Source organism: Antechinus flavipes, chromosome 6 (assembly GCF_016432865.1).
Source record: "Antechinus flavipes isolate AdamAnt ecotype Samford, QLD, Australia chromosome 6, AdamAnt_v2, whole genome shotgun sequence".
NCBI lineage: Eukaryota > Metazoa > Chordata > Mammalia > Dasyuromorphia > Dasyuridae > Antechinus > Antechinus flavipes.
In genome coordinates, this window is record NC_067403.1 from 208,171,244 (window position 1) to 208,293,139 (window position 121,896).

The following is a 121,896-nucleotide window of genomic DNA, read 5'->3' on the forward strand; positions in this document are numbered from 1 at the left end:
CTTAGTGCTTAACAGTGCTTAATATGATGCCCGGGACATGGTAGGCACTTATTGACTGACTGATTAATAAATCATCTTTCACAGAGCAAAGAAAGAAGAATCTATAATTCCAAACCTGATTCTGACCAACAAGAAACCTGATTCTGACCAAAGAGGAATGACATGAATTTCAGAAAAAGAGATCATGATCAATACAGTAGTGAATGTGGGAACTGGATGAGGGTTTAGTTTCCATAGAGTTCCTAAGCTTAAATTAGAGAAATGAAACTGAAACCTAAGAAATGAAATCTAAAGATTACAAAACATAAATTAAAAAAAGAAACGTGGTATGAGATATAATCAGGGATGAAGATTCATACTCACATGGAGGCATTAGGTATTCACGATGGCTGTGACCTCTATAGTTCCCAGCCAAGGTGAAATCAGAAGAGGAGCTAAATTATGACCATATAAGGTGAACCACAAGGGGAGTTATAATTAGGGATGGAGACCCACACTCCTATGGGGGAATTAGGTACTCAAAATAGGAGAATCAGGAGAGGGACTTGCATTTTAGGAACAGGGTATAAAAAGACAATATATATTGATTTTAAGTGTGTCTACTTGCTTAGATATCTGACTCTTGTAAGACTCATAAAATAAAATTGTTTTCTTATTTCATCAGTTGATCTGTAGAATTCTTTGTAAGATGCTTGTCTCTTATAGGGAACACTGGGAATAGAAGTTTGACTTATATCTACGTGGATTTCAGAGTTCCAAGAAAGGATAGGTAGGATTCTGTGACATAACGCTAAAAAGAAAGTGTGCTTAAAAAGAGAAACTCAAGAATAAAATTCTTATTCTACAAACACAAACAACCTGAAAAGCAGGTATCTGAAGAGATCAATGTGGCTGCAAAGGGAGCCTATCATAGTGGACAACATAGTGTGGTGGAGAGAATACTAACTTAAGAGTCAGGAAGATGTGAATTCAAATCCTGCCTTGAATACTTACTACCTTTGTGACTCTAGGCAAGCCATTCAACTTTTCTATGAATCAGTTTCCTTGTTGGTAAAATGAGGGGGCTAAATTCGTTTCCAACTCAAAATCCTATGAGATGGAGGTGAAATGGTCCAAACCTATTACTAACAAACTACAAAAAATGAAGCGAAAGACAGGCGATTGAGAAGGGATGCAATGAGTGTCTGGCTTGTAAGAATTTTATGTTAGAAGCACTAAAGCTCAGATTCTAACCCGGCTCCCTCAGATTCTAAGCCTAAATGAATGATAAATGTGGAAATATGTTTAGAAGAATTGTACATGTTTAATTTGGATTACTTGCTCTCTAGGGGAGTGGGGAGAGAGGGAAGGAGGGAGAAAAATTTGGAACACAAAATTTTGCAAAGTTAATGTTGAAAACTATTTTTGCATGTATTTTGAAAAAATAAAAAAGCTATTAAAATGGGCTATGAGTGAATAAGGAGTTCTAAGGATATCAAAAGGATTTTTAAAACTAGTATATAATATTCACTATATTATATATTATGTTACATTTATATCATAATAAAAATATAATTTATACAAAAAGATTAAAATGCACAACATATTTAACCTGTATCAGATTGTTTGCTGTCTTGGGGAGGAAGGAGGTAAGGGAGAGAGGGAGAAAAATTTGAAACAAAAAGTTTTACAAAAATGTATGTTGAAATTATTATTATTATTATTATTTTGCTAAGACAATTGGGGTTAAGTGACTTGCCCAGGGTCACATAGCAAGGAAGTGGTATCTGAGATCAGATTTGAACTCAAGTCCTCCTGACTTCATGGCTGGTGCTCTCTCCACTGCGCCACATAGCTGCCCCTAAAAAATATTTTTACATGAATTTGGAAAAATAAAATACTATTTTTAAAAGATTAAAATGAAAATACACTAAAAATTTAACAATTGGCTCTGGACAGTCAGAAAGAGCTGACTCGGGAAACACTCCTGGATAACAGATAGACAAAAGGCAGAGTGATATTTTCAAAAAGCTGCTGGACTTGTACTACGGAGACCTGACATTTACCAGCTGAGTAACATTATGCAAGTCACTTTGCTTCTCAGAGACTATTTCCTAATCTGTAAAACGGGAATAATACTAACACTAGAACTACTTTCTTTCAAAGACTTTGTTGGGAAAATGTTTTATAAGCCTTAAAGCACTATAGGATGTGAGTCATTTGTATTGTTATTGATTCTAGGATGTAGTTGTTAACTGAATTCTACCAATACATACAAGCCCTAAATGTTAGACCTAGAAGAGAAGGTGAAGATAGACAAGTCTTAATGAGAGACTAATGAGTCATCCTTAGACTGCTGCTTTGGACCAAGAAATGGGAAGCTACTTAAGCCCTCAACTGGAGATCTTCACATCCCAAATGACTCACTCTTCAAATATATCTCAACCACTGAGTACCATGGAGGGGTCAATGTCTACTTGGCTTGTCCCTAAGCCTTTTCTTTCCCTCTCCGAATGCAAAGGTATGGCAAAGTTCCAAGGACAAAATGGACATCCTTCCCCCTGACTCGGGCCATTTCAATCTGAGTCCTAAACAGGGCAATAGAGGTCCCCTAGATTAAGTAGCCTAGAGAAGCTCTACTCCATATTTCCCAATTTGACTTCTCAAGGGAGTTTGGTTTGTCCTCCACAGAGGAATGGTTCTGGCAGTTTCTCCAGATGCTACTGGGACTTGAGGCAGCTTCTGGTATCTGGAGATAGCATCCATTGAAAAGTTCCCAGATTTCAGAGCAAATCAAGTTGTCCAGATCTTCTTCAAGGCCATTTAACCCATGTCCTAATCTCTAAGGACCCTAGGATCTAATCCAGGAAGACAAGATTACAACGGAAATTTCATAACTGTAATGGAAATTTATTTGGCTTCCTTGAGGAGATTTAAAAGCTTACTTTAGATGTAAAAGGCCATTCTACACCCCTCCTCTATTCTTATTCATGTTTTAATGACTCACAAGGCATTCTTTTCCATTCTTCCCATAGGGCAGTGTTTATATGGCATTATTAAAAAAAATCCTGTCATGGCAATTTCACAATTACATGTACTAGGGAGGGCCCATCTTGAATGCCAAGAGATGGATTCCCATGAGTTGTCTAACCTGTACTGGCCTTGGTGGAGATAAGGCCAGTACAGGTTAGACAACTCATGGGAATCCATGGAGATAAAGAGAGAGTAATTCCTCTCCTTAAGACAGTCTTGTTTATCTTGGATATGAGTTTTAGAACTCAGTAAAATCTCAGCATTGGAAGGATCATTTAATTCAATTCCTTTCTGAGCAAGAATCTCTTCTGATACCATTAAGAAGTGGTCTTCAAGATTATAGCTGTAAGGACCAAAAGGGTCTAAAGAGACCATTTTAATCAATTAATTCTCTTCTTTTACACTTGAGAATGGTGTTAAGTGTAACGGGACTTGTCTAAGACAAGGTATAAGAGGTAAGATGAGGATTGGATTCTCTTAATTGCAAACCCAGAATCATTTCCACTGACCTACAATAATGTAGCCTCCCCAGTAATGATGCTGTATTGCCACAGAGATGCATCTTACTGGGTGACCACCGTCGTGCTTGTATTTGGAGTTGCTTTATTCCAAGACTACTGATGGATAATGGAATCATGGATTAACTTTGGAGTTAAAAGTCAACCCCCTCAATTTCTATCTAAGGAAAAATAAAGCCTACAGATCTTCTATGATCTGTCACAAGATAGTGTAAGACTCAAACCCACTTTCTACCAAATCATGTTAGGGGCTCTAGTGTGTCAAGGTCTTTTGAGATCTTGACTCTGACATCCAACCCATTGACTATTTTTTCCTAGCTTCCACAGGTTTGATAAGCATGCCCTCTATGGCTTTATCCAAATTATAGATAGAGACTATACCTTCTTTCCTTCTCAACTTCCCCTTCTAATTATACCATCCATGTTCCTTCACTCTTTCTGTTTTTCAGTCCTTGAAACCAGAGAATATATGCAGCATGTCAAAGCTAAAAGTATTCTCAGAAGTCCTTAGATCTAACTCCCTCATTTTATAGGGCGAGAAGCAGGCTTAGCTGGAAAAGAGACTTGTTAAACATCACACAAGAGTTAAAGTCAGAGCTAGCACTTAAACCCAGATCTCTGGACACTGATCAAGCTCCTTTCTCTACATGTCTCTATCTCAATTCATATCTGGATACTCCTCTCTGGATTTTCTTCAAGGGTCCTGGGAACTTCTTAAAACATGAGCATTGTCACAATTAAGGAGAGTGGTATTTGGACGAATTTGGAACTTGAAAAATTCAGGCCTGAAAGTAAATAGGGCTAAAAGGTCTGCATTCCTTGGAGACATTCAGGGTGGACTAGACAGATCCTTCACTGGGACTTCTTTGCTGGGAAAATGGATAAAGTTGAAAGCTAAGCAGATAAGGCTCTTTCTTCTGCCTTCATCTGTTCTCTCATGGGCTGCCATTGATGCAATATCTAAGACTCTTCTTTCCCATCAAGCCCCATCTCTAGGACATTGAGGACTATCTCTCTGTAGACCTGGCTATGGGAGTCATATATATATATGTGTATCTTCCTACACAACAACTCTTATGATCTAAGCCCTCTAACTGAGTTTTTAATGCTAGCTATTTTTGATGAAAATAAGCTAATATGGAAAAGATCTGGAGGCTTTGGAAGATTTCAGGCTTAATGTGAGTCAGTCTCCAAACTTAGTATGATCTTAGGCTGCCTTTAAAAAAAAACATGATGTCCAAGACCGGAGACATTCCGGGGGGATTGTTCCTCTGTGCTGATCAGATCCCATCTGAAGTAGTATGTGTAGTTCTGGCTATCATGGTTTAGAAAAGATGGGCATTTGCCAGAGCAGGGTGACCGGGACAGTGAAGAATCTCAATACCATGTCATGGAAATATTGACTAAAGAAACAAGGGATGTCTAACCTAGAGAAGAAAAGGGTTGGGACATCAGGGAATGTCCTCAGGGATCTGAAGACAAGATGCTTGTCATGAGGAAGAGAGATAAGACTGGCTCTGAAGAACCAGAGGATCTTTGGGTAAAAGAAAGGTGTTTAATATTTTTGAGTCTCAGTGTCCCCATATGTAAAATGGGGGAGTTGGATCGTGTAGCCTCTGAGATCTTTTCCAGCTCTATCTCTATGATCTAATGAACTCTAAAGGCCCTTCCAGCTTTGCCATTTTATCATTCTCCTCAGATGAATCGTCAGCCTAACTAGCTGATGCATGTGCCAACTGTACTCTCAGCAGCAATGGTGTGTGTATGTGTGTGTTTCTATTCTTAGCCATATGATCTTTAAACAAGGAATAGATTTGTGTTTCTGCCTCATTTCTGATGCATACGGTTTCCACCGGCTGCTTTGAGCCTTCCCCAAACATTCATTTATCTTAGAGATGCTAGCTATTAAGGGAAAAAAAAACCTCACCCCTTTCCATCAAGAGTCATCATTCAATCAGTTAATCAACAAACAGTTATTTAACACTCACTATGTGCCAGGCACCGTGCTAAGAGCTCAAGACAGGAAAAAAGGTAAGATGAGTGCCTGCCTTTAAGAACTTCTATTCCAGCTGGGGGAACAACGGGCAAATAAATATGCAAATACATAAAGTGTCCTCTAGGGAAAGGCTAGAGGAAAGGGGAAAATGAGAAAGACTCCTGTAAAAGATGAGGCTTCAACTAATTTTTGAAAGAAGCTTAGAGTTCTAAGACATGGAGATGTGGAGGAGAACATTCTGTTCATGAGGGACAGTCATTGTGAAAGCAGAGATAAGAGTTTTGCCATGAGAACCCACAGGTAGATAATAGTGTTAATGCCTTGTAGAAGTCAAGAAGTCAAGTGTAAAAAGAGCAGGAAGAAGGCAAGGGCCCAATTTATGGAAGAGCTTTAAAAGCCAGACAAAAGATCTTAGATTTGTTGAAGGTAATAGGGAACCACTGGGGTTTAAGAAGACCAGGAAGAGATGAAGGGTTCAGTTTGTAAAGAGTCAAAGGATTTTAGATTTGTTGAAGAAAATAGGGAATCATTGGGGTTTATTGAGCAAGGAGGTAACACAGTCATGCTTGAATTTTGGGAAGGTCACTGGCAGTTGAATGGCACATGAAAGGGAGTGTGGAGAGGTCTGAGGCAGGAAGGTCACTTAGGAAGCTATAGGCAAGAGAAGAAAAAGCCCCAAATTAGAGTTAAGAGGAGACGTACATGAAGAGAAAACGACTGATATGGCAGATGTTGTGAGAATCCAAACAATAAAATTTGGTAACAGATTGAGTATGTGAGATGACTGTGAGGTTTGGGGGACTGGGACAATGAAGCAAAGTCCAGTACTGTGCCTGCAGATTATGCTTTCTCCTTTGCTGGCCCCTATTTGTTCCAGGAATGTTTATCTTTTTCAATCAGTACTTGTTGGCCCTTAACTTGGCCCAGAAACTCTCTGCTGCTCTGTCACTGTTTTTATAAGTTGTAGTCGCTGGAGCCACATGGTTCCTTGGAACACATGCAGGAATGTTCCAGCCTCCCCATAGACAACGGCCTCTGAATCTCCATGTAGTTCTCCTTTCTACTCCAGTCTTTCTCCAGTTCTAACCCTTCTTTAAGGACTTGGAGATTTAAAATTAGAAGAAACCTTATGTATTCAATACCCTAATATATATATATATATATATATATATAGCCTAAGTTCTCCAATATCTTGAAAATGTCCGAAGTAGGCGCTTTTATAGGCAAGTCCAAAGATATAATTCAGTTGTATGAACTGGCCAGATATCAATCATCAACCTTCAATTAATTCTTATCAATGTGATATAAATCAGCCAACAAGTATTTGGGACTAGACAAGAAATTCATACCTTGTCAAGACTATATCTATGCAAGAACAAAAGGTCGTATTAATAAGGCAATAAAGAAGCAAGACACTCCTACAAAAACATTCTCACTTCAGTTTTCCCTGAAGATGGTCTATTGTAGTTCTAGACTTCATTTCCACCAGGTAGCACCAATTTTTTTTATTTTCAAAATATATGTAAGGATAATTTTTCAACATTGACCCTTGCAAAACTTTGTGTTCCAAATTCCTCCATACACACATTTTTCCCCGTCTCCCGTAGATGGGAAGTAATCTGATATATATTAAACATGTTAAAAATATATGTTAAGTCCTATATATGTATACATATTTATACAATTATCATGCTGCACAAGAAAAATAAGATCAAAAAGGGAAAAAATGAGAAAGAAAACATAATATATACCAACAATAACAAAAAGAGTGAAAATGCTATGTTGTGATCCACATTCAGTCCCCACAGCCTCTCTCTGGGTGTAGATGGCTCTCTTCATCAGATCATTGGAACTGGTCTGAATCAGCTCATTGTTGGAAAGAGCCACGTCCATCAGAATTTATCATTATATAGTATTATTGTTGATCTCCTGGTTCTGCTCATTTCACTTAGCATCAGTTCATGTAAGTCTCTCCAGGCCTCTCTGAAATCATCCTGCTGGTCATTTCTTACAGAGCAATAATATTCCATAACATTCATATACCATAATTTACCCAGCCATTCTCCAATTGATGGGCATCCATTCAGTTTCCAGTTTCTGGCCACAAACATTCTTACACATACAAGTCCCTTTCCCTCCTTTAAAATCTCTTTGGGATATAAGCCCAGTAGAAACACTGCTGTTCAGAGGGTATGCTCTGTTTGATAACTTTTTGAGCATATCGCTTTCCAGAATGGTTGGATCCATTCACAACTCCACTAACCAATGCAAGGCAGGTAGGTGGCAGTGGATAGAGCAGCAGCTCTGAAGTCAGGAAGAATGAGTTCAAATGTGACCTCAGACACTTAACACTTCCTGGCTGTGTGACTCTGGGCAAGTCATTTAACCCCAATTGCCTCAGCAAAATAATAATAATAATAATAATAATAACATACTCCAGTTCTTCTTTGGCCACAAATTCCTTCCTTCTCCACAGAACTGAGAGGTAAACTATCCTTTGTTCTTCTAATTTGCTTACAATATCACTCTTTATGTCTAAATCATGAATCCATTTTGACCTTATCTTCATATACAGTGTTAGGTGTAGGTTAGTGTCTAGTTTCTGTCACACTAATTTCCAATTTTCTCATTTTTTGTCAAATAGTGAATTCTTATCCCAAAGCTGGGGTTTTGGGGTTTATCAGACACTAGATTACTATAGAGATTGATTATTTTGTCCTGGGAATCTAACCTATTCTAATGATTGACTACTCTAATTTTTAGCCAGTACCAAATGATTTTGATGACCCTTGCTTTATAATATAGTTTTAGGCCTGGTACACCTAGGCCACCTTCATTTCCAGCACCATTTTGAGTGGGCTTTCAAAATCAGGTTGTCTGGACATGGAGGTAAAGTGTCCTATTAGAATATAACTATTCTATTAGAATATTACTTTTATGATTTTTAGCTCCTTCCAGAGCTAGGATTTCCATGCTCCACTGTGTGTGCTCTCCAAGTAAAGAGTTCAATTTTGGAGCATTTTTCATTAAACATACTAAACCCAGCTGTCATATCTCTTGCACACGTCCACTGATGACTTGGGCCAGAAGACCATGTTCCACACCAAAGCTAGATTTTTCCTCTTGGCTCACATATTCAAAGTGATCATGAAGGGCTTTTCCAGTCATGGATCAGGAAGATACTTTTATAGCTACGTTAATTGCTTTCTGCTACAGAACAAATTATGGTAAGTATTCTCTGGATCATTGGAATAGTTTGGATATCATGGCTCATAAGAATTAACTTCAAGTGTATCTAATTCTAATAAACTGATATACAAAATCCTGCCTGAGTCTAAAATAAAAGGGTATAAATAGACGTGATTCATGGCATGAGGGCTAACATTTTCTTCTAACAATTCTTCTTGCCAAATACCATGAAGATTTCTAGCAGGAGAAATGACCAAATATTTTAGGGCCTGGCAGTCCACACGCATAGTATTGCCCCACAGAAGGCACAGCAGTAGTTAAAAAAAAAAAAAAATAGAACTCAAGTGGAGACAATAAAGCAAAGCTTTAACTAGGGCAGGGAGGTCAGAGCTTCAGCCAAGAGTGTCAGCATTTACAGGGTGCTGAAAAGCTGAGAAGCTGCTTACCTTGAGATGTGTTCTGGATCAGCTAGATAGAAGCTTCAGAGGACATGATTGTAGCAGTCAAAAAATTCTAAAAACTTTGTGAATCTTTAATACTTGAGATAGTTACAGTTTTTTTCCCCCATGTCCTAGACTTATTTATCCTAATGAAAAGAGAGGTAAATTTAGGCTTCTTTCCTAGACTTATTTATCCTAATGAAAAGAGAGGTAAATTTAGGCTTGATATCAGGAAAATCTTAACAATTAGATCTGGAGAAGGATGAGCCAAGATAGCAGAGACTTTAAATGACAGAGTAAAACAATTTTCCTGTCCCAAACAACCCAAAAGATCAGGGGGAAAGATATGTTGCACCAGGGTGAGATTTGAGTGGGTTAGGGCAAAAAATACTCCAACAAGCCAGCAGCAGGCATTAGGGGCAGCTGAATTGGCAATGATGACTTAAAGAGCTCCCAGCCCACAGACAGTAAGGGCATCTGAACAACTGATTAGACGGACATTACAAAGGTCCTTTTGCTAGCACTGGGCACGTGACTCTATTGAATTGCCTACACTCAAATCAGTGAAACAGTCCTAAGGTAAAAAGGAGTATTAACATACCAGATCCTGGTTATAGTTCCACAGGGCAGAAAAAATGCTTGAGGTCTTCAAAGACCCAGAACGTAAGCCATCAATATAGTTAACAACCACTCCTTAGCTTCCAGGAGTCCTCAAACTGCGGCCCTTGGGCCAGATACGGCAGCTGAGGATGTTTATCCCCCTCCCCCAGGGCTATGAAGTGTCTTTATTTAAAGGCCCACAAAACAAAGTTTTTGTTTTTACTATAGTCCAGCCCTCCAACAGTCTGAGAGACAGTGAACTGGCCCCTATTTAAAAAGTTTGAGGACCCCTGGACCATGTTGAAAAAACTGAAAACTTAGAAACTCCCACAACTAGTTCTGAAAACAACTGCACAAAAATCCCAAAGCTTGGGTCAGCGCTCCCTTCATCCCGGGAGCAGAGTCCAATTTTAACATACAAAGTTAAAAATCAAGAAATAGACTGAAAAAAAAGAACAAATGACAAAAACAAATGACCATAGAATGTTACTATGGTGATAGAGGTCAAAACACAAACTCAGAAGACAACAAAGTCCAAACTACTATGTTTGCAGCCAGAAAAAAAAAAAAAGTGAATTGATCTCAGGCCCAAAAAGAATCCTTGAACATGGTCAAAAAGGATTTTTTAAAAAATCAAATAAGAGAAGTAAAGGAAAAATTGGGGAAAGAAATGAGAGTGATTCAAGAAAATCATGGGGGGAGAAGTCAACAGTTTGTTAAGGAAGCACAAAAAATATGGAAGAAAATGACATCTTAAAAAACAAAATAAGTCAAATGGTAAAAAAGGTACAAAAATCCAATGAAGAGAAGAATTTTTTAAAATGTATAATTGGACAAATGGAAAAAGATGTATTAAAAACTCACTGAATAGAAGAACTCCTTAAAAAGCAGAATTAGCAGGAGGTGGAGACAAGATGGTGGAGTAAAGACAGGAACTCACCCAACTTCTACCCCCAAAGGCCCCAAATTCCCTTAAATAATGATTTTAAACAAATTTTAGAGCATCAGAACATCCAGAAAAATGGAGGAACATTTTCCAGCAAAGCAACTTAGCAGAAAAGATCTTTGACAGAAGGTGGGCGTACAGCATGCAATCCTTGTGCAGACCATGCAGCCCCAGACCCAGCCTCAGCCCTGCATTGGAATCCGGCCTCAGTCAGACCTCTGAATCAGCCAGAGTACTGGTGGCTTCCAGACCACTCAGCTTAGAGATACCAAAGAGAACTCGGAAGATCAGCAGAGAAGGTTTGGGGTAATAGGGTGGAAGCCCAGCACACAATCCCAGCACAGGCTGCATCTGGCCCAACTCCAGCCCCAGAGCCAGCCCCAGGTCCATCCCAGTCCCAGCCCTGCTCGGGACTCCAGCATCAGTGAGGTGGGACATCTGAATCAGCAGCAGTGCTAGAGACTTCTGGGCTTCTCAGCCTCAGGAACACCAGGGAAGCTCAGAAGGTCAATAGAGAGGGTCAGGGGCAATGGGATCCAAAGTGAAGTTCCAGTGCAAGCCATTCCAGCACAACCCTGGCCCCAATCCCAGGACCCCAAGCATCCCCAAAGCAGAAGTATTGGTTTAGTAACTAGATCTTATAGCTACAATGGGATGGGGACCCTCCTAACAACTCCAGGGCAGAAAAGAGTGATTGTGCTCAGATTCCTAGATGGACCTATGAAAACAGCTGCACAAAATCCTTGATGCTTGAGACCATGTACCCTCCATCCTGCAAACAGAGCCCTACTTTAATAAAGAGTTAAAAGTCGAGTAATGGGCTAGGGAAATGAGCAGACAACAAAAAAAGTTTCTGACCATAGGAAGTTATATGGTAACAAGGAAGATCAAAACACACACTCAGAAGATGATAACAAAGTCAAAGCTCCGACATCCAAAGGCTCCAAAAAAAATAAGAATTGAGCTCAGGCCATGGAAGATCTCAAAAGAGATTTTAAAAATCAGATTAGAAAAAGAATTGAGGTGCAAAAGGAAATGCAAAAAGTTAATGAGGAGAAGAATACCTTAAAAAGCAAAATTGTCCAATTGGGAAAGGAGGCACAAAAGCCCACTGAGTAAAATAATTCCTTAAAAAATAGAATTGAGTAAATGGAAGCCAATGACTTTATGAGAAATCAAGATACAATAAAGCAAAACCAAAAAATTGAAAAAAATAGAAAAAAATATGAGATATCTCATTGGAAAAACAATTGATCTGGAAAATAAATTCAGAATAGATTATTTAAAATTTATTGGTATGCCTGAAAGTCATGATCAAAAAAAGAATTTGTACATTATCTTCAAGAAATTGTCAAAGAAAACTGTCCTAATATTCTAGAATCAGAAGATAAAATAGAAATTGAAAGAATCCATTGATCATTTCCTGAAAGAAATCCCCAAATGAAATTTCCCAGGAATATTATAGCCAAATTCCAGAACTCCCACATCAAGGAAAAAATAGTGCAAGCCATTAGAAAGAAACAATTCAAGTATCTTGGAACCAAATTTTGAATTATGCAAGTGAGAGAAAGAGGGGGAGGACAGGATGAGAAAGTGAACCTTTTTTTCATCAGAATTGCCTCAAAGAAGAAATAATAAATATACTCAATAAAGGTTTAGAAATCTATCTTAACCTGCAGAAAATAGGAGGGAAATTGGATAGGGGCAAGGTGGATGGTGATAAAGGAGAGGGTTTATTGGGGAGGAAGTGGTCAGTATCAAAACACTTTTGAGGAGGAACAGGGTGAAAGGAGAGAGAATAAATGGGAAAATAAATTGTACTACAATACAATTAGTAACTGTACTAATTACAGTTAGCAATAATAATTATAAAAATAATTTTGAAGCAAGTTTCTCTGATAAGGCCTCATTTCTCAAACATAGAGAGAACTGAATTAAATTTATAAAAAAAATAAGAGCCCATGTCCCAGTTGATAAATGATCAAAAGATATGATCTGTGCTCAAAGAGCTATAAATTCATGCATATTCTTTGACCTAATAACACCATTACTTGGCATGAATACTAAAAGAGATTCAGAAAAAAAAAAAAAAAAGTAAAATGACCTATATGTAAAAAAAATATTCATAGCAATTCTCTTCTGAGGGCAAAAAAATTAGAAATTGAGGGAATGCCCATCAATTGAGGAATGCCTCAATAAACTGTTGTGTTTATGTGTGTTTATTATGAAATATTACTCTTTTAAGGGAAATGATGAGCAGGATATTCTCAGGAAAAAAAAGAAAAAAAAACTTGGAAAGTCCTTCAAGAATTCAAACAAAGTAAAATGTACTATATACAAAGTAATAGCAACATTCTGGGCTGTGAATAAATTTGTTATTCTCAGTAGTACAATTATCCACAACTACTCTAAAGGACTTGTGATGAAAAATCCTATCCATTCTCAGAGAAGGAACTGATTGTGTCTAAATACAGACTGAAGCATTTTCTCTCTGTCTCTGTCTCTGTCTGCCTCTCTCTTTCTCTCTAACTTAATTTTTTTTTGAGGGTTTTTATGGTAGGAGATCTATTTTATTTTTTACAACTTGATTTTTATAGAAACATTTTGCATAACTTCACAAATGGTTTCTTAAGTGTGAGTGGGGATAAGGGAGAGAATCTAGAACTCAAAAAATTTAAAAAGAAATCTTAAAAAAAAATTGTCTCTGAAAAAAGCTCTCTGAAAAAAAAAATCCTTAAAAATTAGAATTCGCTAAGTGAAAACTAATGACTACCTGAGACACCAAGAAACAATAGGACATATTCAAAAGATTTTAAAAAATAGAAGAAAATATGAAATATCTCATTGGAAAAACAATTGATCTGGAAAAATAGATTGAAGAGAGATAATATAAGAATCATTAGATTACCTGAAAACTATGATTAAAAAAAAAGCCTAGATATTATCTTTCAAGAGATTATCAATGAAAACTGTCCTGAAATATTCTGGAACCATGGGGCAAAATAAAAATTTTTTAAAATCCACTGATCACATTCTAAAAGATCCCAAAATGAAAACTCCTGGAAATATATAATAATCAAATTCCAGAGTTCCCATGTCAAAGAGAAAATATTATAAGCAACTGGAATTCAAATATTGTGGAGCTACAGTCAGGCTAAACCAAGATTTAGCATTTTCTATGTTAATGGATCAGATGATTTGGAATATATATTGTGGAGGGCAAAGGAAATAACCAAAAATCACCTACCCAGCAAAACTGAGTATTATTCTTCAGGAGGAAAAAAAAAAAAAAAGGATATTCAATGAAACAGAAGGCTTTCAAGCATTTCTGATGTAAAAACCAGAGCTGAATAAAAAATTCGACATTCAAATACAAGATTCAAGAGAAGCACAAATAAGTAAATAGAAAAGATCATAAGGGATTCAATAAGGTTAAACTGTTTACATTACTACATGGGAAAATACTTGTAACTCTTAAGAACTTGCTCATTATTGGGGAAGGTAGAGGTATATATATTCAGAGCATATGGATATAAATTGAATATAATGAGATGTTATTAAGGAGTGAGAAAGAGAAATTTACTAGGAAAAGGAAGAAGTAGAATGGAATAAATTATTTCACATTAAAAAGGACATGAAAGAGCTTTTATAGTGGGGGAAATGAGGAGGGGGAAAGCACATGAACCTAATTCTCATCAGAAGTGGTTCAGAGAAAGAATAATACACAAATTCAATTGGAATTCAGAGAGAAATCTATTTTACTCTATAGAAAGTAAAATGGGAAGGAGATGAGAGAAGGGTGCTTGCTAATAAAAGGAATAGTAAATTGGGGGAGGCAGAAAACACTTATCATAAAGAACAGGGTAGAAGGATAGAAGGAGAAAGAGTAGGATAAATGGGGGAAATAGGATGAAGAGAAATATACACTACGTAATCATAACTGTGAAAAAAATTTATAACAAGTTTCTTTGATAAAGATCCCATTTCTCAAATATATAGAGAACTAAATCAAATTTATAAAACATATGAGCCATTGCACAGTTGATGTAAGGTCAAAGGATATGAACAGGTAGGTTCCATATGAAGTAATCAAAGCTATTTATAGTCATATGAAAAAATTCTCAAAATCATTCTTGATTAGAAAAAATCAAATCAAAAACAACTCTGAGGGGCTGCTAGGTAGTACAGTGGAAAGAGCACCAATCCTGAAGTCAGGAGGACCTGGGTTCAAATGTGATCTCAGATACTTAACATTTCCTAGCTGTGTGACTCTAATTGCCTCAGCCAAAAAAAACCCCAAAAACCAAAAACACCAAAAATCCCTGCCAAATCCTCTGAGATTGGCTAATATGAAAAACAACAAATGTTGAAGTTGTGAGAAAATTCAGAAGGAATGCCCTGTTGCCAGAGTTGTAAATTGATTCAACCTTTTTGAAGAACAATTTGGAACTATATACAAAAAGCTATTTTTTGATCCAGCAATACCACTAGTTTTGTTTCCCAAAGAGATAAAAAACAAAAAGGAAAAGGATTCATACATCCAAAATATTTATAGCAGCTCTTTTTGTGGTGATAAAGAACTGGAAATAGAAATGAAACCTATCAGTGGGGTTGAACAAGTTGTGGTATATGATTGTAATAGGATACTATTATGCTGTAAGAAATTATAAGCGGGATGATTTTTTTTAAATAATTTTTTATTGATAGAACGCATGCCAGGGTAATTTTTACAGCATTATCCCTTGCATTCATTTCTGTTCCGATTTTACCCCTCCCTCCCTCCACCCCTTCCCCGAGATGGCAAGAGTCCTTTACATGTTGAATGGGTTGCAGTATATCCTAGATACAATATATGTTTGCAGAACCGAACAGTTCTCTTGTTGCACAGGGAGAATTGGATTCAGAAGGTATAAATAACCCGGGAAGAAAAACAAAATGCAAGCAGTTTATATTCATTTCCAGTGTTCTTTCTCTGGGTGTAGCTGCTTCTGTCCATCTTTGATCAATTAAGGCTCTCTTTATCGAAGAGATCCACTTCCATCAGAATACATCCTCAAACAGTATCGTTGTTGAGGTATATAATGATCTCCTGGTTCTGCTCATTTCACTTAGCATCAGTCCATGTAGGTCTCTCCAAGCCTCTCTGTATTCATCCTGCTGGTCGTTCCTTACAGAACAATAATATTCCATAACGTTCATATACCACAATTTACTCAACCATTCTCCAATTGATGGACATCCTTTCATTTTCCAGCTTCTAGCCACTACAAACAGGGCTGCCACAAACATTTTGGCACATACAGGTCCCTTTCCTTTCTTTAGTATCTCTTGGGATATAAGCCCAGTAGAAACACTGCTGGATCAAAGGGTATGCACAGCTTGATAACTTTTTGAGCATAGTTCCAAATTGCTCTCCAGAATGGCTGGATGTGTTCACAATTCCACCAACAATGTATCAGTGTCCCTGTTTTCCCACATCCCCTCCAACATTCCCCATTATCTTTCAGCGGGATGATTTTTTAAAAACCTGGTAAAACTTACATGAAATAATACAAAGTAAGGAAATTGGAACTAGGAGAATATTATACACAGTCACAATAATATTGTTCGATAATCAACTGTGAATGACAGCTATTCTTAGCAATGTAGTAATCCGAGATAATTTCAAAGGACCTATGATATAAAATGCTATCCACTTCCAGTGAAAAAGATAAGAGTCTGAATATAGATTGAAGCATTTTTTCTACTTTATTTTTCCCAGTTTTTTTTTTTTTTTTGCTTTTGTTTTCTTTCACAATATGACTAAAATGGAAATAAGTTTTAGCTGACTGCATATGTATGACCTATATTAAATTGCTCAGGGAGGGGATGAGGGAAAAAGAGAAAATTTGAAACTCAAAATTTTAAAAAAACTGTTAAAATTATTTTTACATAATTGAAAAAAAATCACAAAATAATTAGAATTGCCCCAAAGTAAATGGTCTCTCTTGACAGACAATGCATCTGTCCTCCATCCTTGGAGAACTTCAAACTAAGGCTGGATGATTATTTGTCAGGTAGATTTTATTTGAGTTGAACTAGATATCTAAATCCTTTCCAACTCTCAAATTTTTATGATTCTGTAAAGGGCTGAGCCAAACAATTATAGCTCATGTAAGCTCTGAGAATCTCTATTTTTACTCTCATTTTCACAGACAAATTTCTCCCTAGAGCTTGGCTACATCTCTCCCTTGGAGTCCTAAGAGTCTTCCTGAGAAGTCAGTAGAGATTCTCTCATGGCATTAGCTCAAGCCCCCACCGGTGTGCTTTCCCAAAACTATCAGCTGAGAATCATTTAATCAGCGGGTCTTAAGTCGCCTTTATAAAATGGTATTTACTAAGGTGATTGTAAGCCAGAAAAAACCGGTTTGACTGGTATGGCTTTCAGGATGCATGGAATGCTAACGTTTAACTGAACTGGAGACACAACGTGGCTTCCTTCTGCTCCTCAGCTGCTTGTTTGTTGTGACACAGGTAGAGTTAAATTTCTTGAGTCCCTGCCCCTTATTCTTTATTGCAATTTAAAAAATACCCTGATTATAGTGCTCTAGACCAGTCTCCTTTCTTGCCTCACGAAACTACAGCTCAGTTTCCAATTGAAAGCCATTCATTTCTTTGTCTAATGTTTTCTATGCTGCATAAAGCTTGAGCCCTGAGCCGCTTTGGGCGTTGGATTGAAGGGTCTGTCTTGCTACACACTGGAGCCAGCAGCCTACCCATGGATCTGAGAAGAGTGGGAACTCTCCACTTTTATTGTTCCCTGGATGCATGTTCCCTTCTCATGGCTGCCATTCCTGTGTGGCAATGTTATCCTCCCTCCTCTTTTGCCCCACGGTGATATAGTTGTTATGAAACAGCTGTTTTTTTTTTTTTTTAAAGAATGTTATTATGAAATGCCCCCTCCCCTCCAAAAAGCACATTTTCCCCTGTGTACATCCAGAACACAACGGAGAGTGGACTCAAATTTAGAGAGCATTTGTACCAAAGGGGTAACTTGGATCTTGGTTTTTAGAACTTCTCGGGAAGTTCCCCTAAAACATGGTAGGTCTGGCCCCGGCTCCTGATGCAAAGACTGATGCTAATCTAGGCTTGTCTCTAGCACACTGATAGGAAGTATTGGGAAATGGAACATCACCTTTTGAAATTTGAGAGAAGATCTGGTCAAGGTCAAACTTGAACTCCCTGCTCTTCTTGACTACCTACCTTCTACCCGCCTTTCCCTTTCCCCGGTTTCTCCTTAGGCGCATACTGAAAAACTAAACTTGCTTTAACCTCTCAAATGATTCTGGTTTCAAGGATAATAATTTATAGAAGACCCTGGGGTATGGCTAAATGATCATTCTTGTGTAATATAACTAAAGAATGAAAGACTTATTCTGAAGCCTATGATTGAGTAATTACAATACTGTTAGCTTTTATATTGTGCTTTTAAGATTTGTAAAGAACTATACAAATACTCTCATTTTATCCCCACAACAATACGGGGACGTAGGTGTTCTTTTTATCCCCATTTTGCAGATGAGGAAACTGAATTTCAGGCAGAAAAAATTTCAGTGACTTATCCAGGTTCACACAACTAATGTTTGATGCTAGACTTAAACTCAAGTTTTCTAACTTCAACCCTAGAGCCACTGAGCTATTGCTTGGATTAAATGGGACCCAGGTTGAGTAAATCAATTAGCCATCCTATATAAGTCACCAGTTAAAAGAATAAACGGCAGTTAACAATAACTTCCCCAGCTTCCAAGAAGCTGTTTTGAATCATTCCAGTTATTTTATTTTATTTTTTAATGCCAACTGCTTGAAGGTGATACAGTCTGGAGAATGTCTACATTATCCCATGTTTATGTTCCATTATTGGGCTCATAAGGGTAAAGTGGGATCATTAATTGGAATTCTGTATGGAATTCTCCGCCAATATATCAAGCATTCTATTAACATCCTACTTATACTTTCTACCAGTATTTGGCAATTTTGGAATGCATGACCAAATCCTCAATAAATATCCAAGATGATTCTCCTGGGGTATTTTGCCATCTCTGAGTCTTAAGGCAGATCATTATGCTAGTAACCTGATGCAGTGGATCACCAAAGAGGCAAAATTAGATTAGCTATATGGTTTTTTTGGGGAAAAAATGCTGAATGATGCAAATCATAGTATTTTCACTTTTTGTTATTCTTTGTTTGCTTTTTTTTTTTCTCTCATTTTTCCCCCTTTTGATCTGATTTTTCTTGGTACAGCATGAAAAATTTGGAAATGTGTTTAGAAGAATTATAAATGTTTAACCTATATTGGATTACTTGCTGTCTAGGGGAGGGGAGAAAGAAAAGGAGGGAGGGAGAAAAATTTGGAACACAAGGTTTTGCAAGAGAGAATGTTGAAAACTATATTTGCATGTATTTTGAAAAATAAAAAGCTATAATTCTTTTTTTTTAAAAAAAGTTTTATATGATGGTGTGATTTTTCAGTTCATACATAACCATTGACTACCCTTTCTCCTATATCAGACTCATGACTTGAGGGCCAGGCCTGCCAGGGAGTCTCCTGCATTGGCTTCTGTTTAAAGGTTCTACTAATCTACAGCAATGGTCTTTCAAAGTCCAAAGAATCCTGGGAGCCTCTAAAACTCTTTCAGAGGGTCTATAAATTCAAAATTAATTTTTATTTCTAATAGGGTAAATATCCATAAATATAACCTACATCAACAAAAACTCTTTGGCTATATCCTCAAAGCTTTTTAATAAAGATGCTGAGAATAAAAGTTTGAGAACTACTGATCAATAGCCTCATTATAGAGCTAGTCTTCTGTGGTGGGACTTTTTGGGTTGGTATTAACACCCATCCATCCAGTAAGCTCCTGTTAAAGGATCCTGATCTATCTCTGTCTCCAACCTTCCAATTAGCATTTACCAGAAATAACTGTTCAACAATCGTGAATCAGGGTAGCTATGTACCTCCCCCAGAAGAGTGCTATTTTCTGAGCCAGTCGAGGTATTTAAATATCAGATCATTTCTGTCATCTCAGTGACTGATAATAACTGATGAAGGTTATTTATTCCCACTGAAGGTAGGTAAAAGAAAGTCTTCGTTCCCCTCTTGGACTTCAGCCCAGTTCTGAATATGAGATCTTGAACTGGCTAAGAGGAAGGTACCAGCAGAGAGAAGCTGATGGGAGTACCTTTCCTCCTCCCCACGGGCTTTCTGACCATCCAGATCTAGAAGCCTGCTTGTAATCTGTTTATTGATTTTACCCTTCGGTCTCTCATTACATGTATAATTTATCAGTGTTTGCACTGGCTGGCCTATCCCTGGCCCCATATATTTGAGGCTGGGCAACACCTCAGGTGGCTGGGAGTGGATTTAAAGAGGAAGGGGAGCTGTGGATCTTCATCTCACCTGGCTTCTAAGTCTTTTAGGTGTCAAGGTCAAGGTCCTGCCCAATTAGTGACTGGACCTTGAACCCAGAGACCTGTTACAAGTTAGTTTTTCTTTGCAGCACAAACAGGATCAGAAGAATCTGTTTTCCTCACTGCCCTGGCTCTACTTTGGCTGCCCTCCAAGGACTCTAGTAAAGTTAACTTGGGTGCATTTAGTCCTTCCCATTTAAGCACCATTCTGTTCGTCTCTCTCTCTCTCTCTCTCTCTCTCTCTCTCTCTCTCTCTCTCTCTCTCTCTCTCTTTCCAGTTTGCTTAGTTCAGCAAAGCAGCAGCTGGCCTGACTCCTAAGCTCTGAATTTGTGGATTTTTTTTTACTGTCCTGCTCACCATTTACTCCCAAATCTCTCCATCCAGAGAAACATCTTGATCCACAGGGGAGAGATGGGCAACATGCTGCTCCACTGGAAACCACGGCTAGGCAGTCCTCTGCCTCAGATCTGGGAAGCTAGAAGCCTCTGCCCTGCCCGGCATACCCAGTGATTTTCTATTTCCCAAAGCTCACACAATTTGTTTCAGTATTTTTCATTGCTATTGAGATTTTTAGATTTTTAATGGAATGGGTGACTTCCAAAAGAATTTAATAGAGATTTGGGGGAGGAAAGGTAAAACTAGAGCCTCAAGGGGATTTAGAATCTCACTGTTTGGGGGTTCCCCCAAGAACACCAATTCTAATTTATCCAAGCCTACATGTTGGTTGTTGCCCAAGTGGATCACGGTTCTACCTGTTTTTCTCTTGCTCTTGCTACAGGACCAGCCTATTTTCTCTTCCTAACATACATGAGATATCTTTAAATTCTCTTGGAACTTCTTTATTACTTTCATATTGTGACCAGCTCGCATTCACCTTGTGCTTTGCCATTGTCTCTATGTGATATTCACTTTTAGCTTTGGGGGAGTCCTATATGTTCCCCAGCTTGTAATCATACAGCAACAACTATGGGATATTGGTATGCAGAAGATGGGCCTTTGTTCCTGGGAGAAGATGGAAGTCATTAAAGAAATTTTACTATTTTCTGAAGGCAATCCAGTCTGTTCTGCAACTCCTGATTAACCCTGGGCTGAATTCATTATCTATTTGTATTGTGTGCCCCAAGCACATAGATTGGGCCTCCAAATGCATGGCACAATCTGATCAAGAAACAGTATTCATCCACTTCATCTTTCCTCTGTATTGAACACCTTGGTCAGGTCTATAAATGTTGTCTGCAGACCTCTGTTCTGTTCCTGGCATTTCTCCTGGAGTTTGGATAGAAAACATCATCTATCTGCGAACCAGATGATATGACTCTTTTCCAGGTGGGGGATCAGCCTTTTAAGGAGGACTGACAAGAATCTTGCCCACAATGACTAAGAGAGACCCCCCTGTGATTTTCCCAGGACAATCTCTTCCCTCACCTTGATAGAGATGGACAATGGACACATCCCTGAGCTCCTGGGGCTAAAAATTATGGATTGATTGTATAAGTGGGAGACACTGGCACAGGATGGTGTGCCCTCATCAGAGAAGGGGCTGTGCTGTATGAACAAAGCAGAACTGAACTAGCTTATAAATGCACAAAGTCAGAAGCCACCCCAAATATTCATAGGGACTATTTGTGCCTGACCTGTGGCAGAGAATTCTGAACTCACACTCGTTTCATCAGCTATATGGTGATGTCATTTTGATCTTGTTTGAGAAGGAAAGACAACCGATGTCATTCTGATTTATAAAGCTCATACTTGGAAGATCCTACTAAAGTTGTAAAAACTACAGGTACAGGCTTGATGACGGGTGGTCATTCCCCATTCTCTTCTCCAATCTCTCTTGATCCTTACCTATGAGCCCTGAGCTCCTCAAAAGCAGAGGGAGATGTTTTCTCTGATTTCTTTTTGGGCACCAAGTTGTTCTTTATAATTTCACAACCTTCGGTTTTGATTGTTTTGGAGCTGTTGTCCTGTTTGCATTGTTCTAGTCATCTCACATAACCTTTCCTCTGTGCATTTCCTTGACCACTGTACCTCCCTGACTGTTTTCAGAGGTACGAGACCAGTTGGATTAGCCCAACAGGACGCCCCATCCATCTTCTAAAATATTAGATATACCTTGATTGACTCTAAAACAGCCTGAACTGCCTTTATGCCTGGAGTGCATATACATAAATACAGGAATCTCAATGAGACCTTGATTAACCAAATTAGTTACTTGTAAGACCTTAAAAGAATTCTTCTTTCCTACTATGTCTAGAGTCTCATCATGTCCCAGACTACCTGGGGTGGACATCTTTGGAGATCAGTTCCTGCTTTGAAGGTATCGGCTCCAGTCCTAGCAGGAGTGAAGAAGTGCTATTACCCAGAGGACTAGGTTTCCCTAGTACCTTCCCTTGGTGTCTCTCTCTTCCTATCCTCCAACTACCAAGAGTTTCCTGGATATCTCCACTTCAGCTACAGGACTTTCCCTTAAAAGTGCCCAGTGAAAAAGTCTATTACTTTTAGTATTGTCTGGCTCTTCTCATTCCTCTCTATATTCACTTTAGTCCCAACAGTGGATCCCAACAACTGTCCTAGGCTATAACTCTATTTCTGGAAGCAAAGACCAGTCAGGTCTTACAGCTGGGCTCCATGTTCACCATGAAGTATCATACAAAAGAAGCATAAAGGATGTCATTAGGGAGATAAGTGACTCAAAAAAGAGGTGAGTTGGTCTTGCAGTAAGAGTGAAGAACAACCAGTGTAGAGGATAGGGGTTCCTCTAGTACCCATGCTAAAGTTGTTCAAGAGAATAAAAGAATAATGAGTGAACTCCTATACAAGATTAATAGATGGATATAGGCAAGAATAGCTCGGGATGAGATGGACGGGTTGACATTTAAATCATTGGTGGAAATTTTCAAGATCCATTGAATTATAGAAATATGCTCAATATAATGACCTTTCATAATTGATATCATTCTGACTCTTCTGATACCAGGTAACATGAAGGTTACTTGGGTTTTTTAAAGGTTATGTTAAGAAGGGATACTTGAAAGATCCCACTAAAGCTAGATGGGGGGGAGAGGAGGGGAGAAACTATAAGTATATGACAGGTGACCATTCCCCATTCTCTTCCCCAAATCTTCCTTGACCCTTCCAAAAAGCAGGAGATTTTAAAAAATTTCTTTTTGGGGGGCCAAGTTGTCCTTTATAATTTCACAATATTCAGTTTTGATTGTTTTAGAGTTGTCCTATTTATATTATTCTAGTCATTGTATATAATGTTTTTCTGGCTCTATTTCACTTTGCATCAGTTTACATAGATCTCTTCATGCTTCACTTTATTCATCATAGGAGATGTTTCTTATAGCACAATAACAGCCAAATATGTATATGTTTCATGATTTGTTTAGCCACTATAACTCATGAAAGCTAAATATGGAGAATTTTTTTTGAAGAAAAAGTAGAATCTCTTCTGGGAAATTTTATCTTGATGTCTGGTAAAAATGTAAGATCTATTATTAAAGGGATTAGTAGTAAACATCTAGAAAAGGAAGTGCTGATAAACAAATTGCTAGCATAGATTCATCCAGAACAGATAGTGTGAAACAAAACTAATTTCCTATTTTGATGTGGTTTCTAGATTAGTAAATCAGAGGAATGCTGTAGACATAATGTCCCTAGAATTCAGCAAAACATTTGACAACATCTCTCATGTGAAGATGGAAAGATACAGGCTAAATGATAACCCAGTTCAGTGGACTTGTAACTGATTGAATGGCTGAACCAAAAATGTAATCATTAATGGTTTGATGTCAGCTTGGAGGGAGGAGAGTGCTCCTGTGGGTCTTTACTTGACTCTGTAAAAATTAACATTTTTGTCAATGACTGGGATAAAGGTGTGAATCACAAAGCTAGCAGGCATAAGTACCATGATATATGATAATCCAGATTCAAAAAGATCTCAACAGGATAGAATGTTGGGCCAAAGCTCTTTAAGACAAAATTGAATAGAGATAAGTATAAAGTCTCAAGTCCATTTCAAAAAATCAACTTGACACAGATATGAAAAGGGAAGCATAACTAGATAGAATTTTGTCCAAAAAAAAAAAATTATAGGCAGGATTATTTCAGAAAGGCCTGGAGAGACTTATATGAACTGATGCTGAGTGAAGTGAGTAGAATCAAGAGAACATTTACAGCAACAAGAAAATTATGTGATGATCAATTCTGATGGCCTGGGCTCTTTAAAAGCAAGGTGATTCAATGGACTTGTGATGGAGAGAGCCATCTGCATACAGAGAGAGGACTACAGGAACTGAATGTGGACCACTACATAGTATTTTCACCTTTTAAATTGTTGTTTGCTTGCTCTTTTTTTCTTTCTCATTTTTTTCTTTCATTTTTGATCTGATTTTTCTTGTGCAACAAAATAGATGTGGAAATAAGGATTATACATGTTTAACCTATATCAGATTACTTGCTATCTAGAGGAAAATGGTAAGGGAAAGGGAGGGAGAAAAATTTGGAACATAAGATTTTGCAAGTGTGAATGCTGAAAACTATTTTTGCATATATTTGGAAAATAAAAAGCTATTAAAATTTTTTTTAGAAATCTAGAGTTTTAGCAGACTACAAGCTCAATAGGAATTAAAGTGTAATGTGGTAACCTTAAAAACTAACGCAATTTTTGGTTATATAAGAAATGTAGTACCTAAGATTAGGAAGGTGACAGCTCCTTTGTACTCTGCCCTAGTCGGACCATAATTGGAGTATTGGATTTAATTCTATGTGCTATATTTTAGAAAAACTATTGTTAAGTTAGAGGTTTTATAGAAGAGTGGGTCTAAAATGGTGAAAAGATTTGAGTTGTTGGAGACCTGTTGGGGAAAAAAAAAAGGGAGATTTTTGCCTAAAAAAAAAGTGAAAGGATATGTTAACTGCCTCGATATTTAAAAGCCATCATGTGGAGAAAGGTCAGTTTTGTTCTATTTGGCCCCAGAAGAACTAGAAACAGTTATTGGAAGTTGTAGAAAAGATTTGATGAAAGGAAATCTTCTGGATAATTGGAGCTATTAACAAGGTGAAATAGGTTACCTTGGGAAATGATGGATTCCACTTCCAATGGGTTTGAATATCAGAGTGTAAAAGACTCCATATTATGAAGGGGTTTCTTGGGGAGGGGATCCTTAAATAGATGGAGGATTGGTAAGAATCCCAGAAGCCAAGATTTGTAACATAACATTCAACACAGTCTTTGATAAAAAGCCCAGGAATGAGAATCAAGAAACCTGGTTTCCTGTTCTATTTCTGCTACTAACAAGCAACTTAAACTTAAGCCAGTTCCTCTTCCCCTTTCTGGGACTTACTTTCTTCTGTGTGTAGTGCTCCTTTGGACTGTCTCCCCACTTCTCTCCTTCATATTTGTTTCCTAGAGGTCAGCTACTTGCTCCCTTGAGAACAGGTTCAAAGTACTGAATTAGTAAAACTATTACCTTCTCAATAATCAGCCATAGGACACAATTAGCTCAAAACAAAGGCAAACCAGAATGGCACTGTTCAAAAAATACTTCTCCCATAAACATGGGGTATACTCTCCCAAGAGTATACCCATGGAATAGCAATGCATAGCAGTCACAAGTAGAGAGGTACACGTTTAGGAAACAAGTATAGCCAGCATATATATGTGGAAAGATACAAATTTAGGGAATATATGGCCAAAGCAAATATAAAGAGTGAAAACTCATGTCTCTGAAAAATGGAAGTGCATTAATGTCTTTTTATTGATCTTATTAACCTTGATCTTATAGTCTCCGTGTAGTATATATTACCTCTAGCTTCTGATGAAATCCCAAGCTAGGGTATTGCTATGATCTCTCAGAAAGCAAAGGAATCGTTGTGTTAAAATTAGCAAACAACTTTCTAGTGCTCTGAGGCCTTCTATCTTTAAAGGAGGCAGCAAGTTTATCCTAGAAAGCCTTTAGACTTGTTTTCTTTTGAGAATTCCTTCTGGTATGGGGCCGGACCCCTAAGGGTTAAGAACTCCATCTAAGAAGCTTATGGTGACTGTCCAATACATTGCCAATGTTTAGTTCTACAGATTAAACTATAAATCAGGTAATAGCCATTTGCTCAGTGATAACTAATCAGCTCTCGGGCTTAAAGTTCCTCAATATAAAACTCTAAGTTTCTCCTGTTCATTTATATCAGTGAATGGGTGAAGAAAAGGGACAGAGGAGAAAATCAGTTTTTGCCAGAGGCTTATCTGAGTTTCCTGTTCTTTTCATGTACAAATAGTCCTTCAAAGTCATAGCTCTACTTGTTCAATGAGGAGATTGCACTAGAAGATCTAAGTCCTTTCTAGCTGTTCTGATACACTATTAGTTTATAGCAGTCTTTAATGGAGATTTATTGGGTCTGTTTCTTATCTTCCAAGTGCCCATTCATTCAGCTAGCCAGCCAGCCATTCATTTAATAAACTTTCACCTTTTGTGTGAAGAGTATTATGCTTTAGGCAGGAGAGATTGATAATTATGGGCCACTAAAGGTTTTCAAGGATAGAAATGAAGTGATCTCTCTAGTGTTAGGAAGATCACTACTCTAGCAATCATGTGAAAGGTGAATCGGAGGGGGAATAGACTGGAAGATTACTTTGGGATCCTATTATATTACAAAGGGAAAGGTAATGAGCACTTTTAGGATGGTGGCAACAAATATGTAAAGACAAATGCAAGAGAAATTGCTTAGAAAGTAAATATGTATGCAGTAAATAGGGAATGAGTGAATAACATGTGAATGTAATCAAATATTCCCGTACTATAAGGCAAAGCTTCTTAAACTGTGGATTCTTAAATATGTGGATCATAAAACTGAACAAAGGAGTAGCAAAATTATGATTATTTAATTTATTGAAAAATAACTAAACACAGGGGTTGCAAAATTATGATTTATTTTTAGTAAATGTTTGATTTGTATATCTATTTTATATATCTATATACCCAGGGTCATGAAAAGATTTCTCAAGCAAAAAGGGGTCATGAACGCAAAGAGTTTAAAAAGCCTTGTCATAAAGAATGATGGAAAAGAAAATGTGGGTGAGAGAGTGAAGAAGGAAGAAACTGGGGCCAAAAGAACAATATGCACAATTGCAATGACAAATCTAGGACAAATCATACTTTCAGGGTTAAAGCCCATACTCTTCTTTTTTGTTAACAATCAACAAATCCTAATAACTAGAAAATGACATTCTATCATCAGTCTTTGTGTTCTATTTACGGCCCACCTACAGGGATTGACTTAGTCCTTCAATGGAGAAAAGTCAGGCTAGAAAAGGAATGATGCTACAAAGGGGAAAGGGAGACAGAGGAAGTCCTAGCTAAAACAAATGATGGGTTAAGAGGAATGAAGAAGAAGAAGAAATGGAAGAGCAGAATATTAGTATCAAAGGAGGATTTCAGAGTTCAAAGACACAGAGGCAGTGATGCAGGGATGTTAAGATTGAAGGTGTGACAATCACTTTGAGTATGTGGGGCAAAGTGAGGAGATAGATCGGGAGTTGAGAAGATGCTAAATTTGGAGAGCAGAGTTTTTGAAAAGTTATCAATCTAGATAATAAAGTATTAAGTAGGAGGACATGGGCTCCAGGTTCTAGAAACTGAACTTCTTGAGAAAAGGGGAAATCACTCAGAGACAGAGAAATCACAGCAATATGAATGGAGACCAGGGGAAACTCCAGTGGAGGAAAGATTGCTGAGTGTCAGAGGGAAGCTCTGGAGGGACAGAGTGGAATCAAGCATTTGCCTTCTCTTCCTCCTGGCTCCTTAGGCTGAATAATACAAGAAAAAGCTCCACTTCCTGCTTTTTCAATTTTGTTGAGACAGCGTCCCATAGAAAGAGCAGGTCGGGATGGACTGCAGTGTTCATCACTTATCTTATTACATCAGGTGGAAGTTGCAACCTTTTTTCTTTCATGGAGCCTTTTGGCACTCTAGTGACATCTTTATAACCCCCCTCCCCCCTTTTTAAATTTTTTTTTTTTTACAAAACTTTTTATTTACAAAACATATGCATGGGTAATTTTTCAATACTGACCCTTGCAAAATCTTCTATTCCAAAATGTTACCGTCTTGAATAATATTTCTAAATGTACAAAATAAAATTCATAGGATTACAAAAGAAAGCAGGTATATTAAAATGCAATTAACAAGATATTCTTTTTAAAAATCCAAAAAACAAGTCATTGATAGGATAAGAACTTTATCTTTTCCTGATATCCACCTTTCTCCTACACTTCCCCATTTCTGCTGAGAACACTTCTGTTTTTCCAAACAATCACATTTATAACCTTGGTGCTATAAACATACAAATATAAACCATGCTGACTTCTCACTCTCTCGCCCTCATATCCAATCAGTTACCAAACACTGAGTCATTTAAACCTTTCAAACAGCTCTTTTCTCTTCTCCTATACTAATGAAATAAGAGATAAAAGAAATAACGATGTACAAAAAGTACCAGTTCATCAGGTCCCCGTACCTTCCAAGGTCCTGTGATGATTGTTTTCATCAGAGCAAGTGCATCATATCAGCATCTTAGCATTTTCTCTCTCTAATGCAAAAGAGTTGGGTCTGGCATGGAGCCCAGGTATCAGTCAGTAATTATCTGGGTATTAATTTTCCTGGGCAAAGCTGAACCCAGATCCAGTGCTAACCACATCACTACCAGGGGACCTACGGGGTTGAGAAAAGGAATGGGAGTAGTTGTTGTCACAGATACAGTGGTACAAGGCTAGGGGGAGGACTCCCCTAGCTGTGTTGGGGCTGTGATCCTCATTGGAAAGTGGGGAGTAAGAAATCTGCTCTGAAGAATCAATATAAGCTCTAGTTGCATTGTCCTAGTTATAGGACTGCTTAAAATTGGATTTCCATTTTTCTTTGATGGACACATGCAAAAATATTTGTAGCAGCCCTTTTTATAGAGGTAAGGAGCTGAAAATTAAGTGGATGCCTATCAGGGAATGGCTGAATAAATTATGATACATGAATGTAATGGCATATTATTGTTCTATAAGAAGTGATGAACAGACTAATTTCATGGAAAAAAAAAACAGGTAAGACAAGAAGTGAAGCTAAGTGAAATGAGCAGAACCAAAAGAATATTGTACAGTAATGATTATGTGATGGTCAACTGTGATAGATTTGGCTCTTTTCAATAATGTGGTGATTCCAGGCAATTTTATTAGCCTTGTGATGGAAAGTGCCATCCATATCCAGAAGGAGAACGATGGACATTGAATGTAGACCAAAGCATGGTATTTTCAGCTTTTTTGTTTTTTCTTTCTCATGTGTTTTTTTTTTCTCTTTTTTTTTCACTTTGATCTGATTTTTCTTGGGCAGCATGATGAATATGGAAAGATATTTAGGAGAATTGTACATGTTTAACCTATATCAGATTGCTTGCTGTCTTGGGAAGGGGAGGGAGAAAAATTTGGAATAGAAGGTTTTGCAAAGATGAATGCTGAAAACTATCATTGCATGTATTTGGAAAAATAAAATACAATAATTAAAAAAAGACTCAGTGGCAGGGACCCCACATCTTCCAAATAGCCCTGGAAGTTACTTGCTTCTCCCACTTAAAACTTTTTTATTGCTTTTTGTCTGCTTTCTCTCTTGTAACCATCTGTGTTTAAGTTGTATTTGCTATCACTGGGCGTTTGCTACACCAACCTTTTTTTTTCCTTAGGGTTTGAGAGTACATTTTTACACCTCTCTTTATTTTCATATGCCCCTTGTGAATAAGAGTCCAAATGAAATGATATTTCCCAATCCTGGGGGACTATAAGACTCCTTCCCCTTCCTCATAATTCTCTATTACTGTCTCTTCTGCTTTTCCCCCAAATCTGTGACTCAGAAAATCTCAGCACTATCCATATCAGCCGATTGTAATTATGACCACCTCAGCCTTCCTTCTCACTCCCTCAGGTCACCTAGCTTACAGTCTACATCCCCAACCCAATGCCTACCTTCTTATTTAACAATCAACATGCATGTTGCTGTCTTTTCAAACGACTGACCTCCCGTTTCATCAGATTCTTTAACTCCTGTTACCTGGACTTTCCTTTCACCTCAGCCACATGTAAGGACACATATACCTTTGTTATCAAAAAGCCCCCTCACTGTTTGCCTTCCATGATCTAGAACTCTGAAGTTCTCCTACAACCATAGACTTCTATCTTTCTCTCTTTTATTCTCCCTGATCTGATGCAAAAAGTACCAGTTAATCAGGTCTCCCTGCTTTCCATCTAACCCTCATCTAGGCTCTGGATTCTTCTCTGCTTCTAATCTTGCTCTGCCCTCCCCTTTCTTCTTTTGAAATTTAAACCTTATATTGTTCCATTTCAACAATACCTTGTTCTCTAGCCTTGAATCCTTCATTCCCTTGTTCTGTCATTTCTTATGATTTGCTAAATCCTTACCTTAGTCATCCTCATTATCTAATTTTTCCATTATTACTCACAATGTTAGTAAAAGTCAGTAGAGGAAGTCATACCAAGCTGCTGTCTGAATTTACCAGGATTTATATTATCTAATCTCAACTGAGACCTCAGAGCTGCGCTCCAATTCTTTTATTTTTTTTCCTGATTGACTTTCTCCCCATGGTAGAAATCCAATGCTGTTCTTCCCATAAGCATCCTACTCCCACTTACTTTCCTTTCCCTCTCAACAGATAGCCTCAGCCCCTAGTTTCCTGAGAAAGCTGAGGAATCCAGTATAAGCTTCCTCTTTTCCCAAGCCTATATCCTGAAATTCTTCCCATTTTCTGACATAATCTTCTGCCCAGTGTGGAAATCAAATGCTGTCTTTCCCACAAGCCTCCTACTCCCACTTTCTTTCTTTTCCCTCTCAGTAGATGACTTTGATTTCTAATTTCTTCAGAAGTCTGAGAAATCCAATATAAGCATCCTCTTTTCCCAACCTATATTTTAAAACCCTTTCCTATTTTCTGACATTCTCTTCTACCTAGTGTGGAAATCTTAATGCTGTCTTTCCCATAAGCCCCCTACTTCCACTTTCTTTCCTTTCCCTCTAAGCAAATGACCTTGATTCCTAATTTCCTCATAAGATTAAGAAATATAAACTTCCTCTTGCCCCAACCCTATTTGCAAAAACTCTTGCACATTATCTGATTTTTTTAATTTACTTTTATTACTGACAAAGAAGTAGTTCTTCCTATTTGGTATGGTCAACATTTCTACTTGTGTTCTTGTTCCCATTTCCCTTTTTCTCTTCTGAGAGCTTGACCTTTCAATTATCCCCTCTTTCAATTTTAATTTTTCCTAATATACTGGTTTCTTTGGAAATATACTCAGGTCTTCAGAATCCTCAAAAATTTTCACTTGACCTTACTACCCATTATCAAACTAAACTATGAAGTCAAACTAAAAAATGGAGCCTTTTATATTCATTGCCTCTTTTCCTCTCCTGCCAGTTATTTCTGAACCCTATTCAATATAGTTTCAGATTTTACCATTCAACTGAAACTGCTCTTTCCAAAGTTACCAGTGATCTCTTCATTACTAAATTAGAGGCCTTGTTATTTTTAAATTATCTGAAGAATTTGAGTATATTGGCTACCCTCTCCTTCTGGACCATCTCATCTTACTAGATTTTTGTGATACTTTTCCCTTCTAATTATCCTTCTATTTGTTTGTTCCTTCCTCTTTTGCTTGATGATTTTCCATGTCTAATCATGGCTCTGATCTGGGTCCTCCTATATTCTCTCTACATCCTTTCTTTTGGTGATCTCATCAGCTTCCATGAATTGAATTATCTTCTGTATGCAGATGACTTCCAGATAAATTTATCCAAACCCAATTTATTATAAATTCCAGTCCTATGTCACTAATTGCATGCTAAATATCTCCAGCTAGAGCTATTCTGTCCTACATTGACAAAGAATAGCAAGAAGGCAGGTATGCTTGTATCAGTGTATGTGGAGGAACAGTTAAGACAGCCAGGATCCAAGTTGTAAAGAGCTTTAGATGCTAAACGGACGATTTTATATTTGATCTCCTGAGAAAAGGAATAAGAGGGAGTCCCTAGAATTTTTGAATCAAAGGTGATATAGTGAGACCCATATTTTAGAAAAATCACTTGTCAATTGAATAAAAGAGTGGGGAGAGAGTAGGGACAGGGAGAGTGATTGGAAGTCTACTGTAATAGTTCATGTAAGAGGGGACGATTGTAAGTGGAAAAAGGGGGAGGGTATATGTATGTAAATATATGCAGATGTGTACCTATATGAGTGTACATATAAGGCATGTATACATAGCATGTACACTCACACACATGTTCATACATGCATGTGTATACGAGAGATATTAGTGAGAGACTGGATTTGTCCGGTGACTGATAGAGGACTTGATGTTATCACTCAGGTCTCCAGTCTGGGAGGAATGTGGTGTCCTTGATAGAAGAGAATTATGGAAAACAGGAGGGTTTGGGGAAAAGATAATCAGTACTGTTCTGGACAAGTAGCAAAGAACATAGTGATCTCCTTGGAAAATCAGGTTTACCCTACACACCTGTCAGATTGGCTAAGATTAAAGGAAAAGACAATGATGAATGTTGGAGGGGATGTGGGAAAACTGGGACACTGATGCATTATTGGTGGGGTTGTAAATGGATCCAACCATTCTGGAGAGCAATCTGGAATTATACCCAACAAGTTATCAAACTGTGCATACCCTTTGACCCAGCAGTGTTACTACTGGGCTTATATCCCAAAGAAATCTTAAAGAAGGGAAAAGGACCCTGTATGTGCCAAAATGTTTGTGACAGCCCTGTTTGTAGTGGCTAGAAACTGGAAACTAAATGGATGCCCATCAATTGGAGAATGGCTGAATAAGTTATGGTATATGAATGTTATGGAATATTATTGTTCTGTGAGAAAAGACCAACAGAATGATTTCAGAAAGGCCCGGAGAGACTTATATGAACTGATGCAGAAATTAAATGAGCAAAACCAGGAGACCATTATTAAAGCCAACAGCAAGATTATATGTTAATAAATTCTGATGGACGTGGCTCTTTCCAACAATGAGATGATTCAAATCAGTTACAATGATCTTGTGATGGAGAGCCATCCACACCTAGAGAGAGCACTGTAGGAACTATGTGTGGATCACAACATAACATTTTTACTCTTTTTGTTGATGTTTGCTTGCATTTTGTTTGCTTTCTCATTTTTTTCCCTTCTTGATCCAGTTTTTCTTGTGCAGCAAGATAACTGTATAATATGTATAAATATATTGGATTTAACATATATTTTAACATATTTAACATGTATTGGAATACTTGCCATTTAGGGGAGGGGGTGGGGAGGAAAGATAAGAAAATTTGGAACACAAGGTTTTTCATGAGTTAGTGTTGAAAAATTACCAGGCATATGTTTTGTAAATAAAAAGCTTTAACAAAAAATGGGGGACGGGAGGCAAATCAGGTTTATAGTGAGAGGAACATTAGTTGAAAAGTTTAAGAATGTAAGAGATTTTGTTGATTATACAGACAGAAATTCTAAAGAAAGGTTAAACAGGGAGGGAGGTTGGGAAATAGATCCCAAGACTGGCATGGAATCTAGACTAGTGATGGGGAACTTCAATTATTCAGATCTTGGCTGAAATTTTCTCGCTGACAAAAGTAAAACAGCAACTAAATTCTTGATTGCCTTTAGGATAATTTTATCTTTCTAAAGTTAGAACAAGCAACATGTAAGAACAGTGTCTGGCGCACAGAAGGAACAGTAGGCACTCAATGAATTTTTATTGACTGGCTGACTAACTTCTGAATCCAGTTCTCACCAACAAGATAGAACTGATTTCCAACTAGAAATGATGTGAATATTTTGGGAAAGGGACGATTCCATGTTAGAATTTGCAATAGAGAAATAAAATAAACTAAGTTATCTGACATACTGGAAATTTTTGGAGAACAAATTCCAAAGGGTTCAGGTCAACAATAAGATGAGATTCAATAGCTAAAATTCAATAGGAAAGTCTGAGTAAGTGGGATAGAAGAAGATTGTGCCCAGATTTCTCCTGACACATATCCTAGATTTTTGGAAATTAGATAGGTTTAGAGAGAAGATGCAGGGGCATTCAACCCAGGAGAGATAAGAAGTTCCTAAGAATGAAATTCCGATGGTCTGAAATAATTGGAATAAAGAGAAAATGGGGTTGTTATCTAAAGTGGTGGTATCAAACTGAAATAGAAATGGGAAAAGCAAAGAAAATGACCAATTAAATGTTTTTAACTTCTGTTCAGGATACACTTTGCAGTAAATATGATTTTGTAAAAGCTATTTGATTGTAATTGGTTAAATGAAACTTGAGAACTAACCACTGTTGGTTGATAGTAGAGAGAACACATTAGAATGGAGACCTGAGCCAACAGCTTTAAGGAAGAAACACTCCCCTCCAACCTTCAAGGAAGTACTTAGCACCCAAAAGGGGAGATGCAATCAGCCTACCCTTAGGAACCAAACTTGTTATTGTGCATAAGGTTGAAAAAGTAAGTCCAGAATCTTGCTACCTCAGGACATAAAGTAAGAGAAAACACCTTAACTATCTAAGGAATTCAAGAAACCTGGTCCACATGAAATATGAATATTAAAGAATTGTTGGATGGGATTGCTAAAGTAATGTCAACAATCTTTGAAATATCATGGAGAATGAGAATAGCCATAGGATTGGAGAAAGGCAAATATTTTCATAATTTTCAAAAATAGTAGGTCATTTGAATCTATATATATTTTAGGCCAATGAGTTTAACTTAGATTTTTAGCAAAGTTCTACAATGTTTTTAAAATTAAATTGCGTCGAAATTTTAAAAATAAACTTTTATTGTTTTTTAAAAAATCATCAGACTTCTTCCACTATCTCTCCCTGCCTCTTCCCAAAAGACCATCTTATATAACAAAAAAATATTTTTTAAAGAGGAAAAAAAAAGAGGGAAAAAAATCAGCAAAACCTATCAAAATATATCCACAAAAATAAAAAATATATTCAGTGCTCCAAATCCGCAGACCTCCCACCTTTGCAAAGGGGTCTTTCTTCTTTGGGGCCATGCCCATCCTGGGTAATTTTGCAACAGTCACTTCTGGGTTTTTTGTGTCTGTGTCTAATAAGTTGTTGTTCTATAATGCATTATTAAAATGATGGTTAGAAAACAACTAAAAAAGGAAACAATGGTACATCAAATACAATTCATGCCTGATTAACCTCATTTCCTTTGGTGATGGTGTTATCAGATTGGCCAATCAAAGGAACTATGTAGATAAAGTTTACCTAAATTTTAGCAAAGCATGTGACAGCATGTTGCTCTGGTAGAATAAGACAGTAAGACATGGGCTGGATGATAGTACAGTTAGGTGGGTATTGAATAGAGAGACCAAAAGAAAAGTTTTGAATGATTTGAAGTCAGTCTAGAAAGACGTCTCTAGGATAGTGGCCCCCAGGACTTGTCTAATCTTGTGCTATTTAGTATTTTTTTTTTTTTTATCAGTGACTTGAATGAAAGCATAGATCAGTCAGTAAATACATATAGTAAATATTCACAGTAGGTATTTAATAAACACCTATAGTAAATATTTATAGTGTTTAATAAATGCTTGTTGACTGATTGATATTTGCCTTTATTGTTGGGGATACAAAGAAAGGCAAAAACTGTTCTCTTCAAAGAGTGTAATTCTAATTGGGAACATCTTGAAAGCTAGGTTACATTGCACCCCTCCCCCATGGTTATCTCATTTTGTTAATGGGGATTAGGTTATCAAGGCTCTGGTCAATGGCTCCAGGTTCTATTGGTGGTAGTCTCTCAAGTTTAGTGATGATTTCCCTGCATCCCAATTCCATTAGCCAGCTGTTGTTGAATTAGCTTTTATAATGAGTATTTATTTTAAAAGAATAATCATAAATATACAAACTTATCTGCCAGTCTGTGGGGCTTGGTCTCATCAAAAACAAACTATAAAGAAGCTTGAGAGTGAACTAGAAGGTGACTATCTCAGTCCAGTCAGTTTTAAAGATGTTGCCTGTTCTGGTTGGTTATATAACCATGTGTGAGGAGACACAAAGTGCTTCCATCTAATAAGATCTGCCTGGGAATGCCCAGATATGCCCCTTACACAAATGCCAGACACTGTTCTTACATGTTGCTTGTTGTTTGGATATATCCAAAATAGATAAGATAATTAGAAAAGGGAAGGCATTAGCCCCTACAAGGACTCGAAAAAGCCTTCTGCTGAAAGTGGGATTTGAAGTGAGTCCTGAAGGAAGCCAGGGAAAAATAAGAGGGAGAGGATGGCTTCATACCAAGCATGGGGAATAGACATTTGAAAGGCATAAAAATTGGAAATGGAATTTAGTTATTCAGTCTTCAAGCATTTATTCAGCTCTTAACATGCACCAGTACTATGCCAAATGCTAAAGATACAAATTCAAAAAAAAAAAAAAAAAAAAGACAGTTTCTGCCCTCAAGGTTATGTTCTGATAAGAGAAGATAACATAAAAATGGAACTGAAAAGCTAATTTGTTATTGGGTTGAATTGAGGGTAATATAGTATGTAGGATTAGGGAGTTGATTCTATTTTATTTTACTTTAACCATATCAAATCTGTAATACATAATAACAACAATAATAGCATTTATGTATCATTTTAAGGTTTACAAATATTATCTCATTTTTATCTTCACAAAACCTCTTAAGTGTTGGAGGCTGGGGGTTAGCCATTTCAAATATATGTGGACTAGAAATGGAGTTTTGTTAGTCAGTTATTCAGTCAAATATTTATTCAGCTCCTCTTCCAATTAATTATTTAAATCTTATTTCTCTAGTTACATTTAAAACAATTTTTTACATTTGTTTTAAAAACTTTTGAGTTCCAGATTCTCTCCCTTATCCCTCCCAACTCCCATTAAAAAAAAAAAAAAACCACATGTGAAGTTATGCAAAACATTTCCATAAAAATCATATTGTGAAAGTAAACATAGCTCTCCCACCCTATAAAAAGAGGGGGATGAGGAGAAAATGCTTCGATCTGCATTCAGATACAATCAGTTCTTTCTCTGGATACGGATAGGATTTTTCTAAGTTGTTATGAGTGATCGTGGATTATTGTACTGCCCTTAATATGTACCTAATGCTCTATCCACTGCCATTTTAGGAAGGAAGCAGCAAAGTGATACAGTAGAATCTTGGACCTAGAAACAGGAAGATCTGATCAAATCCAACTCAGATATAAACCCATTTGCCTTAATTTCTTAAATCATGGGATGAGGATGACAATAGCATCCAATTGTGAAGATCAAATGTGATATTTGTAAAGCACTTAGCATAGTGCCTGGCATGTGGGAGGCACTATATAAATGCTAATTATCATCATCTTAATCTTCATCATCATCATCATCATCATCATCAAAACACAGAGAGTGTTGGAGGAAGGCAATCAGAACTGTGAATGGATTGGCTGTAGGAGCTGAAGGAGACTAAAAAGGCCAAAAAGAATCAGCGACATGAAGTTTACAGCTGAAGTAACAAGTTCAATCCTTTTGTTTTCCTTATTTTACCAAGAAGGAAACTGAGCTCCCATTAAATGGCACTCTCACTTGTTAATACAGGTAGCAGATATTAAAGCTGGGATTTAAAGCTGGCTCTCCTGACTCTCAAGTCCCAGGGATCTTTCCATGATAGCGTTCCACCTAAATAGTTAGAGTCTTGGGAGTGAATGGGATCAACAAGGAAAAAGAGAGTGAGAAAAGAGAGGAGAGTTGAGAATACATCTTTGGAGGGATAAACCCACTTAAGAAGAAGGTATTAACAAAGGAAATGGTGAAATTTGATAAGAAAATAGTGAAAGAAGGCTGTAAGAGAGAATCCAAAGCCACAGAACCTCATGGCTCAAGAAGGATGAGTGAGTCCCAAGTGTTAAAGGCCAATGACTTGATATCTTTATGACTTGACTTTATTTTATTTTGGGGTGATATAGCCAGAGTATATAACTCCTAATCTCTATGGTGTAGGGTTTGTTAGCCTGTCCTGTTCTCTGGACCCACAGACACAGGCAGAAGGCGCTTAGATTGTTTAGAAGAGGAGGAGCTGGACAGAATGAAAACTGAATAACCATCATTATGTCTCTGAATGGCTATTCTTCAGGATAGACAGTCACAGAGGAGCAATGGATCCAAGCCCTGGCAGCCCTTGCTCTACCACTCCCCACAATATGCAGCTCTTTATCCTATTTCAGTCTCTCTCTGTCTCTCTCTTTTTCCTCTTAGCTTGTCTTCCACACACAAAACACTATCTTTGTGATACCATGTCCTACTATCTCATACACAACTACCTTCTACATACTACATACACTGCTAGAACACAGTCACTGTTACATCTTCATCCTTCATACATTGCATCACATATATTAGGACTGCTTAAACTTTTTCTACTCGTGATCCCTTTTTGCCTGAAAATTTTTTGTGTCTCTGGGTATACAGATATACAAATCAAACATTTACAGAGAATAAATCAAAATTTCACAATCCCCACATTCAGTTACAGGACCCCATATGGGATTGAAAACCAAAATTTAAGAAGCTGGGACATATACAGTTTCAGATACATACTTATATTTCCTATGATACATACTTTCTACTAATATACAATGTCACATATCTATACCCCTCATTCAAGAAATATTCAGCAGACATTTATAAAGCATCAATATTAAGAAAGTCCTAGAGATAAAAGGAAAGGCAAAAAACAATACCTGACTTCAAGGAGCTCATGATCCAAGAGATGAGGTTACCATGGGAATGAGTCTAGAGGGAGAAAAGAAGAGAAAAGGTGCTATTCATAGGGAACACTCATTCTCTAAATTTTATTATTTTATTCTGAACTCAAACATCAAATAAAAAGAGCATTTCCATATATAAAGTATATAAGAAAAAGAGTATGGAATTTTGGATCTGTTATGTACAGCTTATATTTCCTTTTAAGAATACAATAAATTCAGCATGTAGCTTTCAAAACTGTCTTGTTTGTTTGCTTCCTTCTGGCCTTCTTTCCATTCTTTTGTGTTACTGTCCTAAAAATTCTTCAAAAGAACTCCCTTCTTTTTCTTTCTTTTTTTTTCTCTTGGCAACACAGGAGGCTCCTCATCTTTTCCACCCCAGTTAAGGGAAAAAATAAAATCTTTCTAGCAAATATGTTTGGTCAAATAAAACAAATTTCCATCTTTGAATGTATCTCTTAGTCTGCACTTTGAGTTCATCACTTTTCCATCAGGAGGTGAGTAATAGGATGCATTTTGGGAGACAGGGAGAGATAGGACACTTTCAAGGTAGACTTACAGAGACACAGAATCTCAAGAATTGAATGGGATACAAAGGCCACTAGCTCAACTCATACCTGAAAAAATACTTGTACACAACAGACCAATGGTCCTTCAGCTTGTGTTGGAAGGCTGGTTAGCTTAGGGAAGTTAATTCTGCTTCTGGAGACATCTGGTGTAGCAGAAGAGCACAATGGACTTGAAATCAGGAAGACCTATGGCAGACATTAGCTGGGTGGCCTTGGTTCAAATAATTACCTTCATTTTTTAAATCTATGTATGTGGAGGTGGGAAGTCCCTTGTGGGGGCTGGGCTCACCCTGGGAGACTGGGTCTGCACTATCCTTTCAATAAGATGTGGGGTTTGGACTTCAAGGTCTTTAAGGTTCCTCCTTCTAGTTCTAAATCTATGATCTAATGACACAGGATTTCAATTTAACAAGTACTTATTAAACATCTGTTATGTAAAGCCAAAGGGAATAATAAGGTTTGTTTTTTTTTCAAATAGCTCCTGCCTTCAATAAGTTTTTGGTCTACTGAAAAAGACAAGATAAAAAATATCTGAGAACTCTGAGAGAGCAATATGGGGGTTACTTTGAGGGCAACCCCTAGCTCATCTGATGATAGTCGTTGGATCCCAACCTCTAAACCCAGATACACATCACACAATCTGTCACACATACATGCAAACACACATACAATGTCATATGATCACACAATCTCAGTCACACACACGGACACCCCCGTGTACACAGTTACATAATCATACTCCATCCACAATCTGTCACATACATGGTCACATGATCACACCCACACAGATATAGGCGGTCATACAATCTCAGTCACACATGCACACACACTGTCACACTATCACACCCACACAGGTACAGGCGGTCACACAATCTCAGTCACACGTGCACACACACTGTCACACAATCACACCCGCACAGATACAGGCGGTGACACAATCTCAGTCACACATGCACACACACTGTCACACTGTCACACCCACACAGATACAGGCGGTCACACAATCTCAGTCACACGTGCACACACACTGTCACACAGTCACACCCGCACAGATACAGGCGGTCACACAATCTCAGTCACACATGCACACACACTGTCACACTGTCACACCCGCACAGATACAGGCGGTCACACAATCTCAGTCACACGTGCACACGCACTGTCACACAATCACACCCACACAGATACAGGCGATCACACAATCTCAGTCACACATGCACACACACTGTCACACTGTCACACCCGCACAGATACAGGCGGTCACACAATCTCAGTCACACGTGCACACACACTGTCACACTATCACACCCGCACAGATACAGGCGGTCACACAATCTCAGTCACACGTGCACACGCACTGTCACACAATCACACCCACACAGATACAGGCGGTGACACAATCTCAGTCACACACACACACTATCACACAATCACACCCACACAGATACAGGCGATCACACAATCTCAGTCACACATGCACACACACTGTCACACTGTCACACCCGCACAGATACAGGCGGTCACACAATCTCAGTCACACGTGCACACACACTGTCACACTATCACACCCGCACAGATACAGGCGGTCACACAATCTCAGTCACACGTGCACACGCACTGTCACACAATCACACCCACACAGATACAGGCGGTCACACAATCTCAGTCACACATGCACACACACTGTCACACTGTCACACCCGCACAGATACAGGCGGTCACACAATCTCAGTCACACGTGCACACACACTGTCACACAGTCACACCCGCACAGATACAGGCGGTCACACAATCTCAGTCACACATGCACACACACTGTCACACTGTCACACCCGCACAGATACAGGCGGTCACACAATCTCAGTCACACGTGCACACGCACTGTCACACAATCACACCCACACAGATACAGGCGGTCACACAATCTCAGTCACACGTGCACACACACTGTCACACTGTCACACCCGCACAGATACAGGCGGTCACACAATCTCAGTCACACGTGCACACGCACTGTCACACAATCACACCCACACAGATACAGGCAGTGACACAATCTCAGTCACACATGCACACACACTGTCACACTGTCACACCCACACAGATACAGGCGGTGACACAATCTCAGTCACACACACACTGTCACACTATCACACCCACACAGATACAGGCGGTCACACAATCTCAGTCACACGTGCACACACACTGTCACACTATCACACCCACACAGATACAGGCGGTCACACAATCTCAGTCACACGTGCACACACACTGTCACACTATCACACCCACACAGATACAGGTGGTCACACAATCTGTCACACGTGCACACACACTGTCACACTATCACACCCACACAGATACAGGCGGTCACACAATCTCAGTCACACGTGCACACGCACTGTCACACTATCACACCCACACAGATTCAGGTGGTGACACAATCTCAGTCACACGTGCACACACACTGTCACACTATCAAACCCACACAGATACAGGCGGTCACACAATCTCAGTCACACGTGCACACGCACTGTCACACAATCACACCCACACAGATTCAGGTGGTGACACAATCTCAGTCACACGTGCACACACACTGTCACACTGTCACACCCACACAGATACAGGTGGTCATACAATCTCAGTCACACATGCACACACACTGTCACACTGTCACACCCACACAGATACAGGCGGTGACACAATCTCAGTCACACACACACTGTCACACTATCACACCCACACAGATACAGGCGGTCACACAATCTCAGTCACACGTGCACACACACTGTCACACTATCACACCCACACAGATACAGGCGGTCACACAATCTCAGTCACACGTGCACACACACTGTCACACTATCACACCCACACAGATACAGGCGGTCACACAATCTCAGTCACACGTGCACACACACTGTCACACTATCAAACCCACACAGATACAGGCGGTCACACAATCTCAGTCACACACACACTGTCACACTATCACACCCACACAGATACAGGCGGTCACACAATCTCAGTCACACGTGCACACACACTGTCACACTATCACACCCACACAGATACAGGCGGTCACACAATCTCAGTCACACGTGCACACACACTGTCACACTATCACACCCACACAGATACAGGCGGTCACACAATCTCAGTCACACGTGCACACACACTGTCACACTATCAAACCCACACAGATACAGGCGGTCACACAATCTCAGTCACACGTGCACACGCACTGTCACACAATCACACCCACACAGATACAGGCGATCACACAATCTCAGTCACACGTGCACACACACTGTCACACTGTCACACCCACACAGATACAGGTGGTCACACAATCTCAGTCACACATGCACACACACTGTCACACTGTCACACCCACACAGATACAGGCGGTGACACAATCTCAGTCACACACACACTGTCACACTATCACACCCACACAGATACAGGCGGTCACACAATCTCAGTCACACGTGCACACACACTGTCACACTATCACACCCACACAGATACAGGCGGTCACACAATCTCAGTCACACGTGCACACACACTGTCACACTATCACACCCACACAGATACAGGCGGTCACACAATCTCAGTCACACGTGCACACACACTGTCACACTATCACACCCACACAGATACAGGCGGTCACACAATCTCAGTCACACGTGCACACGCACTGTCACACTATCACACCCACACAGATTCAGGTGGTGACACAATCTCAGTCACACGTGCACACACACTGTCACACTATCAAACCCACACAGATACAGGCGGTCACACAATCTGTCACACGTGCACACACACTGTCACACTATCACACCCACACAGATACAGGCGGTCACACAATCTCAGTCACACGTGCACACACACTGTCACACAATCACACCCGCACAGATACAGGCGGTCACACAATCTCAGTCACACATACACACACTGTCACACAGTCACACCCGCACAGATACAGGCGGTCACACAATCTCAGTCACACGTGCACACACACTGTCACACAATCACACCCGCACAGATACAGGCGGTCACACAATCTCAGTCACACATACACACACTGTCACACAATCACACCCGCACAGATACAGGCGGTCACACAATCTCAGTCACACATACACACACTGTCACACAGTCACACCCGCACAGATACAGGCGGTCACACAATCTCAGTCACACGTGCACACACACTGTCACACTATCACACCCACACAGATACAGGTGGTCACACAATCTGTCACACGTGCACACACACTGTCACACTATCACACCCGCACAGATACAGGCGGTCACACAATCTCAGTCACACATACACACACTGTCACACAGTCACACCGCACAGATACAGGCGGTCACACAATCTCAGTCACACGTGCACACACACTGTCACACAATCACACCCGCACAGATACAGGCGGTCACACAATCTCAGTCACACATACACACACTGTCACACAGTCACACCCGCACAGATACAGGCGGTCACACCATCTCAGTCACACGTGCACACACACTGTCACACTGTCACACCCGCACAGATACAGGCGGTCACACAATCTCAGTCACACGTGCACACGCACTGTCACACAATCACACCCACACAGATACAGGCGGTCACACAATCTCAGTCACACGTGCACACACACTGTCACACTATCACACCCACACAGATACAGGTGGTCACACAATCTCAGTCACACATGCACACACACACTGTCACACAATCACACCCGCACAGATACAGGCGGTGACACAATCTCAGTCACACATACACACACTGTCACACAGTCACACCCGCACAGATACAGGCGGTCACACAATCTCAGTCACACGTGCACACACACTGTCACACAATCACACCCGCACAGATACAGGCGGTCACACAATCTCAGTCACACATACACACACTGTCACACAGTCACACCCGCACAGATACAGGCGGTCACACATCTCAGTCACACGTGCACACACACTGTCACACTGTCACACCCGCACAGATACAGGCGGTGACACAATCTCAGTCACACGTGCACACACACTGTCACACAATCACACCCACACAGATACAGGCGGTGACACAATCTGTCACACACACACTGTCACACTATCACACCCACACAGATACAGGCGGTCACACAATCTCAGTCACACGTGCACACACACTGTCACACTATCACACCCGCACAGATACAGGCGGTCACACAATCTCAGTCACACATACACACACTGTCACACAGTCACACCCGCACAGATACAGGCGGTCACACAATCTCAGTCACACGTGCACACACACTGTCACACAATCACACCCGCACAGATACAGGCGGTCACACAATCTCAGTCACACATACACACACTGTCACACAGTCACACCCGCACAGATACAGGCGGTCACACCATCTCAGTCACACGTGCACACACACTGTCACACAATCACACCCACACAGATACAGGCAGTGACACAATCTCAGTCACACGTGCACACACACTGTCACACTGTCACACCCACACAGATACAGGTGGTCACACAATCTGTCACACATGCACACACTGTCACACTATCACACTCCGTTACACAATCTGTCACACACGTAGTCACATGATCACACAATCACATCCGCACGGATACACACGTGCTCACACAATCCTTCACCCACCGGTCACAGAATCTATCACAACCACAGATATACAGCCCCATGATCACGCGCACACAAATACCCACTGGAATCTCTCGTGCCGTGTCACACACGCCCACAGAGGGGTCGCCCACGACCACCCCATAGGGCGGGTGGCAAAGCCGGGCCTTCCCGGGAAGCCTACTCCCTCTCTCCCTCCCTGTAGTCCTCCCTCTCTCCTTCCCTCCCGGGAGGTGGAGGCTCCGCCCCCGAGCCCGCCCCCTCATGAATATCCCGCCCCAGATTAGCGCGGGCCCCGCCCCGCCCCGCCATTTGTCGCGGCTCGGGAGGCTGTGCTCGCTGCCTGGGCGCTGAGGAGGGAGGCTGAGGAGCGCGAACCCGGACCCCGGCCCTCGGCCGGGCCCCTGCCGCTCTCGCCTCGGCGGCTCCGCGCCCGCCTTCTCCCCGTGCCGCTCCTCGGGAGCCGCGGCGCTCCCGGCCCGGCCCCTGCCCCGAAGCCCCCGCCGCGGCGCCCCCGGCCCGGCCCGAGCCGCCCTGCAGCCCGCCCGCCCTCCGCGGCCCGCGCTCGGCCCCGGAGGGGTGGGGAAGGGAGCGGGGCCTCCGCAGGGGCCGGCCCCGGCTGGGCCGGGCCGGGCCGGACGCCCCCATGGCCACGGCGGGCTGGCGGGACGGCTCCGGGCAGGAGAAGTACCGGCTCGTGGTGGTGGGAGGAGGTGGCGTCGGCAAGTCGGCGCTCACCATCCAGTTCATCCAGGTGACCGAGACGCAGCCCTGGGGCGGGGGGCCTCCGGTGGGAAGGGTGGGTGGGTGGCGAGGGGAGACTGGGGCTGCCTCGTGGGGGGGAAGGCGGGACTCAGGTGACCCTCGTGGGGGAGGCGGGGCCGAGGTGCCCCCCATGGGGGGAGGGGACTGACTTTGCCCCCCGGGAAAGAGCAGGGGGGCTGACATTGCCCCTGGGGGGGGGGGCGAGGGAGTTGAGACTGCCCGGGTAGAGTGGGAGAGTTGAGGTTGCCCCTTGGGGGGAGAAGGGGGAGTTGAGACGGTCTCTCTTTCCCCCCTCTCCCCCCCAACCTCCGTGGGGGAAGGGGGGAGGGGACTGAGGCCACCCGGTGCGGTGCGCTGACTGCTCGGGCCGGAAAGTTGTGGATGCCGGCCTCCCGTCTCGGCCCTGGCTGGTGCCCGCTTTGCGGACGGTCGGTGCCGGGGGAGCCAGGCTCCCGAGGAATGTGGAGGGGAAGGGTGGGGAAGACGTTAATCCACCTTATCTCCCGAGCTGGGGCCGGCAGCGGAGAGCCGGGGGCTGCTTCGGCCCCCACCCCCATCCCCCCTCGGCACTTGGTGGTCCTGGAGCCTGGGAATCCCTTGCTCCCTCGGCCGCGCCATCATCTGCTTGGTAACTGGGGAGCCTCCGGCTTTCGTGTCCTCGTAGCGGGGGTCCGGCCTGTGAGATGCCTCCTGCTGGTTTAAAGGCCATCTCCAGGGGTTTGACTTGTGTGAGACAAAGAGATGAAATTGTTTTGTGCACTTTATGCACGTGTTAGAACCTTCCCTCCTTTGGGTGGAACTATAAAGATACGGGGAAAATGGAGAAATGAAAACAGCGCCAGAGAAACCATCCCGTTCTTCCGAATTTCTGGGGTTCACCGCCCAGTATTCTAGTCATCCTTTCCCAAAGAGCCATTGTAAGGGGTGTCTTTATTGTAACGGATGAACAACCAAGATTGGGAGGTTTAGGGGATTTTGTCGCAGGTTTAGCCAGAGGGGAAAGCAAGGAGGCAAGACTCCCAGATTAGAGTTCTTTACCGTAAACCACATTGCTCCTGGAAATTCTGGAAAGATTGAAGGGGCCTCAGCCATCAGTTGGATGACTTGCCCAACAAGATCCCACAAAAGTAATAAATGAGAGATTAGGGACTGAAATCGGTGTTCTAACTCCAAATCCTGCTATTTGACCATCCTCCACCCTTCCTTTATTTTAGATTTATCTAACTTGTGCATCTACTCTAGCTTCCCACCCTGAAATAGTTTCTTCTGTGTTCAACTATATTTATTAAGTAACTCCTTTGTTCAAGACTCCGTGGGTCAGCTACCCTTAGGCTGTGGGCTTGCATCTGGGTGGGGAAAATCGGAGGTAGAATACTTTGACATAATTCCACGGATAGTTTTTAAATCCCTTGTTGCTAGGTACTAAGCTGTAGATAAAAAGATAAGAAAACGCAATTCTATTCTTTTGACCTACAAAATCTAGAGTTCTGTAGGGAGTTTGAATGGTACACAAATAAATGAATTGGAATGAGGAAAGTATGTGAAAGGTCAAATTGTGATAAGAGAAGGTGGGGGAGGGTACTGGAAGATCAAGGAAGGCCTCATGGAAGAGGTGGTCTGAACTGGGCTACAGAAAAGGAAAGATTTCCTACAGGTGGAACAATGAATGGTACTCTACAGATATGGAGAACAATTTTTAGAATTTAAAAAATTAATTTCTTAGAATTTGCTGCTAGAGACAGGACTCTGATTTTTTTTTTAAAATTCTTGATTTCTTCAATCTCAAAAATCAGATGCTAGTGAATTAACAATCTTTATAATACTGCTTTTGTCAGTTCTTGAGTCCTAAGAGATATTAGGTGGTCATTTGGTGCAAGCACTGATGTTTTGTGAGCGTATCCTGAAAAGGATAGTAAAAAGTATAATTGAAATGCTTTAATAGGTATTGGGTTTTATATCATTTCCAGTGCATTGTTCTAAAATGGAATACTTAACTACTTCTTTCCTTATTACTTAATGTATATTAACAGCTACAGATATCATCTCATGTGGAAATTGACAATCATCTGTCATGTTGATGCTATGAGTGATAACCTTTACAATAATGTGGGACTAAACAACCTAAAAGTTGTTACTTCAGTTTAACAAACATTTGTTAAGTACCTGGGTGTTATGATACAAAGATTAAAGAAAAAACTAAAATTCCAGAACTGGTCCTGGCTCCAAGAATTTGGGGGTAGGGTGGAGGAGGGGAGAGGAAGGCATGTATTCTGAAATATAAATAGAAATGTTTTTACAGAGTAATGCAAAGTAATTCTTGGATGGAGCAGTACTAATAACCTCAGGGATCTCTGGTGTAGGAGATGGCACCCTTGTGATGCTTTGAAGGAACTAAGGTATTCTGCCATCTGGAGATGGAGAGAATGGACATTAAACACTGATCATTTGGAGAAGGGCTTTGAGGTGGTCACAGGAATGCTATGTATGGGAAATAGCTTGCAGACCAAAGTGATTGGAATGGACAGTGTGTCAAGTAGAATACTATTAAATAATACTGGAAAAATAGTTTCCAGCCTGAAAATTTTGTGTATTATGCTAGAAGCAATGAGGAACAATTGAACAATTTGAGTTGGGAGTGACATGATCAGATCTGCATTTTAGTAATGTCAGAATTTAGTGTCAGTAATTGAGACTTGGGCTGCCAAAAATATTTGAAAAGTAATAGTAGGAAGTGAGCAATTTGGTTTAGGCTGTAGAATCTAGGATGCTGTCATGTGGCTATTTCCCCAGGGCTTAAGGGTAACATTAGGAAACTGATAGCAAAGCGATTTATAGCAGGCTTTTCTCTGGGGAGTATGGTCTCATGGTTAGAACAAAGTGGGAGGTGTGAAGGTGGAATTATAGATTCTTTTCCTGACTCCACTATTCATAAATTGTTTTACTAAAATACACAAAACCACAAGTGTTTAAAAACTTTGTTTGGCTTCCAGTTTTTTGAATCGTAAATGAGTATAGTGATTAGAAATTCTCTGGGGTAAAGAAACTTGTGGAAGAAAGGCACTGGATATTGGACACAACATTGAATACAAAATCGGGAGCTCCCCATTTCAATTTTACTTCTGATACTTAATGTCAAAAAGTAAAAGCACTATAGAATACAAAAGTTTTTTTGGAAATTTTGTAATAAACATCACTTTGTAAGCATTGACCATCTAGTTTTAGAGAGCATTGAGCTAGGTGCACATTGACGTAAAGAAAGTTGAGGTGACACATGATCCTTCCCTTGGAAATTTGCAATTGAGGAAAGGTAACATTTAATTAAAATGCCTAGATAATTTTTAGTTAAGTCCCATTTATGGCACATTTAATTGTGTGAACTGCAGAATTTGAAGTCCTAAAGGAAAGCAGGAAGGGAGAGGATGAAGGTTAAAGAGGGAGAGCATTCCCATGCCTGCTACGGTAATAGAAAAGTTGGGAAGAAGGGATTGGGGGAAAGATGAGTTCTTATATTGAATATGTTGAATTTGACATGCTTGTAGCAGTCCAGTGAGTGGTAGAAAGGACAGTTAATTATGTGGGACAGGAGAAGGACTAAGGCTGGATATTTAGATTTTGGAATAATCTGTATAAGTTTGAACCTATGGTTTCACCAAATGAAAGAGCAAAAGAGATGTCTCAAGACAGACCTTTTGCGATACCTGAGGTTAGTGGACATATCTTGAGGTAAAGATCCAGCAAATAAGTCAGAAAAGAGTAGTCAGACAAGTAGGAGGAGAACCTGGAGAAGGCAATGCCTTTAGAGAGGAAAAAGTATCGAGGAGGAAATGGGGCTCCATGACGTTGCAGAGCTGTCACAAAGAATGGGGGTTGAGAACAGTCCATTAGTTTTGGCAGTGAAGTTACTGGTAACCTCAGAGAGAGCATGTTTGTTTGAATGATGAGGTCTGAAGCTTCCTGATAGAGGACCTTAGAAACGAGTGAGAGTAGTGGAAGTGGAGTTCCCAGTTATTGGTGGTTAAAGTCATAGATGATTTTTTTTTTTTTTTTGTAAGTATGGAGGAGACCTGGGTGAGGTGGGATTTTTTTGGCAGTTGAAGAAGATCCAGTAGATGGGAAAGATGGAAGATGAGAGAAAGAGAGAAAGAATATGATAGTAAAGGCAAAGTGACAAAGAAGACAAAGGGCATTTTTAAGAGTAGTTGTCTTTTTCAGATAGAAGCAGAAGGAAATTCTAGCCTAAAATTTTCTTGATCTAATAGTTATCCTTCTTGAATTAGATCTTTTATTTTGGTTAGTCTTATTGAGAGAAAAGAATTGTGTGTGTGTGTGTGTGTGTGTGTGTGTGTGTGTTTAATAGCATTAGAATATCCAATGCTGAAAATAGTTTTAATTCAGAATTTTTTTTAACTGAAAAAGTATCCCTAGCTTTGAATTAAAGAGCAAAGTGAAAAGAGAACATCGTTAGGTAGAAAAATCTGGGGGAGAAAAGAGCACTGATTTTGGAGTTAGAAAATCTGATGCTTTTTAACTTTGTTATCCTGGACTAATCATTGAAGCTTTCCTGGGCTTCAGTTTTCTTATCTGTAAAGTGAGGATAATTCATGGGGTCTATCCAAAGAAATTTTCATTCCACATTTTTCCAGGGCCTTATCTATTGGCTACATTAGATTAGTCATTATGTGAATAGTGACAGTAAGTAAAATATTGGGGTGGTTATGGAAATAGAATGCTAGACTTGAAGTCCTTAGTTCAAATCTCTCTTTGGACTCTTGGCAAATCACATGTTTCTCAGCTTTACTTTTCTTATCTGTAAAATGGGAATAATAATAGCATCTAACCTACCAGAGTAGTTGTAACACTCAAAATGAAATAAGCTTAACATGATTGCAAATCTATAAGCAATATATAAATGTTAGCTTATGATTGAATTTGAGTTTAATTTCCTGGAAAGTTTCTGATCATACGATCAAAGAAGAATGTGTTTCAAACCTTTGTTGACTGAGATTAAAATTTACATATTTTCTTTTCCACAGTTTCTTTGGAAATCTGAAAGAAATCCTTCTAGTGGGCCCTTTTTTTTTTTTTTTAAACCTTTTTACCCTGCTGAAGTTGGTAATCTCTGTAGTTTTAGTGTTTAAAATTCCACTTCCTTGTAGCACGAAGGGTGTTCTGGGTTGTGCTACTTTGTCCCAAAAGACAATTATTAAACCAGGTTGAGTGAAGCTGATTTTTCTATCTGTTAATGTTGCAGAAGAGTTTTTGCTCCAGTCTAGACTGGACTATATGCCTTTTGAGTTGTGAGTTCTTTGTGATGCTTGATTTAGTGAAGTGCCTTTCCCTTTTAGGAAAATTGCATTTGTGGGTTTCTGTATGTTTGATTTAGCATTGTCCTGGTAACCTCTCTTAGGGTTATTCTACTCTGGAGGAGGAAATTGGAACTTTGAATAAGTGCTCAGACCTTCAGGAAGCATTAGATGAAGTACCAGAAATTCTCTGAAATAAAAGAGCTCCAAAGCACTTTTTTGTTTGTTTGTTTTTTTTTATTTCTAGAAGGAGCTAGGACTAGAAGACCAAAGTACTTGATTTTAGAGGAAGCATGAGTTTTAGTTAAAAAAATAAGATAATTGATATTTTTTGTTTTTACATCACCTTGTTTTTCTCTTGTATTCCTTCCCTTCCTGGAGAGTCAACTCATTAAAAAAGAATTTTTAAAAAAGAGAGAAAGAAGGAGAAAAAATTCAGCAGAAACTGATGAGCATATTGGGGGGAAATAACTAACTAGTTTTCATCCCTCCCCCTTCCCACCTTGGCCATGGATCTTTTTGAAATTGTAGGCTCTGTATCTAGTTTAACTACCATCATCCGCTTTGCTCATTGTTTCTAGGCCACTTTCTAAGGGATCTCTTTGTAGAAGCTCTGTCGCTTACTTGTAGGCTAGTATTTCATGTCTGGATTCCAGGGCTAAGGGGCTGGAAATCTTTATTCAAGTGCTAGCTCAGACTCCACCTTGTCCGGGCAGCCTTCCTGGATTCTCTTCCCTTCTCTACCCCATGAAAATTAGGTGATACAGTTCTTTAAAGGCAAAGACTATGTACTTTCTTTGTATTCCCTGTGCTGAGCACAAGCTTGGCACACAGGAAACAGAAATATTTGTTGTATTGCTTATTGGGGAAGGAAAGATATTGTTAGATATAGGCCAAACCAATGCAAAATTTTCCAGCTTATTAGACTTTTTTTTTTCCAATTCTCTGAAAGGCATTATAATACCAATTTTAACTTTGTGTACTTTGCTTTTTTAGCTAAAGGGTCTGTTAAAAAAAAAAAAAAAGAGTGATTCTTTCGGTAGGAGAGAAGTAAAATGAAACCCCAAATCTAGGTTTGCTGTTGCACTCTTGAGCTGGGAAGTTCTGAGCTGCAGTGAATAAGCTGATGGTGCTGCGACACCAAGTCCAACATCATTGTGGTGATCCTCCTTGGAGCAGGGGCCAAGGAGGGATGAGCTGGCCCATGTCAGAAAAACTGAGCAGGTCCAGTAGTGCGCTACCCCACACTTCTCACCGGGGGAAGCCAAGAGTAACCAGGCTTTTCAAAATAAATAAACAAAACTCAGTATAACCTAAATTTTAAAAAAATTGTATATATTTAAGAACCTATTATGCTACCTTAGCCTAAAGCTTCAGATCTGAAAAAGTGCCCCAATAAAACTGGGCAGTTTGTACTTCTTTGTTCAAATGTTACTGGCCTTGTTGAAAATAAAAGCTTATCAGAGAGATGTTTGTTTAGTTGTTTCAGTTATATAGACTGTGAAGTCTCTCACTATGGAGAGAATGTACTGGTAACCTTTGTCCCTTGGGATTCTTCCTTGGAAGCTTGTCTAGTTCTGACCCCACATCTGGGCATCCCTACAGTTATAGCAGGAGGTAAGGCCTGTCAGCTCAAGCCCCGGGGTGGGTGGGGGGGTGCGGTATGTGAAAGCCTCTTATGGTTCTACTGGAGAATGGATTAAAACTGAAGGATTGACAACCCTACGGGAAATAAGAAACATTCATCCTAGAGAGTTAGGGGAAGTTGATCATATTCATGCATTTAAAGGGTTGTGAGGAGGAACCAGGTATAATAAACTTGTGTGGTTTAGCCCTAGAGGATAAGACTAGGGTGTTGCTGAGAAACAAATTTAGGGTCAATATAACTAACAGTGAGAACTAGCCAGAAATAGAATGAGCAGCCATGGTCTTCCTTGTCTGTAGAAAAGAGTCTAGATTTAGGGGAGATTGTAGACCTGGTTGGTTCTGATTTGTATTAGATGAGGTCTTTGCTGAACTTCAGGGCTTCTGATTGCATGTGTGAAACTGCTCGTTCCCCACGCCTTCCCGAGGGTCTTCTGGGCTTCTGACACCTCACATTTCTGGGTAGAGCTTTACAAATGGCTGTTTTATTTTCCTTGCAACAGTACTATGATGTAGCAATGCATAGGTTGATAAGTCACTTCACGTCTTCATTTCATGAGGGGACTGCACAATACTTAACTGGTTTTTGCTCCATTTGCCAGGTGAAACTCAGCAGGTTAATTGCCTTTCCTAGGTCCTATCTAATAATTATTGGAGTTGAGGCTTAGGGTAGCTCTGCTGTATTTTCTCTTTTCCAGATAGTTCAGGATAGTGGGTCTGGTTGGGGTTTTCAGTCTGTTGTGGCCTTAACCTGCATTTCCAGCCTTGAATCTGAAATGGCTTGACCTCTGACGATGAGTTTGGGGAATCGGTTAAAGCTTAGCTGGGCATTTACCCTCTTGGATACAATCCCCTGCTGAGGATCCACTACCCTTCCTGTCTTCCTTATGGCTCCTGAAGAAGCAGCACAGTTAGAGATGTGTTGGCTTATTGGGTTCTATACTAAGCTGTGTGATTGGGGCCTTGGACCTCAAGGGCCTCTTTGGATCCTAAGTCACTTTTTGCATCTTCCCCCGAAAACTTACGGCTTCCCAGAAACCTTAACTCCTTCAGTCCTAAAATCTAGAACCAGAACTGGATTCTGAGAGGAAGGTAGCTGAGCCTAGTGCATTTGTCATCGGAAGACCTGAGTTTGAATTGCTCAGCTTCTCCCTTGTAAAGTGGAGCAAATGAGCTTTAAAGCTCCTCCCAGTTCTAAGTCTTTTCCTTCTGTCATATCTTTTCCAAATTTGCCATATTGAGATTCACTTTGTGAATGGATTCTCCCCCATTTGCTTTATTTTTCTTCCCCTGCCTTATTCCCAGCCACCCATTCTCTGATCCTGTTCCATAAGCGCTCCCTGCCTGGTCCCTGAACCTCCTTCCCTTCTCCTTCTTATTCTCTACTTCTTAGCTAACCTGGGCTTCTTCAGACTCCAACTAAAACCTGGTCTTTGACTACCAAAAGCCTTTCCCAGATCCTCTTGCTTCTCTTGCCTTCCTTCTTTGAATTGAGTCTTGTTTATCTGTGTGGTGCGTAGCTCCTTTGCACGTCTCGCCTTGTTGTTTTTCTCATTGAGGGCAGACTGCCTTCTGCCTTTTTTGAATCCTCCTTGTTTAGTTAGGAAGAAGCAAGGTAAATCTATTGTCATTTCTAGGTCAGCAGCAGTTACTCAGAGACTGAGGCTGTTTCTGTTATTTCTTTTGAAAGAATATAATGCTGAGAAGGCTACATATTATAAATTAATATCAGTAGTGATCTGTTTGTTATGTCATAGATTTACTTGAAGCTTGTTGTTTTAGCAGTTTGGTCCAGAACAGGGAAGTGTCTTAAAAAGAAAATCATCTTCATTTCATTTGTCTTTGGAAGTTCTGCCTTGGGAGATTTTGAACAGCTTTTAATGTGGTCTGAAGATTTATGAATTTGTATATTTTCTTAGTGGATTTTCTTCCAGCACCTTATGTCTGGTTACATGATATATGGGGTTGAGATTATGACATATAGCAATTTGTGAAGTGAAAGGAAAGGAAGAGAAAATGTGTAAGCCAGTGCTATGACAGGACTTTTGATTTTCAAGAGTGTAATCTTTTAGTAAACATCAAGCACTTACCATGTGCCTAGCATCGTGTTTAGTATTGCATTTAGCTGAACTACAAGTTGTAGAAGAGGGCATATAGAAAATGTCTTTTCTACTCTGGCTTCTGAATTAAAGACAGAGCCAAAGGAGATGGATGGCATCTCTGAAGTGGGACATTTTTTGCCTTATATAAAATAAAACTATCTCCCTCACCTTCCCCCACCATTGATGACCATCTGGCTCTGATATGAGAGAACTCAGAATGAGAAGGAAGCACTGAGAGTTTGGAAGTTTAGAGAATCTCAGAGATTACAGACTAACCCTTTGAACCATGACAAGGGGATTCCCTCTTATGGGAACGCCATATATGTTAGCCTCCAATGATTGGGCTTTCAAACTATTGTATAAATAGGTGAACTTTTATAAGTGGAATAGTCATTTTCTTGCCAAAGTCAGAAATCCACTTTTTATTTAGTTGAAAAGGATGTGTTGAATGTAGTAATTCACATTGAGGCCTGGTTGGTCGTCCTCCGTCCCTCCTAAGTGGTGTTTTTAAACAGCTGTGCTCACACTCCTAGGACCTGCTGCTGCTGCTATGTTTCAGGAAGTTTCATTTATAGTGTTCAGTTGGGAAGTTCTGTCTTTGACTTTGCTTTGCAGGCCTATAGAGAGCCTGAAGCAGGGATTTAAATCCTCTCTTCCCCACAGTACAGCATATTTGACTGTGGTTCGTGTTTCTCTTGTAAGAAGGCGCTCGTTTCAGAAGAGAGTCCTGGTCAAATCAGCTAATAGAGTAGTATGACATGGGCAACTTGAGTTTGTGGTTTGAAATGAATAGTACATGGTGCACAGCTGTTGTTCCAACAGCTTTTCTCCAGCTGTCATGCACTGCCCATCAGAAAATACCCCACATTCTCTTTTTACTGAACCCTTGGTAACACATTCTACTTTATTACTCAAAGAAATGGAACAAACCCATGAGTTTGACCTTTCTTCACTTCCGTGCCTATCAGTTGTTAAGTTGAATTGGATTTCTGTGATTCAACTAGTAGGTCAGCCTTCCAATTCTAGTTCTGTGCTAGATAATAGAGGTTTGGGAAAAGTAGCTTTCTTTCCTAAAATATTAAGTATGAAATTGTTTGGATCAGAAAGGCTTATTAGGTGCAGTAGCTTTTAGACATAAAGAAGACCCCATTTTGCTCTACCATTTCTTCTACCCTTGCTTTTAGGGGATTATCGTTCTCAGATATTGCTCCCCACCCCATCTCCTTTCACTATCATTTCTGTATTTATAGGTTTTTTAGTATTTTGCAAGGCTTAGAGTTTTTGCTGGCTAAATTATTTTGAGAGTGCTGTAGTATATAATCAGGCTTACATCTTACGTTATGCCATTATTTTGCTTTGAATTAAAGTTAATTGTGATGTCAAACCCCTATAGAACATGGTAAAGAGAAACTTGTAAGTGTAAAGAAGACTTCTGTGATTAATAAAAAATTAAATTTTACTTAAGGTTTTAAAGTGCTTTACTTATAGTCAACAAGTATTTTATTTGCTTACTGTGTAAGCTAGGTGGTGGGGGGATCCAAGTACAAAGAATGAAACAATTTCTACTTACAGTAAAATTAATAGTCTAATGGAGGATGCAAATTCATTAAAAAAAACTCTAGAGAATAAATATAAAGTCACTAATTACATATGCACACAAACTAGTTAAATACAAGGCAATTTGGGAGAGAGGAAACTAGTTATTTGGGGAATGAAGAAAAGTTCTATGTAGAAATGAAAGTTCCATGTAGAAATGGTGTATGAACTACTTTTCTTATTTGGATGTTTTAAAAGAAATAATTGATGCTTTAAAAAAAAACAAACCAGTATTTACCAAATACCTTTCTGTCTTCACTCATTCCTTTTTATAACAAAAATACTTGAGCAAATGAAACTGACACATTGTTGACATCTTTCATATATATATGACCCCTCAGCCTTCTGAGATAAAAAATAAAACAGGTTTCATTGGTTTTTCTGGAGGCAATATTGTTACTTATTTTAACTAAATTTATATTTCTTTTAGCATTCTTTTCTCATGAAATACATCTTGATGTTGATTTTTTTTTCCTCTCTGCATAAGTTCATTCAGGTCTTCTCCAATTTCTCTGAATTCTTCAACTTTGTTGTTTCCACCACAAAAAGTACTACTAGTAACATGGGGCTTTCCCTTCCTGTTTTTGACCTTCTTTTGTTATATGCTTGGTGGTAGGTGGATGACTCCATCAAAGGGATTGATAGGTTAGTGACTTTTCTTGAAAAATTCCAAATTGTTGGAGCTATTGGACCAGTGCAAAGTCCCCCAGTCCCCACCTCCGCCCCTTTCCCCAGTATATTAGTATTTCTGTCTTCTCATAACTCATTCAACATTACTGGTTTGGGACTTGTCATATTTACTAGTTTAAGCTGAAGTGAAGCCAATGTTCATTTCTCATATCAGTAATTTCCTGTAATTTTTTGTTTAGTTGAATTTCCTAATTCTGGAGATCATTTATTTATATATTTTGACCACTTAATTCTTAGGAAATTCTTGGTCTTATTTTTTTGTATCAGTTTTCTATGGCAGATTTTATTCTTTGTTATGCTATTAAGTTGTTTTTCCCAATTTAGTTTTTCATGTTGCTGTTTGTGTAAATGCTTTTTAATTGTAAGTAATTCAATTGATTTATTTTATTTTGTATGAACAACTCAATTCTTTAATATTGGTCTAGGAATAATTGAAAAAGCACCTCCTTCCATTTTCTTGATCTCACCTAACTTGTGGATGTTTCTTTTTTAAATGTTATTTTTATATTTAGGTTAAGTTTTCAGTCAGAACTTATTACAGAAATATATGAATGCTGATCTAACATTTTCTGCCACAGACATGACTAGTTTTCCTGATAGTTTTTGTCAAATGAGAGTCATGGCTTTAAGAGAAGGTACTACATGTTGATTAATAAGAGGTACTTAAGATAGAATTGAAGTAATTCATTGTGTAAGTAAGAAAAGAAATAGAAAGTGACCTTTGAGGCAATAATATAAGTACTAAGGTATTTAGAGAAAGATTTGGTGTTGAATTAAATTGGGCTTAAAAAATAAAATGGTTTTAGGAAAATGATATGACTTTATTTAGTTTCAAGTAGCCTGCTTTCCATGTCAAACCTGCTATTTTTAAAAATAATAGCTTTTTATTTGCGAAAGTTTTCTCACATCCCTGCCAACATTTGTCATTATCTTTTCTTGTCATCTTGGCCAATCTGAGAAGTGTATAGTGGTACCTCAGAATTGTCTTAATTTGCATTTTTCTGATACGTTAACTCAAATTCTTTTTCCATATGTCAGGACTGGATTGTGAAGAGCCTTAAAAGAAGAGTTTATAAATTATCCTAAAAGCAGTTGGGAGCCATTGGAGTTTATTGAATTAGGAGACATGGTTAGATTTGTGATTTGGCAACAATATATAGAGAGTGGACTTATTGGGGAGAGCTTTGAAGCCAGAACACCACTTGGGAATGGTATTGTAGGAATCTAGGCAAGATGATAAAGACCCAGACCAAAGTGGTCACTGTATGAGGATGGAGGGAAGGGATCTCATTTGTGACAATACTAGGAAATGAGGCTGGGATAATCTGAAATGCTAGAGAGATGCTGGTGTCTTCCACAGAAGTGGCAAAGTTTGAAAAAGAGAAGACATTTTATGGGGCAAGAATAATGAGTTCTGTTCTAGACATGTTATATTTAAAATGTCTCCAAAACATCCAGCTTTTAATGTTCGGTAGCCAATTGATGATCTGAGACTGAAGTTCAAGAGAAGACCCTGGAGCTAGTTATATAAATCTGGGAGTCATCTGCATAGAAGTTACATTTAAAGCATACAGGATCTAATGATGTCACCAAGGGAGGAAGAATAAAAAGGAAGAAGGTAAGAAGATTCAAAATAGAACCTTGGCCATGATGTGACTGATGAGCCAGCAAAGGGGACTGAGAAGGAATGGCCAAATAGATAGAGGAGAACTAAGAAGTAGGAGAGAATAGTGTCGTGATAATCCAGAGAAGAATATTAATAATAGATTGCATCCATATGGCACTTTAAAATTGTGCAAAATGCTTTATATATTACCTTATTTGGTCATTATTACACCTCTGTGAGGTAGGTGCTATTAATTATCACATTTTACAAATGAAGAAACCACAGCAAACAGCTAAAAGTGACTTGGCCTGAGATGGACTAGTACTTCCAAGTCAGGTGCTTCTTACTGCAAAACTCCAACCTTCTGTCCATTGATGTCTAGCAGGTTCTTGAAGGAGAGGGGAGTTAACCAATAGTATCATATCAGATGTAGCAGATGGGTCAAGAATGATTAGGACTGAGAAGAAATTTGGTAATTAAGAGATTAGTCAGGTTGTACCAAGAATCAAGAAATGAGAAAAAAATTTCAAACATGAAAATGATTGTCCAGGTTATATGTAAGGTAGATTATAGACTTGATTAGTTATCAGTTATCAAGTTTTTTGGTTCCTAATCTTCCATTTTTACGGAATCATGCTTCTCAAGATATAGTTTTGTTAATTCCAATTTACACCATATTTTCATTGTGAATATAGGTTGAGGTTTATTTCTTAGAGGGAGGTATTGTTGAATAATAGAGAGGTGGATTTGGTCAGAAGACCTGGTTTTGTATTTTACCTTCTTGGTGTTTGTGAATATGTTACCTCACTTCTAACCCTTAATTTCTTTACCAGTAATCGTAGTAGTAATACTTACTACATCAGAGAGTTTTTGAATAAACTGGTTTAACTTGATAAATATGTGCTAATTGCCATTTTAAATTATAGGAATATCTATAATATATTTGAACTAGTATAGTAAAATCACAGGTGAATGCTGATAAAATAATAACTTGTTTAAATTAAATCACTTGAATGGTGTGTGTGTGTGTGTGTCTTTGTGTGTGTGTGTCTGTGGGGGTGTGTGTGTGTCTGAAACACCACAGGTCTAGAACTCTTGACTAAATGTTTTTTCCTTGAATGTTTGAATTGGATAATGCATAAATTTCAGTGCGCTTAAAATTGGAATGACAGAAATAGCCGAGATTCTATCTATTGTTCTTGATCTCATATAGTTCTTCATATATTCTTTATTTTGATATTTTATTTTTCCCCAGTTATATGTAAAAACAAATTTTCACATTTATTTTTAAAACTTTGAGTTCCAAATTCTCTTCCTTCCTCCCTTCACATTCTCTTCATTTAGAAGACAAGCAATTTGATAAAAGTTATATATGTGTAGTAGTGCAAAATATAGTTCCATTATTATTCATGTTGTAAAAGAAAACATAGGACTGTCTCCCTCCCTTCTCCCCCAAAACCAAAACAAACCCAACACTTAACAATTCAAGAAAAGTAAAGTTTAAAAAAAATATACTTCAGTCTTACACATCATCAATTTTTTTCTCTAGGGATTTTTTCTTCATAGAAGTTTTTCAGAGTTGTCTTTGATTGTTGTGTTGCTTAAATAGCTAAATCTTATAATACTGCTGTTACTTTGTAACTGTATATTCACTTTGCATCAGTTCATATAAATCTTTTCAAGAGAGCATCCTGCTCATTTATGATCGCACAATAGTATTCATTCCATCACAGTCACATACTGTACAATGTGTTTAGCCATTCTTCACTTGATTATGGGTATCCCCTCAATTTCCAATTCTTTGCCATCAAAGCTATTATAAATATTTTTGTATATGTAGGTCCTTTTCCTTTTTGTTTTTTATCCCTTTTTGGATACAGTCCCAGTAGTGGAATTTTTAGTCCAAAGGATTATATATGGTTTTATAGTTCCATATTGTTCTATGGAATGATTAAATCAGTTCAAAACTTCCCTCACTAGTGCATTAATGAATGTGTCATTTTTCTCACATCCCTTCCAGCATTTGACATTTTTCTTTTCTGTCCTTTTAGCCAATCTAATAGGTATGAGATGGCACCCCAGAATTGTTTTAATTTGCATTTCTCCAATCGGTAGTGATTTAGAGCCTTTTTGCATATGGCTGTAGACATCTTTGATTAAGTTATCTGAAGATTGTTCATATGTTTTAAACATTTATTAATTGGAGAATTGCTCTTATTTTTTATAAATTTGACTCAGTTTTCTGTTTGAGAAATGAAGCCTTTATGAGAGAAACTTGCTTTAAAATTTTTTTCACAATATCTATTGCTAATTCTATTTTCCTCCATCCTATTTTCTGACTCCTCTCGATCCCCTTATGTATTCTTTCCTTTCACCCAGTCATTCAAGTGTTTTGCTTCTGATGATCCTCAAGCTTTCCTCCCTTCCAGCACCGTTCCCCTCTTCCCCCCCACCTCCCCTGTTCCCCTATACCCTTCTCAATTGGATATAGAAATCTTACCCTAGGTAGGGGAAGGGTTACCCTAGGGTAAGATTTCTATATCCAATTGAGTATGCATGTTATTCCCTCCTTGAGCCAATTGTGATGAGAATAAAGTTCTCACTCCCTGTCTCTTATCCCCCAAACTTTCTCTTCAAGCTTTAAGAGTTAAATTGAAGAATTGATCATCCTATAATCTTGTTGTGTACAATGATCTGGTTCTGCTCATTACACTTAGCATCAGTTCATGTAAATCTCTCCAAGCCTCTCTGAAATCATCCTGCTGATCATTTCTTACAGAACAATAATATAACATTCATATACCACAGCTTATTTAACCATTCTCCAACTAATAGGCAGCCACTCAGTTTCCAGTTCCTTGCCACTATGAAAAGAGCTGCTATAAACATTTTTGCACATATGGGTCCTTTCCCCTTTTTTATGATCTGTTTGGAACACAGGCCCAGTAGACACTGTTGGATCAGAGGGTATGCAGTTTGATAGTCCTTTGGTTCCCAGTCCATTTTTTGACTTTTAACTCTGTCAGAGTGGTGCTCTGCTTCCAGGTGGAGATTACACTCTCTGTCCCAAACTTCAGGGACTTTGTGCTGCTGTATTCAGAGACCCACTCTTGGAGAAGGAGACAGATTCATTCCAACTTCCACCTTTGTGCTGGCTGGAGCCATTCGGAGGGAGCTAAAGGCAGAAGCTGGCAGAGGCAAAGGACTAGCGGCAGGAGCTCTCGGAATCAAGGAGAGAGATAGACCTCTAAGAAAGCTAACCGGGCCCCTGAAGGAGACAAGATTTGAAAGAGAAAGTAAAGGACTTGGACTTTTAACTCCTGGTTGCATTTGGGGTGATCACTCTGAACTGAAACGAAAGCTGCTCCAGAGAACGTTATAATATAGAGAAGAATATTACAGGCTGTAATAGTCTTCTTACAGGCTGCCACAAACATTTTTGCACATATGGATCCTGCCCACTACAGTATAATGGTGTGATATTAAGTGATTTCATCTTTGCTATTTTGGAGGGGAAAATCTTTCTAGCATTTAAATTCTTTAGATTCCCTACCCATGTCATGTTGAATATCTAAGTTGTACTAGTTTGGGAGATGCTGATAGAATGGTTATTTTTTTAAGGACTGATTACTTCTAAAAATGTATTTTTATGATTACATTCTGAAAGGCATATAAAAAGTATTTTTAAGGTTTTCATTATTGAGCCCAAATCAGTAGAGGTTTTAAAATTTTCTTTTCAATTAGAAAGAAATGTGAAATTGGAGCCTGCCTTATTTATGTAAAAGCAGACTGTTCAGTATATTCTGGCAGGCTTTGTTTATGGCAATATTCTATGAAAGGATCAAATTCTAATTTAAATGAAGTTACCATAGTTCTTAGTTCCTGTGTCAGGAATATCAGGTTAATGGAGATTAAAAAGTTTTTAATTGGAAATCATTTTAACTTTAAAAAAGTCACTCTTCCCTCTAGAATTTTTTAACATTTGCACCAAACTTTCAGTGCAGATTTATTACTGTTCTAAATGTAGGATCTAGAATAATAAAATATTTTTGTTTTGAATAGACTGGTTTTTCCTTAATGAATATTCAGACTTAACTCTTTGCTGTATAACTATGCTAATGATGACCATTGATGAAAGAAAACAGATTAGTGCCACAGAAAGATAATGTATCCTTACTTTAAATGTCAGCTTAAAAAAAGCTTTGTGAGAAGCTGGTGCTAAAGATACTGTAGTAATTGAAAAAGAGAACCCATTTTGGTAGGGATTTGAAGTGTAAGTTTATAATTACAAACAAAATAGACTAACAAGGAGGTTCTCAGCTAGGGTTAAAGGCATTGTGATACTGACTAACAATGCAACTCTTCTATTAGGAGTTTCCCTTCTGGGTGGGAGCCTGTTTCCTTTCTGTGTACTTAAAGAACAAAAACAAACAAAAGTACATGTAACCTATTACAGTTTGTGATGAATGGCTTTATGTTAAAGATTTTCCCTTGGAGTTTCCTAGCATTTTCTGTGCTATGATTTGTTCTTTGAAATACATTAGTTTGGACTTTTTCTCCAAGAACTGTATCTGACTTCATCTGGATAGTTGCTGGAATTTAGGATTAATTTTGCTTTGAGCTTCCTGTTCGAAGAAATGTCATCTTCAGCTTTTCCTTTGCTCTAAATTGTTTAGTAGGAGTACAAAATGGTGCTTAAATATGGATGTTAGAAAGATATGTGATGGGAGATTTAAAAGTGTGAGAACCAGATGTGTGATGCAAGACTACTGGATTGGAAGTCAAGTGTGAGAGTTACCTACTGCCTTTATGACTTTATTTATACAAGATTATTTCCCTCTTTTGGGCCTTGGTTTTCTCTCCTCTGTAAAGTAAGACGCTACCTTGTCTGTAGGTCTCTCATACTAAGAAGTTGTGTACTGATCAAAGTAGTACTAAAGTACCATAGTTTTCTTGTCATAGCCATGAGGCAGGCTTACAGAAGCTTTCCCCACCACTGCCTGTGTACATAGATACCCCTTTCCCCCTATGCCATTATTATAAAAACAAAGATTCCATTATTTGGAGACTTTTAATCTAGACTCTGTTACTACCTCTTACTGTTGGCAAAATCACTTTACTTGCTTGGGGCTATTTCTGTAAAATGACTGGATGGACTAAAGGATCTGTTAATATGTCTTCTGGCTCCAAATCCTATGATCCAAATTTTAATTTTTAGAAAGGGTTTTTTGGTTATTAGAAGTTGAAAGAATAAAGGAATAAGTGTTGTAGTAATAATTGAGAATAAGTGAACTGTAGCTCATGCTCCACCCCCTCCCCCTAGTCTGTTTTCTATTATCTATAATAGGAGTGTTTTTCAATGTATGTTATCCATACTTTTTTCTTTCTGGGAACTCTCATTTTTTGAGTCTGACCTGCCTATATTTGGGAATAAACTATTTTTAGGGCAATATAGGAGAGATCTTTCTGAGCTTGCTATATTATTGTTAGAATCAATGGTAGAAATTTAGATAAGGAATTGTTTAGTGATGATTGGAAAGAAATTGCAGAGGGAACAAAGGCAAATTGATCTCTTATTTCCCTAACAGGTAAAAGTAAGGTAGTTTTCTTTCTAAAAGAAAGTATGGGGTCATTCATTTGACAACCAAGGAATTGAGATTTTTTGTGGCTTCAAATGCTGTCTTTAGAGACTTAAATTTAGTGACTCACCAATCACTTCTGCTTATGAAACGTTGCTGAAGGCTTGCTTTCAAAGGCCTACTCTTGGTTTTCATGGATCTTCTCAGTGCTTCAAGGGTCATCTTCAGTAGTGTTTCACACCTTTTTCCATCTGTCTTAACTTTTTGTTTCTAGAATTCATTTATTCAGTATTAAGTGCCTACTGTGTCCTAAGACAATGTCAAAAACCAATTTTATATGCTTGAGTGGGTGTGTGAGAGGAGGGAGGAGTAATCACATAGGTAAGTGTCAGATGAGAAAAGAAAGACTCTTGGCAACTAGGGTTCCAGGAAGGTGTTCCCCTAAAGTTTTTATTTATTCTGCGTATATGTAAGGATGGACCTACTTAATGAGTATCCTTTTCTACTTTGATAGAATGTAAACTTATGAGTAGGACTTATCCTATGCGTTTGTATCTCAGCACCTCAAACACAGTGCCTGGCAACAGAGCCAGGTCTTATTAATGCTTGGGAATGATTGATTGCCTATTTATAAATTAGTTGTCAGGGACTACATGGCTAGTAATTTGATCAGAATTGAAAGAAAGCAACATAGAAAACTTGATGAGAAGAAGGAAACATAGGGAGATAGTAGAAGGGAGAGAACAAGCCTGACAAAAAGTACTTTAAGAATAAACATTTGCTAATTCAAATTTTGAGCACTTTTATAAGCGAAAGAGAACAATCAAAAATGTTAAAAACCCCTCAGTGCTCATGGTAGATGGGACACTGGTAGGTATCTGATGACAGAAAATGCAGACTTGTTTAAGTTTTCTCTTTGCTTTTATTTTCAGTATTATGAAAAGGATAAAGATGGCTAAGAAATTTGATGTCTAAGATAAAGAGATGGAAAGTAGAGGTTGCCATTGATGAATTTGTCACCTGGCCAAATTACATGGACATTCCCTTTGTGAGTTCTGGGCATGTTTAACTTGGAGGAGAGAAGACATTTGGCTTTTTAAGAGTGATTGGTAAGCAATTAAATTTAGTTTTGAGAAGGCAGAATTAGGAGCAAAGAGGTAAAAAATGCTCTGGTAGAAACTTCTTTTATATTTCTATATTTATATAGTCACTTAACATCTGATTTAAAAAAATTTTTTTTAAGGTTTTGACTATTCGGTTCTAAACTCTATTTCATTCATAGGGCAAGATAATCTAGCTTGCTAAAATTAACTCCAAATTTAAGTATTTTTTTCCTTCTTTTAGATGTTCTCTGGAATAAAAAACTAGTTGATGCTTCTCATTAGTCTAGGAAATCCTGGCTAATTCAGCATAACATAATTTAGCATAATGATAAAATTACAGAGCTGGAATGAGTTTTATAGTGAGTGGCAGTACTCTTTACCTGAATTGAAGCATGAATTTCTTTTGTCCTGACAAATTCAACCTTTGCATGAAGACTATCAGTGATGGGGAGTCAGCCTTTTTTCATTTTTTGATAGTTCTAATTGTATAAGAAGGTTCTTCCTTACATTGAGTAGAAAGAGAAGATGTCCTGTAACTTAATTTTAATTCTGTCTGGAGTAGATAGCAAATAGGAGTTGAGCACAGTGAGTAAGAAATGATTAAATAAAATTATTAAATAATTTCATAGCATTTTTGGTCATATCAGTGTTTAACTTCAGGTTTTTTTTTTTTTAGTAGTATTTTATTTTTCCATCTGCATATTTTCCAATAAAGATGGCCTTCAGCATTAATTTTAGTAAGATTTTAAGGTTTAAATTTTCTTTTCTCTCTCTTTTAGCTCCCTTAAGAGGGGAAACAATCTGATATGTTACACATGTATAATTATTTTAAACATATTTCTATGTTACTCATGTTGTAAAAGAAAAAACAGAACAAAAGTGCAAAACCAGAGGAAAGAAAAAGCAGACATTTTTAAAAAGGTGAAAATAAAATGTTTTGATCTGAATTTGATATACATCTCTGGATTGCAATGACATTTTCCATCCCAAGTCTATTGAAACTCTTGGATAAATGTATTGCTGAGAAAAGCTAAGTCTGTCACAGTTGATCATCACAATCTTGCTATTACTATGTACAATGATTTTCTAGTTCTGCTCATTTACTTTATTCAGCATCAGTTCATATAAATCTTAACAGGATTTTCTGAAATCAGCTTGCTCATCATCTTTTTTTTTTTTTTTTTTTCCTTTTTTTCTTTGAAAAAACTGTAAGGAAAAAAACAACAGAAAAGGAATACAAAATGAAATGAAGCAAAACAAAAGAGAATATTGTCATATGCCCAGTAGGACATCAGGGAGGATTCAAAATATATAACAACAAATTACAGATCAAGAAAGTATGAATATTAGTATAAGAAATTATATTTATGAATGTCCATTTTTTTCCTTTACTTCCTTGTAAATTGTTCTTTGGTTCTCTGCTGTGCAACATTTTTTACTTTATTATTTTTTTCCCTTTTCACCCTACTTCCTGTTGTGCCCTGCAACTTCTAGTGGAGAAGTGATGAGACAGGACTCCCGAGGATGGTGGAAAAATGGAGTCCGTTTATTTCAAGGACTTTCCCTTTTATATAATGTAACAAAAACAACACTGCACATGTGGGACCACATAAACAACTTGCTATTGTATGTAGTTTGCCACCTGGTATCACTTTACTACAATGTCAGCACAGATTGTCATTGCCCCATGACTTCTCAGGAAGGCCTAGAGCCCTTAGGGGAGCCGAACCAGACATTGTCAGCAAGTTCCCTCTGGGCTGAAGGGTCTTATACCTTACCCAGAGTTTCCTCTGTGACTGTGACCCTCTACATCTCCTACCTCCAAGCAAGCTATAGTTAAGAAATATATTTATGTATACATTTATAGGTATATACTCTCTCCCTCCCTCCCCCCCAATACATGTCTTTCCAATCCCTGTTGACCCTTTAGTTAAATTCTGCTCCATAACTTGCCTTGCTATTACTTAACCCTCCGCCACCCAAGGATCCCTCCTTTGTCTTCTTCCCTCACTCTTTGCTTCCCCCTCCACCTATCCCTCCCCTTTTTATTTCTTCCCCCTCCCCACCCCCCATTTCTTTATAGATTTTGGAAGGTGCTATATCCTTCATGGTATATATGTAGGGTTGCCTATTGAACCCATTCCTGATGTATAGGTTTTCAGAACTGTGAGCCCTTCTCCTTCCTCCTCCTCCCTTTTAATCCTCTGTGTCAATTCTTCCTCTGTATCTAATTTGTATAACATGATTACTATTTTTACCTTAACTCTGCCACTCTTTCTTCTGAACTACTCTATTGTTGATGTGAATTGTAAACATGTACTATGCATTTCCTGTGTAAAAATTAAATTATTTGTCCATGTTTCATGTTTAAACAGTTTGTTCATGTTGAGTTCCTTAAAACTGATCTTTGATATTGGCCTTTATATGTTAAATTTTCTGTTAAGTTTGGGTTTGGTTGATAGAAAGTCCTTAAAAAACTGCATTTTTTTTCTCATTCAAAATTATAAATAATTTTACTGGATATGATTTTTTTTTTGGAGGGGGAAAGTGGCTACAGGCTTAGTTCTTTTGATTGTTGGTAGATAGGATTCCAGGACCTTCGGTTTTTTATTGTAGCTGCTGATAAGTCTTGTATAATTCTAATTTTAGCTCCAGCATATTTGAATTGTTTTTTCCTTTTTTCTGGCAAAATTTTCTCTGGTCCTGAAAGTTTCTAAGTTTTCCAATAATATTCCTGGTATTTTTCTCAAAGGATCTCTTTGAGGTGATGATGGATGGATTTTTTCTATTTCTACTTTCCTCTCATGTTCTATCACTCCAGGACAATTTTTTGGATTATTTCCTGCATTACTGTCTCAAGTGATTTTTGGTTACAACTTTCTAGCAGTCCAATTATTCTTATTTTTTCTCTTCTTGATCTGTTCTTCAGATCTATCTATCACTTATTCTTTCACATTGTTCTATTTTGTCATTCTTTATAAACTGTTGATATTTCTTGGCCTGACATAACTTCACTGGCTTCCCCTTGCCCAATTCTAATTTTCAAAGAGTTAACTCTTTTTTCATAATCTTATTTTTCTTGGATGGTTTTTTGTTTTTGTTATTTTTGGTTTTTCATCAATGTCCTTTTTTTTAGTTCTTCTATAAATTCTCTCTGAGCAGGGAGCCATTTCATGTTACTCTTTGGGGTAGAAGTTGGTTTTTTTTTTTTTTTTTTTTAACTAAAAGTGTCCTCTTCTGAACATGAACCCTAGTCTTTCCTGTTCCTGTAATATGTTTCAGTAGTGGGGTTCTTTCTTTGCCAGTTCATTTTTTTTCTTTTTAAATAAGAGGGGTGAATCGTGGGATAGGAGGATGTTGCCTCAAGCTTCCCTTCAGCTTGCCACTCTTAACTCTAGGAGCCGCAAAACAGGAGCTCCCCCCTCCTGCAAGTGCCCATAGGAAGCAGCCTCCCTGCCTCTGCCCTTACTAGGGCCATGTCCCAGCAGCACAGTGGAGCCTCAGCCATGCCCAGCTAACCTGAGGGGTTCCCACTTGGTGTTTCTTTGGAGATAGCCCAGGGGGTATTTATGCTTCAGACAGGGAAGCCTGCCCCATCTTTTTTCAGATCTTTTCAGGTTGTACCTGGAGGACCCCTGTTTTGCCCCAAGTCTTGATTTTTCATCGTTTGCACTGAGGCTCATATTCTATTTGTGAGGGAAATTGGGAGAGCTTGCAATTTACATACTTTGCCATCTTCCCAGAATCCTCCCCCAGCTCATCATTATAAATACAACAGTAATATTCCATTAAATTCCTAAACAATAACCTTTTCAGCCATTCCCCAGTTGATGGGCATCTATTCAATTTCCAGTTCCTTGCCACCACAGAAAGAGCTGGACAAACATTTTTTGTATGAGTCCTTTCCCTCCTTTAAGATGTCTTTGGAATACACACCCAGTAGAGACACTGCTGGATCTAAGGGTATGCAATTTGAAGTTCTTTGGGCATAGTTGCAGATTGCCCTCCAGAATGGTTGGATCAGTTCACAACTCCATCAACAATGTATCAGTGTCCCAGTTTTCCTGCATCCTTGCCAACATTCATCATTATCTTTTCCTGTCATTTCACCTAATCTGAGAGGTGTGGGGTGGTATCTCAAAGTTGTCTTAATTTGCATTACTCTAATCAAGTAACCACTAGTTATTACTCCCTTCAGCCTCCTATAGATAAATAGCCCATATTGCCCATTATAATGGTTCTTGGCCTTTTCTGCTACGTAGGCTAGCCCTTTCCCTGGCCTTTAGAAACTTTACTACGGTTTGTTTTTGACATTTTCATTCCAATAGCTGTGTGCTACTGAACAAGGTTAGTGAGTGTGTAATAAAAAACCTTTGTGGATGGAAGAGTCAGAATGGTGGAGTAACAGGGAGCAGCAGAGCAAGTTTCCTCTCTGCCTGTCCCCTCAGTTCTTTAAGACAGATGTAGGAAATGTACCAAACTGAATCATGGTAGGGAAATCCCAGAAGAAATGAGTGAATCATTTTCCTAATCCAGGTTGGCATAGGGAAACAGACAGAAGGAGTAATGGACCCAGGGATTGGGATTTGGGCAGGTGCACAGTGCAGGATATTTGGGAACCTGTGTACCAAGGCAAGTGGGAGATATAAACCCATATTGGGTCACTTCAATAGGGCCAAGTGGTAACTGGCAGTTTTGTTGCCTAGTGCCCATTTTTGTGTTACAGATCCAAGGTAGACTGAGAAGAGAACCGTGTTCTTCCTCATATTTCTCTCTATCCTATTGAAAGTCCTGGGTTGTATACTGAGAGAACAACCATAAGGTGATTTAGATGCCAGGAGCAAAGCATGGTCTCAATTCCAGCAGGTAACCCAGTTTGAAGTTTGCAGGTAACCCATCTGGCAGGGATTCCAGACCAAAGTAGAGCTTGCAATTCTTATTACTGAACCAGGAGAGCTCTTCGCACCTGGCTAATAGTAACTGAATCCAGCAGCAGTCTACTTACTGTTGCTTAGAACAATCTCAGTTCAGGATCTTGCTTATGTCACTTTAAGGGACAGTGATCAGACTTTAAAGGCCTTGGATCAGACTACTTTGGGAACACTGAAAGCTTGCAGGTCCCGAACCCGAGCTGTCCCTGAGAACGTGGAATAACATGAAACTTGATAATCCTGAAAAGGCAGGATCACCTCCGAACTTCCTGCAGAAGTGTGCATAGCCTAGCCCTAACATCAAGTCTGAAGCCAGGAAATACACTGAAATAATAAGTAAAAACTTGTCTCCTCATAAAAGGATGACAGGAAAACTTAAGACACAAACCCAGAAGAAGAGAATGACTTCAAAGCATTTATCAGCAAAACCTCAGAGAAATTAATGAATTCTTGGAAGAGATAAAACAGTTTAAAAATGTTTTTATTAGTAAAATGAGAACTAAAAGAAAAAAATGGAAAAGAAATGAGAAGTATAGAAGAATTGGAAAGGGAAGTAATAGTTTTGTACAAGAAACAAAACCTTTCTTAGGCAAATAAACTCCTAAAAGAGTAGAACAGTCAGTCAAATAGAGGACAATTACTGCATGAGACAAGTAATAAAACAAAATCAGAATTAAAAAAAAGAAAAGGTGAGATTTTATAGCAAAAAGAATTGACCTGGAAAACTGATCAGGAAGAAAAAATTTAAGAATTACCAGACTACCTGAACACCATGACTGAAATAAGATTTGGGATAATGTATTTCAAGAAATCTTTACAAGAGAACTGCCTAAATTTTTTAGAGTCAGAGATCAAGTAGAAATAGAAGAAATTCACCAATAACCTTCTGAAAGAAATCCCTAAATAAATTCCCAGAAGTATCATGATCTAAATTCAGAGCCTTTAAAGCAAACAAAGAAAAACACTGCCAACAGCCAGCATCAAGGAGCCGCCGTTAGGATCACACAAATTAGCATCCAGCCCTCAAAAGCTTGGAATATGTATGCTCTTCCAGAATGCAAAGGATCTGAGTTTACAACTAAAAATAACTCGGCCAACAAAATTGAGTAGAATGCTACAGGAAACAAATGGATGTTAAATGAAGTAGAGGATTTCCAAATATGCCTGATGAAAACACCAGAGCTGTGGAGAAATTTCACAGGACTTAACTCATGTTTTATGTTTTTGTTTTTCTTAATAATTATAAGAAATTAAAGAGGCATAGACTGCTTAAGTTACAACATGGGGAAATGATATTTGTGTCCCTATTTAACCTAATAGGGATCATAGAGGGAGCCCAATGAGACAGGGATCTAGGAATGGTTCTGTTAACTTTTTTTTTAAACAGCTTTTTATTTTCAAAATATCCATGGATAATTTTTCAACATTGACCTTTGTAAAACCTTGTGTTCCAAATTTTTCCCTCCCTTCCTCTATCTCCTTAATGGCAAGTAATCTAAATATATATTAAACATTAATTCCTATATATGTATACATATTCATAGAATTTTTATGCTGCACAAGAAAAATCAGATCAAAAAGAAAAAAAAATGAGAAAGAAAACAAAGTTAAAACAAACAACAAAAAGAGTTGTTGTGATACACACTTAGTCCCCACAGTCCTCTCTCAGGATGCAAATGACTCTCTTCATCATAACACCATTGGAACTGGCCTGAATCATCTTACTGTTGAAAAGAGTCATATCTAGCAGAATTGATTATCATAGAATAATCGCTTGGTTCTGCTCATTTCACTCAGCATCAGTTCATGTCACTCTCTCCTGGTCTCTCTGAAATCATCCTGCCGATCATTTCTTACAGAACAATATTATTCCATAACATTCATATACCACAATTTATTCTGTCACTCCCCAATTGATGCGCATCCACTCACTTTCCAGTTTCTCGCCACTATAAAGAGGGCTGCCACAAACCATTGTGCACATTGTGGGTCCCTTTCTCTTCTTTATGATCTCTTTGGGATAAAGGCCCAGTAGAAACACTGCTGGATTAATGATCTTAAAACAAGAATGGAAAGGGAACAAGAGGAGGAAAGCAAGGCTAGAAAAAATCATCACATAATCACCACAGACCAAAAGATGAGTGGAATAGCTGATATTTGCACTTTGCTCACTCCTGTTAGAACACATGCACACACATTTTACTTAGTAGGGAAATACAGAAACAAGAGAAGGAAATTAAAGAAAGGGTAAATTAAGGGAGTGATACCTAAGCAAAACATTCTGAAGATGTCTAATAATATGCATTTTTTTTTTTTGCTTTTTTTGTTTTTGAGATGGCAAACAATAGGAATCTGAGGAGGTGGTTGAACAATTATGGTATAGTTATGTGATGGGGTACTATTATTTTTTTTGCTGAAGCCATTGGGGTTAAATGACTTGCCCAAGGTCACACAGCTAGAAAGTATTAAGTGTCTGAGGTCAGATTTGAATTCGGGTCCTCCTCACTTCAGGGCTGGAATGATGGGGTACTATTGTACTTTCTGAAATGATGATGGTGATGGTTTCAGAGAAACTTGGAAGACTGAATTGATGCAGAGTAAAGTGACCAGAACTTAGGAGAACAATTTTTTTAGTGACACATGGTAAAGACAAATTTGAAAGAACTAGAGTGAATGAAATTACCAACCATAATTCTAGAATATTACTGATTAAATTACTCTCTTTCTTAGTAGAGTGCAGAATGAGAAAATAAATTTTTTGGGCATGACTAATAGGCAGATTTGTTTGCCTATATGTGGTTGTAGCATGGTTTTGTTTTTTCTTTTGTTTTCGGTTGGGGTGCACAGGAAGGAAGGAAGATTCCTCTTAATTAGCTAAAACCATACACTTTCCAGGGAAGTTTGAGCTCATGTCATTCTTCCCTACCCCACTCTGATTCATCTGTAGGCAAGCAGCATGCGAATTTAGAGAGCTTCCCTCAGAATTTGAAATTACTTAATAAGTTTTTCTCACATTGTAAATTACTTTAAAAAGTAAAGGCTGGCTCTTCCTTCAGCCACAGTTTGTTGGAGCTTCCACAACAGCTCCTTAATATCACACAGAAGTCGTGTCACCTGGAACCAGAAAGTGTTGTTGGGGCCCCTCTCACCTCTCCTTTGCTTTGATAGGGCCTACTTGACATTGCTTGTTCACATAAGTGGAGCTTCAGCGAGGCAAGCACAAAAGGGCATCCTGACCAGGCCGGCCGCTTCTCCTTTTGGGAAGCTACCAGTGGACTGGCAAAGGGGGCACAAGTAAAGAAGGGGCCTGTGATTGAGTCGTGGGATGACGAAGGGCAGCGAGGGCCTGGACTCAGCCCTAAGTGAGCCCTTGATCCGCCTTCATGATTAGGCTTCACCTTTTCTTTAAATTTGCCATTCACTCACTTAGAGTCAAATGTACATAGAAACTTTTCTAATACAATCTCATTCTGGTTCCTTCATGGGGTGTGGAGCAGCCTGTGCTGGAAAGCTTTGTTAGAGTGTGGGGCACAGGGAAACCTCACACCTTCCAGGAAATAGCCCAGCAGTGTTTAATGGGGGTGGGGGAGGAGGTCATCATTAAATGAGAATCATTAAAATATCCTTAGTTTTTTGGACATGAATCCTTTAAAGTATGGAAGGATTCCAGGAGGAAGCAACAACACTGAAGGAAATAGATTGAAATGCAGACGTAAAATACATTTGGTTTGGCTTGTTCTCTTCATTTTTAATTGTTCAACTCTCTGGCATCCTTCGTTAATTAATAAGCACAGTGAACAAAAGTAAATTTTAGCCTTGCTCTTGTTGAAGTAGTTACTATTTAGTGCAGACTAGGTTATTGGGTTTTTTACAGTAAATTATTGAGATTAAATTGGAAGAGCGATACAGATGGTCAGACTATCAATTTTCTGAAACATTTTCTCTGGAACATCCTGATGTTTTAGTGAAACAACATGCCTCATTCCCTTCCCTGGAGTGTTTCTGATACATCATGCTATGAATCATACCATGAAATATAGAGAGATAAGGAAAGCACTCCTCGACTTAGTGCTTCAAGCTCATGGATTAAGGGCTTTCTTACACTTTAACAGTGTAAGAAAACTTGATTTTTTGGGGGGGGGGAAATTACTGAGATTTACTCTGTTTAGAAATTGTAACAGTGGTTGTATTTTTGAAATAGGATTTTAGGAAGTTTCCCAGAGGTAATATAAATACTACAAAGTATGCTTGTAAAAATGTTCTAGTCAGCCATCTGAGTAGGCAGCCAAAAAAGCTAATATGACCTTAGGCTACATTAAGAGGTATAGTGTCCAGACTAGAGAGATAGTAAGTCTTAACTATACACTGCCATCCTCAGATTGGGTTAAGAATATTTTTCTAAACGACACATTTTGGGAAAGATATTGCTAACTGAAGCACATGTAGATGACTATGAGAATGAGGAAGATGCTTGAGATGCTGTATTAAAAAATCAGGTAGAGAAAATAGGGGTGTTTTACTTGGAGAAATGGGGACGACACTACCCATTTACCTGTAACAAGGATTAGAGAGAGATTTTAATGAGACTATATACACATGAATATATTTTACATAATCAGACTATATACTTTTTTCTAGTGTTATGTTATTCTAGTGTTATGGTATGTTAGAATACATGTAAATGTGTGGATATGTATTAAAATATCAAAATATGTATATCTAATTACATCTATAAAGTGTGTGTGTGTGTGTGTGTGTGTGTGTGTGTGTGTGTGTGTGTGTGTGTGTGTGTGTTTTTGCCCTGGGAGGGGGATGGGGTATGACCAATATAGGGAAATTGTTTGAGGAGGATTTTAAATTTTGATGTAAGGACAAACCTCATCAGTAGCAAGACTTGATTGTAGCAAGAAGGAGATGATGAGATTTTCCTCCTTGGAGGCTTTCATGGAAAGCCCCTAGGACTGCTTTTTGGTTATGTTGTACAGGGAATTCTTTTTCAGGTGTGAGTAAGTATAGTGTCTCCAGAAAAATATAAAATCATAGGTAGCAACTATTTTAGTATTTTTTTTTTCGGTGTGGTAATAATGGTTATCTTCGTATAGGAAGACTGTGTGGGTATGTGAATTTTTTTTTTAATTTTTTAATTTTTTAAAACTTTTTATTGACAGAACCCATGCCAGGATAATTTTTTACAGCATTATCCCTTGCGCTCACTTCTGTTCCGATTTTTCCCCTCCCTCCCTCTACCCCCTCCCCCAGATGGCAAGCAGTCCTTTATATGTTGGGTATGTGAATTGGATACTCTCCAAATTTTGGGTTTTAGATAATAGAAATTATTTTCAATGTAATTTTACTTTTCTTCATAAAACCTTTTGTCTGATGTTGTGCTTTAATGAAATCCCACTTTTAAATGTTTCATTATTACATTTCACTATAAATTCTTCATGCAAATAAAAACATTTAAATAATTGGAAAAATAGTAATTACCCCATGGGTAGGCTGTGCTAATATAATAAAAATTATAATACTACCTAAATTACTTTCAGTGCCATGACAATCAAACCATCAAAAGATTTTGCTTTAGATCAACAATATTTATTTATATGTAGGAACAGAAAATCAAGCATATCAAAGGAATTAATGAAAGAAAAAATATGAAGGGAAGTGGAGGAGAGAGTGTACTTAATATCAAAGTTTTCTGTAACTTTATAATTATTAAAACAAAATAGTTTTGGGACTGGCTAAGAAATAGTGAGGTTGATCTTTGGAATAGATTAGGCATATAATATTACAGAAATAAATGGACACAGTAACCAAGTATTTAATAAACCCAAAGATCCTAGCTATTGGGGCAGGAATTCACTATTTGACAAAAACTGTTGGGAAAACTGGAAAGTAGTATGGCAGAAACTATAGGCCAACATTGAACACCATATCAAGAGACACTCCAAATTAGCATATGATATAGACATCAAAGGTAATATCATGAGCAAATCATAGAGGCACTTGGAAGGAATCCCTATCAGATCCATGGATAAGGGGAAGGGTTAATGACTAAACCAGAGAAAGAAAGGTTCAAAGGAGGTAAAAGGCAAAATTTTGATTTCATAAATTGAAAAAAAATTGCACAAGAAAAGTTGATGCAATTAAACTTTAGAAGTGGAAAACTTGGGGAAAATATTTGCAGTAAGTTTCTTTCGTTAAAGTCTTTTAAACTTTATAGGAAACTGAGTAAAATTTATACGGATAAAAATTATTCTCCAATAGTCAATGGATGTAAGTAGCCAGTTTTCAGAAGAAAAAACCCAGATTATTTATAGTTATGAAGAAATGCTCAAAATCAAATGAAAACAACTGAGCTGTACTACCTCACACCCATCAGATTTATGAAGTTGATAAAAAGGAAAATGAAAATTGCTGAGGGGCTTTGGAAAAACGGGCAATTTAATATACTGTTGGTGAGGCCGTGAATTAGTTCAGCCATTTTGAAAAATCGAAAGTAAGCCTAAAAAGCTATTAAGCTGTACATACATAATCATTTGAACCAGTGATTCACTATTTGGTCTTTTCTCCAGAGATCAAAAAAGGAGAGAAAGGATCCATATGCACAAAAATATGTATAGCTACTCTTTTTTTTGTATTGGCAAAGAATTAGAAACTGAGTACATGTATATGCTAGAATACTATTATGCTATAAGTAACGGGGCTAAAAGGGATGATTTCAGAAAAAACCTGAGATAACTTGTATGAATTGATACACACAAAGTAAGGTGAAAAGAACCAGAAGAAAAATTTATGTAACATTGATACTGTAAAATGTTAAACATTTTTAACAAACCAAGGAACTCTGATCAACATAATGATTGTCCACAATTCTTAAGGGTTCATTATGAAACATGCAATACACATTCAGGTAGGTAACTGATGAATTTAGAATACATATTAAAGCCTACATATATATATATATATATATATATATATATATATATAGTTTCTAAGCAAAGTTAATTTGGAATTTATTTACTTGACTATATGTGTTTGCTAAATTTCTAATTAGCAATTAGAAATCGAAATTTTGCCTTTTACCTCCTTTGAACCTTTCTTTCTCTGGTTTAGTATAGTAATTTTCTGGTCTTCTCAATGGGTGGGGGAAATTACACTGGCTTTTTTTGCCCTTATGTTTATTATCTGGGGTGAACAGACTATACATACATGTATGCCTACAAATTCTGTACACACATATGTATGTATATTTTCACATGTCAACATAGAATGCAATACACTATACAAACACATGCATGTATATATCTATATATGTAGTACATGTATGTGTTTTCATATGTAACATTAGAATCTTTATTATATACATACAACTTGGGTTTTTTAAAGTATATCATAAATTCTACACTTTATTTTTAAAGATGTCCTGCTTATTTGTGTTTCCTTCTGACCTTTCTTTGGTTCTCTCCTGGGTATTTTAAAAAATGTTTCTAGAATTTTTCCTTTTTTTTCCTCCCCTTCCCCCAAATAGAAAAAAAAACCCAATCAAAACAATTCTTTTAATGAACATATTAAAGAAAAAAATTCTCCCATTGACGATGTTCCCAACATGGATGTCTTATTCTGCACTTTGAATCTGTCATGTATCTACCAGGAGTTGGGTAACATGCTTGTCATAAGTTTTTTGGAGCCATGGTTGGCTGTTACATTAATTAGAGATTAGAGTCACTTTCCTTTCTTCCTGCCCTCCCCCCCTCAACATTTCCATGTTAGGTTTTGAAAGAAGAAACAGATTGAAGTAAAGAGTGCGGGGATGGGGGTGGAAAGTATGAAGTGTAAAGAAATTTACTAGAAAATTTATAGAGAAGTAGGAGCTGAAACTAAATTTTAGGAGGCTAAGGAAGCAATGGGAAGTGAAAACACTTCTAGAAGTCTTTTGGGAAGCATACTGAATAAGAGGAGAAAAACAGCAAAGGTTTCCAAAATAGGAAAGGACATGTGTTTGTAGATTGAAGAGTATAGGACCAAGTCAGCTGAGAAATTGAACAGTTAGGAGTAGAAGGGGATAAAAAAGTGTATGTGTGAAAACTGTGTTTTTTTAGGAATTGGAAAGGAATAGTTTAGGATGTAGTTGGAAGGTTAATTACAGAGAACAGAAGACCTTCCTATTCATCTGATTCATGACAGGTTTATAGGGGTGTCTGTCCTCCCTAATGGAATTGGGTTGTAGTATATCACCTTGATCTGTGGACACTTAGATCCAGCCTGTGATGAGATTTAGCATGAAAATACATTGGCTTTATTTTTAATTTCTGTAAAATATATTCATTTCTTTTAGGAAGTATATGTCTGTAATTCTGTAAATTTTCTTGCCTGAAAATGGCAACATTTATTTGATCTTTCTAATGTCTACAAGGCTAGAGGTTTCTATTTATTCTCCATGGTGAGAATGCAGGAAAGACATTTGAATCTGGGTTGGCCTTGAAGAATGGATAAAGGGAAGCTAAATGGCAAAGTGGATAAAGTGGGAGCCAGGAGGAACTGAATTCAGATATGGTTTCAGACCCTTTACCTGTACTAGCTGTGTGACTGGGCAAGTCACTTAACCCTGAATGCCTAAGGGGGAAAAAAAAGAATGGATAGGATTCTAGTGGGTATAGGGAAATAATAGGAAACTGCACGTGCAAAGAATTTAAAGCAATAAAATCCATTTTGGCTACAATAAATCCCATAGAAATAAGTAATAGTAAAATAGCAGAGCGTGGCATATATTAAAAGCTTATTAATAAATGCCTGCTTACTGATGAAAAGGATAAAAAGATAGGAAGCTGATAGATGGAGTAGGGTTTTCAATGAGAGGGGAAGGGGAGGAGAGGGAATGTGGGGGAGTAATTTTGATTTCAAACATACAGAATCTCAAGGTGCTCATAATTGAATCCTTTATTTTATATAGTCCCACAAAACCATGAGTGGTCATCATTCAATTTTTTTTGTCATAATTTATTGTTAAAAGAGTGATGACAGGTGCAAATTTTCAATCTGAATTTTGTTGCCTTGTAAGATTGTCTTCATTTGTGAAGTTTCAGTAATTTTATACATTATTTTGGTTTCGGTGTGTTTCTTTTATATCATTTTCAGGTCTTTTTTTTCCCCCCACATTCCATCATTCATTATAATAGTAATATTTCATTATATTCATATGTTCCTGTTTATTCAGTCATTCCTCAGTTTTGGACAATAAATTTATTCATGACTTTTTGTCATTACAAATAATACTGCTGTGTATATTTCCATATAGATAGATCTTTGTTTTCAGTAATCTCATTTGGATATCAACTCAGTGATGGAATTGATTGGTATTTCTATCAGATGACCTAAACAGTTTTGTAACCTTTTTTTGGGGGGTGGGGGGTGGGGAGGAAGGGGCATATTGTCAAAATGATTGAAATAGTTTCCAGATCTACAACATGACTGTTTTCTTACATCCCTGCCAACATCTTCTACCCCCCATCTTCTATCATTTTTGCTCCATTGTTACAAGACTGTAGGATTGGTTTAGTATTGGAGAACTATAAACATAATAGAATATATTAACAATGATCAAATGGTTATGTCAATAAGTTTAGGCTTTTTTGATGAAATGCAACAATCATTTTGTTTATCACTAAAAAGCCATAAATAAATGGATTGTTTCTTAATATTATCTTCATAGTAAGTCTTAAAACTAAGAGCCAGCCTTAGAAATAATGAATATAAATGAGAGGCCTTTTCATTAAGATCGGGGTAAAGTAAGGTTGTCTGTGATTATCACTAGTATTTGGTAGAACACATGAAATGCTAGCTAGAGTAATAAGCCTAAACACCCCCATCCAGAAAAATGGGGGGAATTTTTTTTGCATTTGATGTGATTGATGGCTTATTTACAATACTAGAGAGTCAGCTAAAAATTAATTGAAAGAACAACTACTTTAGCAGACTTGGAGAATATAAACCAAATCCATCCAATTCATCAGCCTTTTTATTTTTATCTTTTAATTAACCTTTGCATTAGATGGGGCAGATTTTGCCATAACAGTAGTGCCTACTAATATGTGCCTTTTATTATTTATTTTTTTTTCTGGTGCCTCTCTGATTTAGTCTTGTAGGCAAAACTTTGAGACAATTTTCATGGAAATTTGTTTCTGATAGAGTTTATAGTTGGAGTTTAAAGGATGAATGAGAGGGAATGTTTATACCCAACCCTAGGACTGGACTACATGTTGATTTATTTTCCTTCCTTTCCTTTGTCAGGAAAAAGGAGAAAGAATCATTTGCTTTTTTAACACAGCTAGAAAAAACCTTGGAGGGGGTGGTCTTTCTTTGAAAAGAGATTGAGAATATAGTGCTTTGGTTTTAAGATACAAACCTCTGACAAATATGAGAAATAGTACCTGATGCATATGGCTGAGAAGCATTGGTATTAAGAAAGTAGTAACCATTTATTGGCTGAAGTAGTAATGGCAGAACAATCTACAGTAGTTCAGAAGTCTGAGATAATTGCTACTTTTAGAAAGGACAGCCACTGTGTTCAGGTGGCAGTGTGATGCTTTTCAGCTCTTTTTCCCCACTGATTGTGGGAGTATGTTCTCATTTATTGATGGAGACTGAGAGTGATCTTATTAATTTTTTTTTAACTTCCTAATTGAAATATATTTGCAAAGTTAAATGATTTGCTGTTTGGTTTGTGTTTTCTTACCTTGTCTGTGAATTGAGACTGTTAATACTTCAAAGCTCAAGCAATTTATTTTCCCCACGTTGAATCTGAGTAGTGAATACCTCAGAATTGAATGGGGAAATCACTTATATTTCTTCTGAACTCCTGTCTTGCATTTCCATTTACCTGTTGGATAGTTCACATTGGATATTCTACAGACATCTTAAACTCAATATATTTAGAATAGAACTGACTGTTTTCTCCAAACCTTCCTCTCTTCCTGATTTTCTTATTACTGTTTGAGGGTACTGCCATCCACGCAGTCACTTCCTGTGTCTAATATTTTGTCAGTCCCGTTGATTCAATCTTTTTCAAATCGGCTTTCTTAGGACAAAATAATAACTTCAAATTATTTCTCTCCCCTTCTCTCTCCCTCTCCTCCCCCCAAACAATTGAGGTTAAGTGACTTGCCCAGGGTCACACAGCCAGGAAATATTGTCTGAGGGCAGATTTGAACTCAGGTCCTCTGATTTCATTCAGGGCTGGTGTTCTATCCACTGTGCCACCTAGATGCCTTCTTAAGGAGTTCTTAAAAGAATTCCTTGGTAGTTTGTCATAAGTTGAAATTTTAAAATTCATTTTGATGTAGTATGCCTAGTAGTATTTTTTTTTAATATATATTACTGTGGTTTATTCTTCAAGCAGTTTTAATCATCTTGTATTTCTTTTTTATATTTTCTAATTTACATCTATACAAATCTTTTGTATATTTTTCAGTTTTCTATTTTCTATTGCTACATATTTTCTCTCTGAGCCATTTAACTTGTAGAATATCTACTGAGCATCAAGATGTTTTTACCTCTTTTCTTTATTGATTTTCTTGAATTTTCCTTCAGTTAACTAGAAATCAGTGTTTTGAATCTATCATTAAGAGAGAAGTCATCAGAAACTAAAAGGAGCGATGGAGTAGAGAGGGTTTTGAGACAAATTTTGAAAGAAAAATCACAGTATTTGAATTTGCTCATTCATTGATTTGTTGATAAATTAAAATATTAATAGAAAACCCAGCATTTATGCTCTAACTGTAAGCTCCTTGTCCAGTGATCACTGAGTAAATATCTTTTTAGAGGGACTAAATCATAGTGATCTTGACATTAATGCTATAAGTAAAGCCAGAAGAAAAAAAGAATTGACAGCTAAATGGATGTTGACTCAGTACTTTTTGGAGAGGCAAAAAAAGCACTTGGTGAAATGGGTTTTGTCAAACTGCCATTCAACAAAAAATTTTTACTTCATGGGATATTTGATCATAATCTATCGTAGCATTAATCAAAAATATTTCTAATAAGACCATCATGGAAATAATTCTGCATAGAGTCCAAATTGAAAGATTCCCTGTAGATACTAAATGCAATAACAATTATTATTATTACTGGGTATAATTCTAAATTGTTCTCCAGAATGGCTGCACCAATTCACAACATTGCCAATGATGCCTTGATATACCTGCCATATCAATGATAATTTTCTATTTGTGTTTTCTTGCCAATCTACTGAGAATGAAGTGTAACCTCAGAGTTGCTTTAATTTGCATTTTTGTAATTATTTATTTAGATCATTTTTTCCTATGTTAATAACTTGACTTTTTTTCCTCCTTGAAAACTTTGATTATACCATTTGATCATTTAAGCTGTTAAATCATCTAAATATATTTTTTGCATCTAGAAAATGAAAGTAACTATAGTTGTACAAATCTCACAGTGGTATTAAGGATTAAATGAGAAGTGGATGCACTTTGTTGTTTGTTTTTTGTTTTTGAAGAACATAACACTAGGGAGGTGATGCCCACGACATGCAAGTGAATGAGATTTAAGTGGTGATGGATGCCTATGCAAAGGCACCAGCCTCACCTTCTCCTCCAGAGCTATCTGGGTCCAGTGGCCAGAGAAAGATCAGGATGACTGGAGATACAACTTTTATCTAAAGCCCTCACAGTTATTTATACTGATTTTTAAAAATTTGTACTTTAGCATGTGTAATCAAAAAATTTTCCATTTTAACAATCATTTTTCTAAAAATAGGTTATCCAAAAATGGGTAACAAATGGCAATTTAAAAAATCACTCTTTGATTTATTTATCTGTTTTAATAGTGCTATCTGCAGTGAGACAGGTGATAGACTGGTATTTTTAAAAGCTAGTTTCGCTCTTCGTAGGGATGTTTTTTGCTTGTAGAAGACTGGACTGAGTTCTAGGGTACAGTCATTTACTTGATTACCTCCATAAACAGAGCATGAAATTTGCTGTTCATATCTTCATCTTGCAATGATTAATGGACTAAGGCTTACTGTAATAATGTTTCTTTGGATCCTCTATCAGCAAATTCTTAGCAAGAACCAAAGCTTTATCTAAGATAGCTTTCCAGACTTCCAGGAATGAGTTTGTATTTCCCACTGATGATTTGATGCTTAAGATGCATTTGAAGCTTGTGTTAAAAGGAAGGTGGAAAGTCACGTATAGACAAGTGGGAGTATTTACTGAAATAGGTTTTTTTTGTTGTTGTTGTTGTTTTGTTTTGTTTTTTATTAATTGGTGTTTGAATAGCTGCAGCACCATACTTTTATTTAGGGAGGGCTGACATAACCAGACCGAGGTTTCATGTGAGCCAAAGTATGGAGAATGGATTGGAGGAGGAGGGACCCCAAGCCGGGGGACCTGCGAGTAAGATACTGCAGTGGTCCGAGTGATTGTTTGTGAACTAAAGTGGCAGCTTTGTGAGAAGAGAGAAGCTCGCAGATGCAGAAGACACGGCCCTTGGTTGGCTGTTGAGATCAGGGAGACTGGGGTGTCCAGGATAACACTGAGGCTGCTGGTTGGATGACTAAAAGAATGGTAGGAAAGTTCAGGAAGAGGGCAGGTTTTGGGGGGGAAACAGGTCTTTCACATGTACCTCCCCTTATCTATAACGATCCCTTTTGTGTGACTCCTTCCCTCCCCCAACCCAAAGGGGCAGGGCTTTCACTGAGAGGCCTTGCCCTCTGTTTTCAGCCACAAGATAATTTGGGGCCAGGGAGTGGATGTACTGAGGAGGGTCACGCCTACCCGAGGGCACCTGCACTATCACTGCAGGAGGTGCTGGAGGTGTAGTCTGCTTGGCTCTGATGTGGAGACTTGGGAGCTCTGCACAATAGAGGGAATGGTGGAAGGTTAGGGAATAAAGGCAGGCAAATAGGGTTGGACAGAAGCCCTGTGATGGATGGACTCTGATGGCAAGGATGGGATCGTGGATAAAATGCTAGATTTGGAAGACCTAGATTTGAATTCCTTAGACACTTAGTGTAGTTGGGTAATCTTGGGTGAGTTATTTAATCTCAACCATATCTGTCAATTGGGGATAATAACAACATGTAAGGTACTTTGCAAATCTTAAAGGACTATAGCTTTTATATTATTAGATTGTTCAATGACAAACTTCTTGAATGATTGTTCCTACTTCGAAGACCACCACTTGATCTCCTATTAAATCTCAAAATTTCTTGATCTTTGCATTTCTTTTGTGACTATTTTTAGTTTTAATGTTCATAGTAGAATATCTGAATTCACAAAACCAGCAATTGTAACATGTTTTGCTAAAGGTGCTGGGCTTGGAATCAGAAAGATTTGAATTCAGATGTAGCCTCAGATACTTAATAGCTGTGTGATGCTGGGGAATTTACTTAGTCCCTATTTATCTCTTGTTTCCTCACCTGTAAAGTGAGGTTATTGACAGTGTCTACCTCCTAAGGTTGTTGTGAGGATCAAATGGTATGTTTATAAAGTATTTATCACAGTGCCTACTGGCATATAGTAATCTATATCTAAATGTTAGCAATTATTTTTATTAGTGTCATAGTTTTGATATCACAGATTGGCTTTTATTAGTTTGACTTAATGCCATATCTGATACTGGAGACATTTATCTGATTTAGTAAGTTAATGAAAATCTGTAGTTCTTAATTTGATTGAATTTATAGCACATGTAACTACTGAATATAGATTTTTTTTTGGGGGGGGGTTGAATATTTGAAAGCTACGTTTTTAGCTGATTAACCAAAAATTGTAAGCTGCTGTGGTTGGTGGTGGTACTATTTTGAACTTTGTGGTTATAATATGTAGAGATCATAAATAAAAGGTTTGGTTAATGGAGGTTTTAGCATTTGACCTATTTAAGAGACATAGGAATGGGGATTTACCAAGAACATTTTCTTATGATGTAAGTACATCTTATTCCTGCTGCTTAGAATATTAATCTTTATCTTAAATGTGATATTTGGCTAGGAAATAGACTGTATAAAAAGAAAAACTCCAGTATTTATTTTGTGGTAATTATTTCCTTCCATTATGATGTGATTTATCAGAATGGAAAGGAGGGTTAGGAAACTTGAATCTTTCTGGCTTGGTTGCTGAATTCCACAGACATCGCTATTTGCACTATTGCAGATTTTCCTCTTCACAAAATAGTTGTTAATTATTGCTTCATGGTTGTCTCCCAGGGTTTAAAAAGGATTAATGATTTAATAATTGGGAAATAGTGGACATATCACGAATAGAAGTCTTTAGCAGGGCATTCTTAATCTTATGCATGAAAAAAATGCTATTTGGACATTCAGAGATGTTGACCTTCACTCAGTGGCTTAGTAATTCTTCCTCCAAAGCCAGTTTAATTCTCTGCAAGAGAATTTTATGTATTAAAGGAGAATGTCTTAGTTTAAAATTAAGTGCCTTTTGTTTCATATAGTTCCTTTTTGTTTTGTTTTGTTTTTGATTCAGGCTTATAAATGTGACTTAATTTGTTGCTAGAAACAATTTAGGAGTAGCATTTCCTTTTCATAACCTGATAGAAACGAACACACAAATTTTGGGCCACAGTTTGCTCATTATCTGTAGTTTTTTTTTTTTTTTCACATGATTTGAAGTAACAATACTTGATTAACTTGATTAAAACTCTTAACTGGAAGCTAATGAACACATACTAATCCTGATAGAGGTGATTAAAATCGAGAATCTGATAATTAATTTATAATCCAGTTACATATTGTTCTGAACTTCATGTATGTATGTATATGTATGAAATAATTTTATTACAAACTAGACAATCAGCAGTGGACATGGATTTTTCTACAAATAAAGACCAGAAAAGAGCATGTGGAACCATGAATCTTTTACATACAGCTTCAAAAAAACCAAAAGCATTATTTAATGGAGTACTAGTATCAATGTTATTGTATCATGTATCCCCTTCTATTGATTTCTGTGTTACTTGCAATATTCTCAGCTCTCTCCCCCCCCCCCCCCCCCCAGCCCAAACTTCGATTCAACATATTTGTCTTGTACTGGGCCTTTCTGAAAATAAATGCCTTGTTCTATACTTATAGTCTGTTATATACATATATATAACAAAAGGTAAGTAAACAATTTTCATTGTTAGTCTTTTGGAATGTTGGTTGATCATTATCATGATCACAATTTTTAAGTCTTTTGAAGTTTGCTTTCTTTTTTACAGTGTTATGGTCAGTTCTTCCTGCATTTCTCAGAATCTATCCCTTTTCTCATTTTTAATGACACAGTAGTGTTCTATTACATTTGTTTACTACAATTTGTTCAGCCTTTCCCCAATCAATGGGAACCCATTTAGTTTCCAAATCTTTGTTACAACAAAATGTGCTACTATAATTTTGCATATTCTTTTTTGTTTGTTTCTTTAATCTCTTTGGTTATTAGAGGCCTGGAAGTAGGTACTAGACAAGAGAGTAAGCACAGTTTAGTGACTTTTGGATATAGTTCTAAATTGCTTTCTAGACTATTTAGATTAATTCATAGCTCCATCAACTGTGTGCCTGGTTTATTTGTGGGCTCTGTTTTGGCAGCCCCTCCATCAATGATCATTTTACTTATTTATCATTTTTTCATTATGATTACTTGAATTGTTTAGAGTTGTATGTTTTTCCCTCTCGTTTCAAATCATGATTCTAAATTTTAATCAAACACTAGAATCATTCAACAAATACTTAGTAAGCATGTACCAGGCAAGGTGGGAGGCATTGGAAAATTCCTGGTTGTGACTGAAGCTGATAGGAAGCAGTGCATGCCCCAGCTTAGGAGGACCATCCCTGCCACTGGAGCACAGGCTGTGGACATCTCATTTTCTGGTTTGTTGTAAGAGTAAGTCAACATTGATACATTTTCTTACTTAAGAGTCCTGAGGTAATATAAGTGGTAGTTTCCCGTTTTACAGATGAGGAAACTGAGGATCAGAAAAATTAATGGACTTGATTCTAGTTGTAAACATAATAATAAGCCTCTGAAATGAGATTCAAATCCAGATCACTTGATCCAGCTCCAACAGTTCTTCTCTCACAATATTTTTCTTGTACATTAAACATACTGGTCCCAGGAGGACTCTTGAGAATTCTTTCTAATCCAACCCACTCATTTTATAGGTGAGGAAATTGATCCCCCAAAATGAAAATGACTTTCCCAACTTTTATAATGAGTTAGTGCAGAGCCCAGACCAGAAACCCTCAGTTCTTGTAGCGCCACCTTTTCCTGGTATGCCATGCTCAAAACATGTTAAAAGCGTGTGCATTTCAATGAACTGATTTGAGTGAGAGGATAGTATTGATGAATGAGGTCATAAAAAGGTGCTGGATCAAAGAGTATAACTGTAGATGGAGAGCTGGAACAGAAGATGGAGGCCAACTGTTCTCTCTGCCTTGGTTTACCAAGCTGGGTTTGAAAAGGGAAGCCATCTCCTCTATCTTTTTCTCGCCTTCAAGGATGAGAATTGGGAGAGATCCTGTGGGATGGCCTGAGGTAGCTGTTGTAAGTCTCAATATTGAAGCCGTGTATTTGCCAAGAGGGAGGGAAGAGGAGGATGGGCTCAGTCAGAGAAGAGGGAAGGTTTGGGAGGTGGGAAAGCAAGGGAAGAGTGGAAGAAGGTGGGTGAGACCTGGGCTCTTAGGCCAGTCATGACCTTTTGGAACTTCAGGTATCAATCTTAAGGTCCTGTTGAAGGAGTGAAAGCCCCATTAAGAACTGAAGTTGGGCAGAGGAGTTGCCAGCCGGGTGGTGCTGGCCCTGAAGTCGAGCAGACTCATCTTCCCAAGCTCAAGTCTAGCTTCAGCTACTTCCTTAGCTGTGGGACCCCTGGCAAACCGCCTACTCCATTGCCTCAGTTTCTTCATCTATAAAAGGTGCAAGCAATGGCCATTCGCTCTCGTATCTTTGCCAAGAAAACCCCACATGGAATCACAGAGACTCAGATTGAATTGGATTTCACTGAGTATTTTAGTTAAGTCTTAGAATATTAGAGTTGGGAGCAACCTTGAATATCACTTAACTTAAATGTTGAACGTTGGGAGACATTCAAGGTCTTGCTGGAGGCGGTCCTTACGCAGCTCTCTCTGAGTGGAATTTGAGCCTTGGTCCTAGAATCATACCAGTTAGCTTTCCACTTGGCTTCTAAGAACAGAAGCGGAGGTTTGGAAGCAGTTCCGTCTTCAGACAATTTTTTAATACAATAATATTTATTTAACATTTTACTCTATGAAATATTGAACTCCATTAAAATGTGGATACACTTAAGAAACTGTTCTTTATGCTGAAGTTTTCACATTTTCTGAAAGCATTAGAATTTGATTGAGGTAATCTTGTTTTCTTAACTAAAATTTAGGGAATTCCCATAGAAAAGTCTTGAAGCTGTAGTCTGTTTTTTTTGTTTATAGAAAAAAATTGGCAAAAAAAAAAGGACAAAAGATAAATAAGAGTTGCTTATTTGAAATCTTGTTGCAGAGATTTGTTTTCAACTGCTTTGTGTTAGTATGAGTCTTTAGTTCACTAACTCTTAACCAGCCAGGCAAACTTGGAGCACAGCGCATTTAAGAGGGTTTTTTTTCCCTTTTAAAAAAAAATTGTGTATTTTTTAAAATAGCTTTTTATTTACAAGATCAGGTTTTTATAAAATGCTTTCCTTTGAACATGCAAGGAAGAGATGAATTCGGTCTCATGTGGTTTTATAGGGTGAGAGCAGATTTGGTTGTTTATATGTTTTTCTCAGTTGCTTTCTGTTCAATGAATGCTTTCAATTTGCATCAGAATTTTGCAAAGGAGGAAATGGCAGAAAGTAAAATATAACCTCAAATGAGTTTTTAAATAAGTAGATGCTACGCCCAATTAAATAAATTGAAATATGCAATGTGGTGACTTTTAAGTTTCCTTAGAAACGCATTATGTCATGATGATTTCTCTGTCCTCCTTTGGTACTTGGAAAAGCTTCTCTAAACTTATTGTTGCCACACTTGATGATGCCATAATGTGGGACTTTTGTATTAATTCTGAAGCAAATGATTGACCAAGTCCTTTTTCTTCTTCAGTTACCAGTGCCTTTTTTCTTGCTGGTAGCAATAATAATAATGATGGCGGTGTTTACAAAAAAACTTTTCCAACTATGTCTGCTTGGAGGTGGACGGCAATGATGATAACTGCTAAGCACTTTACCTGAATCATCTCATTAGGTTCCCACAGGCTTTCAAGGTAAAACCTGTTTTACAAGGGAGAAAACGGAATGTTCATGAAGCATCAGAGTGGAGAATCCTAAGATTTTCTAGCACTCTTCATTGTAAGTATCAGGAAACTGGAATTTGTAGTCTTAAACAGTTGCTTGGGAAGCACTGAGTTTTCATAGTATGCAGCTGAGTAAAGTTACTTGAGTTAAGCTACTCCCCTGGTTTCTTGAAGAGGTTTTCTCCAAGTTATGGCATTTCTGAGGTGATGACTGAAAACTTGTGCATAGTTTTAAACTTAAAAGATTGACTTGTCCAGTGGCCACAAACCTGGTAGAAGGGGTTGGGCCCCGGGGCCAAGGCCCAGTAGTCTTGGCCTGGTTTCAGAGTCCTGCCTTTTAGAAGAGGACGTTGGACAAGATACCAAATAAAAGGTATGCACTGTGGGTATGTGTTAGGATTCTTACAGGTATGGTGCTTGCTTAGGCTTGCGCCAGACAGATAACCAAAGGAGAGAGACAGCTTTGCCTTTGAGGAAACATATAAACACCTAAGTGGCTACTTAATAATTTGTGGAGGGAGCCAACTACTCTCTGAGAATCGGGTGTGTTTTGGTGGAGAAGAAGGACTCCATCTAGGCTTGTGTTAGGAGGTTGTTAAGAGATTAGGATTTTCATTTATCTCAGCTGCTGTTTATTTTTGTGCTTGCTCACCTTTCAGATATATGTATGGTATAACAAAGTATGAATGAGGAAAATGTGTTAGTCTTGAAAGTCCTCTTTAACCCATCCACATTGTATACAAATTCATTGCAATCTTGATCTTTTACAGTTTTTTGTTTTAAAATCTCTCTTCTAAATTTGGGACCTCACTTGGTATGTAAATTATGGTTAGAGACCAGAACAGATTAGGACCCAAAAATGATCAAGGGAAAGCACCTCGTTGGAAACCCCCATGACAATCAACCTCTCCCTGTAGTTCCCATTTGTATATTTCAATAATGTGGCTCATGCTAAAATTAGTTCACAGTTTCCATTGTAAATCCTGTTTTGGTAAACAGGCAACCTGCATGTAAAGACAACTTGACTATAGGCAACATACTTAATTTACATAAACACACAATTTCTGCTAAACTTGATGAGTGTGGAATATTTTCTTGATTTTATAAAAAGTTTAACAGTAGTTTTAGTTTTAGTTCAGTTATAAAAACCAAAGATTGGTTTTTATAAATTAACTGAGTATGCTGTAATGTTCAATTTCATCAAATATTAGATATTAGAACATTTAGGCTAGTCTCATCTGTTTTATGTGTGGTGTGTGTGGAGCCAGGAAAGCCGGAGTTCAAATATTCATTTCAGATGCCTCAAATAACTTAAAAGCTCTGTGACCCGGACAAGCCATTTATTCTCTCTGTGTTCATTTCTTTATCTGTAAAGTGAAGGTAATAACACTTACCTTAGAGAATTGTTGTGAAGATCAAATGATTTAACATGTGCAAAGCACTTATTGAAATGTTTGCTGTTCCTGTTATTATTAATTCTACTGTGTGGTGTGGATGGAAGGCCCTGTCCTTTAGTGTATATAGTCTTTTTGAATTGCTATCATCAGAAAAATTTATCCTCCTTTTGCCAATGTGCTCTCTAAACTTGAACTTAGTTTAAGGTCAGTCTTCTACCAACAGACAGTCCTTCAAGTACAGGAGGTACTTGTTTTTTCAGTTTGCTGTAGCCAGACCCCGTACTTTATTATGTGCCATTTGAGAACCTCGGGCCACTTTGGTGCCATGTTGGTAGATTGGAGAAAGAGTGGTAGAAGCTGGTCCCTCTTATAGGCTAATAAAATAAGCAAATGGGCTAGATGGCAATACTGGGTAAATGACTTATATTTGAGTTGTAAGTGAAGAGTTAAACAGAATTTCTGCCCAGGTTCCTTAACCTCCACTCTCTGAGTTTGTGACATTGCAAGGGAAAAGCAAGGAACTATGAGCAGTCCATCAGGAAGTAATAAGTATCAGGAGAATTTAGATAACTCTGGAATAGGCTGTATTTAAAATAGAGCTTTGGATGCAAGAAATTTGTATGTGCGTGCACACATGGTTTTGAACCATGGGAGCTCAATATTAACCAGTTAAGACATTTATTAAAGTGAGCTGACCTTGTCTGGAATGACATAACTCCAAATCTACTGCTCTTTATAATAAAAAATGTTCACACTATCCTAATCATCCTGTAATACTGTGACTCCCTAATTATCCTCCAGTTAGCCAGAACAACTGCTGCCAGGTAAACAATGGTGGTGCTTCTAAGGGGACCTGTTTAACTTATGAAGCTCCACCTGCTCCTATCTGTGCCTTCATAGCTTAAGGCAGAGCCAGAAACCCGATTTTTCAAGAGAGCAAGCCTCTTTCTGCATGCATATTTGGTATTTTGAGTCAAAAGAAAAACTGAAACAGTAATTTTTTTGGTTAAACTAAAGTTTTAATTTCTGGGTTATGATGTTATATGTGTAAAATAAGTATGTGTTTATGTATAGATAGGGATATATGTATATATCTATATATAGCTTAGTTGTGCTTGCCTTTTTCTTTATGTGGCTTACAATTGAAGTGGCAATTCATTTACTGTACAGTTAGACTTACTCGTATAATGATAGCCTAGAATTGTGGATTGAAATGGTGCAAGCAAGCCCTTAAAGACTTAGAACACAGATGCTTTTTAACTTGAGTTCTTAACCTACATTTTTGGGTGTTGGTTGAAATGAGTATGTGAATATCATGCCTTTGATGCTAAAGCATGTAGTTCTCTACTTGGGAAGCTTAAATTTATCCGATGATCCAATCTGTAGAGGGTGGGGATTGGTGGAGGGGAATTGTCTGTGTCCTAAAGGGCAATGGGTATTAGAGAAATAACTGGGGGGAGATGGAGAAGAGTGGGGTGAGGAAACATGTTTTGTAGGCAGAAAATAGTTGTGGGTCTGAGCAGTGCCATTCTGTTCCTCAGGACTATGAAAATTGGGTAAATAATCCTCAGAATGGATTAAAACTCATTGGAAGGAACCAGGTAGAGGCATGAATCCCTGAAATTGTTCTTCTCCTTCAAGTAAGTATGTAGAGGTTTCTAGTTAGGATTCTTACACACCATATTGCTAGCTCCATCCCGTACCAACCTCCCAAAGATTGGTATCAACAGTGCTGTGTAAACCTTTAAGCATAATAAGGAACTGGATGCTCTATGCTGGCCACTCAACTCTCCTCACTGTTGCTAACAAGCTCTCTTTCCACCACATCAGAATGTGGCCAGATAAGTTGTGTGATCACTTCCAGCTCCCAAATTTTCTGTCCTCTTAGAGTGATAACTGAAGCTCAGTTATCTGACTTCTGTGAGCTAATTCAGAAGTTTCGAAACCATATGAATCACAAAAAGTCAAATCATATTTAATTGTGAATCACTGACAAATTATATTTAATAGAGCCTTAGCCTAAATCTCTGAAAATTGATTTTTCCTTGTAATAATTATTACCGATACCCACCGAGATTTGTAAAAATCTTTCATTCATTTAGATAACCAGTTGGGTTTGAATGTAGGGGTTGACCCCAACATTTGGCAAATGAAGAAAAGTTTTTACATTTTGAACTACACTAAAACTTTACTTAAGAAATTATAAAATAGCTCCTAGCCCATATGAAAACTATGAGTTGGGATTGGTAGTTTATAGCCGCCTGATGAGTAGATCTGAGATCTAGCCTCAAACACTTACTATGTGGTCTTAAAAGTCACGCCATCCCCAGTTTCCTCTTCTGTAAAATGGGAATGATAAGTAACATTTACAGGAGTGTCCGTATGCATAAAAATAATTGAATATTTGTAAATTGCTTTGCAAAACTTGTGCTAAAACTTTGCAAAAAGTGCTTAAAGAAATTCACCTGTCATCAATCATCATCTTCATCATCTCATTTGAACCTTATAATAACCCCATGAAATAGAATTAACTATTCCCTTAGAGGTCAAGTGGCTTGCAAAGATTAGAGAAAAAAGACTAGAGTTTGAATTTCTGTATTCCTGACTCTTGAGTCCAGGACTCTGTGTGCTACACCATACTTACTGTAAATTGTATGTATCTGCCTGCATTTGTGTATGGCTGCTTTATTAACTAGAATATTTGATCACAGAATCATTTTAATCACAGACTTGGAAATTTGGAGATTGTCTGATCCAACTGATCCTGAAAGTGTCAATCTCCTTTTCAATGTCCCTGACATTGTCATGGAGATGAATAAAATATACCATTATTCAACCATGTTTGATACCAAGAAATGAGATGTATATCTACTAATTAAATCTAATCAGAAAAGTAGGATTGTACAAATATATTTCAGTTAACCTCTGCATTTTAGAAAAGAATATTTGGAATTGAGGATGAGAAGTATTCCTGTATGGTGTCAAGAGTATTTGAGTTCTTGTATTATAAATGTACCTTAAATTTTTTTTTTTTTAAGTTTGGGTAGTTTTCTGGAAAAATTTCCTTAAGACTAAAAGAAAGACTTTTTTAGAGACCATACATGCAGTGATGGAAATTTCTTCCATTATGAATATGAATATGAATGTCACTTTGAAATTTGGACATTTAAATGTAAAGTGGTTCTTGTTTCCCTATATTTGTGTTCCTTTTCCTCCTTTTTTTAAATCTTGATCTTTTCTTCCAAGACTAGAATAAGATTAAGGGGCATATAATATATCAGTTGATTGCAAAAGAATTGTGCAAAAGAACAATTTTTCTCATCTCTGTCCAACCAAGTTTTTTTTATTATTATTTATTACCTCAGCAAGGCGAAGCCTTTGAAGTCAGGTGTTGTGACTCTTAGTTCTCTTTTTGGAATAGCCCAGCTCTCAAAAAGTGATAAAATTGGGTGATGCTACTATATTGGCTAATACAAGGAATTTATTGATAGGGTTTTCATTTTAATTATTAGTAAGTGTGGCACTGCGAATTTAAGAACACTAGCAACTTTAAAAATGTTTTTTTTTTTTTTTGATAATGACATTCTTAGCTTTTGTAGCTAGTGTTTTTGATAAAGACTTCATTTCTAAAAGTGACTCATTTATAAGAATACAAGTCATTCCCCAATTGGTAAATGGTCAAATGTTATGAACAGACAGTTTTCAGATGAAAAAAATCAAAGCCATTTCTAGTCATATGAAAAAATGCTCTAAATTACTAGTGTTTAAAGAAATGCAAATTAAGACAACTCTGGGTACCACTTCACACCTCTCATTGGCAAGATGACAGGAAAAGATAATGATAAGTGTTGGAAGGGATGTGGGAAAACCGGGACACTGGAGAGCAATTGGGGGGGGTATGCCCAAAGGGCTTTAAACTGTGCATACTTTTGATCCAGCAGTGTCTCTACTGGATCTGTATTACAAAGAGATCATAAAGGAGAAAAAGGGACCCACATGTGCAAAAATGTTTGTGGCAGTCCTCTTTGCAGTAGCAAGAAACTGGAATCTGGATGCCCATCAGTTGGAGAATGGCTGAATAAGTTATGGTATATGAATGTTGTGGAATTATTATTGTTCTATAAGAAACAATCAGCAGGATGATTTCAGAGAGGCCTGGAGAGACTTACATGAACTGATGCTAAGTGACGTGAGGAAAACCAAGAGATCATCGTACACAGTAACAGCAAGAGTATGTGATGAGCAACTGTCATGGATGTGGCTCTAAACAATGTGGTGATTCAAAACAGTTCCAGTAGAGGGAGCTATGGAGACTAAATGTAGATTGAAGCAAAGTTTTCATCACCCTTTTTTTGTTTGCTTGATTTTTTTTTTTCTTTTTTGCTCTCCTTTTCTTGCACAACTTGACATAATTATGTTTAATCTATATCAGATTGCTTGCTGTCTTGGGGAAGGAGAAGAATTTGGAACAGTCTTAGAAAAATGAATGTTGAAAACTATCTCTTAGAAAAATGAATGTTGAAAACTATCTCTTCATGCCTTTGGGAAAAATGTCTAAAACTAATACTAAATAATTGTGATGAAAGGTTTTTATTTTCCTTTTTTACTTCCTTCCTTGATTCTCTAGTCTAACACATCTATTCATGCTCCTCTTTTCTTTCTTTTTCTTTTTTAATAGCTTTTTATTTACAAGTTATATGCATGGGTAGTTTTACAGCATTGACAACTGCCAAACCTTTTGTTCTAATTTTTCCCCTCCTTCCCCTCATTCCCTCCTCTAGATGGCAGATTGACCAATATATGTTAAAAACGTTAAACTATAAATTAGATACAATATAAGTATATATGTCCAAACAATTATTTTGCTGTACAAAAAGAATCGGACTCTGAAATAGTGTAGTATTAGCCTGTGAAGGAAATCAAAAATGCAAGCAGACAAAAATATAGGGATTGGGAATTCTATGCAATGGTTCTTAATCATCTCTCAGAATTCTTTCGCTGGGTGTAGCTGGTTCAATTCATTACTGCTCCATTGGAACTGATTTGGTTCATCTCATTGCTGAAGAGGGCCGCGACCATCAGAATTGATCGTGATATAGTATTGTTGTTGAAGTATATAATGATCTCTTGGTTCTGCTCATTTCATTCAGCGTCAGTTCATGTAAGTCTCTCCAGGCCTCTCTGTATTCATCCTTTTGTCATTTCTTACCGAACAATAATATCCCATAACATTCATATACCACAATTTATTCAGCCATTCTCCAATTGATGGGCATCCACTCACTTTCCACTTTCTGACAACTACAAAGAGGACTGACACAGACATTCTTCATGCTCCTCTTTTCTATGAAATGTCTCCCATCCCCTTTTAAAACTTTTGCTGTTTCTCTCAAAGAGTAACAGGATGCAAACCTCTTTGAGAGCCGGGACTGATTCATATTTGTCTCATTTTCCTTAGGATAGTGTTATGATTCTTACAAGGTACTAAGACAATGGAATTCATAGAGACAATAATTATCTAATTTAGCATAGTTCAGTATGATTGATCTGATCCTACAAGGAGATGTTATAGGCCAGAACTTGAAACAAGATACTTAGTGGAATTGAGGAGACAATGTTTAAATCTAGTTTAGAATTGATTTAATCCTACAACAAATAATGGCTTCCTGGTGATATAATGATTGGTGTGTACTCAATTCACAGCATATAAGCAAGAAGCTCTCAGGGCCAGATCCAAAAACCTACAAGCCCACTCTCGGAGGCCGAGTCAGATTCATTCTATTTTCCACCTTTGTGCTGGCTGGAGGCTTTGGATTCAGAGGGAGCTAGAGGCAGAAGCTGGAAGAGACAAAGGATTAGTAGCAAGAGCTCTCGGAAGCAAGGAGAGAGATAGGCCTCTAAGAAAACTAACTGGGGTATTTTGAAGGAGATAATAAGGGATCTGGACTTTAATCCCTGGCTGCATTTGGGGTTATTACACTGAACTGAAATGAAGGGTGCTTCCAGAAGCCCCCTAAGAAACTTGCTCCCAGAGAACATTATATTTTAGAGAGGAATAGGATAGGAATAGGATAGAAGAATAGAGAAGAGGGATTGTATCTTTCATGTGGTAGATTGTAAGATATTAGAATGTTGGCCATCACATTTCTTGAAGAATGTGATTGCAAGGAGCTTTGGAGGGGATTTAATCCAATTTGCATTTGAACTTTTCTTTTGTGAATGAGTTTTCTTTAAACATTTGTTACTTCCTCCATGGTCCAAGGGATTGTGAAGCTTCTTGGGTATCTTCAATGAAAGGAAATCCATTCATGAAAAGGGGATTGGGTAATTATTCAAAAGTTTAAAAAGTCAGAGAGGACAAAGCATAGGTGATCCCTCACATTCTGATATTTCATTCTTATTGTTAGAGATGAAAGTGACCAAACAGAATGAATAGCATAATGACAGTAAGTTCTTAGCTTTTCTTTAAATATTCTAAATATTTTATATAAAGTTTTAACCTAATTTATTTTGTATACTTCAGATAGATCCTCTTCATGTTTCAGTTTAATGAATAATACTATTTGAAATCAAGAGGAAAGATGGAGAAAAATGTAGGTTTTCTAATTAAAAGATAAAAAAGCTCAAATTTTTGGAGTGTAGTTGTATTACACATAATAGTTATAATCTTTCACATGCAGTATGTGGGCTTTTTTGGTTTCTTCATCTTCCCTCCTCCCCCCATCCCCCCCCTTTTTTTTTAAGTAGAAAACCATAAGATGCTTATTAGATGGAGATGGGCAAATAATGTCACCCCTTTAACAAGAAGAATCAACTATGATAACTGAGATTTATGACACTTGCTTTGGAGTTGTGTTCTGGTAAATTAATTCTTCTAGTAATTGAATCCCTAAGACCCACCTTGTTTGAAGTGTTAAAACTTTCTATCATGTTTTACTTTTTTTTTTTGGTAAATGCATACTATTGTAGTAAATCTCTGCTTGGGTTTTGGAGCACCTCTATCATTATGAATATCATTGATTACACAATAAAAGCCCCTTTGATGCTTCATCTTGTATTGGAGCTAATTCTGGGTCCTCAAGGTCTGTGCCAGTTTTTAGTGCAGGCTTTACCAGTTCTTACCAGCCTTAGAAACTTGACAGCCATCTGCATTTGTTTCCTTTGGGTCAGCCTAGCCAAATTTGATGGGGCAGTTCGATGGTGCAGGTGGTAAAGGAGAGTTGCAGTCAGGAAGACTCATTTTTCCAGATTCCAAATCTCACACAATAGCTGTGTGACCCTGGACATGTCAATAAATCCTATTTGTTTCAGTTTTTCATTTGTAAAGAGCAGGAGAAGAAAATGGCAAACCCCTATAGAATCTTTGCAAAGAAAACCCTAAATGGAGGTCACAGAGTTGGACACAACTGAAAAAGCCCGGAATGACAACAGTCAAGTTTAAGAAAATGTATCATTAATTTTTCTACAGGATAATGTTTTACTCATCAGACTGTTAGTCTCTGTTAGGTTCTCTGCAACAGTGAAAAGAGCACTCCCCCCAATTAAATTTAATCAGAAATCTTTTGAGGTGTTATTCAGAACTATGGGTTTTTGAGACCTTAACTTGGACTTTAAGACATAATCCTGGAAGCTGATTTTTTTTCTTTCATTTTAAGATAGATTATAATCTTGGTGTGGTGGGAGCAGTATCATAATTTTTTCCCTAATGCATGTTAAACTAATTTTTCTTTAAGAGATGTTGAGACATTTCTTCAAGATTTGGTTGGCTTTGAGTAGTACCATGAGCTCGACTATTGATATCAACTCATGGCCTGAGCCCAAAGCATCCACAAGGACCTGGAGGGACTCTCTGAAGGTTACCTAGGAGCTTCATTCAGCTGAGGTTCTCAGTGCCTTTTTCTTCTTGAATAGACATCTGCTATGACTAAGTAAATCTTTTATCTTCTGAAAGACATACAGGTGTCTCATTTTGATCCATTATTGAACCTAAAGTATTAGAGCACTGGCCAGGGTTTGGCTTCAGCCCAGAATATCTAGATTGTATTTTTATTTTACCCTTTTCTTCTTGGAATGTACGGATATCAATTATGGCCAATCAAAGAGTTCTTCTAAGATGTTCTTATGAGGTTATTATTTATATCTCTGTTTCAAATGAGTACTTTTAGACATTATAAAAGTTTTCCTTTGACAGAATATAAAGATGGAATCTATTGTAAATAGGAAGATATTTATTCTTTAACTTAACTGACTGAAAGTATTAGCTCTTGGCATCCTGGCCACCTTTGAAACCAATATGGGAATAAGTAACTGTTGCTATACTGCTACCTCTTCCTGTTTCTTGCAGTTTTGTTGCTTTACCTCTGAAGGTCTAAACATAACCCTTCTCTTCATCTTATAGCCAGCAGTGCTGGTTCCATTCACATGTTAGCCAGAGCAATCAGTGCACAATCAGACTTTGTAAAGATACCAGACAGAAGTGGAGATCTTTTCTGCCTTCTGTGCCAAATATAGCATGTAGTGAGTATTTTTCAAAATGCTGGGGGGGAGGGGGAAGGGGAAGAGGAAGCAAATCCAAATCTCCCAGGTCTCCTGAGCGTGTTTCTGAGCATTTGGGCTCCACTGTGGGGAAAATAAACAGGCTCCATAAAGGGAGCTAACTTCCTAGGTAGTGTTTTCTATGTGATAATCCCTTCCTGGCATTTCTTTAGATACTTGCTTTTCTATATCTCAAAAAAAAAAAATCAATTTATTAATTGGAGAGAAAGCATTATGATTCTCATAGGAATATAGTCATCAGCAAAACTGGACACATATCGCTTCTGTTGTATATTGCCTATTTGTTCAAAGAAATGGATTAAGTTTTGGTAAAGAAAAACAATTGGTTGGTACTTGTTATAAAACTTAAAAATAGATATGTAAGTTGAATATATACTTTAACTTTGAGACTACTGAACTAGTATAATTTGCTAAAGCAGAGGCTATTTCTTGGCTCTTGATTCCATATCTCTTATTGCCTTTATTATTTAATGTTATGATCTAAGCCATTTAGTTTCTCTTCAGAGATGAAATGTTATCAGTCTGTTATTATAGTCTTAACTTCTTGTATTCATTTTAGATAGGGCAGTTTTTAGTTTGTGAAGGAAAATGATTCATTTGTATTGAAGAATTACATGCATTCAATTGCTGAAGCACATTTGCTCTAGATGTTTAATATGACAGATTTTAAACTTATAAAAATAGGATAAAAATGAGTCATACTTTAATTGAAAATTGAGAAGTATAAATATTCACTAGTTTCCAAGTTGCCCAGATTTCATTTATGCAGCTCATAATATCTGTTTTATAGGTGGATGAAAACATTTAGGGTATTGTTAATAATTTAGCTATTCAGAAACTAAGAAAAATGAACGTTGATCAATATTTTTTGATTGATACTCAGTTATACAGCTGTGGGATGATTGTTTATCTTCTTTGTTGCTGTTTAACCCTTGCTTTATTTCTTTAATCTTTGTACGGTGGTGGGGTGGAAGGAGGATGACAGGACCTGGGAAAAGAATAAAAACCAGTTTTTCTTCTTGTGGTTTGAATCAAGTTTTGGAAATTTGAATTAAAAAGAATTTTTCTGTTGCTCCTTTTTTCCCCCCTGCACAAATAGATTAGAATGCATTGGAGAATTAATGATCTTTAGCTTGGCAATAATCACCCTTTTTAAAGACCTTGCTCAGATGCCACCTATTTCATGAAAATTTATGTAATTTCTCTCCCACTCCTCGAAGTTGGAATATTTCCTTAGGCCTCAACATAGCATAATACTCTTCTCCATTAATGATTGTTGTATAATTATTAATCATTGGGATCTTAATAGACTATGTAAGTGACTTTGGACAAATCATTTCACTTCTAGGGGTGTACTTAGTTGCTTGTTTAACTATAAAATGACAGGGTTGGACTATATCTCTGATTTCTTTAGTTAAAATATAGTAAGTACTTAATCATTTTCTACTGCAATATTAATGTCTTATAATACTATTGCCCCTGGGGCCCAGGCTATGAGATGAGTTAATCTTCCTCAGTAGGGAAATAGGTAAGATCTTATTCAACTGGTCCTGGCCCCAAGGCTCCTCAAACTAGCTTCATACCACTAGTACTATATACTTCAGTGTCATTGATACTTTAGATGCTTGGGAGAGTGACTACTGTTAATTCAGGAGTTTTTTTTTTTTTTTTTTTAATGGGGGAATAGGTGGCTAGCTCTAGCAAGATCACAGACTTTTGAAACCTTAGTAAATTTGTAAATTGAATAGGTTGAAAGGTTCCTGTGTTAATATTTTGCTTTTATTGATTGGATTTGTTCCTAGTCAGTACTTAATAAGTGACTGTTCTTAATAAATGTATAAAATTAGGTTTTTATGGGTTGGACTAGGTGGTTATTGAGGTCTCTTTGAATTCAAATTTTATATTTGTGAAAAGCATTTCTTGTCCCAGAAGTCTTAGGATAGTTTAAACTTATTAAAACTGCATTAAGATTTTTGGGACACCTAGATGTCAGCATACTAAAATGGTTTCAAATATAGTACCTCAGGTGCATCAGTCAGTCTAGCTTAAATTGTGCAGGATTCATAAGACACAAGTTGTCTTCAGATGTGTCCCAAATGTAGTTCAGCTGCCTGCATCCCTTTGTTAGAGCAGAAGGAGAGATTAATTCAAAAAGAAGGAAAGTCTTTTAGTCCTTGCCTTTCATTATTTTTTGTATATGACAAAAAAAAATTCTCCAAAGGCATAGCTCAAGGAACTCCACAAATCTATTAGAATGTGGAACCTCAAGAATCTTGGTTTGACTAGCAAACATTTGATATGAAATTGTAGGGAACAAAGGGTCTCTTTGACCTGACAGCTGCTTTTCAAAAGTGACATAAGGGAGATTCTAACTCTAGTTCCTGCACAGCTGCCAGGAGAGGAATTTGTCGTGATGATTTCTGGGGGTGGGGAGTGGGGGGAGTGGATAGTCTTCTAGCATACTCTGAATTTAAGTATTTCCTAGAATCATAGAAGATAAGAGTTAGAAGGGGGAATCATTTCATTTATCTCCTCTTCTATCTCTCCTCCACTACTCTTTTTACAAATGAAGAAAGGAGACTTGGGATTTATCCAAAATCACATAGCCAGTATAAAAGTAAAATACAGTCGTAGGTTTTATTATTATGCTATTTGTGATGCTGTGAGACGAATATAAAGACAAGCAAGAGAGTCTCAACTCTTAGAGATCCTAGCCTTGTAAATAAGATTTTTATTCCCATTTTATAGATGATTAAATTGATACTCAAGTGGACTATAAAGTGATTTGACTTGTCCAGGGCTATGTTGCTAGCAAGTTGCCCTGAGTTTGGGGAATAAGAAGTCATATGAATTAGGTTTCAAGGTGACAGGGAGAATTGGATAACTGAAATTAGGAAGCTGAGAAGCAAGAGTCACTTGGAGGTGAAGATATTGCATTTTGTTTTAGTCATTGATTTGAGGCAGTTTAGTTCAGATGAATGGAAACAGGCACTAGAGAATAGGAAATTATCCAGGCTAGCCTGATCATAGTCTGTGTGGAAAGAACACTGTCCAAATCTAGGTACTCTTATTTTTATTTGAACTGGACTTAGGATCTCATTGGAGTAGAGAACTCCTGGGGAAGAAAAGTCCTCTTCTCTTCTTGGTGCAGGTCATTTGCTGTGCAGTTTTTCATCTTCTGGATTGTTTGGAGGCATTGGGATGGGCCCAGTCTCATGGTGAACATCTGGCAAGGACAGAATTCAAATCAGACTGGTTCTGAATGCTGGTCTGGTTCCTGATTTTCAGGGACTACATTTATTTCAGAAAGTATATATTGACAGATACATACAGGAGGTGATTGGGTTGGGGAAGGGGACTGGAGGCATTATTCTCTTGAGGATCAGCAGAAAGCACTGTTTGTTTTGAGAAAGATGTGGTTGCTTAAGTAATTGAATTCTCTGTTACATCAAGAGAAATTAAATGGATTCTGCTTGGCCTCGAGGGTCAGAGATTTAAGAACAATAGATGAAAGTTATTAGGAGCCAAATTTAATAAGCGTAAGGCACAGAAAATTTCCCTACAATTTTATGCTTTCCAAGAATACAGTGGACAACCTCTTAAGGTAGTTACAAAGGTTGAGTCCTGGTACCAGCCTTTTTAGAGTCATTGCAAGGGTAAAATGAGACTCCTTAGGTTTGGAAAACTTCAAATTATCAATTTAAATGATCACTTTGTTATTGTTATGATGACTTTCCTTATTTCTGTAGTTCTCTCAGTGGAAGTTGGATGACCACTGCTTTTGGGATGCCTTCGTAGGTCTCCTGAATGACTGATACTCTATGATGTGATATATAACGGTGCTGCAAATGGTGATCTATTGACCTTGTGGAATAGTCTTGTAGAAGTCTACAAGTTCCCCAGCTTAATGAGAATTTGGACAGGTTTGCATACCTTTATTGCTGTGGCCCTACACTGGTTCCTGTCTATGGACTGAACTCTTATGAGCAGATTAAAAACAGCCTTTTTAAGAGCAAAGAAATAACTGACATTTTTAGTTAACCATTTGTCTGCCTCAGACTTTTAAAAAAATAATCCACGTTAGACGGAGATTGGAAGCACTTATAAGACATTCCTAGTTGTCTATGTGCCATCTGAATCTGCTGAGTTGATCGGTGCTCCTGTCAGTTTGTTTGTTGATTGACTGCTGGATCTATGATTTCATTGCTACAGGGAACTTAGATTGGCTCCTCTTCAGTACCTTTGAGTCTTAGAGAACTGAGAAAACATAGAGACACTGAGAAGTTAAGTGATTTGTCTCAAGTCACAGCCACAGATGGTTGAGATGTAACCCAACCCTACCAAGCACCCCTTACCACTTTATTTGGCCCCATCTCAGTCATTCTGAATCTCCTTAATGCTCTTGTTCACCTGTGCTTCTCTGAATGGTGATGAATGACTAGAGCATCTGCCCGGCAATTTTTTTGGTTCCTCTTGGTATGTATTTGTTGTCTGATTGGAATTTAGCAATGAAATGGGTAATGGGTTCTGCTAACACTCTCAGAAAGATGTTGGATTGGAAACTTCTTTCTGGAGATGGAAGATTCTTTATTCTAATATATGCCCTAGAGGACTTAGTTTCCCTACCTATTGGAGTAATCTTGAAGGTCCCTTTCCTCTCTATTTTGATAGCAGCTCAGGGATAATTTTTATTTTTATTTTTATGATTATAGCTTTTTATTTACAAGATATATGCATGGGTAATTTTTCAGCATTGACCGTTGCAAAACCTTCTGTTCCAACTTTTCCCCTCCTTCCCCCTACCCTCTCCCCTAGATGGCAGGTAGACCCATACATGCTAAATGTTAAAGTATATGTTAAATGCAATATATGTATATATATCCATACAGTTATTTTGCTGCACAAGAAAAATCAGACTTAGAAATAAGGGTTAAGTAAAAAATGAAAGCAGACAAAACCAGAGGGAGTGGAAATGCTGTGTTGTGGTTCATACTCATTTCTCAGGGATAATTTCTACAGATTTATTAGTAAGATTGAATTAGTAAATCATTTTGATGGCAGAAGTTGTTAAATACCATTATTGGGATTTCTGTGCTTAGTTATGTAGTCAAAAGTACATTTTCTAGATGGTCAGATTTGATTTAAATTAAAAGGAGGCCTGGGAAACATTTTGTTAGACTAAGAAATGATTCTAGGTGTTGACTTAATCTATCTGGCCTGAAAGTGAGTTGTTGGGGTAGGTGACAGGATTCAGGGTTGAAGAAAAATCATGGGCCTTCCCTTTTTTGGTTTTCTTTTGGTTTTTCACTGTCGTGTACCAAAGTTCTTCCCAGTGAGGTTTTTCCTTTAAAATTTGTAATCGAGTTCAGAAAGTGGAATTCAGCCAGCGGATCCCGCCTTTTTTGCACCTTATTGAAGCCTATGAATCCTCCTCAAAAATCATGTTTTTAAATCAGATGTATGAAGAGTATGAAGTAAAATAAACAAATGAAATAAAATATATGAGAGTGTGAAGAAAATAAATGAAATAAGAGTATGAGAGAATGAGGAAAATCAATTATATTGCAATATAGTGTGTGTGTGTGTGTGTGTGTGTGTGTCCCAATACACACACACAGATACACACATTGCCACTTCTCTTCACTTAGTAAAGGGGAAAGAGGTTGGAAGGGCTGGCTCTCCCCTTCACTAGAGTCTGGCCCACCTCAAGTGGCTACATGACTTCTGAGAGAAGGCCTTTCCGAAATCTTTACCTCCTTAATTCCACCCAAATCTCTGCTAGACCGCAGGAGGATGCGGTCATTTTGCCATCTTGTGGCCGTGCTTGGATACTACACCTGCCCTCCCTCTGGGCCAGAGAAGCTACTCAGAGGCTCTTCTGAATGCCCAGGAATGCCAAAGCACTGACTCCCAACTTCTTCCCCTTGGCAGCACTGTTCTGGGCTGGCAGGGCTCCGAAGGGATGTCTCTGGTCAACTCCTGACTCGGGAGGGCTGAAAGGAGAAAAAAAACGTTTGTATTTTTACCAACTGGCTGCATTGGGGTAATTATTGATCTGAACTGCAACTAAGACTGCCTCCAAGAAAACCTTCCCTGAGAAACCTACACCTTCACCCAGAGAGAACCTTCATCCTATATATTTTAAAGAAGAAAAAGATCACCACATTTTGGCTTTTACAGACGTCTGAACAGAGGGCCAGGAAGCTTCCTGGGGCAGATTCACTAAAGGGAAATCTTCTCAGCCCCAGTGACCCCTCTGGCCTTAACCCTAAGCTCATCCCTAAGCCTTAGGATCTGAGCACCTCGGGGCTCAAATAAGGATGAAGAAATTGAGATCTGGAGAGCAGGAGGATCTGGGAAAAGCAGTGGAGCTGGGGTTAGAAGCAGGCCCAACCGTTCTAAACAGGGCCTCTCAGTTTTCAATTTCCCTTTCTGTGTATGAAGTAGACAGCAAAGGGCACTGGCTGTCAGAGCGCTGCCCTGTCCCGGAGAGCAGGAAGCGGTTGTTTTCCTCCTTTCCCTGCTCTTGGGGAGCAGCACCAGCCACAGCCTCTCTGGGCTCTGCATGGCCCTGTGGCCTTTTTATACTGTGCGCAACTACTCATTTAGCCTTTGGGGAAAACTTTTTCCTGGCAAAATTTTGAGGAACTTCCGCTCATCATAGTACCAGCAAGAGGCCAAACTGGGACCAGAAATCCGGTGTGCTCGTGGTTGCCTCTAACTTCTGGGGACCTAATTATTCTCACTTGGAAAATGGGGGTAATAAGACATGACAGATGGAACACAGTTTTGAGTTTGTTACTTATTTAATCGGGTACCAGATCATTAATTTTATATATATCTGTACACACACTTTAGAGACTGCTCATAGCTTCAAGGAAGAAAAAAAAATCACCACTTGGTAGTTAACTTTCTTATGATCAGCTTTTGTTGATCAGCTGTGTCTGACTCTCCGTGACCCTGTGAGCCATGGCCTACCTAATACTGTCTGGAGTTTTCTTGGCAAAGATACTGAATGGATTAAAGCAAATAGGTTAAGTGACTTGACCAGGGTCACACAGCTAGTGTGTCTGAGTCCAGACACATCCTTCCTCACTCCAGGCCCATTGCTCAGCCCACTGTGCCACATCGTTTCTAAGTTGTGATGGGTAAGCTAACCTAAAGTTAACTAAGTCGGTGCTCGGATTGCAGACAAAATATTAGTGTCAAACCCACATCTCTGACATCTTTCTAGCCTGTGGTAGCACCTGCCTAACTGGGATAGCCTTAGAAAACTCCTATCTTCCTACTTGGATGAGGTATGTCAGAGGGCGCAATATGTTTGAGTGTATCTCAGGGTATGTACATACCATTGTATTATAGCAGGTACATTCAGGTACCAATTTCACAGCTCTATGAACAGTATATCAGTGTGCCTGTTTTCCTCCAGCCCCTCCATTACTTTTTTTGTTTGCTTTGCTGATCTCCTAGGTATGAGGGGGAACATAAGAGTTACATTATTTTGCCCTTCTCTAATTATTAGTGATTTGAACTTTTTGAAATATGGCTTGATTGTAGAGGGCTGGAACTCTGGAGAAGTATACTTGAAACAAGGATATTTACAACAAGGTGTGAACTCAGTAGAATTGATAGTTCTTTAGTATACATATAATTCTTACCATGGTGAGATAATGGTTCTCTAGTTCACACACATAGATAGTGTGCTGTAATGATGTAATCAAACCTAGGTATTTAAGGGCTGAGAGGACTGGAAATGAGACATTCTGTCTTTGACCATCCTCCTGGTGGCTCTCCTGCCTCCTACACTAAGATCAAGACTGGGTCAGACTGTGACAGACACGGATTATAAAGGAGACAGACTGTGAAGGAGACAATAAAGACTAGACTCTATTCCTGACTATCCTTGATCACTTGGATTTATGTCTTAGCCTGTTCAAAAGATTCAGAGTTCAGAAAGGACCTTAGAGATCATCTAGATATTTGACTCACTCATTTTACTGATGAGGAACCTGAGTGTTCTAAAAAGGAAGTTTTGCTCTAGATCATATTTACAAAGCATACTGTTTGCATCTTTACTTGACTCTCATAACTCTGGTGAATAGGATCTCCATTTTTTTCCTGGAAAGTTAAGGGACATAGCCATGAAGATGGAGACAAAATTCTTGTAAGGCCCCAAGTCCTGTGCTGCTTCTGTTCTCAGGAAAATCTAGCCACCTGCTTCCCCCAGGAATGACTAATCTGCTTCTTCTCTCCCAGTGCTTTCCAGCTGTGGGGGAACTTAATTTGTCTTAACTCATGTATTTTGGGGATCATGAAAAGTTACCCACATTAGTTTTTATCTACCGTCAAAGAACTAACAGAGCAAGAGGAGAAAGATGTCATTTACATAAAGTACTTATCAGTTTTGATGAAATTGTGTGAATGTTATTGAGCATGACAAATTAGCATTTGATTTGATTACAGTAATACACCATTTAATGATACTCAATCTTCATAAGTTGTCCCTTGGGGCAAAGTTTACACTTTACCTCAGTTTAGAGTTCTTTCCCTATATGCTCCAGGCTCATACATTGCTATTTGTTGCCCTTATCTTTACCAACACCATCGTTTCACTTGTGGTTTTCATCTCTTCTCTATGAGTTTGCTCTTTGATATACTAACTTCTCCCAAAGTTGCAGGAAAAAATAAAAATAAAAGGTGGGAAAAGAGGGTTGAAGTTAGATTGTGGGGGACCTTAAAAGTTAGGCTGAAGAGTTTGTCTTTTATCCTACTGGTCATTGGGAATCTCTGAAAAGGAAGAATGAAGTGATCAGATACGTTTTAGAAATATGAATCTGGCACCTATGTGGAGGATGAATGGGTGAGGAGAAAGACTGGAAGGGGGAAAATAAATAGATAACAGTCCACGGGAGAGTCAGGATGGATAGACATAAAGTGTGATGAAAAGAAGTTCAAATTGTTGACTGGGAGAAAGTGGAAGAGAGCTTTGAACAATAATGGGGAAGGGAGAGCAGATTTGAGGGAGAAGAGTGATGATTTAGGTTTTGAATTTATCTTGAGAGATTTTTCGGACAGGATGTGTGTGTACATAGAATGGGCACACAGCTTGGGTAGACTTGTTGCTTTGCAAATTGAACAAGGTGATGATCGTTCTCCCAAAAAGAAAAAATAGAAAAATCTTTTCATAGGAATAGAAAACAGATGGAATTTTTGACACTGGGATGTTGGACAGAGGCTGATAAAATTGTAATGTGGTATATATATATATATATATATATAACAAATTCTAAAACGATTTTTTTTTTTGCAGTCCTATTTTGTCACAGATTATGATCCAACAATTGAAGATTCATATACTAAACAGTGTGTGATAGATGATAGAGCAGCACGGCTTGATAGTAAGTAATTTTATTCAATTTTCATTTCTTTAAAACATATAAAAGCTTCTCGCTACTACAGCCTCTCTCTTTCTCTGTTTCTCTCTGTCTCTTACTCACTCTAAACTCTAGGATGATCTGCCAAACTAGAAAGGCTTGAAAGACCTTGGCAGCAGACTAGGTGTCTAAATTCAGAGACTCAGCCACCATGGCATGCAGACCATTTATTAAAACATAGAAGGATTGTGATCCATTTTTGTGGTATTCTTTTTTTTTTTTTCTTCCCCCTTGCCCAGGGTCACACAGCTAGGATGTGTTAAGTATCTGAGACCAGATTTGAATTTATTCTATCCACTGTACCACCTAGCTGCCCCATGTTATTCTTGAAATACTGAATTGTCATAGTCAGATTAAGGAATCAGTTACAGAGGGGAAAGGACCTCAGAGATGCAACTCTACTAAGATCATGAATATTACTATCTACCTTGTGGTGTTCTACCTCCTCATCTATCTAATTTATGCTTGAACAGGGGAACTAAGTATCTCTCAAGGCAATGAATATATTTCTTCTTTAGACCATTTTAATTGTTAATAAGTTAAACTGAAATATGTCTTTAATAGGACAAGGAAAACAAGGCTACTTCACATACATGACAACCGCATAATGTAAAATAGCCACCATTCTCTATCCCTACCTGTTCTGCTACTCCCTCCCCAGTCTTAACCAGCTTCAACATCATGAGCACTGTCTGAAATGTAATATAGTCCTCAGACATAACTTAATTGTACTACTGATTCAAGATTCTAGAAAACTCTGTCATTAAAGGACGGTTTTTCCCCCATGGGCAGTGGAATGCATAATTATAACTTTAAACTCAACCTTAAAAGATGAAATGAGCTCTATATGACAAGAATATTCATTTTATATATTATAGTGGATTAGACTTACCTATTCTCAGGATATACTGGACCAGTACTTTTGTGACTTACTAAGCTTTGTTGGACCTATTTAAATAGAGACATGTCCTGGTTTAGTGAAAAAGAGATAGAAGAGAGAGAAAAAAAGATAAGAGACTTGTGGTGACATCTTGACACCTTGCCTTCTTCTTTAGATAGTGAGCTCCTTGAGGCTGGGATTTAATTTAATAAATCTGAATTTAATAAGTGCTGATTGAATAACGACATTATTTTATCAGCTTGATGACCTTGAATATGTGGTCTCTTCTTTTGGCCTCCATCTTTTCATCTGTAAAATGCTGAACCACTTAATCTGGAGTTGGGAAGAAAGCACATTATAAACCTCCATTCATTGTTTTCCTATTTCTATTACTATGTTCTTAATTGAAATTGTTCAGAAAACCTGAACTATGTTCCTTTATTCACTTGTAATTTTTGGTTTTGTCCAAAGTTCAGGAAGTCTGGATTTCATCATTATTGCTATTCCTTCTACCGAACAGATTCTAACCCCTCCACACCCTCAGTCAGATGATGATGATGATCAACAACAACAACTACAAAATCCAACCAAACAAAAGCTGAAACACCTCCCCCTACCCCCCAAAACAAAACAAAAACAAACCCAAACAAACCAACCAACAGAAAACACACCACCACAGTATCCTCAAACGCAGATAATATATCAGGTCTGTCCCTGGACCTCTCCTGAAAGCTCTCCTACCAGAGGTTGCTCTATACTGATGATGCAAAGAGGGACCAGAAGAGGCCTTAATAGAGAATCTATATTAGAAGTTCCATGCAATTCACAATTCTCTAGGGAATTTGCTAGTATCCATTTATTCCATTAAAGTATGATTTCAGATTTACTTAACTTCAGCTGCTCTACCTGTTCATTTTTTTCTTCATGGAAATTGATACTAAGTATTCAGCAGGAAGCTGACAATATGTTTCACATTTCTGTAACTGCATATAGCATTAGCACATATTTATTTGTCTTGGTCTTTTGAGACCAGAATATTAAGAAAGAATGGGATTCTAAAATTCTCATTGATAGCATTTTTTTCCAGGTCTTTGCCTGAAGATCAGGTGTGTGCTAGAGCCATTTTGCTGTTTCATTTATTTAATATTTTTCCCCCAGTTGGATTCAAAGCAAAAAAAATTTTTTTTCATTTGTTTTGAAAATTGTGGGGGTTTTTGTTTTTGTTTTTGCCCTGAGAAAAGAGTTACTGTGAACATTTTTTGTACATATAGGTCATTCTTCCCCAGCCCCTCAATCTCTTTTGGTATCCATGCTTAATAGTGACATTGTTAGATCAAAGGAAGTGCATGAATTTACAGTTCTTTGGGCACAGGTCATATATTTTTTGATCATTTATCAATAAGAATGTAGGTATTTTTTGTTTTTTTATGTTTGTCTCATTTTCTTCTATGTTTGAGAAATGAAAAACTTTTTACAATTACTGTTGCTAACTGTATTTCCCACCATTTATTCTCTCTTTCCGGTCATATAGTCCCTCCTCAAAAGTATTTTGGTAGTGACCACTCCTTCCCCTAGCATACCCTCTCTTCTCCCATTTCCTTCATGTTTTCCTGCAGGGTAATAAAGATTTCTATACCCTTATTGAGTATGTATGTTATTTCCTCTTTAAGGCTCACTTACCTTCTCTTCCCCCTCTTTCCCTCTACTTTAAGAGCTTTTTCTTGCCTCTCTTTTTATGGCAGATAATTTGCACCATTCCCTTTTCTCTTTCCCATTCTCCCAGTGTATTCCTCTCACCACTTAATTCCATCATTTTAAAAAGATATTATTCCTTCATATTCAACTCATACCTGTGCCCTCTGTCTATATATATTCCTTCTAACTGCTATAAAAATGAGAAAGTTTTAATACATATTATCCTTGCTATGTAGAAATATAAACAGATAACCTTAAGTTCCTTATATCACTTTCCTTATTCTTTTGTCTTGATTTACTGTTTTGTTGATTGTCTAGATGTATGTGACAGACAAAATGATACTAATGCAGATTAAATCTAAAAACGTGCTGTGTGTTTTTGGAAAGCTGGTTGTTCAATACTTAAGCAGCATACCACTGCTGAAGATACTTTTAATTTGGGGGAGTTCTGCTAGTTGTAATACTTTTTTAATTAGGAAGTCTTTGGAAGGGCTGGGGAAAAGGCATCCTTAAAAGAGTGCATTTACAACTATATCTCCATTTTATTTCTATGTAGTTCTGGACACTGCAGGTCAAGAAGAGTTTGGAGCAATGAGAGAACAATATATGAGGACTGGAGAGGGCTTTTTGCTGGTTTTTTCAGTCACTGATAAAGGAAGGTGTGTACAAATATTATAGTTTTGGACCAGAAAGATGGGTCCAAACCTTCTCTTTTGAATCATATTTTGACTTCTATTTCTTTCTTTTAAGCATGAAGGACAATTTTGAGTATCATTTCCATACATGGAATTTATGAATTACTATGAATGATATTGTGATCTGATACTCAACAATTTCATTTGTATTTTTGGTTTTAGCTTTGAGGAAATATATAAATTTCAAAGACAGATTCTCAGAGTAAAGGACCGTGATGAATTTCCGATGATTTTAGTTGGCAATAAAGCAGATCTTGACCATCAGAGACAGGTAAGAAGTTTCATGATTATTACTATCCCATGTTATGTAATTGGAGTAAAGATAAAATCAGGTATGAGTAATTCACTTTATACCACATACTTTAAAAATACTGAGGTTGATGGTGTTATAAAAGATACATATATATATAAAATGTCAAATAAGAAAACAGATTTGTGGGAAATTTGTAATCTTTCATTAATTTATAGCATATAATTGGAAAATTGATTGCATGTGAAATTACACTTCTTTCTGTCATCTTGCTCTGTGGTCTTGATTGCAACTCCTCTGGTTACTGAGGCCTCTGAAAGTGAGGTAGTAATCTCTGATTTGGATTCCAGTGCTCTATCTACCCACTATAACATTATTGATTTAATTACAGTTTCTGCCTTTTTTTGGGTTTTATTAAAAATGGTTATTTTCTGATTTTTTTTTTTTTTTTTGGTCTGTGTTGATCTCTTTTAGGCCTGTAGCTTATGGAACTACATATTTAAGCAATAAATAATGAAAATCCTATTAAATTTTGTAAATAAATATGAAGTATGATTATTACCCATGTGACTTTCTTAGTAGAGATGTAACCAGAAGATTCATTTAAGGTGGAAAGGCTCCCTAGCTTGAGAGAGGAGAATAAAGGAAATGGCATAGTTTTTTTTTTCCCTAGTATAGCCAAACACTGAGCCATCTCCCCTCTTGGGTGCATTTCATGAAGAGGAGAAAGCAAAGATTCTTAACCTGGGGTCTGTGAACGTGTTTAGTATTTCAAAAATGTTTTTGATAATTCTGTTTCAATATAATGGGATTCCTTTGTAATTAATATTTTTTATGTATTAATACATGATTCTGAGAAGAGGTCCGAAGTCTTTGCCAGACTATCATAGGAGATAGTAATGCAAAAAAAGATTCTAAACTTGGCATGAAATCATCAGAGGAAGCAGCAGAGTGTAGTAAGGAAAAAAAAAAAAATGAAATGAAGCAATGCGAGACCTGAATACCACTTGCTACTTCAGAGCTTTCCTAAAGCCTGTTTAAATCACGGCTTCTTTGAGGATTCAGTTCTTTTTCTGTAAAATGGGGACAGTAGTTAGTGCTGGTACTAGTACTTTAGCAGAGTTGTTCCTAGAAAACAATATAAATGTGAGCTTAGAGGATCCTAATAGCATTTATAGGTAAAAGCCAAAAGGAACATGCCAGACAATCTGCCAATGCTCTTTCTGTGGGTCTTCTCTCACTAGTGTTACCATTACACTCTGCTGCTCCTCTGTCCAGTGTAGCCTTTGAAGAGATGAAGATGAAGTCAGAAAACATGGCTAGGTCTTCCAATGCACTTACATAAAAATGTGTGCAAGCCCCCACTACCCAGGAGGGGATTCCAAAGAACTGCCCAGACCAGACAATAAAAAAAGGAGAACCAAGAAGACCTCACCAGCCTGTATCGATCTTACCTTTTGTAATAGAGTATCAGGACATTCTTTATAACAACAAGGAAAACAGTCCCAGGTCCTAGACCTAAGAAAGTCAAGGGATTTGCCCACAGTCATGGAGCTCCAGAGTTATTTTTCCCCACTGTACCATGCTTCCTCTCAGGCATCCTGTTTAAATTCCACATGAAAATTTTCTAGTGATGCCACAGTTCTCGAAATTCTCTTATTTGCAGATGTAATATTTATTTCATCAAGCCCTGAACCATCACAAAGCTTCCTTCAATGAAATCTGCAGTAATGGGAAAGAGATTGGTTTAATCATTTACACTGGAAAAACAAAGTGAATAAAAAATGCATAGTGCCCTGATGATGGTCTTCTCTTGGACGGCAGCCCATTAAATTAGTCTTTCCATATGTGAGTCTTGGACAAGCTCTCCAGATGCATTATGAATGAGTGGGGCCCAGAATGAAGGAGGAGGAGGAGGAGGAGGAAGAAAAGACCGCACAGTGATTCCAAATGGCCTGGCATTGTTCGTCTATGTTGTCAGCATTCTCAGTGTAATACAGCACTATAGGTTCATAGTTAAACTTGACAGATAGCCCAAAGGACAATGGAAGGAAGCAGTTCAGTGTAAACAATCTACAGAACAACAATTCATGCGTGAAAGTGTCATACAAGTTGTTACTGAAGCTGTGTATGAGCACAAAGGGTGGGCATGCAATCCTGTAAGGCAAAGGAGAGAGAGCAGATGTAAAATCTACTGAATTTTTATGGGAATACACAAACAAGAATTATGCTGAATAAGAATAAGAAGCTTGTGGAAGGGTTAGACTCTGCATCAGTGGAAAGGAGATGCCATGCTCACAAATCATGGAACTATTAAAGCAAGATGTGTGTAGATGTGTAGATTTAAATCTTTAACTGTAAAGGTTCCATTATAACAGCTAACTTTCGAGATCTCTTTGCTGATAAAGAGTCCTGAGACCCATGTGAGGAACTATGAATGTTCTGTTTTATAGATAAGAAGACCAAATCTTAGAAAGGGTAGGTGGCTTGCCCAGGATCACATATCTCCTAAGTATGAGAACAAAAATTTGAATTTGGGTTTTTTGACTCAAGACCAATAGCAAGATCTAACTCTGTCATTTGCCAGCTGTGTAACTTTAAGCAAATTTCTTCTCTGGTCTTCAGTTTCCTCATTCACAAAAGGAAAAGATTGAATTAGATAATTTTTAAGTTCCTCTTGAATCTTTAATCTATATGTTTTTTTTTTATTTTTGTAGAGATTTTAGTTTCATGATTAAAAATAAAGTCTTTCACGTAATAAAAAAATTCCACATAAAGTAGTCCAGAAAAAGATATGTGAATATATAAATCTGCTACAGTCAGCATGCTTTTGTGGGAAAAAATGTATATAATAAATTCAGCATCTTACTTTCTAGATGTTTTTCCTTCAGAACTTTATTTTTCTAATGTGTATTTTCTTTTAAATATCCCAGTGACTCTTTCCTTTGTGGCACAGTCAACCCTAGTTGTCTCTTCTTTGAATACTTTTCTGTATCAAAAAGAAGAGAAACAAATGGTTATAATATACAAGCAGAGACCACATGTTGGCCCTGACTGACAATTATGTTTCCTTTGGCATTTTAGTCTCCCACAGTGTTCTTTGACCTCTCAAAATGTGGTCATTACACTGATAACAGTTCTTAGGCCTTTCAAAATTGTTTTGTTTTTGTTTTGTTTTTATGCTGGCATTGTTGTTGAATAGCTTGTATTTTCACATTAACTATATTCCTAGCATATTCTTTCTGTTCTCTTTCCCAGGGAGCCATCCCTTATATAATGTAACAAAAGACTCAGTGTAGTTTTAAGCTTTAATAATTTAAGATGAATAAATGCTAGATGCTTATAAACAAACCTTTAAATGGCTAATTATTTAATATTGTGTTGTTTATTAAAAATTCAGCTATATCACTCTAGTCAATTTTTGAATTTTATTTAAAAAACAAAAAACTATTGCATTTGTAACCCTAACTTTGCTTTTTAAATTCTAAGTCTAAGTCTAAAGAATGAGGTTTTGATGTGACTCCCCAAGGAGAACTCTAATGAAAATAGATCAGGTGACTAAGATAGACACACAAGATTTCCTAATAATATCTATTAATCAATAGGTTTGAAAAAATGTCATTCAAAAACCTATACATATGCAATGCAAGCAGATAGGGAACCCCTGTCTTATTAAAGTTTAAAAACTTCGAAAACTAAGTACATGTAAAATAATTAGAAATAATTAAGATTACAATAGAAGTTTTCATGATTTTGTTAAAGGACTTGGGACTAAGTTAATAAAGCTTAAAATTGCCTAAGATTTTTGGGACATGTGATATGACCAAGGAATAAAAGGGAAAAACCCGTGCCATAAAACTAGCCAGCACAGAAAAGTTCTTGCCATTATCCACTAGGGCTTCAGTTGTATCTGTTAAGAACTGAATAACTAAGCAGTGATATTCTTGAGGATACTGAAGAGGGGACCTCCGCAATTCTGAAAATCTTTGAAGGAGAAAATCTCCTTCAGTTCTGCCTTGGTAAGGGACTTTGCCCCAGAGACAAACAGTTTTCTTGTTATTTGGGTGGGGTTGACTCAGTCCTGAAACTCAATTGAATTCAATTAAAATTCCAGCTCTGGAAGCTGAAACCCAGCTAGGAGCCAACTTAGGACTCCACCCAAGAGCTCCCTTCAGCTTGTAGCCAAACCCCGCTATTATAAAAGAGCCAGAACTAAAATCCTCTCTTTGCAGAGGTTCCAAACATTCCATGCCATGCTATGCTTGGCATGCCAAGGGCTTCTGCCCACTGGAATACTCTTTCCAGTGCCATCTTCTCTTTACCCTCACCTATTTCCCTAACCAGACTTTATGCTTCCAATCCCCATAATAAACCTCTTGTATCAGTCTAGGTTTTCGGGTCTATAAATTCCTTTACAGAGAACCTCTGCGCTGCCAGAAGGGAGTCCCCAAAACCCCCTACCCGAATCCCAAGGGGTTGCAGGGGAGCCAAACCTACCCTGAACCCTGAACTTGCCACTAGACCTTATTTAACTCCCTGATCACCAGAAACCCTAATTTCGTTTGGGTTCCCTAAATCCAAACCTCATCAATACCACAAGAAATCAGTGAGTGTCCAAGGGAACGCTCCATTGGTGTGTTCCCTCCTAATTGCATGATTGAAACAGCTAGTGATAAATTTTTGCCCCTATGAATTAATAGGAGCTTTGTTGATTGGAACTGTGGATTAGAAGCATTCATATGTTTTCCCTCTTTTCTATAGGAAAGGTCAGCTTTGAATTCTTTTCTTTTCCTTTCCTCCATCTTTCACACAGGCACAAAGACATGAAACAAAATCACAAAAGCTAAACAATATGGTAGTTGAAGGCTTAAAACCCTTTGCCCTGGGGATGGAACAAAAAGTTGGGTGAAATTAAAATGAGGAGCTCTTTTATGCTGATGTGTTCTTCTTTCCATGTTATATTAGAGTTTAGTTTTTGACACCAGGATTTTTTTCTTTTTTTTTTTAAGTTGCATTTTAAGACAAGGCATGCTTAAAACCTATGAGAACTAAGTTAAAATCTTGGCTCTGCCATTAATCTGTGATCCTATAATTATCTATGGATTTCCTGGTTCCCAACTCAAACTTTAATGAACAAACATTAACAACAGTGCTGCTACACTTGATAATCTGAGCCAGTCTTTTTCTTATGTGTGAAACAAGTGGATTAGATTAGATCAGGGCTTCTTAACCTTTTTCCACTTGTGACTCCTTTTTGCCCAAGAAATTTTTACACAACCCCAGGCATCTAGATATACAGGTATGATTTGCAGGTATACAAATCAACATTTACAGATAATCATAATTTCACAAACCCCACGTTCAGGTACTTGACTGCATATGGGGACTCTCAGTTTAAGAAGCTTTGGATTAGATTGCATGGTTTCTAAGGTTGAATCTAGCTCTAAATTCTGTGATTGTACATTGGTAATATGGCATTCTTAGTTTCAGTGAAAACATCAGCCCCTCTCCCTTCCCCACCCCAGATTTTGCTTTCCCTCTTTTAATGATAAAGAAGTCATTTGTTCCTTAGGAATGGATTCTAAGGGGGTTTTCAGTTGTGAGATGAACCTGTATTGCTGTCTGCTCTGACTAGTGCCTAACAGCCCCACAGCCTAGGGGCAGGAATAAAACAAAACTGAAAGTGTGTACTTTTCCTCAGATATCACTCTCAAGGTCATTCTTCATTTCAGGTTACACAAGAAGAAGGACAGCAACTTGCACGGCAACTCAAGGTGACATACATGGAAGCGTCTGCAAAAATTAGAATGAACGTAGACCAAGCTTTCCATGAACTTGTGCGGGTTATCAGGTAAGTCCAGTGCATTCACAGGGCTTCATTATATGATTGACATTGCTCTTTTGTAGTTTCTTATTTGAAGAGATGAAGTTTCTTTTGTATTTTATCAAAAGAAAGTCAGAGTAAGTTTATATCTAGCATCCTTTTGCTGGGCATTAAATATTCCTGAGAGACATAATTTAACGTCATTTTTAATATTTCTTATAATTCTGCAGGATAAGCTTTAGATTCCTCTCAAGGTCTGACTTAGTGAGTCTATAGATGGTCCAGAGAATAAAGAGACAGGTCTCTCCATATACCCAATAGATAAAATGTAAGTTCCATATGTGCCATCCCAGAAAGTACTAGAATCAAGCTAGTGAAGATTGCAGGGCTTCAGGAAATGGTAATAGCTAACAATGTATTTTTTCCTTATTGCTATTTTACTTCTCTTTTAAAGAAGCATATTAAGAGAGGATCTGTAAATATATTTCTGATAATTTTGAAGGAATTGGGTTGGGTGAGCCATGGGGAAGATAAGGCATTAAAAGTTTTAGAATGACTTTGTAACTCAGCTTTTGGTTCCTGTAGACACCTGACATCTCTGTCAGTTTTTGTATTTGGAGAAAAAAATAATAAATTTTACTAAGTTAATTTTCACCATTTTGTTAGAAGATCAATCATTTTAAGTTGACTGTCATTTCATGATCCATCACCTTCACATAGAGGTTACAGAAAACCTGGATATTGGTTCTAGCCATGTCACAGTGGGGTTGGTCTAAATGATTTTTACAGTAGTAGAATATCTACAGGATATTTGGTTATTTCTCAAAGAATCTCTTAAACTAGTGTTGTGCTTAGATTTCTTGAGTTCTCTCTGGAGCTTAATGCTTCTTTGGTTTGCCAATCTCAAGCATGTCCGGGGGCCCAATCCATAAAAGGTCTCGCTCTCTTTCCTGTCTTCACTCATGTTTTAAAAACAACAACAGCAAAACCAAAAAGCATCCAATACTTTTTCTTTTATCTTATAGGAAATTTCAAGAACAAGAATGTCCTCCATCCCCAGAACCAGCAAGGAAAGAGAAAGACAAGAAAGGCTGCCATTGTGTCATTTTTTAAGAATCCCATGAGTCTTAGCTGCCAACTGCCAGAAAAAGCCCTTGTCTGCTCCTTTCTTCCCTCCAGTTTACATCCTGTTGGGTACCTCTTTAGCCTTATGCAAGCATGTCCTTGAAATGGCCACCATGTTAGCCTTAGTCGAAGAAGCTGGCTAAATCCTGGCCTGGAAGATGACATTGATAATGATGATGATGATGATTTTATGCTCATGTCAGGACAGACTTAAAGAAAACACTAAGGCTGCTTCTCTAAGACCATCCAATTACTTTTTTTTTTTTTTTTAACTAGACACAAACACACATCCACCACAATTCTTTTAGGGCTTACACTCATACTGGGGATGAATCGGCCTTGAGTCTCCAGTTGTTTTCCGAATTGAAATCATTGTATGAAAAATGATTAATTTTTAACTTTTGAGATCACATTGCCTATTGTCATCCTAAATCAAAACCTAGGGAGTTTTCGTTGTCTTTTTTTTGTTTGTTTTTGTTTGTTTTGTTTTGGGAGAAAATGTGAATTAGCTTTTTTGCCCAAGAAAATAAAATTTGATTTCAACTTCAGTTAGCCTTAAACCCACTGAAATGAATTAACAAAAACAAGGTGTTTTGGACCTCATGGATCACAGTACTTTCTGGTTTCCAGTGGCTAGAAACACTTGATCATCTACTGTATTTTTTTCTCCGTATCCAGAATAGGGCTCTTACTACTCTGCCATTGTTGTTGCTGTATAGCTAATAATAATGGTGGTGTCCTCAGTGGCCAAATACCTGGGCTTATTCTGGATGTAAGCATTTCAGTTTCTTAGGGATCTTTATCAGCCATTTATTTGAGGGGGGAAGGGGTGAAACAATTATTTGTGTCTGTCTTTCTTTTCTAGTATTTCTGGATAAGGGATTCAAGAAAACAAACTAGTTGTCTTTGTTTTGATGTAATATAAAAAAAAAAGGAATTGATCTTTCCAGGGTCAGAGATGATTAATGTTTTTGCTATATACTTTTATACATTATTTTCTTATCGAACTAGTTAACAAGTATTTTTATATGTTTGTAAGCCAATATGCTTTCACAGCATAACTTGTGTATATGTAAAGATGAGTATTTAATTCTCACAGTTCACTTCTAACTGACACACAGAAGCAAATGTGGAAGCTGCAGAAACTGTGGTAAAACTTTTTAGTTTTCTGGGCTTTTGCAGAGCCCACTTTTGGCCAGTCACATCCCTGCCCAAGATATTGTCACAGGTACAACTCCCCAGGATGTAGATCTCAAAATCACTTTCGTAGCCCTTACTGGAGACTGACCATTTACATGAAGTATTAAACTGTACAACTCTTAACTGACTCTTTGTTTAACTGGATGGCTTCTGATTTTTTTTTTTTTTTTTTAAGTTTCGTGGATTGTGTTTAAACAATTCAAGACTATGCTCACCCTAATTTTGAGATGCTAAGTGGTGGTATTGCACAATCGCCACTATACCAAATGTGTACAACAGCCCCACAAAGTTGATAAAGTAAAGTATATGCCCTTGTAGAGCCTTGGGTGCTAGAATTAAAGAGAATCTGCTTTGACAAGGTGACTGCTGTGCCGCCCACATTATTTGGAGGTGGGGTTGCAGGGTTGGGGTGGAGGATGGAGCAATAGTCATCCTACATTCATTTATTGGATTGATAGCCACACATTAAAGAAAAAGTGCAATTTAAAAAATAATCCTTCAGTACTAGGCATTCATCAGTTGCAAAGGCCACAGGTCCTTAGAATATGTTAGGAAGCAATGAGAAAGATTGTCATACATTTAATTATTCTTTGAATTATTCAATAAGTTATTCTCCTCTTCCCCTCCTCCCCAATAATGCTAGGAACTGTGCAGAAAACAACTGCTTTTTGTGTTTTTTTTAGGTCAAACTAGTTTTTTTTTTTTTTTTTAAAGGTCACTTAACATTTTGGTTTCCTGTAGCCACATAGATAACTAACCTTGGAGCCATGACCTTGTTGATGGGAATGCTTCCTTCAGTGGTACTTATTTCCACCCATACCTGTGAAACTTATTCGTGCCTTCTCATAAATTCTCCACAGGGGGTCCATCCTTTCCATATGTCTGGTCTGCCTCTAGGTCACTTAACACTTAGACACCAATGGAGTATAACTAATGACTCACCTTTACTATGAGCAAAAGTTACTCTGATGAAATCCTTTACACTAGTTCTCCTGCCACTTCGTTGGCCATACTCCAGGATTT

The 121,896-nt window shown here is 37.8% G+C and overlaps 1 protein-coding gene across 1 annotated transcript; it reads left to right on the plus strand.

Annotated features, from left to right (window-relative positions):
* Positions 1-45,806: 45,806 nt before the first annotated feature.
* Positions 45,807-121,236, plus strand: RRAS2 (RAS related 2). The gene is made up of 6 exons (XM_051963969.1): positions 45,807-45,960; positions 109,081-109,168; positions 112,336-112,438; positions 112,637-112,745; positions 118,457-118,575; positions 119,574-121,236. The coding sequence occupies exons 1-6, from the start codon at positions 45,853-45,855 to the stop codon at positions 119,659-119,661; spliced, it is 615 nt and encodes a 204-aa protein (XP_051819929.1). The 5' UTR covers positions 45,807-45,852; the 3' UTR covers positions 119,662-121,236.
* Positions 121,237-121,896: the final 660 nt, after the last annotated feature.

What these genes read in the sequence shown, in the direction of transcription:
- RRAS2 (XM_051963969.1), top strand. Translation starts at nt 45,853, where the DNA reads ATGGCCACGGCGGGCTGGCGGGACGGCTCCGGGCAGGAGAAGTACCGG. An exon ending in TCACCATCCAGTTCATCCAG is followed by an intron (nt 45,961 to 109,080) that starts GTGACCGAGACG and finishes TTTTTTTTGCAG; the next exon opens with TCCTATTTTGTCACAGATTA. An exon ending in TCAGTCACTGATAAAGGAAG is followed by an intron (nt 112,439 to 112,636) that starts GTGTGTACAAAT and finishes TTTTGGTTTTAG; the next exon opens with CTTTGAGGAAATATATAAAT.